Source organism: Nipponia nippon, unplaced genomic scaffold, assembly GCF_047370975.1.
Source record: "Nipponia nippon isolate SJK-2023a ecotype South Korea unplaced genomic scaffold, ASM4737097v1 scaffold_2, whole genome shotgun sequence".
In the NCBI taxonomy this organism is placed as follows: domain Eukaryota; kingdom Metazoa; phylum Chordata; class Aves; order Pelecaniformes; family Threskiornithidae; genus Nipponia; species Nipponia nippon.
The window spans coordinates 30882539-31004104 of NW_028262336.1; the positions used below are offsets into that span (position 1 = coordinate 30882539).

Consider the following 121566-nt stretch of genomic DNA (forward strand, 5'->3'; position numbering starts at 1 on the left):
TCCCCCTGTCATGGGCAGGGACATCTTTCACTAGATCAGGTTGCTCAAAGCCCCATCCAGCCTGACGCTGAACACTTCCAATGATGGGGCACGCACATCTTCTCTGAGCAACCTGTTCCAGTGTCTCACCACCTTCATTGTAAAAAATTTCTTCCATATGTCCAATCTAAATCTATGTTCTTTCAGTTTAAAACCATTGCCCCTTGTCCTGTCACTACAGGCCTTGGTAGTAAGGCTCTCTCCATCTTTCTTTCAATTCCCCTTTGTATATTGGAAGGCTGCAATAAGGTCTTCCTGGAGCCTTTTCTTCTCCAGGCTGAACAACCCCAACTCTCTCAGCCTTTCTTCATAAGAGACGTGTTCCAGCCTTCCCAAATGGGAGGCCCCCATTTTTGTGGCCCTCCTCTGGACCCACTCTAACACATCCATGTTTGCCTTGTACTGGGGACCCCAGAGCTGGACGTAGTACTCCAGGTGGGGTCTCACAGAGTGGAGCAGAGCGGGAGAATGACCTCCCTCCACCTGCTGGCCACACTTCTTGTTATGCAGCCCAGGATATGACTGGCTGGATACTTTGTGGGCTGCAAGCACATATTGCTGACTCATGTCCAATTTTTCAGCCACCAGTATCCCCAAGTCCTTCTCTACAGGACCGCTCTCAATCCCTTCATCTCCCAGTCTGTATTGATACTGGGGATTTCCCCGACCCAAGTGCAGGACCTTGCACTTGGTCTTGTTGAACCTCATGAGCTTCACATTGGCCCACTCCTCAAGCCTGCCAGGGTCCCTCTGGATGGCAACCCTTCCCTCTAGGGTATCAACTGCACCACTCAGCTTGCTGTCGTCTGCAGACTTGCTGAGGGTGCATTCAGTCCCATTATCTATGTCATTGATGACAATATTAAATATTATATGAAATAGTATATAAGCAAGGGTATCTGTGCACAAATTATATATTGGCTATTCATTATCTGTCATTCCTTATTAACTCATCTGGTGTGTACAGATGGGGGGATGAAGGCAGATTTGGTCTCTTTTCTGAGATGCTCAGTCCTGGAATCAGGAACAGGCTGGTTAGGTCCCTGAAAAGATTTTCAGCTGTTAGGCACCATGTGAACAAAGTTCCCCATGCTTGTGGAGTTGGGACAACACAACAAGTTGGTGTAAATCTGCTATGCTCTCTGTTCCTCAGTAAGAGCTCTCCCTTGAGCAAGAAGGATACTGGTCTAGCCAGTTTATTCTGACACACGAGACACACTGGTCTCTATGGAGTCCTAGCAAGAGAAGGTGTCTACCCTGCAGCTTATAGTGGGAGCTGAAGTCTGAGAACAGGCCAGGTGGATGATAATGAGCAGCAATGAAGAAAATCTGCCACCACAAGACTTCCCAGCCTTGATGGGCCTCAGGAAACCAAACCACCTAACCGTCTGTCTTTAGCTCTGGAGGTGCAGATTGCTGGAGACTGGAAGAGTGTAACAAGGAGGTACGATATATGCTTCTCTTGTTCTGGTAGTTCTCCCTAGATGTATGCTGTTCGACACTGCCCAGTGCAGAGCATTGGACTAGATGGACATGTTCTCTAAGCTGGTACAGGCCATTTGTCCATGTTCCAAGTTTTCTACTGTACTTTTAAGTACAGTACTGTACCAAATCTTTATTAATCATTAAAATATTCTGAGTAGAAAAGCCTGTGAAAGACAGTTATTGTTGTTAATCATCATCATCATCACAGTGGCAGAGGTCTGAGGCTTCAGTGGCAGTCAGTTCCTGGTTTATTAGTCTGTATGCAAGCATATAGGATGCACATGGCTTGCAAAAAAAAGGAGAAACTCAACTGCATATTGTTGCTCATGTGCAGTGGAAATTTCATGTCATGCCAGTGTGGTGGGACTGGAAGTGGCTTCGCCTAAAGAGAGATAGCTGCCCCTGAGGTCCAGCTGGGAGAGAAAGAGAAGATCGAGTGTCTTGCAAAGTTGCATAGCTTCTTTGAGGACCCCAAGATCACTGTCCTCTCTCTGATGCTTTCCTGGAGACTTTCCCTTACACCTCTTGTGGGCCCTAGTGTGATATTGGAGGGTGGCTCGCAGCAGAGCACGCCATGCAGGGCTGCTACAGGTGGCCACAGTGGGTGGTGAGCAGGCACTGGGGCACTTGCCTGGGCACCGGAGGGCTGCAGCAGTGCCAACGCAGAGCTCCGTGGGGGTTCATTTAGTAAGCAGAGGAGGCAGCCACCTGGGGTGCCAGATGGGTGGAGAAGCAGCAAAGCGGCTATTGCTCTGCTGTCTATGCCGGTGCCAGAGCCCTCGGGAGGTGAGGTAGGAGCTGGATTATGTCGAGTGGTGGTTCATGCTGCAGGGCAGAACAGGGAGGGAGAGGATCCCCCCCAGCACCTCCCCTGGCAATGTTGGATCTCATCCCCTTGGCAGCAGCAAGAGCTGGCTTGGAGATGCAGGACTCTCCTGTCCTTACCAGTCTGATTGATCAACCCTCGTGCCCACAGCCTGAGAGTTTCTCCACCCTCTCCCACAGGAAAGACATAGGTCCTTCTGGCTCTCTTGAACAGGAACAAGTTAGTCCCCGTTCCTGCTGATGCAACATTCACTTTCGCCTACCATGCTGGGAGGCCTTGAGTGTTTAATGCCTAGCTGGGTGTCTCTGTAGTGCAGACAGAGCCTGAGGACAACTTGTGAAATCTGCAGGCAGAAATTTCCAGGCTTAGGTTAGTGGGTCCCTATTGTGAACTTCAGCACCTACCCCAGGTCCCTAGGTGCTGACCAGCCTAGAAGCTTATGAGGCTTGATGGGACCCCAGCAAAAGAAATCTCACGGCTCCATAAAAGTCGGGAAGCTGGTGCTGGCACATGGAGACACAGGTTCCCCCCGATGAAATCCCTCTTCTGCTGCAGACTGGCATTTGCTAATTGGAGAGAAGCTGCAGTGGTACGAGTGGAGTCAAATACAGTTGGCAGCCTGTCATGAGTGGTGTTCCCCAGGGCTCAGTACTGGGGCCAGTCCTGTTCAATATCTTTATCACTGATCTGGATGAGGGGATTGAGTGCACCCTCAGTAAGTTTGCAGATGACACCAAGTTGGGTGGAAGTGTCAATCTGCTGGAGGGTAGGAAGGCCCTACAGAAGGACCTGGACAGGTTGGACCGATGGGCCGGGACCAACTGCATGAGATTCGACAAGGCTCAGTGCCGGGTCCTGCACTTCCGTCACAACAACCCCATGCAAAGCTACAGGCTGGGGGAGGAGTGGCTGGAGAGCTGCCTGGCGGAAAAGGACCTGGGGGTGTTGGTTGACAGCTGGCTGAACATGAGCCAGCAGTGTGCTCAGGTGGCCAAGAGGGCCAATGGCATCCCGGCCTGTATCAGAACTAGTGTGGCCAGCAGGACCAGGGAGGTGATAGTGCCCCTGTACTCGGCACTGGTGAGGCCGCACCTCAAATGCTGTGTTCAGTTTTGGGCCCCTCACTACAAGAAGGACATTGAGGTGCTGGAGCGTGTCCAGAGGAGGGCAATGAAGTTGGTGAAGGGTCTAGAGCACATGTCTTATGAGGAGCCGCTGAGTGAACTGGGGTTGTTTAGCCTGGAGAAGAGGAGGCTGAGGGGAGACTTTATTGCTCTCTACAACTACCTGAAAGGAGGTTGTAGCGAGGTGGGGGTCGGTCTCTTCTCCCTAGTAACAAGTGATAGGACGAGAGGAAATGGTCTCAGGTTGCGCCAGGGGAGGTTTAGGTTAGACATTAGGAAAAACTTCTTCACTGAGAGGGTGGTCAGGCACTGGAACAGGCTGCCCAGGGAAGTGGTTGAGTCTCCATCCCGGGAGGTATTTAAAGAACAGATCGATACGGTGCTTGAAGACATGGTATAGATGGACTTGGCAGTGATAGGTTGACGGCTGGACTCGATGATCTTAAGGGTCTTTTCCAACCTTGACGATTCTATGATTCTATGATAAGTGAGAAGAAGTGAGTCCTTCATGCCTTCTGGAGACTCTGTGCCCTGCCTCTGCCAGGCTCGCGGGCAAGCCTGTCAAGTTGAGTGTGTGCTCAAGGGCTTTGATGAACCTCTGTTTGGACTTATGCAGCAGCTTAAAAAAATGCCATATGCACAAGTGCTTTTCTGAAGCAGAGCCCTAGATGCCACAAACATATTGGTCAGGAAGTGTCATGTTTTTCTTGCTAGGGATTTGCTTTGTCCCTCTCAGCGAGAAGTTTTAAAGCTTCTTAATTTCTCTAATAGGCCTAATGCCATAGGCCAGACTCTGCTCTTGAAGCACGTACATGATTCCCCTGAAAGCTAATGGAAAGTATACACAAGTTCAGTAGTTGGCCTGTCCTCTAAAGTCAGCTTCTTCATATCAAGCTAGTCAAGTATTTTATTCTCTCTTGCTGATTGGTTTGCAAACTATGAGCCAGTTTGGCTTCACTCAAAAAAGACTGTCCCCAAATTATGATTTATAATAATCTAGATTTATTTCATTTCATCTTTAAATTCATGTCAAATCAGAGGAGGGTGGTAGTAAAAACCAAACATTTTTCTGAAACAATAACAAGGACATCGTTATGATAATTGCAACATAATTTACTCCATCAATCACATAGTTATGTGGGTTTTCTTCTTTTTTTCTAAAAAAAAGAGAGAAGGATAAATGGTTAGAAAGCCATGCAAAAACAAAACAAAACAAACAAACAAACAAACAAAAACCCTCATGAATTTTTAGCCAAATGTTTGTCTGTTGTTAATTATAAGAATCTGAATTTGCTGGCTGACTTATGGCTATCTTTCCACAGAGAATAGCAAACCGTATGCCCCTTAACTAGTACTAATCTGCCAAAGTTATGTTTTTTGCTGAAAGCAATCTGGAGTGGCTAGCGCACTCACTGCATCTGTTTTGCAGATTAAGAGAGAGGAACACAAAGAAAACTATTGTACTCCTGCATTTTATTGGCATGTCGTGTAATAGCCCGGAGGAATATCACAATAGTTAAAAACTGAGATGAAAGTGATGGGAACCTGGTAAGATTATTTTTGTTAAGTAAGTGTGCAAATTACAAGTCTGTTAAACGAGGTACAAATGTCCAGAAAATACGGGACTCTTACATTCCTTTCAGTCTTTTCGCCAGCCTGATTTTGTACCTTGATGAAATTCCTACAAAATGCTATATATACATGTACAATTGAACATGTTCCAACCCTTGATTTTGTGCTCCTTAACAAAGGGCAAAACCATATTTTTTGCAAATTTTGTTACTTTACTAGTTCAACTGCCTTGTATAAGGCTATGGGCTTGACTTTTCATCTGTAACACAATTCTTGCAAGAAATTATACTGTCTCACTAAGAAACATTTCTTAGTCTGTTAAATTTGTCCAAGGGGGAAATTGCAACACCACTTAAAAAAAAAAAATCTCTGTTAACTTCATTTTATAAAACTGCTGCTAAGCATCATCAGTTCATGACAACCCAAAGCGAATAGCCCTGGAAGCTAAGCCTGCAACGTTATTCATGTGAATGATTCTCCCTCAGATATCCATGGGATGGCAGAGCTCTGCTTATCTGAACAGTGAGATCTGCAGGACTGAGTGTGGGTCCCCACTCTTATGCCGGAGCAGTCTTATTTTACACAAGCAGCCTTTTGAAAGCCAACCATCTCTTCAGATAAAGGAGCTCTTCATAGAAATGAAGAGCTGTACCTTTCTTTGGTCCAGGGATGTACCCTATATTTAGGTCACAGCAGTTCTGCTAACACAAATTTCAGCCACTCTGTAACGTTTTGCTAAAAACGGAATTCCATTCTTGACTAGTAGTCAGTCTTGTTTTCTAGGCAACCAGCACTGTCCTGCTTTTAAGTTTTTTTGAATCTTTTACTCTTCTGTCCTCCCACGTAGGTTAGGGGAGCACTTACAGACTTGTGTACTTTAAGCACTCAGACATGCTTACAGTTCAACTCCTGGTAATGTGCACAGCTGGATAGATTTTTCGAGCTTGTATCAGTGAAAGGAGAGTGAAAGCTAAATTTTCCCTGATAGGATTCAAACAAAAGGCTAGCTCTTTGGCTATAGGTGTTTTCTTTATTTTAGCACCATCTTTCCAAGGGTTTTGTGGTCCTCCTTGTATTGATACTTAAGCACTGTGTGAATTTATGTGCTTGAGCACAAGGCAACAGAATAAAAAGAGTTTTTCCACCTCAGCCCCTTCTTTCTCTTCATTAAGACTATGACGGGATTGGAGATACACTTTTGAGAAGCTCCTTTAATTCCAGTGAAGAGCTTCTTTCCTGTTACTTGTCTCTGGATGGCAAATCTGAAGGTTATGCTGCCTACGGCAAGTATCCATGCATTTCTGCAGCAGCATCTCACAACCGTTAGCAAGCTGCAGAGGAACAACCTGCCTTTTTTACACTGTTTTCTCCTGGACTGAGCAGGGCAACGAGAAATTCTTCTGATGCCTCTACACAAAGTGGCCACTGTCCTGTGAGTCCTGACTCTTGACAGCCATCTGCCTGAAGCAAGGGAATACCTGTCCTCATCTGGTTTGCTGCATCAACCTCACAGCCTTTTCCTGTGGTCCCTCTCAACCTCTCTCCTCTGGTCTTTCGTGCTCTCTCTCTTATAATTCTCTCTTTCCTGTAAATACTGTGTTTTGTTTTCAAGAATGATATTGCAGGGCAAGGGATATTTTTGTTGTTGTTGTCACTATTATCTGGTGAGTCACTATTATCCAGTCTCCCAGTCAGGGACCAGCATCTCACTATATAAACATAGACACCTCACCAAACATAAAAAGAAGCCTCTTGTCCAAAAGAGTTAATAAGTAAAAGCAATACTAGAAACTCCAAGTGGCGACTGGAGCAACCGGTCAAAGGAGCTCAAGGTTGTGCTAAAGCAATATTAAGCAATATTAAGGGCTGATGACCTTGAATCTGTTGGTTGTTCTTTGGAGCCTGACTAAAGCAGACATGCAACCCTCTCTTGTGCTCCTAAGCTCACAAACTCTTATGTTAGTTTACCTGTTGTTAAGAGCTCATCACACTTACAAGCTCCCACTGGGGTAAACACCACTTGAGAAGATTCCCATTGTTATGATAAGCATGACTTCATCGTGCCAGGTGCCTAAACTCTGTCGTCATGCCTTAATCAAGGACTTTTTAGCTCAAAGGATGTTGGAATTAAGCCTGATTTTACTTTTTTTTTAAACTAGGATTTCATACACTAATCCATGCTGGACAATTACACTGCTCTGCCCAGGGGGCCTCAGCAAGCCCAAGGAAAGGAGCAGAGTGGGACTGTAAAGCAGTAGGGAGGTGGTCTAGTGAGGAGGGTAGCTTCTGCCATCCCACCGTTTACCCAACTCCCATGGTCTAATGGGAACAATTTTGCTTCCTTCTCACTCTAAGAGAAACAATGAGAAACTTCGATATGTTGGTGGTAGAGCACAGTAATGTATTTTTCAAAGACAGGCACGTACAAGGACGTTAGGGAATGTTTCTGCTCTGTAAAAAAAAAAAAAAAACAAAACACAAAAAAAGGGAATTGTGGAGAGACACAAACAAGTGGTTATTTGACCTACTAAACAGAGGAGGAATTGTTTTCTCTGAGCCATCTTTTTTTGTATGGTTTCTCTGGTGTCTAATAATACCTTGCAGTAATTTGCACTAATTTAAGTGTCTCCTTCACTAGCCTGCCCGTTTCCATGAAATACTGGCTGAATTTAATATCTTTGAAACTTCTGTCAAGTTTTGTGAATTGGCCAATGGCTTCAAAAGGCATCAGTGAGAATGGGTAGTTTGTGTGAATACGTAAGACTGGTTTCCTTAGAAAACCAGGATAAAAACCTCATTAAAAAAATGAATTCACTACCTGCAGCAGAGAAATTGCAGCCAAGGTGATTTACCAGTTTAGAATCAGGCCTGATGTAAACACGGTGTTTTATGGTTTATATATTAACCACACTTCTTTACAAGGTGTTTCTCCTATCCCTAGCTCCTAGCATAATTTTTCCTAGCTGTAAATTGATAGCTGTAATCATTTTAAGAAAATGTAACGGTACTTTATAGAACAAGGTGATACTTACAGGAGACTTTGTAAACTTAAGATACATCTTGAATTTCCTCCCCTAAGAAAGAAAAAGAGTAGTCCAAGAAATTTGCAAAATCCTGAACTTCAAGTTTGTCCTGCCTTTGCAAAATGTCTCAGTTGTTTTGAGTATGAGCCAGACAGCATCAGCCTCTGCTTGAAAATAATTTACAGTAATGTTTCACATACAAAAATCATTACTAAGAAGTATTTTTTGGTGTGGGGGAGGAGCAGGTTTAAAAATGTGATTTTTTTATTGAATTGACTGATTCAGTTTGTTCTAATTAATACTCATTGCAGGTAATAAATAATTGCTTTATTTTGTTTTGTAGACTGCAAATAACCCTTCTAAATCCTAGTTCAGCAGGATACATACAGGTATGTCTGGCTCTAAGCAAGTGACAATTTCCCATGAAGTCACTCATATGCTGAAAGCTCAGCTCTTTTTTTTTTTTTTTATATTTTTAAACTGGGTCTTCATAATTACAAAAACCCCACAGTTAAACCATATAAAACTGATAGAACTGTGATATTATTCATAGCAGTCATGTTATAGAAGGAGTTAGCTAATAAACAGGCAAATTAAGCAATATATAATTTGGGCCAACCTGATCTTCATCACCTTTATTTTCTAACTGTGCATGGGTTTATGAACTCCCTAGAATAGAAGAAGTAGGACCTGTCTTCTAAAATTTGACTTATGTCACCACATGGCTTTCATTGAAGACTCTGTATACAGTTCACATCTTCCATTCCATCTTGATTATTATTTTAAATGGGCATTGTTTCCATCCAGATTATCTTCAGAAAAAGAAGATTAGTTTCAGAAAATAATGTAGCAACTAATTCCCATATAAGAAGAGAAAGTTATTACAGTTTGGTTTTGCTTTTGGATTTGGGTTTTTTTTTGTGGTCAGGGGTTAAAATTTTGCCCATCAGGCTACGCATTTTGCAGCTTCTGTGACATGGAATGAAGCTGCGTCAGGGCAAGTTCAGACTGGACATTAGGAAAAAGTTCTTCACTGAGAGAGGGTCGGTCAGAGTTCAAGGAGCGTCTGGATGATGCTTTTAGTCATATGATTTAGTTTTAGGTAGTCCTGCAAGGAGAAGGGAATTGGACTCCGTAATCCTTATGGGTCCCTTCCAACTCAAGATATTCTATGATTCTATGATCTTTATTTAAGCAATTTGCACCTTGCACTGTGAATTGTCCAAATACCTACTGAATAACAGAACTGGGTGTGAACAAAAGTGGTATGGGTATAAGTCTGCATGCAGGATGAGTATCAGTCTTGCTCTGTATGAACTTGCTTGAGTCAGAATGATTTGCCTTGCTGCTGAGCCTGAAGTGCTTTGAATACTACATTTACACACTGGCTAGGTCACTGTTTGGGGACTGAAACCTAATTCAACTTTTATACCATGAGTGCTTTTCATAAGCATTATTTCTCCCAAGGCCGATGCTACTGCATCACAGACCGTATCACTGGTACATTTTGTTCTTCATCTGTCCGTGAGGGAGTAAACACGTTCCAGCAGCATCCTAAGCCTGTGCCGGCTGGTCACGTAGGGTTGTAGCTAGCACCACTCGCCCCGTGCGGTGGCTCCCCTTGCAGCTCCCCTCCCCTCCTCCCAGTTCCCTCTAGTCACAGTTCGATGCCAGGCTACGTGACACAAGGTGCACTGGCTAAATAAACTGGGGTAACTTCAGCTGCATTATCCTAGCTGAAAAATTGGCTTGCAAAACATAATCTCTTACAGAGGGTCAGAAAGTCCTTAGAAGAGGAGAAAGATTTTTATATGTGCCTAGGGGAATAACCAGGAGGAAACATAAAATCATCATTTGTTTTTACACAATATAATGAACTCAATTTAACCTGTCACTTAAAGTACAGTTGTAATCATGTATTGAACTATGTAATGTGCAGTGCAAACGAAAACTCATAATGCCTGGCCTGATAAAGCCCAGAAAGGCTGTAAGCAGAGGGCTTCCAGTTTCACTTCAAGAGACATGGATCCTGCAGACACCTCATTGCCTTGTATTACACAATTGTCCAGAGACAGATGCTCGAAGACAAACATTGTGCCGCAGGGGGATAAGGAATACGCTGTCACATGATATCTTCATCTTCCTTAGCCCTTGGGCCATAGCTATGAGGTCAGAGCTTGCTGGCATGTTCTGCACAGATTTTCAGGCTGTACTTTTTTTTTTTTTGTATTTTCACGAGTTTTATCGTATAAACACTTTTGACAAAGAAAAAAAAGAAAGCCAGAGGAACTGTAGCTAAGAGCTATTAAAAAGACCAATTACAGTCTGCTAAAGCGGTATTTCATCACCCCAAAGGTAGCTGAGTCCTCACAGAAGTAAGGGTCTAAAAAAATGGTTGAAAGCAAAGGTGGATCTGCTTAGAGCGGGTCTGAGGAGAGCTAATGATGGCTAAGCACCATACCATGCTTGTTTGTGTGTGTATGCATGTTTTTTTAAATATGGAGGGTAAGCAATCTCCCAGCCTGTGGAATACCATAGAAGAGAACAAAGATACCTTTCTGTAATGATACTGGGAAGGATATAATGGTGTGAGGAGTATTACTTTAGAAATAACATAGACACAAATGGACAGAATTAAAATTAAAAAAAAGAATAGGTTACTTTGTGTGTAATTATGTTTCCACAGCTGCAGCTTGGGAGTCACAGGAGATGTATCTTGTCCTGCTAAAGAGGACAGAGGGCTTCAGTAGTTTAAGCCTGAATACAGGGAGGAGCTAATTCCATTGCAGCATGAGTAGCCTACTGCACACATTTTATTATTTCTGTTAGTGCAAAAGTATAGCTGTATTGTATTTACCCTGCCTCTCCTGGGGACTAAAAGAGGCCACTCACCCAGCAGAGAGAAAATCTGTATGAACCATATCTGAAAGAACGGGGGAAGACCACTAAAGGATGTACTGGGGTGTGATTAACAACAGAAGAACCTCTGGGAGGCATGGGGTTTTTTTAGCGGTAGGCTCCTTGCTGTTTCTCAGCAAGACTTCCGACTAGTTCAGAAAAAAAAATCAGGTTCATGCAGTACAATTACAAACAAATACTAAGAAGACAAAAACATTGGTCTTGTGATTTTTGGCTTCTTTCCCTTCCCTTTTCTGCCTCTTTTCCCAATTCTCAGATATGTTTCTGGTCATTGTCCAGCAATTCATTCTTTGCATCTGTTCATTGTTCATTTGCTTGCTTGATGATTCTGCATTCAGTTATCTTTCATTTTTCTCTTACACTCCTTTCTCTTTTTTTTTTTTTCCCCTCCGTTTTCCCCTCAATTCCTGATTTTGCTATGGTTTGATTACCTTTCTGCCTCTGAATTTCTTTTTCCTTTTTTTCTAGGCTTAGTTCTGGTCTCTCCATGATTTCCTTGCATGTTAACTGAAGGCAGAGTTTCAGCTGGTATAAGTTGCCATAGCGGTCCTTCCTCTTACAGGATTCTTTCTTCCTGAGAAGTCAGCTTTTCAAATTCCTTAGAAACATCAAGGAATTCTCCTTTACTGAGATGTGTTCAGCCACCTCACAGGAAAATGTGATCTGCTGTCATTGTTGGATCCACTGGAAATCCAGCATCTCATGCTCACGAGGAATGCCTCATACTTCATAAGATTATGAATCACTGTTTTGCAAAGAATGATTTAGGAGGTTGCAATTATTTGACAAGTCCTTCTGATAAATCTGCTATCATAGTGTGATTTCAGCTGCTTTCAAAATCTGAGGAGCCAGGCTGTCTGCTGTCTTGCCTGTTTTCATGCTATCTTCCACCTGACCACCTGAACGCCAAAGGACCTGGCTCAGAAGAAAATCGTATTTCTGCAGGGTATGTGTGTGGACATGAAAAATGCCTCACTGTTCAGTTGAGGTTTCATTGTGATGTGAGAAGTGGTAACTTTATAACCAGCATGTACTCATTCTACCCTATGTTTCAGAGAAAGAAAATCAAGCAGCAAGCAGTTTGCACTTCTTTCTTATTCCGTGTAAGATTAGCAGCATGAACTCTGATAAATTTATGGCAATGTTTTACTTGCACATTTTGCTTTGCCAAATTCCATAGTAGTTTCAAAGTGAAAAAATTGCTCTGTACTTCAGGTAGTATTTATCTTACCTCTGCATCATCATTTAAATGCTAGCTATCCAGCCTAAGCTCATTGATTAGGAACTCTCTGGGCGTCCATATAGAGAGATAATTCTGTCCTTGGATGTGTCCAGCTGCCTTTTGGAATGGTCTCTCTTTCCATACAAATTGTACAGGCAACTTAAGTAACTCAGTCTATACCACAGAGGCTTTTTCCCCAGGTGAAGTAAGATGAATCTCACTCTTCTCGAGTTGTCTGCAAAGCTACGTCCCGCTCGCCCGACAGATTTATCTGTAAGTGGAATAATTTCTATGGCGCATGAAGTGATGCCTATTCACAGACCGAAACAATTATACAGATGTTGTCAACAGGGTTATGGTTATTATAGTAATATAAATGTAAGATTGTTCTTGAGACATAATTTATTTCATAACTCAGGAGCACCTGATCTATAGTACAACTGGGTGCTAAAGAAAATTAGATAAAAACAAACAAAACTCTGATACAAAATATTTCAGTGTTATGTTAACCTTTAATTTGGCTTTCAGTCCTTACAGTTATACAGTACTTTCCAGTGCTTTCCAGTCTCATAGTTATTTTTCAAAATATGTAATTAACAAAGTCACTGTTGATATCAGCTGAATTTTGGGCCCATTGTCCTTCAGTGTTATGGGTGCCTTTTTTTAGGCCATTTCCTTGAAGGAATTATTATGCGGCTAAGTAACAGCTCTTCTGGCAGGTCGGTTTTTGGATGGTACAAAAGCCATAGGAATACCCATTGCCTTTTTTACTGGTCTCACAAATAGCTCCCAGAGGCATTGAGTAGGTCTGAAAAAAACATCAACCCAGATAAAATTTTTCAATAAAACCAAAGCCAACTGAGCAAGGTGTTACATTAGAAAGCAATTGTTCTGTGCAGTATGGACAATCAATTTCTCCATACTTCTTTCACTGGAACTTAAAGTTAATGGCACATTGTACGATGATGAATTCACATAATGATATTACCAAGCCTTCTTGCAATTAATCACACACTTTTCCAAACGCATTTCAATATAACTCTAGGAGAAGTTTTGGAAACTTTCTGGATATTGTCCAGCCATTCTGCTGACACATACACTAACTGCAAACCAGCCTCCTGGCCGCTGTCCCACCTGGGGAGGCAGAGTGGTGCCGAACCAGAGGGTATCAGGACTGTGCTGCACGGATGGCTTTGGGCTGTGCCCCGGGATGATGAGGTTGTGCCGCTTTCACCAGATTCCTCTCCTCTGCAAGGATTTACCCCTTTCGGTTTTGCAAATGGGTGTTTGGCAAGCATATAGGGCTAAAGTGTACTCTGCTTTTACTACCTGGGAATCCTCTTTAAATGAGATGGGTTTAAGAGGTGTGAGTTACAGCAGCCTGTAATGCAATAGCCTCCATTCCCTCAGTGCGCCTCTCTGTACCTGTGCCCATGATCGACAGCAACAGCAAGGCGTCCCTATCTGCTCAAGGCTCAGCTGCCTTCGAAGCCTAAACCAGTTTTTCTGATCATTCCCTTATATAAATCAGAGGACCCCAGTCTCTGAGATGAAATAGCTGGCACTCAAGTAGGTGGAACTATACTGGTGTATATCCAAACTAACAAAGTCTTGATATAGGAACACTGCTTGCCTGAAAGAAAAATGCCCGTGTTTGGGGAAAAGACTGGGCTTCAGTCTGTCCTCAGAAGAATTATCCTGAGGATGAATGGTCTGGAAGAGGAATCTGAACACAGACTTAGATTTTGCCTTCCCATCATCTGGCATGGGAGAGGATGTGCAGCCCTCAGTGCTTCCCTAGGAGGACACTTTGCCTCCCTGGAGGGAAGGTTTGTTGCTGTGATCCAAAACATTTTAATCTGATTCCTCCCTCCATCTCCAGTGACTGCACATTATACAGACCAAAAAATGTTACCCCATGCAAACGAGCAAAAGATCACGTGCAGGGCTTCATGTGCATAAGTTAAGTCACATCTGCTGTCACCAGGAAAGCAAAGTGCCCTGAATACTGGTGCCATGCACATCCTCTTGCTTCAGTCACTTTGGCAGGGTCTGGTTTATCGAGACTAAGCTTTATCACTATTTGTTTTGTATGCAGAAAACAAGAGACATTATCCTGCAACTGCAAATTTCCTTTTGATTTCATTGTCTTGGAAGATGGACTTCCCATATATAACTAATGAATATCTGCTTGTTTCATTGCTGATAAAACTCCTTCTTTGGAAAGGAAGATTTTTTTTTTTTTTTTAAATTCTGATTGTGCCGATTAAGACTGTAAAGGTTTTCCATCCATTTCCCATTCAGAGCATCTGGACTCTGAGCAAGTGTATATGGGCTTGGTTACCGGGTATTTCTAAAGGCTTTTTGAAGCGTAGGTGAACCAGGGCTAGACTCTATTCTTTCCTGTGCCTCTATCCCTACTGTAGTGGGGTTACTCTTGTGTAACTCAGAGCAGAATTTGGCCTCGCAGATGGGCGTAACTGCATTATAAATTAGAACATGATACAATATGTAACCATGACAAATGCTCTGTTAGGAGACCAGACCAGACTTTGGTGCCAAACTTGTAATAATTTACCATCTGACTGGTCACCTCATGCTCCTTTGCAGAAAATTAAAAAAACGAAAAACTGAGATTGTACATTTGATGCTAACTGTTGGACTGCTGTATTTGCATAGAAGTGCTTGTGTGGGGCTAACTGCAAGCTGACTGGCAGTGAAGGCCTTGCTTTACAGACATCAAGGGAACATTTTTGTGGCGCCCCTATTCCATGATGAATAAAGGGAAAGAATAGCCTTCCAGCTCTAAAATTTATTTTAAAGTCCTTTCCTTACCTGCTGACCAGTCCTCCAAAGGGCGGATGCCATTAGTGAAGGACAGACTTCAGAAGAGCGAGGCTCGGTTCACGTAAGCACCCATTTCTGGTGTTCACACTTTCAGTGCTGACCTGGTTTGGTTTGGAGGATCTTCCTGGGAAGCCCAGAGCATCAGTGCAAAATAGAGCTTCTATCCATGGATAAACTTGGAATGGAGTTATCCTGTCTACTATACAGGTGATTTCTATAGTAGACAGAAATCTACCTTTTTCTGTCATTGCTTTGTTCTTCATGGTCTGTTCAACTGGTCATAACAGTCCCTTTGGTGTAAGAGAAAAAGACATATGTGAAAACTTTAAAGTGGACTTGCGTTCCCTGAAAAACGGAGAACTTCTGAGGGAGATGAAAGAAATACAAAGAATTATTTTGGTAAACAAGCCAACAAAACAACTGCAGCATTGCAGGTGGCCTGGCTGCAGCTCTGTGTGCACTCCCAGCAATCCCCTGTAAGTCCAAAGGAACCGCTGAGCTCCATCCCAGCACTACAGCAGGAGCCAGGGTACTTCCAAAGGTAAGAATCATTATTTTCTGTGAAAGCTTTACACGTTCTTCACATAGGAAATGAGGGTTCAGCAGTTTCAGCTGTGTGTTCCAGGTTCCCACTTCTAATTCTATCCAGAGTTAGGACAGTGTGTGCCTCCAGGAGAAAGGAAAAAGAAAAATGGAAAAAAGAAAGTTAGAACAGACGTTATAAAATGTCCAGTGTGAGACTTTTTGCTGACCTTAAACTGCTCTGTGATTAAAAGAAGCCTTCTCTGGTGACGGCTAATCTGCCTAACGAGACATTTCTCGCAGTGAAACACAAAGAACACCACACTCTGGGTGAAGGGTTTGGGTTTGGTGGCCTGCGAATGTGAGCAGCTGGGTGCTGCCGCGGGTCTGTGCAGGAACTCGCTGGGCTTGACATGGGCTGGAACAGGGCTTGAGGCTGGACGGGAGTATATCAGAAAACACGCTTCAGGCTGATTCACACGCAATCCGGGGATATACAGAATTATGTTGTCTGTCAGTCTAAATGGGCTGTTACCTCTAAACAACTGCTTTTATTTTTTTGAATTTAGGAGATCTTCCTGATGAGATCCAGCAGTATAGTGTCTGAATCAGACAGGTAACTCCCTCCAAGCATTCTCCTCAAAGCAGCAAGTAAGTTTGTCCACACTGGTGATATGGTGCCTGAGTTCTCAACAGCAATGAGGTACCACAATTTCCTTTACATCACCAGGGCATTTCTCTGCTTTATGATGCTGTACTGACCCTTGTTCTAGTTGTGTTGTTTTTGGTTTTTTTTTAATGTGTTTTCATTTAAAAAGCATTAAGAGAAACTTGGCAAAATGATTTGGCTCAACTAAGAGCTACAATAGCTTAATCCATATTTTATTATACTGAGACTTCATTATACAAAGTGAGTCAGTATGCAGTAAGGAGTGAACCTAGAGGAGCTTGAGGTTTTGCAAATCACAAACTAATTTGGGATTTGTGAATAGTGAATGTTTTACCACTGTGGTATTCACCCATTTATTTCTGCAAGGGAGTGGTGAATTAAAAACTCTGTGGCTAAAGTGAGCTTTACGTGAGAGGGAGAAAACTCTTCCCCAGAGCTATGCTGGCAGAAATGCATGCCCTACACATGGCAGGTATGCTGTGTTTTCAAATGAGAAGTTCTGTCTCTTTCCCCCGCACCTTTTCTTTCATGTTCTGTGTGTATTGATTTTTGTAATACCTACTTCTTGTTCCATTTTCATCATGCTTTTTTTTTTCCGCTGGCTGTTTATTTCTCCCTACTTTCTTCCAGCAAAACACAAACTGAATAACATCCAAGTTCATCACTTAATACCAGAGTGCTCACATGGGTTCCAAAAGAAGGAAAGTGAATTTACTCAGCCTGACATCAGAGGAAGGACATGACATAGGACCCTGTTCAGCAAAACAGGCACATGGCACATGGCTACAGGAATAATCCTGTGCTAGAAACTGGACAGGTGCTTAAATATGTTCCCAAACCGTATGAATCACGGCCATGTCTAACTAGGCATAAACCCGCAATACAAGCTGTTCCAACAGGTGCAGGATTTCATCCTTTCTTCTGCAACACAGGGGAAGCGATGCTGGTGAATTTGGGCAGGGACCCAGGCAGAGCGAGCACCAGCATGCTGCGGGCAGGCAGGAGCTGCCTTAGTGCTGGGGCTGAGACACCCAAGCTGCTGCTGGCCAAGCTCCGGCTTGGGCTGCTTTGGTACGCCTGCCTGGGGCTCCCGGAGTCCTGGGGCTCCCCAGGATCCGCTGCGTGTCTTGGTTCTTCCCGAACCACTCCTGACCATCCTGAACCACTTCCGAGCTACTGGATCCTTCTGTCTCTTTGGCAACAGGGATTAAAAGACTGGGTTATTTTCTATGGCCTATCAATCTTCCCTTCCTATGAGCTGGATAGCACGAGGTCCCAAAGCCTGCCATTGCAAGAGCTATTTGCCAACCACTGGATCATTCTCAGGCCCTTTTTTACTTCTGTTTAGCATTCCCACATCCTTCATGAAGTGTCATGTCAAATTCACCCAATTCCTTTAGCCAAAAACACAAACAAACCCCAAATAGGAGAAAAAAAAGAAAAAAAGGAACATTTCACTTTGACTGTCCTGAAGTGAAATGTTCCCATTTTTTAAATTCATAGCAACAAACAGTTCAGAATGTGCCTGAATTTTATGTAAAAGAAAACTGAGTTGTTTCCCTTTTGATCAAATCAAACATCTCACTTGGCCTACAATGTTTTCCATCCTCAGTATTTTGGTTTACTACGAATAAATAAAGGAAAAGGTTACTATTTCAGATTGATTTGAAGTGATACAAGGATTTTATTATGACCTGCTAGTTAACTGAAGTGTTGAGAATATGCTGCCATTCTTGCTTGGAGTCCCAGAGGATGAGGTGTTGCATAGTCATAAGGAACTAAGAAAAAATCCCCTTTATTTCAGTCAACTGCTAAAGCAGCCTAACATTGCTAGCCATCCAGACATTATCTCTTTAAGTTTACAGAGAATATATTTTAGAATCATAGGATCATAGAATCATAGAATCGTTAAGGTTGGAAAAGACCCTTAAGATCATCGAGTCCAACCGTTAACCTAGGACTGCCAAGTCCACCACTAAACCATGTCCTCGAGCACCTCATCTACCCATCTTTTAAATAGCTCCAGGGATGGAGACTCAACCACTTCCCTGGGCAGCCTGTTCCAGTGCCTCACTACCCTTTTGGTGAAGAAGTTTTTCCTAATATCAAACCTAAACTTCCCTTGGCGCAACTTGAGGCCATTTCCTCTCGTTCTATCGCTTGTTACTTGGGAGAAGAGGCCGACCCCCACCTCGCTACAACCTCCTTTCAGGCAGTCGTAGAGAGCAATAAAGTCTCCCCTCAGCCTCCTCTTCTCCAGACTAAACAACCCCAGTTCACTCAGCGGCTCCTCATAAGACTTGTTCTTTAGTCTCTTCGCCAACTACGTTGCCCTCCTCTGGACACGCTCCAGCACCTCAATGTCCTTCTTGTAGTGAGGGGCCCAAAACTGAACACAGCATTTGAGGTGCAGCCTCACCAGTGCCGAGTACAGGGACACTATCACCTCCCTGGTCCTGCTGGCCACACTAGTTCTGATACAGGCCGGGATGCTATTGGCCCTCTTGGCCACCTGAGCACACTGCTGGCTCATGTTCAGCCAGCTGTCAACCAACACCCCCAGGTCCTTTTCCGCCAGGCAGCTCTCCAGCCACTCCTCCCCCAGCCTGTAGCTTTGCATGGGGTTGTTGTGACGGAAGTGCAGGACCCGGCACTGAGCCTTGTCGAATCTCATGCAGTTGGTCCCGGCCCATCGGTCCAACCTGTCCAGGTCCTTCTGTAGGGCCTTCCTACCCTCCAGCAGATCAACACTTCCACCCAACTTGGTGTCATCTGCAAACTTACTGAGGGTGCACTCAATCCCCTCATCCAGATCATCAATGGAGATATTGAACAGGACTGGCTCCAACACTGAGCCCTGGGGAGCACCACTTGTGACCGGTTGCCAACTGGATTTGACTCCATTCACCACAACTGTCTGGGCTTGGCCATCCAGCCAGTTTTTAACCCAGTGCAGAGTGCACTTATTCAAGCCATAAGCAGCCATCTTTTCCAGGAGAATGCTGTGCTTTATTTTCTATGTTGCTATCAAATGACCTTCCATTTTTGTTTTTCACCAGATTATCCACTTTAGTTTGGTAAAAAGTGAGTAACTATCCCGGCTGAGAACTGCTTACGTTAGTGCCAATAGTCTTATGAATTTCACATAATACAGAATAATTAAATAAATGCTTTCAAGTTTCTACATGAGGAAGAAAGCCATAGGGCACGGTCAGTCATATGTTTTGGTACTTACTTTATTTTTAGAAACTCCCATAAGTCAAATTATTAATAAATAGAGGGAAAACAGACACAACTTTTTTTTTTTTTTTTTTTTTTTTTTAATGACAGTGGGATTCACATACCATATTTTCCCTTCAGGGAGAGAAGACTCTGGGGTTTGGTGCAGCCTTTTGTGGAAAGTTTTCTTCCTCAGGTCCATGTTGTGAGGGATAGCTCTGCCCTGCTCACACATTGTCCAGATCTTTGAGGATGCCCATTCCAGGTCTGTGTGAGGATGGGTTGTTCTTTACAGTGCAATTACTAGAGTTTTGTCTCACCTATTTTTAAATGCTCCAATTAGTAGGAACTTGTGCTAATTCCTCCTGGTGGTTACTTGCAAAGTCCACAGCAGAATTTGCTTGCTCTTGCAGGCGACAGATGTCTGAAGACCTTCTTTCACATCCTTGCGTAGAGGAAAGAGTTCTCAATAGCTAATGCAACCTGATGATATAAAAAGGCCTCCAAGAGTAACTGCAGTTACTTAAGTTCAGTGACTACTGGCTGTGCCAATAGTTGAACATATGCTCAAGTGTTTTGCTGTGCTGTGTGCTAGCTCTGGATGGATTTATTGCTGGTAATTTGAGGAAAGTAATATACGTGGGAGGTAAGATAATACCAACTTGAATTCCTCATTTGTGAATTTCTCCTTCCAGGTCATGATTAAAAAGTGTTAATTATTATGCAAAAATTCAGAAGCTATTTGAATTTATAGGGTGAGAGAATAAATAGCTCCCTCATTCCCTTCCTCCCTCATGAATCTCAGCTCCAGACAATGAAAAATATCAACACAGAGCAATATATTTCTGGGAAATCTCATATGGTATTACAAGGAGAGTGAAGGAAAGACCTAAATGGCACAGAATGATATACTCTATAAAAAAGCACATTGTCTAACACTGACCTCTTAGGTATCTCTAGCCCTGTATTTCAAATGATGCTAGCTAGTATTTTTCTTTCCTATCCTTTAGCAACTCTGATCTTCATAATATTTATTGCCAAAAAAAGTTAATTTGACTCTTTAAAAAAAAAAAAAAAGATTTTATTTGGCACTGGAACAAATATTTTACTGAGAGGCTAATGTAGCTGTAATGCATGTATTGCTTTGAGTATACTGCAGTCATTTTTTAAAATTGTGTCAAAAAAGGCAGCCATATCTTTTTTGACCAGCTTTATTGTGCTGCTTATTGCTCAATAGTCTGTTATTTTCCAGATGTTCAGTAATTTATTTTTCTTAATATTTGTTCCGTTACTACCAGATACAGTAGTCAGGCTTATGAGGGGGTAATTTCTGGGACCATTGAGTTCCTTGTTAATTGCTAGTCATTTTATTGTTATTATTATCAAAGCATCTAAAAGCCCCACCACAATCAGGGCCCATTGTGTAAAGCACAATGTGTACATTTAGGAGGAGACAAGATTAAACAGCCTAGTGTAATAATACAACCTCCCCTTTTATTGAAAATCGGTATTTTGCTTTCCTCTAGCGCTGCAGTTCCCCCAGTCCATCACAACGAAGGAAGAATTATTGGCACGGCAAATTCATTGAGTAACTCCTTTGATACACTAGCATGAGCACCACGCAGCTAAGAAAATGTATTCATATCTCGCATTCTTTCACAATAGTTTTTATTGTTTGGTGAGCATGTAAGTGGATTTTCTTAATGTTTCTAGTTCAATGTGAATGTTAGAAAGCACCTTTTTGGAGGTTTTATGAACACAGACCTACCCCCTCAGCTGTTGGTAGGTGTATTTTCTGCAGCACGTCTTTACCTCACGCAAGTTGTCAGTTTTTCTGTTTGCTCCTGACTTAGGTAGCTTCAACAGCGTAGTGAGGGGATCTTGTTTCTGACAGCTTGTTTCAAGGCTGTCTAAAAGCTTGAAATGGAGGGCACTGAAAGAGAAGATAGTTGTCCTAGTTGTGAGCCACAGGGTGATGGTAAATCTATGGTAAATCTGCCAAATAAGTGGCAGTGAAACACTGAAGTTAGCTCTGGCTGAGCTTTGTTTTGCCAGGCCCAAAACCTGGTTGTTCGGGGTTATTCAGGCACCACTACAGCTACTTGTGATCTGCAGGGCAGATACATCCTTTGTCTCCATCAACCTCTCTTTAATTTTGCCTTTGTTTTTGCCTGATGGTATGCCACTTCCATAAGCTGCTTGAGGAACATCTCACAGCTGAGACCTAAGCTGGACTGAGAAACTCTCTCTGACACATACAACTGGAGTTGTTTCACTGTGACCTTCAGTACCTTATTTTAGAGCTAGGACCTTGGGATCCTATGGTGGAGCCCTTTGGAGTAAAGACGCTGCTGTCTTTTTCTCTTAAACTCATGTTTTGAACTTATAACCCATTTTAAGATGCAGAGGAAGGAGTTCTGGACTGTGACTCCCCAGTCAACTGCAGGATGGGAGATGCCAGTTTGCCCAGGCTTGGCATGAGCACCAAGCGGACAACTTAGCTTTGCTGCCAGCCTGCAGAGCTCCACACTTGCTCCTTTTGATTGATGTTCTTTTAGCTCTATCAGTGGTGCCCAACCTTTTCAGCCTGGCAGGCCACAATAACCTTAAGCTACTCAATAAGCCGTAGCTTGCAATAACCGGAACAGTTCTTAATACTCATGGGCAGCTCATGCGTTACTCAGCCCATGCATCTGGGCAAGTCCGTGTGTCCTGAGCAGTGGCTAGGAAAGTAGATAGCTGTGAGCATGTGGCTGCCTGAAATATCTATCTGCTTTCAGTCTGCTTTTGCTGGAGCAGACTGCAAGAAGTATTCTCATGGCAGAGGTCTGTGTTGGCTTCCCTCTTTCTCCTGAGAGCTTCTTGGAGTCAGCACCCGGGTACGTTGTGAGCCAGATGAATTTCTCTGGCAGTGGTGGTAACTCAAGAGATTTCTTAGAGGCTCTGTGCCCCATGTGTCCTTAGGAGGATGTGATGGGAGAGGCTAGCAAATATCCCAGAAAGGAGCCATGTAAATCTCCCAGGAGCTGGCCGCAAATGTTCAGAATTGTTCTGGTGGGCCATAGATCTTCATATTCCTGTAGCGATACCCCTAGTTGCCATAGATTTCAAACCTGCGATGCCAACAATGTGGGCAAAAAAAATACTCCTCCTGGATAAATCTGGTGTGTGTTGACTATTGCTTGGCTACATAATCGCCAGTGGGACCATCACCAAAAGCTAATAGCTGTCTTGATATTTCATTTCTGAGGCAATTTCCTTGGAGGCAATGTAGCAAGCTCCTTCAGTAAAGTGTCTCCATCTCTGCTCACACAGTTTGACCCAACATTAAGCTCATTCTGGCATGGCAGCTGAAGAGTCTTTGAAAAATCTCTTGATTTGAAATCATATCTAGTAACAATATTAGCTGTGTTAAACAGGATGGCAAATGTATGGTTCTTCTCAGGTTTCTTTTTGTGAAAGGAACCCAGTGCTAAGAGTTTATTGTGGTCCAAGGAATGTATTTTCCACATCCGTAAATTTCACACAAGAAGTGGTGCAGTCATGTAGCAGCACAAGTTTTGTTCCCCACAACTTCTCAGCGGTGGTTTCGCATCCATAATTAAGATGTCTGTTCCTACCACATAACTTGTTATATTATCTGCTAATGACACAAATGTTTGATTTTTCTGACATAGAACCCAAAGTTACAAGCATTATTTCTTACAAAAAGTACAAAACCGCGTGTCAGGCCTCAGAAATATGTGGGATTTGTGTCTAAGTTAGGCCTGTATTCAAAAGCTAAGATGGGCCACTTCCCTGTGTTGTCAGGACCGTAAATCAGACTGGCTGAATTCCAGGGCTAAGACAGGCTGCCGTTCCTTATCAGACCCCGTGGGTGGTAGCTTGCATTTTTGGAGAGTCTGGCTGAGGTGCTCACTTTGGTGAAAGAGCTGTGAACAGATTCACAGTGCCCATGAGCAACAAGGTTGAATCTCAGCTAGCAGGGTCAAGAACAACAGCAGGGAATATTAAAACTATAAGTAAGTGAAAGGGTATTACTCTGTTTACTCCAGGACCTGAAAACATTGATCACAGGGGAATATCCACATGTAACTTCTGAAAGGGGATTTGCTTTCTGCTGTTTTGCCTCCCAACATGGTCTGTGAGCATTTAGGTATCATTCCTGCTGTACTGTTGAAAGTGGGGTCTGCTCCCAGGGTTCCCCCTTGCATTTTAAAAGAGTTGGTGTTGGCTAATAGCTTTCTCTCGGAAATGTGCCTTACAGCCTGGGATCCTTTCAGCTGACACTGTCTGGGCAGTGGGTATTTTTGCTTGCTAGGAGATCTGGAAATGCATTCAAGTGTACGTTCCTTGTTTTGTAGCACACTGGTCAGTGCCAAATGCTGCATGCTTTACTTGTCTCAAGCTGTTACATGTTGCTCTCTAAGGGTTTGGACTAATATTAGTTTTTAATTCCCCCTCCTTTTTGTTCTTTCTTTCTCCTTTTTTAAAAAAAATATTTTTAACCTGGAAGCACAACAAAATGGTTAGAAGTATTCTAGACCTTTTTAAATTTAGTTACCCAGTCTCTACACATACAGTTCTTATACAAAAGATTTTCAAATAATTGGTGATTTAGTCAAGAGCTGATTTATACATTTAGCCACCTTGGCTAGATGCTGGCGGCAGCAGCAGCTAATTGGGACATTGCAAGGATATGACAAATATTATAGGGAGGTCATCTGCCTACTAAAATCAACTCAAATTATTGTAAAATCAAATAATGAAATTGTAGCTTACTTTCTTGACATGAATCCCACTCTTGGTATTCATCTACTATTTGTCTGGCTTTGTACTTTCAATGGTTTATAACCTTTCTTCTCCTTCCTCCGATTACCTTCTATTTTTCCAGGACTCTAAAAGCCGCTGAAAACGGCAAGGATTTTTTCTATTCTGTTGGGGTTTTTTTGGTTTTGTTTTTTAAATGTTTTTAAACCTGTCTGCCCGTACCTGAAGAATACAGAGTCCAGAGTCAGTCTCTTTTCTCCAGGGTGCTATACCCCTTTGACAAAAGCTTTTATAGGTAACTCAGCCCAAGATACAGAAACACAGACAAATTAATTACTTAGCATGTGGAACAATTCCTCAAGTACTGCCACGTGCACTTCTTTCTTACCCGGTGATAAGCGGGGGTGGTTTCCCTGCCTCTCAGTGGAGATGGGGCCAGCTGACCTGTGCTGGCTGTGGGAAAGGCTCAGCGTGTGTGTGCAAGCCCTAATCGGAGAGCAACTGACTGGCTGGAAATGCACACCCTAGTTTACATCGTGGTAACTATTCCTGTGCACATCCCCATAGGTATTTTTGGGACCACACTTTTTCCTGGTTCCCGCTCCTTGTTCCCATGCGGTGCTCATATGGCTGGGATTCGTTTCTTGGCCAGCTGCAGAGATCTGCTGCCGGGTTGAGCCTTCCCTCCTCCCACCCCCTCTCCTCTTCACCAGCACCTCATCTGTGTTGACATCCTCAGCCTCTTCTGTTTCTCCTGCGTCCCAGGCAGCTGACTTCCCTTGGTTTCCTTCCCACTCAGACCACTGGCTGCCTTCCTTGCCTCCGCTGCAGCGCAGCGCTGTTGTGTTTGCTCTCCCCTGCTCCTTGCCCAGGAGAGGTGGTGGTCTTTGAGGGAGCACGGTGGATGTCCTAGCACAGCCTGGACCCTGTGCAGTGCCACTCCGTCTTAATGCCTTGCAGCCATGCTGCTGCGGACTCAGGAAAATCTGTACATCACACCGTCTTCCTCCTTTGTTCAACAGCCGTTTTCTGACAGAAAAACAACAGTTTTCTCCATGCTGTAAACCCACTGAACTAGCAATAACTTTTATAGTTCTGCTGCCCTTGCTGTTAACAGAGAAGTGTTAAGTGTCTGTGTATTCTTACTTGGCTACTGGCCACCCTTTCAATTTCTAGTGCAATTTTTCTCTTGACATTCAGAGCTGCTCATTGTAAAAACAGACCAGGTATGTTGCAAGCTTTGGGGTAGCCTTAAATCTTATTGTGACTTTTAGGGTATTCAGCCTTTGCTAATGGACTTATTTTTTCTTTCCATTGCAGCTGATTCTTTCTAGTCTGACGCTGCCAGTTGCCAGTCAGCCCTGTGCAACTCTCTAGCCCCGACAGAGATTTGTTAGGTGTTCTCTGCAAAGGACTGAGAGGGAAGCAGGAATGGGGGTGACAAGAGGGACATGCAGGGTGAAAGGGACTGGCAGAAGAACCTGAAGTAGGTGGGTGGCAGGGAAGTTGCCTGTGTTGGTAGTTGTCTCACGTGGGAGAGGAAATGTCTTGTTTGTTTGTTCATCTATGCTGCCTGCTGATATTTCAGACTTGTCAGTGGATATCTTCTCATGGTGGCAATGTAGTATGTGGGCCTACATGTGGCACACAGTGTGGGGAGGGAACTGACCTTTGAAATCAAGATGATCAGCTACCGGAGGAAAAACAAGACCACTGTACTAACTGTTAATGTGGGCATAGAACCATATTGGCAACCCAGCCTTAGAGATGTTTGAGACTAACTGGTGGTTCTGGGGCCGCCTTCTGCTGTCTTTGAGAGTATGGCTAGTATTACAGGATTGGAGGGGCCATAGGGAATGGCTAGAATAACCCTGTTTAGTGTAAGAAAAGCCTAGGCAGTTTATGAACCTTTCAGCAAAGAGAAGGCCTGTTCACAACCTTACAAGGACAGATGTTTTCAAAAGCCTGGAGGTAACTCTGGGCTGCGGTGATCCCATGGAGATCCATGATGCCATGATGCCCACCCCCATTTCCCAAGCTGTTGCCCAGGGACTCAAAGAGAGGAAGGGTTTAAATAGAAGATGGTCAGGTTGTCTCAGCAAAAGGGTAACTTCCTCTCCCACATCCTAGATAAGTTTGAAGCTCCAAGGACTTCATTTTAACGTCAAAAGTGGTATTGGTTAACTACCCTGCTGTAGAGCTTTCATAAGACTGTAAGTGGGATTGGGAGTCTCTGGTGAGCCACCTTGCAAAATCAAGAAAAGAAATGATCCATTAATGTACTGCTTACAGCACTGTCCACTTCCCTGTGTCCTACTCGTTGTACAAGGAGCTTGTGGCAAGCAAGGACCAAGTGGGCTCTGGCAGGTGCCTCATATCCAAGTGGGCTGAGTCAAACTGCCCTCAGCACTCCTGTGGAGGGGCTGTTGGGATGCTTCAGATGCTCCCACTAGAAGGGGTTGGGTGAAGCAGCACTAAGTTTTCATTAGCCAGCAAGCTTGTGAATCATTTATAGTCCCTTGATTCATTTGTGTATTAGCTGGCTGTTTAGCTGGTCTGGTAGATAAGCAGGAAACAACTGAGTAGCGACACTCCCTTACGCACAAAGTTTTTGTCCATCTTTCCCGCTCTAACATAGCACAGAGGAATACAAGCACTATAATACCTCACCTAATGCTGTTCAGTCTTAGATGGCAAAGGGATATTTCTGCTTATCCTGCTATGCAAAATCTGTCACAGGAGATAAATGTTTGCTCTTATCAGCAAGGCTTACTATGAAAAATGGATATTGCTTGCAAGAAGCTAAGCTTTTTATTCTTTCGCTTAAATTTCTTGCACTTATTTTAGGCCTTTGTTAATGAGACGCATATTGAGAATTTCAGTGATGTTAAATATGCTCAGTTGCCACTAACTATGCATGAAAGTGCTTTTAAAGTTCAGCCCTTAAAGGAGCATGTGTGTAAACAAATGCATGCAGTGATAAAGAGTGAAAAAGAATTACGTGAAAAGTGTCTTGACTTCTGTTCTCAAGATCTGTATGCAGTGGAAGTGTTGGCCTCTCTAAAATTATTGGTGCCTGGAAATCTCATGCAAGAGAACAGCTGGGTGACTTTCCTGATCTCTCCTATTCCAAGATTAGATGCACTGGACTGTTGCAGTACAGGTGGAGGTGATAAATTTGTGTATTACTGACTAATTCTTCAGCCAGAAGGACAAAGGGACTTAGGATGGAAGCATTTTTAAACATGAGTCACCCAGACACAGTGATGATTTTCTGTTCATGCTGTGCAGGACCTGCTTTCTGCTAGAAAAAAAACAAACATGGAAACCATGGATCTATCTCTATAAGAAGTCACTTTTTCCAGTTCTAATGGCTGTACATTTCCAATACCAGGTGTTCCGATATTACTGGAATTATTCCAGTGTTTACTGAATATTTGAAAAATGGTAAATTTCCAATATATTGAAATAGTTCTTATATTACTGAAATTCAATGAGTTGGGTGCCCAGTTTTAACAACAAAACCAAAAAACCCTTGGTTCCACCTGGGTAGTCCAAGTTAATCATCTAATGGAAGTCATGCAGTGAACATGTAAGACAAGAATACCCCCTAATACTCCCCATGTCAGTCAGGATGGGAGAGGAGAAAGCACTTAACTGACCCAGGCCTTCAACTGATGAAGCTTGCAGTGGGACAGCTCTTAAAGCACCAAGGCTGTAGAGTAAGGTATCATGAAATCAAAAGTCAGTTGCTTCCTGTTGCAGTGATTAGAACTGGACTGGAAGATTCCTCCCACAGTTGCTTTCAGGGTTGGTTGGCCCATGGACAAGACTTGTGTGATCCAAAGTCTGATGGTTTTGTTACTGGCTTGGCAGACAGGAAATTTGGTTTCAAGTTCCTGCCTTGCCCAACGCAGACTTGACGTTTTTCATTCCAAACCTTTACTGTGTTTCAATCTGGGTGACTTGAATTTAGGACTCCACATGCCAAACGCGGTACCACAGCCATCAGGGTATGGAGCATTTGTCTTGAAATGGAAACATTTCCATTAAAACCCTAGCACTGCTGACAAAGCAACCTACTTAGATGAAATGGTGTTCACTGATGAAGGTCATTTCTTAGATGAAATTATTTTCTTAAGAAGAGCCATTCTGGACCTGCTGCTAGCTGAAATACAAATGCATTTTGGTCATGCCCTTTGCCCTGCTGGAAGCTGGGAAGAGTCAGTGAAGACCCAGGTGGGAAGAGCTCTTGACCCCTGAGATCATCCATGGCCCAGGACAATTTTTAAGAGGAGAAGCACCAAGCAGCTGCAAGTCGAGTGATCATCTGTCCTTTGATCCAGTGCATTGACACAGTCCTTCCTTTGCACAAAGAAACAGGGCACCTCACCTTTTAGGGCTGTGCAGACTGGCCAAGCTGCTATAGGTGGCCTACTGAAGTGGCAGATAGATCACTCTGAAGCCAAGCTGTTTTGTGGTGAAATTCATTAGTATGAGTTGTCTGTCCTAAGAATAAATCATCTCTGGACAGATCCTGAAGTCCTCTCTCAGTCTGTTTTTGTTCAGTTTTTAGTGAGGCAAGACCACTGTTGAAGCCAAGATAATTTTCTTCTCTCAGTGGAAAACAGCAATGATGTCAGGAATTGGCCTGGTAAAATAATGATAATTCTCTGCATTTTACAAGCTCTGTTTATATGATGATCTCAATCTATTTAAAAGATGTTAATCAGGCTTCAGTACCTGTGTGTGAGCTGGATGGCAAGTGGATGTTTTTGCAAGCTAAGGCAGAAGGAAGCTAAGGGCTGCATCTGTGGTCATGTTGTATGCTGACAACCTTTCAGTCATTTTTGCCAATGGTTGGTCTGTTGGCTTCAATTGACTCTCCTCAATATTGACGAGCCAAGGAAGAAAATACGAGGAGGTGTGTATATATATTATATTTATATATTTATATATAAAATGGTGGCTCAGCACATCCATGTACAGGCGGGTTTTAGAGAAAAATGTAATGATTCAAAGGGCCAATTTTAACTTTGCTAAAAGCAGCTAAATGATGCCCCTGCCCTACATTAAACTATGCTGCGATCAAAGAGGGCAGATGCCAAGTACTTGTGGTTTTACAGCTTTCAAATAAATATTGCTCAACCTCATAAAAAAGAGCATGAGAACAGTGGGTGGATTTTTCCTTTTTTGTTTGTTTGTTTATTTATTTATTTCCAAAATGCTTTACAGGTAAAGGGGGTATTGCTGCTGCTCCTTCTCAGGGTGTCTACAGAGCATTCAGCTGTGAATGCCGCTTGACCTCAAATCCAGTTAATTTAGGTTGGCACGCTCGATCTCAAAACGTTTTATGGGCTGGCAGATAGAGCGCCCTGGCAGATCTGCTGTGGAGCTGCAAAGTTCCATACCCAGCTGAAACTTTTTTTAATTCAACACTGTCATTTTTAAATAACAGTGCAATTGCAAAACAAATTGGCAGGTACTTATGAACTGAATACTGCCTGGGGCTCTGTCTTTTCATTTTGCTGACCAGTGTGCCTGGTCTTCAATTTAGAAAAGCACCCAGTAGTTAAAAAGCACTGGTGAAACCTTGTAATGCAGAGCTAACCGCATTGTTCATGGAGCGGAGATGCTTGCTCTGACTTGTTGATCCTTACAAACTGGTTAGCTTCATGGTGGAAGGCAACATTTAAAAATAAAAGTGCTCCAAAGTGTCATCTATTACAGTAACCACCTGAGCATGAACCTTCTTTGCAAAGTTTAAGTGTTCTGCCCCAGGTCCTATGGAAGCTTCAAGGCATTTTGGAATATTAAACTGGAAGGGCCCTGTTGGGTCACTGACTCCCAGTGCTCTGCTATCTTGAGCAACCACCTCATATGATCTCTTTCCTGGACAGTAGATTGCATCAGATACGTGTGGGCCATTTCCTATAAATCAACATAGCTCTCCTGAAGCTGATCTGTGAAGCGCCAGCTTTAGCTGCGCGGCTTTGTAAAAGTCCTTGCTGCTTTACCTATACATTTGCATTGCTGCCTTCCTAAGCATAGTAACCAGAGGTTGAAGAGGATGTTTAGAACAAGTAGAGGTATTCAAGTTATCTCACAAAGTTCTGCATCACCACTGCATGAAGCTCTTAGGTTGTCAGTCTTCTATCAGTCAGTCTATGGATTAATCAGTTTATCTGCTCATAAGTCAAGGTGATATGTAATGATATGACCCAAAAGCCAAAAATAAAAAGTGCTGTGTTTGGAATATTGCCTCACATGGGCTTTGACGACTCAATGGACGATGCAGATTTCATAGGCTGGGCTCTTCAGCTGGTTGTCTTGTAGGATAGACAGAACCCAGGAAGCACCAATAATAGCATCTTTGAAGACATTTCAGTTGCCACGAACCAGGATGATTCAGGTGTGGATCTACTAGAAGGAGCACCTCAAAATGATGTAATTCTCTAGCCATTAGCCCTGAGTGACATTCACACATCTTATGGTCATGTGTCATATGGTGTGGGCCTGAGCTGTGCCCTGTTTAGTGGGCATCTGTTCACACAATTTACTCTGCAATGCGGGCACAGAACAGAGGGTGCCTTGCAAACTCCATGAACATCTCCAGTCATGGCACTTTGTGAGTTACACCACTGAGATGTGATGTTGAGCTGTGGGGCCAAGGGGAGTATATCTATATGTTATGGGTTTCCACTTACCTGTGAGCTCTCCGGGTCTTAGCACTTACTGTGGCCATGATAAATCCTGTTGTGGATGCTTTGAGGATGGTGTCTTTGACTGCTTAGGTAATACAGTCACTTCCTCCTTAAGGATCTGCCCAGGACCAACACCTGTACTTCCTAGTTAACACTGCAGTAACAGCTGTTGTAGTCTTTGGGCCACTGGCATTATAAGTGATCTATTTCTGAACATCGTCTGAAAACTCGAGTCTGCCACCCTGCTCAACAGAGATGCGAGCATAAGGATATTTTCCTCAAAAAGAGTTTCAAAGAAAGCACTAGGTACTCTGACCCAGGACAGAAGAGGCAAGGATAACACAAAGGACTATACTTGCTTCTTTTGTATCAGCTAGGGGCAGCAAAAAAAATTTGGAAAATGGTGTGAGAGGCCCCTCTTCCCAATTCAGTGCATATCTACAAGCAGTGAAGAATCCAGTCAGAATATAGGAATCTTCAGAGTGTTTGAAAGTTCCCCAGTACTTGCTGCTGGTACCTATATTTATTCCTAAAACCATATGGGATAAGATACCTTCCCTATTAAAAAAAAAATAAAATAATTGTGTGTTCATCTTGAGTGAATATGTCTTCAAGACTAATAATTTTTCAGAAGGGCTTTGCTCACTCTAAAAGTAAATTCCATTTAAAATATAAGCTGAGACAGGCAGAATCATTAGTTCCTCCTCCAGAAAATGGCCTCTGTAGCCGTGAGAAAAGGAACTCAACTTGAAAGGAGACAAATATACAGTTTCCTGACATAAAAATCTATGTGAATAGGAGATATATGAGACAAAAAGATGCTAGTTGTTGTCTTTCAGCAGGACAGAAGTGTTTGTGAGAATATTTGTGCAAGAATTTTATGGCTAAGGGTGTAGGATGTTGAGGTTTTGGTAACCTGGTGTGTACTTGTCATTTTGGCAGCATTGAAAGAAATGTCTGGATATACTTCTTCATTAATTCAGTTATGTTGGTCCTTGTAATCATGAAAGTTCATGCAGTGTGTTATGACTCTAAGAAAAGTCAAGGAACCCATTGCTTTTTAAGGCAAAATCTTTTGTTTCATGGCTTTCTCAGAAATGCGAATCATCTAGCATTGGGTGAGTCTTTTGGTCAGTTGTCTCTGCACATTGACCAGTTCAGCTGATTTATGGCCACATGAAATTTCTGGCTAAGCGCCATAAAAGTTCTAAAACAATCTTCGAGGTTTTGAGTCCCTCTTCTTCTCCTCTAGGGAAGGGAAGCTTGTATAAATGTGGTTATTCTGGGAAAGCCTATGGTTTTAATTTCTCTCCCAAGGGGGTAGAGATGTCTTCGAAACCTAGTATTGAGAAAAAGGGCCAAAGGACTACCTCAGGAAAGAAGTTACAACTTGGAAGGCTGATCTGTGTTTTCTCTCTCCAAAGCTTTTTGAAGGAAAAGATAGGAAGCTATGAATATCTGGAAATCTGTCACCTGGACACTTTCTTTCCTTTACAGGGATCTTTCTTGCAAGTGAAATATTAGAAGCTAGTAAAATCATTCCAGTGCACCCACACCGAGTGGGTGGAAGAGGTATGTGAAAATTAAAGGTATTATTTGGAAGCTTCTCTGGATGCTTCTTGCTTTCCTGGGGGGAGGAAGGACCTAGAACTGTTTGGTCCTACCTTTTTTTTTCACCTTAATTGACTTCAATAAGATTCATCAACTATTTCTGTCCAAGCAGTGTGCCAACACATATTCCTAGCCAGTTCTGTTCTGAGGGCAGGCTGGTACTTGCTGGCAGGTAGGATATAGAAATATTCCATAGCTCTCAGTTTCGGGCTCTTTTCACGCTACTCTGGTGCTCCCAACAAACCCCTCTTGCACATCTCACGTGTCAGGCATAACAGCACACACCAGAATTCTTGTTTTTACAAGTATATCTCCCTCAAAAGCCTGATACCATGTGCAGTCATTCTTTTCCCCATCTGACACAGCTTCACAAGCTCTTCAGAAAGCCCAGCTTTCTGGCCAGGTGGTTCCCTTGCCCTGGCTTATCAGGCAAGGAAACCATTGCTTCCCTCTGCTTTGAAAATAGGAGCCAAAATGTCCTTGTAGCTGCTCCCTTAACAGGCTCAAACTATGTCATACTACTTGTATGTAAGAGTGAGACTACTTGTGCTTTTGAGAGCATTTCTCCAAAGGTTAATTGTTTTACTGATCTGGGGCTTTAGTCATAATGCAGAGACATGGACTATCCTGTAAACAAGGGATCAGATTGCTCTAATGGAATCTCATTTATGTACTGGAGAGCTTGGCTGCAGATGAAGAAAGTGAGAAACATAAGAAAAGTAACAAATACCCAGGTCTTAGCAAATTGCTGTTGTTACTGAGGTTGAGACGCTTAGCTGTAAATTGGGTCAGTGGTTCCCCCCTGGCCCAATCATGCAGAAGCAACTAAGGCACTAGGTAGATGGAGGTATTAGCCTTGTATGCAGTCTTAAATGCTGAAAGAAAATTGTACGGCCCGTGTACAGCAGGGTAAATGATCCTGATCGTCTCTTCCATTCTTACAATCCAAGGCACTGACCTTCTCAAATACGTGACTCATCTATTGCCAGGAAGGTGAAAGTCCAACTATTAATGAGTTGCTTCACTGTATACAGCCTTCAAAGCCAGGCCTCTGCAATCAGCTCAGCTGAACGCTTTGGATGTCTTCCCATCACTTGATCCTAATCATAGGGCTGCACCTGGTCCAGCTTTCTGTTTGGGACAATATGTTAAAAATTCATTGTTGCACTTTTTTTTTCTTTTAACTGACTTTTTCTTCCCCTCTGAGTTAAATGAATGCTTTATAGGATGAGAACTGAACAACGGCAATGGAATGAATTGTGCGGGACAGCCACAGGCACGGCTCATATTCAGGAGAAAGCAGAAGTATCCAGCTGTATCCTGCTTGCCTGCTTTGATGTCTTTGGCTGAGAGAGTGATGCGTGATTCGGACCACCTACTCTCCAGGCCCTGGCTCCCTAGGTGGTCAAAGGGGAGAAGAAATCGTGTACCCGGCACAGCACACCTGTAGTGTGCCTCGTGCATCCTTCTTCACTGACTGCACAGGCAGCAGGCATTTGGCAGCCTTGGGCACTATGTGGTTTCATGTGTTTGTCCCTTAAACACTGTATTATGGGCCTGCATTCACCTGAGGCACCATAAGATGCAGTTTGAGTGCACCTTGCCCTGAGCACGCTGTGTTTGTGTTTGCCTTGCCATTTCTGAATAGGACTAGGTGATGACATGTGTCCTTTACCTACAAGCATTAGGCAGTGTCAGGACAAACTCCACCTGGCCTGGAGGGACCATCTCTGGAGATGAATGTGTCTGAGGTAAATCCAGGCAGCCCTTCAACTTTCTGCGTACTATATTAGGGTTTTTCACATTGTTTTGTTTTAAACTCTCCTTGGTTTTTTGTTCTTTTTTTCAAGTGGGAAAGGCATCGGGAGGCATGGGGAGGCTGAGAAAGCACTTTGGAGGTGATGCTTACACTTTATTCTTCAGCCTTTGGAAGTAATGGGGACTTAGATCTCCACTGTAAGCATCTCTGTTTACTTGCAAGTGAAGCGAGCGACAGAGAAAACTGCTGTAACAACTGCGGGCAGGAAGAAAACTCACATTCAAAGGCAGCTTATCTGCTAGGGCTTGCCCAGCTGCTGGTTACCATCCATGTTGCATCTGGCTTTTCACAGTACATCTGTTTAGCATAAATAACTTTTTTTTATTGGTATCCTATGGTACATCCAAACAATGAACAGAAGAAAAAAGAGAAATTGTAAATAAATTTTACAATGTCAGTAAGAGTCACATTAAGGGAAACTATTTTGAGTGAATGCCAGTTCTTAATAAATTGCTATTATTCTGGTGTTTTTACAAAGACCACAAGGAAAAAAAGAAGAAAAAACCAGAAATGATTGAAAAATGGAAACACTGAATGTCACTGCTCAATCACTTCTTTTAATAATAAATAGTTCTAGGCTGTTCTCCTAGCAAATGAGGTGCCAAGATATTTTTTTTTTTCTTTTGGTGTCTATCTGAAAGCCAGTGGCATAAAAAAAGACCATGAGTCAGCTGGCTGAGCTCCCTTTCCTGAATGCTCCCTGGGCAGCTGTCTGAGCAGGCTTTCTGGCACCTTGGGGCTCACCTGCCCAGCACAGCACTCTGCAGAGGCATCTGCACGGACTCCGAACCCACAAGCTCAGCCCGCAGAAGGAGGAGAGTCCTCCTACCATTGCCCAGCTGCTGTGTCACGCTAAGGACCAGAAACACTTCTTATGACAACAGGTTTTGCTAAGAAGGATGCTTATGGTCTTAATTCCCAGTTACTGACACCTTGTTTGTTGTAGTTTCTTGGAAATGGGACCTTACCAAGAACTCTTGGACTTTACCAAGAACTCTGCTCAACCGTCCAAATCTCCCCCCAAAGCTAAAACTCACCCTTTCTGAAACATTACCTCCTGGGTACTCCTGGTTTAACTCTCTAGGACCATGTGGACTTTGCAAGGAAATTTCTAAATCTCTATATCAATGAGGCTTGATGGCAAACCATAACTGTGGGCAGCACACTGCACAGCGAGAGTAGTCTTTTCCCACAGAGTTCCTGTCACTGAGCATCATGGGGATAGGGGTTCATATTTCAGGGGTCCCAGCAAATCTTCTTTTTTTCCTCTTTTTAATTTTTAAAAAATTTTTTTTTAGTGATCAGGCTATTTTATCTGTGTCTATTTTACAGCCCCCATGTGTTTCCCTCAGGTAATTCCTGTCTGCAGAGATTCTGGGAAGCTGCTGTCTTTGTCTGGCATCTCCACGCCTAGAGGAGCCCTTAGCTGATAAAAGCCCCAAGAGTGAGGTATGTAATGTGTGGCTGTCCTGGAACTCTTACATTAGAAATATGGATGCCCCATCTGGTGCTGGAAAATCAAGTGTTAGGCTGACCATGACACATGCTGATTGAAGGTCATGGCCCAACAGGCAGGCAGGAGCAGGGGCGTATTGGAAATAATGCCCTCAAGCTACAGTGGTGCCATCGTTTGCCCTTCGAAGGTTTGCAAACCTTGCAGATACATTAATCACAACAGGTACTGCTTTCTCGCCAGGGAGGATTTCCTGGGCAACATGGCCATGCTCCTGCATGGTGGTGCGGATGGTACTAAGGTCTGGGGACCAACAGACAAGGAGAAGTTGGGCTGTATCAGTGACACAGGCACTGGTAGCTTGGGACAGTGTAGGGAGGACCTCGCCATCCTCCCACTTTCTGACGTGGCATCAGGAGCTGCACCCAGAAAGTCTGGGGTTTGCCAGTGAGAAGGCTCATCCTCCAGGAGCATGAGGAAGGCAACTCTCTTGGTCATGGTCTGCTGTACCCACCACAGTCTGCCAGCCAAGGAAGTGGGCTCAGGGCCTGAACGAGCTCTTTTGCCTTTTTGCACACCCCAGAAGTGCTTTTATAATGAAATGAGGCCAGAGCCCAGTGAGCCAAAGGAAATTAGAGATGTATGTGCTCACATGCTTGCTTCATGGGGCAATTTTAATGAGTAATTGATTGCTAATTATATGTGCTGCTTTGTGGTGAAACATCATGATACTTTGATATCGACCAAGAACTGAAAGTTTCTGTTGTGCTTATTTTTTAAAAACCGTTGGCCTGCTGATCTGTATGGGGTATTTTGTGCCTGATTAATTTAATGTATTGTCTTGGGTGAGTGTTGATTTACTTGCTGAATTCAATATCAATTTTAATGAAGCTCTTAGTGCGTGCTGGTTTGGGGACACAGGGTGCCATGTTATTGGTTTGTCTAGATTGCTCACTGTTTTGTTAGACTTCAATATGAAAACTTCTGGCATAGTGACAGCTTCCCACTTCCCTAAAATTGAGTAGACAACAACAGAGCTTAAACAGACAACAAACTTTATTAAACTCACATGTACGTACGTAACAAGTAGAAATGTCAGAGCAAGCTAGTCTGACCTACGAGCCAATAGCAACAAAAAGTATATTCTTTTTTAACTCCCAAACCAGGTGCAATCAGGGAAATAGCAACTGCAGCTGAAGTGTCAGGCTGTAAATTAGAGGGGAAAATAAAATGCAGATATTCATATCTGCTCCATTCTTCACCACCACTGTTTTTCTCCACCCTTTCTCTTTTCCTGCATCTGGGGCAGGACAATGCAGTCATAAAAGTATTCCTGGGAGAAGGATCAGGCAGGGGTTCAGAGTGCTGGGAAAAGCTTCATGGAGCTCCATGTAACCAGGGCACAGAGCTGGGATGCTGCTGGACTACCAGTGTGCAGCCAGCCATGGCTCTTCAAGGTGCTGGGGCCTCCCCAGGTACTGCTGTGGACCTCCCCAGGTCTGCTGTGGGACCTCCCCAGGTCTGCTGTGGAAGTGCTCAGCCCCAGAGGGCTTGCAATGGCATTGCAACCACGACTACCTGCATTGATGTAGCTGAAACTGTGGCGTTTGCTTTTTAACTCTTCAGCAGGATATAGCTGTGCCCCCTGGATCGGCGGCTGCATGTTTGGAAGAACATCCTGCTTGGACAGAGCAGAAGTTAACTAGGACTTTTGGAGCTGGTAGTGGTTATGCTGGGAGCAAACCAAGAGGAATATTTGCTTTCCAATTCCAAACAGGAAACTATAAGCAGATCCAGCTTGCAGGGAGTGTGGTGTGGGAGGACGCGCAGAGACGCAGGAACAGGGAGACACAGGAATGGTGGTGGTGGAGGACTTTTCCACCCTTGAAAGGCATGGCCATGGTTAGCTCCCTTAGCAGCAAGGTAAATCATGGCTCCACGCCTGGGACCGGAGAGCACCTGTGAGCTGCTCTCACCTTGGGAAATGGCATGTGGCCCTTCCAGGGTAGACAAGTGGGTGGTGCTGGCAGGAATGTGAGCGTCAGTTCTTTCTCATTCTTTAGAGAAGACACACACTAACTTGTCATGCTCTTTTTAATTCGATTTTGTATGACAAACAAGCCCAACTATTTAATGTCCTGTGCACAAGAAGGAGAAAGCAATTATTATGTTATTTGAGGGGAAAAAGCCATTTGCTTTGCTTCTGTAAGCAAAACATGAATTGGCATTTACGGGGTCCAAAGGACCACAGAATTTTCTACAGTATCAGGTTCCAGAATGCTGATGTTTCTTTTCCAGAGAGATTTAATAGCAGGGTGAGACAAAAGGATATGCAGCAGGCCTGAAAGGTCCTTCCTCTCCTGAGTAGTCCCCATCAAGCCAATGGGTAAATGTCTGCAGAAGAGGACCACACTGAAGTTCTGTTGGTAGGTGAACAGCAATGCTTGCCAAACAAGGCACCCCATTCAGTCTGTTTTCAATGATTTAAAACTGAGCTAGAAAATGTGAATCCAGGCAGGAACTTGGCATTTAAATGATACACTTGAGATGACTGAGCCTTTTTTTTTTTTTAATACAATTTAAAATATTATAATCCTGAGGGATGTGAAAGGAGTTAGGGCATGGAGACAACACGAAAACAGGGTCCTTTCATATGCTGCTTGACATTTCAGTAATTCTTGAAGCAGCATTTTTGACTTCTTTTAACTGTAGAGTTTTCTTAGCCAAGTTTGCAGCGTGAGAAGACTGAAGTTTAATCTTTTCAACATACACAGTTTTGGTATAGAGATACGTCTTTCCTGTATGTTTGTGCTGCTACCAGTGTATACATATACCTGCCTGGCTTCAAGCCTAGGAGATACTAGCATTAGAAATGTTGCAGATGATGCAGTAACTAAGGCATGTGGCTATGTCATGGACTCAGGTGATCTTGAATGAAAGCGATATATATAGATATAAAATTAAAGTGTACTTTACATATTGGATATTTACAAACTATAGGATATATCCATAACATATATAAAATTAAAAATAAGTACATTTAAGAGTGTTTCTAGTAATAACCTGCCTCATGATTAACAAGATTAGCAAGAAATTGGTGCAAATTTTCTTCTTAATCAACAGTGCTAGGAAATAATGATTAATGTAATAAATATGTATTAATAGTGGAAAGCTGACAGGCATCAGGGGATTAACCTGGGCCTCAGAAGCTCTCTCTTCATTTCCCTGCACTGTTAGATTCTTCTTGACTGACTGCTGATAGTATCAATTCAGTATTTGGTATCTAACTGTTGTTAAAATCAGCGGCAGGTAATGTTTGAGGGTGCTGCCAGGGAGCATAGGAGTGAAGAATATTCAAATGGTTCTCCAAAACTGTGGACTGAGGTAACTACTGAGCATTTAGCCCAGAGAAGTTGATGTTCCTGATCTTCAAGCACCTAAATCTATACATTCAGCACTGGTGATGAGAAAGCCACCTTGCCACCACTCTCTCTCCCAGCTGTTCCTCCACCACCATCTGACTGTTGTAGGTGCACCAAGATGCTGTGCGTCTCTCCTATGCTGCGGTTGGGGGCAGCTCCGCTCCCCAGCCGAAGCCAAAGTTCCTCAATAGGAGTCTCGGTTTCACTACTCTAAAGGGCTGTCGTACATCTGTTATGTTTGTTACTATTTGTCATTTGATTTCCTCCTGGGTATGGCCCTTTTCTTTTCCCAGCTGGAAAAGGTGACTTGGCAGATTCTAAGTTTTCCTGAGAGCTTCCAGCTGCCTGGTTGTCAGCCTTGACAGCCAGAAGGTGCTACTTCATTTTGACTGTATGGTCATAGGATAGATCAGCACAAAAGCTCCTTGTGTAATGGGTTGAAATCATGGTTATGTTTTGTTTTTCCTTCTGCACCAACTCCATGGAAGCTGTGTAGTGTATCCCCATCACTTCAGGGTGCAATGGATGGATCTAGTGCTTATGTCTTGCATGTAAGTGCTAAGTTCTGCACTCCCTGCTGTCAGGCACAGAGTGGATGTTGAGGCATCTCCAGAGTAATGTTGATAGCTATAGTATTGGTCAGTGGCCCTGGGACCATGGTCAAAGCACAGAGCATGAAAAAGATCTAGAGTGGGAGTGCAGATGTCCTACTTATGTCCTGTTCAGCTGCTTGGGCCCAAGCACTTAGCTCTGTTCCTCTGAGTCTCAGTTCATTTGCTTTCCAGGTCAAGTCCCAGAGCCATCTAATTGTCCTGGGCTCTCTGCAAGAAGCCTGTGTGGCCAGGCACTGGGCTCACAGCAGGAGGGAGCCCACAAGCTGTCGGGGCCTCTCAGAGCTAGATGTGATCACAGGGAGTGGCAAAATGCCAGAGTTTTGCCACATGAGTAACACGCATACACTGCAGTGATTTCCCCATCCTTGGCTTTCTCCTGTCCTCCACACTGGAGTGCCCATTTATCATGGAGGCTACAGCTTTGAGTTGCCCTCCCGAAGGCCCCCACCAGTGAGCTGGGTGGTCAAAGCTGTTTATGAGAGTCACGTTCTCATGGTTCTGCTCATATGCTTTAAGTCCAAGGCTATTCTTCTTCCTCTTATCTGATCGCAGTCCCCCAGCTGTGCAGTATGTGCCACGCATAAATTCAGAGTACATAAATAATTTGCTTTGTTGAAAAGCAACCCATGATCTGCTCATTGCCTCTTCCTCTTTCAATCTGCACTTGCTCACAGTGCCCTCCTTGCCCCTCGGTGCTTTCTGCTCCCTCAGCATGAGCATGTATCTCATTTTTATCCCATTTTAGGACCCACTAATAACTCTCTCACCAGTGCACCATCAACACACTGGAGGAGAGCACAGGCGTGGTAATTCAGGGCTGTGATGCAGTGGTATGCTGGGAGGGGATGCTCAGATCGCTGTGGCATACCAGCGCGCTGCTGGCAGCTGTGCACCATCTACCAAAAGCAAGTAGCCCTGCTGGCATTCAGCTGTGCTGCTAGTGCTTTAACACAAGGGTATCATCACTAAATGGTGGCTTGCAGGCTTTAGTTGCAGGGAGATATCAGTTGTGCTGCAGTTGTTTACCACTTGAAGCAGGATGATGGTCTCAGGTATACTGGTGTCCCAACTTTTTGCTAATCTTGCTGTGCTGTCATTGGATGTGGCTGATGGGAGCTCTTGTGAGAAGTCACCCTTGTGCAGTATGATCTAGTAACTCAGAAAGTTACCATTGTCTGAAGAAAAGAGTCTGACCTGAAGCTTCAGGAGGACTCGATAGTGAGCAGAACATCTGGCAATTAACTGTGACCAAGTCATGGAATTTACTAACCCTTTGCATCAGGGAAGGATATCTTGTGTAGTTTTTCAGCATTTTCTTGGTGCTAGTAAAATTACTTCCCTCTGGTAATCTTTTTGGGTGATGAAAATAGTGGGAAGCTTCACTGGACTTTGGATCAGGCCCTTAGAAAAGGACAATGGTCATAGTGGTCATCTGCCCTTAGACTCAGCTTCCTGACCTACTCACCTCTCTGTTTTCTATATAAGACGTACATTCCCTCACACATGGAGGGCCGGACAGATGTGGCTCAGCTCTTCCCCTGTAGCATGACCCAGTCATATCCCAGCCATTGCTAATGGGAAAACTCAGCTCATTCAGCCCCTCTGGGCATCTGCCTTCAATGCTACCCATGTGAGCTTGAAACATCAGTGGGGTTTGTTTAATCAGGGAACACATAGAGGGACTGACAAAAGTAATTTTTACCCCGTTTGTGAATGCACATGCATTGGTGAGTGTGAAACTGGACTGGGGTGGAGTAGCCCCTCTTTGTCTTTTTGTCCTTGTCCACATCCCTTACCTTCCCCTGACTCCCACAGAAAGTCCTCTTTGTTGGCATGCCAACTGTTGTTTCCTAGCACACTTCTCCTAGAAATCCCTGCTAGGTGTATATTGTTATCTCCCTAAGAAGGTATGAGTGCGGCAGCACGCAGTTACAGGCGATGCGTATATGCACGGCAACTCATTAGCCAGGGATTTTTTCAAAGAATTTTTAACTTCATCTTTGGTTGCCTCAGCTGAAGGAAAGGTCAAAGGAAGGTGCAGAGAAAATGAGAAGCATGTAAAAGGTGGAGTGGCTTTGTGCTGCATTGAGGGATCTTCTATGCCTTGCTTCTTGTATAAAACCCATCAGAAGGAAGGGGGAATAAACAAAAGAATTTTCTTCTCAGCATGTGCTGGGACCCAGCACTGCAAATAAATGCATTGTTAGTTGAAATCAGTGTTTTGGTTTCTCCCTTCCTTTGTGAGATGCTGTAGAGGAAGCAGATTAAAGATTGCCAGCTTTCTGGCAAAATATACTGGTGGCATCATAATGACTTCATTATGGTCTCTAAATGAGCTAACAGACTAATAATGTGTTCAGGAAAAAATACACATTATGAACATGCACACAGGTGTAGGGTTAACCCCTTCTTTGGCGCCCCTTGCTTTGAATCCAGCTACTGCAGCTTAAGCCACAGTTCAGTGCTCTACTAGCTGGGCAGCAAAGGATTTAATTCAACAGCTGCGTGCCAACTAATTGCAGCTGTATTTTCTTCTGAGTTCATTTACAATGCAAACAACATGGCAGCTGTTTGTTTGTTTGTTTGCTTGGCTGGTGGTGGCTGGGAATGCTGCTGCTAGGTGGAAGTGCCAGCACAGTGGTGCAGAGGCTCTGCGAGGCTCTGCAGCTCAAACCTCCTTTTATTAAAAAGGCTTTCAAAAGTGGCTTATATGATATACCCCTCCTTTGGTTTTCCCTTATTGCTTTACATACTGCATAAAACACGTTCACTGTAGGCAACGGAGATTCAACAGTAGGCCAAATCCTTCCGCCCAAACTAATTTTCTGCCTGCCTTGCTGACGTCTCCTCCACCTCGCCTTCAGCATAACTGGACCCAGACTCTTACTGTCCTCATCACAACTCCTGTAGCCCTCCTGCACCCTAAACTCTGCCTTCATCACTTTCTGCCTCTACTCATCTGTTGCTTAAGTCTCTACATAATTTTTCACTTCTGGATTATGTAAAAATCTTCCAGAATGTCCTTGTTGGCCATATATAGCTCTTCCATGTTTTCTCTTGAGGTTTTCTGGATGTGATAATACGAGCATTATGGTTACAGAACGAGGGCATGGAAGCACAGGGTACACAAGATGTTCTGCACATGCTCGGCAAAGCCACCATTTCCAAAACACGTGGGATTTCTATTATGTGTGAAGACCAGCTACGAAACACTTGTTCAGGCATCTCTGATATGGCTTAGAAAACTGAGGTCTACCTGCCAGGTAAGTGTCTTGTACAATGATATGTACTAGTCAGGCACTGTATGGTAGAGTGTACTCATATAGTGGGAGTATCTGGGATGTACAAAAGTCTGTCAGCTCTGCTGCCCAGGTCTCCCTGCATCTGCCAGAGGTCCAGAAATCCAAACAAACATAGGAAGTCCTGAAAATGTCCTGAAATATCCTAAAAATAGGAAGAATTTCCAGGTGGAAGAAGAGCATGGGTTCAGGAAAATATGAGCACATGGGAACAAAGCCATCTTTAATGTAAGCCACCTTTAATGTACAGACATTGCTAACCTGTTCCATGAATATTTGAACTTATGTATCCTGTTTTCTGATGGATTTGTATCTGGAGGCTGACTTTGGTATGTAGGAAGATGCAGTATCCGATGGAAGCTCTTATGTCATTGGGATCATTTATATAGCCTCTTTCTTTCCCATATGATGTTTTATACAGAGTGAATTCATACTGCAGCCTGTGGATGGCGTGGTCAAGGGAAAGACTCTTCTAAGGTCTCTGTCTTCTGCCTGCCCTCTATTTTCATGAGCTGTGTAAGAACTTTGTATTTTGAGATGCCTGTTCACCCACCACATGTGGCTGAACTTAGTCAATGGATGCAAAGATTATGAAATAGGACAACAGATGGATGCTAGCACATGGATGGTATGACCATATTGGAATTCTTTCCTTAGGAAATGAGGCCAAAATCTGCTAGCCCAGTTCCTGCTCTTGCACCCTACAAGGTGCCGCAACACCCTTTTTCTGGCCTTACCCTACCCACCCAATAACTTTCTGTTGAGAACGTAGTCTAGGGAATATTGTGCTCACTGTGCCAATCCTCTCTCTTCAACCCCTACACTGGGTCTTATTCCCTATTACATGTAAGCTACTTGTCCACACTGTCCTGATGGAGAGATGCCTCCCTCATTCTTGTGGCATCATGTTTGGCATCAGCTTTAATCTGAGTTCTTCCTGCTCTCCTACATAGTGCCTCTTTGGTGAGGGAGCTTCCCAGGAAAACCTGCAAAGTTACTTCACTATTTGCTTTCAGATTCCCCTTCCCTGGGCTTCTGCGACAGCAACTTGGCTGTGACAGCAGTGGTACGCTATGACTACTGCTGACACTGTGCTCTGCGGTATTTTCTCCTTACTTCCTGGCGTCCCTAATCTACATCCATTTATTGTCTTCAGTCACTGTCCATAAAGTCTCTGGACCGGAGTTTAGTCAGAGGGTTTGCTGTTCCTAGCCCAATGAGATACTAACCTGAAGACTGCATTTCTTAAGCAACATGGTACGACAGTAAGTAACAACATCCCATGGGTAACAGTAGTAACAAATCCAGCCATTTCCCAGCAGAAGAATGGTGCATCGGGATCCTTTGTGAGTCAAGCACTGCACCTGAAAAAGAGAGGGACCCATGCTGCGAGTCAACCTGCTATAGCTATGCATTCAGTCCTCTTTCTGCACGTAGGGTAGTGGAAGTATCTAGGAAACTAGATGGTCAGCAAACTGGTTGGAAGAACCACTGCTTAAACTGGCCTGCTGATGGGAAAGTGCAAAAGACTGAGAAGGACATGTCTGAGATACCAATTATTCTGCAAGGCCAAGATAACCAGGAGATCCCAGGGCAGTGCCTGTCAACCTGGTCCACTGAAGGTCACCAACCCTTCCTTTAAGAAACAGCACCTTCTGGTCTATTATTGCTGATGGTTTACACTTGCAATCAATTTAAAATTAAATTAAAAGAGGACTACTCTTGCAGTTTTGATCCACTCTCCCTCCATTTTGTTGGTTCCTTTGGTTGCTTCTGTGGGTGGGGTACATTAAAGAAAAGACTAATTGCAAGCCTGTTGCACTCACTTTCTGAATCCTTATCACTGGTCTTTGGTAAGCAGGTTGAAAACACCTCCTTTGAAGAACTGGACTGCAGAGCCCAGGAGTCTAGTTGGTATGCTTCAAAATGTACCGAACTTCTTCAATAGCAGAAGCATTGCTTCATTACTTTTACTGGGCAAAGCCATGACAAATAGCCCTCTGCAATGACAGGATAGTCTGTGAGCCTGGTTCGATGCTGATTTACCACGCTCCATGCTGTCCTTGCCAAAACTGATGACTATATGCAGATGTGTGTGTAAGAAAAGACGTCTGGGACTCGTTTATAAAAAGTATATAACGAACAGTTCTTCTGTAAAACAAGCTATTGTTTATGTATGACTGCATCGCCAATGCGTTTTTTTAGGGTTTCTGTAAGAAGTGGGCAGTTGCCTTCAGCAAGTACATAAGCGGCTTGGCTGTTCCATGAAAAGTGGAAAACAGAGAGAGAAGCTTTTTGACTGAGGGTGAAATTTAAGGTATGAGTGGCTATTATCCATATCTTCCTCTCCTCTGAGTCTGCAGTAAAGCAGACCAAGGGGTAACAAAGCTGTTGAGCCGGCATGAATGATACCTTAGATGGTGTTCTGCTTAAGCATTCATTCCTTTCAAGCTATTTTCTTGCTTTAAAACTGCTTCTTAAGGTATATAACAAGCTATTTGTAACAAGCAGATAGCCCTGGCTCACAGGTACCATTCATGAACAACAAAGTCACGTTAGAAGAGTGTATGGATTTTCTTTGGTGACACAAGGAGTTTTTTTTGCAGGAACTCTGTTTATTAAAACAGATATAAACAGACCTGCTACACCACTTAGACACACACAGGTCTATGGGGCTGGATGGGGTCTACCCAAGTGTACTAAGGGAGCTGGTGGAAGTGCTCACCAAGCTACTTTCAATAATTTTTCAGGAGTCCTGGCTAACTGGGGAGGTCCCAGATGACTGGAGGTTAGCAAATGTGACGCTCATCTACAAGAACAGATAGAAGGAGGATCCAGGTAACTACAGGCCTGTCAGTCTGATCTCGGTGCTGGGGAAGGTTATGGAGCAGATCATCTTGAGTGCCATCACACAGCACGTACGGGACAATCAGGTGATCAGGCCCAGCCAGCATGGCCTTATGAAAGGCAGGTCCTACTTGACTAACCTGATCTCCTTCTATGATAAGGTGACCCGCTTAGTGGACGAGGGAAATGCTGTGGATGTTGTCTACCTGGACCTTAGTAAAGGCTTTGACACCATTTCCCACAGCATTCTCCTGGAGAAACTGGCTGCTCACGGCTTGGATGGGCATATGCTTTGCTGGGTAAAAAACTGCCTGGGTGGCTGGGCCCAAAGAGTTGTGGTGAATGGAGTTAAATCCAGTTGGCAGCTGGTCACGAGTGGTGTTCCCCAGGGCTCAGTGTTGGAGCCAGTCCTGTTCAATATCTTTATCACTGATCTGGACGAGATCGAGTGCACCCTCAATAAGTTTGCAGATGACACCAAGCTGGGCGGGAGTGTTGATCTGCTGGAGGTAGGAAGGCCCTACAGAGGGATCTGGACAGGCTGGATCGATGGGCCGAGACCAACTGCATGAGATTCAACAAGGATCAGTGCCGGGTCCTGCACTTCCGTCACAACAACCCCATGCAACGCTACAGGCTGGGGGAGGAGTGGCTGGAGAGGCGCCTGGCGGAATAGGACCTGGGGGTGTTGGTTGACAGCCGGCTGAACATGAGCAAGCGGTGTGCTTAGGTGGCCAAGAGGGCCAATGGCATCCTGGCTTGTATCAGAACTAGTGTGGCCAGCAGGACCAGGGAGGTGATAGTGCCCCTGTACTCGGCACTGGTGAGGCCGCACCTCAAATGCTGTGTTCAGTTTTGGGCTCCTCACTACAAGAAGGACATCGAGGTGCTGGAGCGTGTCCAAAGAAGGGCAATGAAGTTGGTGAAGGGTCTAGAGAACAAGTCTCACAAGGAGCGGTTGAGGGAGCTGGGGTTGTTTAGTCTGGAGAAGAGGAGGCTGAGGGGGGACCTTATCGCTCTCTACAACTACCTCAAAGGAGGTTGTAGCGAGGTGGGGGTCGGTCTCTTCCCCCAAGTAACAAGCAATAGGACGAGAGGAAATGGCCTCAAGTTGCGCCAAGGGAAGTTTCAGTGGGATATTAGGAAAAACTTCTTCACCAAGAGGGTGGTCAAGCATTGGAACAGGCTGCCCAGGGAAGTGGCTGTCTCTCCATCCCTGGAGATATTTAGAAGATGTGATCTATGCTGTCTCTACTGGAGCAGACCAAATTTATACTGGATGGAGATGTGGCTATGAAGACTGAGGCCATAGCCATTGATTTTTTTATTTTTCCTATTTACTGCCAGGTCTTCAGGAAGCTGGAGACCAGCTCCTGTTCTCAGTTCATGACTACAACCTGGTTGCACTACAGACTTAATGGCTCCTATCTTCCTTCTTTTCTGATACTTTTCTCTGGAAAACAGAGGAAAAAATATCGCACACAATGCATCAGCTTCCTGTTCCAATCCTATGAATGTTTTATGGAGATGAGCCAGCTTTGTTCCCTGTAACATGTTTGCATAGGGTTTGGATGCAGAGTGTTCCTATAGGGACAATGAATATGTCACCTGGAAGAGCAGCTGGTTTGCATACGATCTCAGCTACTGAGCCATTCATTCAGTGCCAGAAGTGAACAGTGTGGCACCCATAAAATCTTTCATTCTTGCTAGCAAAAAGCTAAGCAGCAGTTGAGGTTGCATGGTCCAACTACCTTTCTGTTTGCCTGTTCTAAAGGTAAAACCTGCCACCAGCATGGAGAACATTAATGAGTGAAAGTTTATTGAGAGTAAAACAATTGAAGGAACTGAGCACTTTCCAGAAACAATAAGTGGGCTTTAAGGAAGGTATATGTGAGGGCTAAAATTCTTGTTGCTGTGCAACACCCTTTGTGAGGATGCAACACTCTTTGTGAGGATACAACACCCAGCAGAAATATGCAGAAGTAAGTGGGACAAGACTGTTTGTGTAGGAGAAAACAAAATCATCCTGTAACAAGCTATAATGCAATCCTAAGTCTTTTGGAGGTGATGCAAAAACTGCCACTAATTCTGAACAAAATTTGGATGGGGCCTGTAGCAAGTACACACTGAACATTACAGGGGATCCAGGTCCTGACAAAGGGATCATCTATTTTCTTTCAATAAAGTGACTGGGAAACAGTGTTCACTTTGGGGAAGGCTTTTTATTGGAAAGATTTCATCCTTGTTGGACTACTGTAGGAATGAGAATCATCATTCATACTGACGAGGATAGTACAGATTCTTAAACACAACTACATGCTTCCACTGAGAGGAAAAACTGAAGTGATCTGAATTAAAACTGTGACGGTATGAAAGAAAGTGAGAAAGGTGAAAGGAGACCTAGATGGGCGAAAGGGGATATATCTGTAAGTGGCCACAGTTAGATGAGGAAATGAAGGCCTCAGGGAAAAATACCAGAGGACTGATGAGATAGCTGGCGAGGGGGACTCTCAGAAAATATTCTGAAGGGAAAGAGAAACTGAAACATTGTTTGGAGAATGTCGGGCATCTGTGACAGCTTCCTGCCGATTATACACTGTCAAAATGGCAAGTCACTGGCTGCTTTCTGCGCTTGGTATTTAGAGAAGACTCTGCATTTCGTCTCTCAGCATTCTTTTCTGCCTCCCTTGGACTGGCATCCCTGTGTAATACACTCACAAGACATCATTTTAAGGAAAACAAAGATTGAGGGCTTTTTGTTGGTTTTTTTTGTTGAGCTATTTTTTTTTTTCCAGAAAGAGCCTAGCATTTACCTAAAGCTGTTCCCAATGAAGTCAGTGGTAAAGTTCCCACTGACATTTCATTAGAGAACAGTTGTAGTGTCACGGAGCCTTGTTCAAAACACTGCCCTCTGCATGCCAAACAAATCAAGAGCAAACAATACAAACCAGATCCTGCAGTTGAATTCATTTCTGTCCCCATTTCTGGGCCAGTAGCAATAGGAAGTGTATGCAACCAAGTGAAGACCAAGTGGTGGGGCGTGGAGGTGTGTGGTGGGTGTATTTTAGGATCTCAGAGGGAAATCCTTCCAGCAGAGGCACAAAATAGTCACATGCTGACTTTAAAGGGGCTGTTGTGCCATGAGGGTAAGATCCATCCATCCTTCAGGTTTATTTGTCCCTATCTTCTAATTTGGGTTAGAGTTGTTCAGATCACCCTAAGGTAATCTTTTTTCACTTCCTGCTTTTTTAATATTTGAGGTGTTAGATATCCATAACTCATAAGTCTACCAGGAAACTATTTTTTCCATAGTAATTTTGTTTGTGTTATGAGGAACGAGGCCTGTGAGGGGATCTTGTATCCTTCAACAGGTCAGCTGATATTTTGATAAATGTCATTACAAGCTCATTTAGAGCAGTGTTTTCCAATGTCTCCCAATTAGTGGACCCCTACAAAATTTTTAACAGAGGTGAAGCATAGCATAAGCATAGTGGCAACTCTTCTCAGTCACTTTTCCCAGATCCCTTGTAAGTAGTTCACACGCTGCCATGGGCCTGTAGGCCATCACTGATTCAGAGGCTCTTTTAAGGCTTTTGCCCTTAGGCAGTGTAAAGAGACAGTGAAAGAGGCAACCACTGCCCCAGACAAGTGGGAAGTTAAACAGACAAGATCTGAGTTATGCAGCACAAAGAGGGAAGGGACTTTGAACTCCTTTACTTTCTAATTATTGCCCCCAAATTGGCATTTTTTTTTAACTAGTTTGCAAAGAACAATGCCACTAGTTTCTGTTAATCCCTCAGTCCACCTCTATCATTACTTGCCTCTAGGAAGGCTGATCTGTGGATATTAAAAATAGCCCACATTTTGTCAAAAGCTTTTATTGTATGCAAAAGCTTTTTTTCTGTATGCAAGGCATCTGTGTGTTCTGTTTCAAGTTCTTTGATAGATAAACCCAGCTTCCTCCTTCCAGAATGGTTGGGGTAAATACTTGAAAATATTTGAAGGAACCCTTCTGATTGAGTGCAGGAAAGATGGTCATGGGGGAGCTTGGCCGTCTGGCCATCCACAACACTACATCTGTAGTTCAGTGACTTGCAAATTGTGTCACATCTGAAAACTGTCCTCAGGCAAGAATGTGGTCTAACATGCCCAAACGTAACTAGGTCACTCTATAAATATATTCTGAACGGGGTCTTGGTTTCCCTATTTGTGTACGTACTTGCCTGTCTCACATGAGTATTGGTGAGAAGTCATTAATTTATGCTGAGAGAACACTTTAAAGGTCTGAAACATTGTACGTGTCACATATTACTACTATAATTGGACGGATTGTTCAGATTTGGTACACTAGCTGGCTTTGAATAGACATGGAAATGCCATGTACCCTGTTCTTAAGGCTACTGTAGGCATTGGTAATTCAGGTTTGTTTCTAAATACTCAGAGGGTGCACACATTGGAAGCACTGACCTCTTTTTATTGTGTTTAGACCCAACATGAACCCAAGTGCTCTGACACTGTCACCTCGTGCAGCCACAAGAAACTGGAACTCCAGATCCTAGAGTCACTCCAGTGCTCCACGTTTTGTTATACATGATGAGTCAAATGACAGGTATGCACATTTCAGATCACTGACTAGGCAAGAGAATACGGAAAAAAGTCAGAGGTAATGTGTTTCTAGTGACTTGCTTCTTTAAGGTCTAGTTTAAGAGCTTTTATGGGTTAAGATGTAACGCATTTGTCCTAAAACAGCTGCAGCATGGATCTCATTTCAAACATGCTGCTCTTTCCTACTACACCTGCTTCCCACCCCCCCATTTCTGACTATTACTGTGCAGTTTTCTCGTGGATCAGTCCAGTTTTCAAGCCTGTTCATCTCCCGAGTGACAAATTTTCTAGTCCAAATACTTCTGACTGCGGTGACCATGATGCCAATGTCTTCTTTTGTTTTACTTCACATCTTCTTACATAGTACTGTTGGTTTCTTTTCCTGCTGTTGTCTGGACCCTGTGTCTTCTACTTACTCCCCAGGCTCAGCAGCCTGGGCTGTGGTGTTCTTTCCCAAATTACACTTTGGTTAAGGTCAGCAGCTGCCTCCTCCTAGAAAGTCAAGGTGCCTCCTATTAGTTGAGTGACTGTAACTTCTTCCCAGGTGAGGTCAGAAGGTGTTGCTCTGGTTGAGCTCTGGGCTTGCTGGAACCCAGGAGATTGAGTGCTGTCTTTTAACCTGAGAACCAGTGACTTCCCATTTACAGCATCCTACTGAATCCAGAATTTGCTTTGTGCCAGCTGTGGCAGCCCTCCCGTGGGTTTCCCTCTGGCGTTGGACACTCCTTTCTCAGGTATGAGGATTCCCAACTGTTTTGCAAGAAGCCAGTCATTTGAGATCACCCCGCAAATTTATACCTTGTTTAAGGTCTACCAGGCCCCTATAGTGGGATTCCTTTGGCTGAATTCTGTGGGATATGGATCAGGCCCTTAGAGAGGAAAAATGATGTCCATCCCTTTTGGGGAGGGGGGTGTCTGCTTTGAGGGGAGGGGAGCTGCTGGCTTTACATTTCCCCTTGAAGCCTTCAGGTTTGTGCTTGCGCAGGGTGAGAGGCTTGAGATGAAATCTCATCCATGGTTGTTCATTTTACAGTTCTATTAAAAAAAATAACATGGGGGAATTTTCTAGATTCCATCCAATCCATAATAACTTTTGAAAAGTTAATTTGCTGCAGCTGCTTTATAACTTCTCCTAAGGCCACAACTCAACATGATTACACAACCGCAGTAACTTTTATGGCTGAGTGGAAACACTATCCTGGTTTTGTTGTTCTACAAAAGCCAATATTTGGTTTAAAGATTCCCTTGGATTTTTAATCCACTTTGCTAGGAAATCTCACTCGCCACCGGTATTTTTAGAGACTTCACCTGCTTTTGTACCTGCTTCTTGCCACATATCTGACAGGTCTACTGCATATTGGAAAAAAACCCCTGTCCTCCATCCCCTGGGGTATGAAATACGTCATTGGTGTCTTCTGTTAGGTTCTACTATGCAGGTCTTAATGGGGACTAAGATTAGATACCCTATTCCTCCCTCCCGATAACCCCCTCCTGCGTGAGAGCAGCGTGTTGGACACAGCATCCTGCCGGCTGCTGGGTATGCTAATAAAAGTTCAGCTTCTCCAATCAGCCAGCTTTGCCTGAGGAGTCTGTCAGCAAAAATAAAAAGGATATTTCTATTTAAATACCATACAGTGTCTGCGCATTGAAAATATTTTTACCGTGGTAGCATACATGCCACTACCAATAAGGGTGTATTGTTGTTATAAGTTGGCTGTTAAAATTCAGCCAAGACTAAAAATTGCTGTAGAAAGTCTCAGCCTAGAAGGTATTTGTTTATTTTGACAGGTTATTTAAAACAAGGAATGAAAAATAATTAGTGGTTTTGGACTTCTACCTTGCATTTTTCTTTTTAAAAAGGTCTTAGATTATATTTTCTGGTGATTGGATCCGGACAGAAGGCTTTTATCTTGGGGATGAGTGGGAACAAAAAACTAGCAGGCAAATTCTGGGGTTCCTTTTTTAAAAAAAAAAAACTAGTTCATTTTCAGGATGAGAACAACTGCTAAACCTTTCTGCCCAGCAAGTGTTGAGTTTTTCCCCACTGAGAATACAAAAGGGATATTCAATGACTGTCCAAATCAAGTGTAATTACAGAGGTATAATAAACATCAGTAGAAATGATCATTTTTGCATTTCTCTGTTTGGATAAGGGATTAGAGCATTTCCACCTATAACACCTATAAGTGTGCTCCTGGGTCCTCTTCATTCGTAGGTGGAAGTTATTGGCTCGGAGAGATGAATCCCCACGTGATCAGCCTTGTAAACTAGAGACACCTAAATTCGTACATAGATAATTGGCCTGACATCCAGGGAACACAGTGCTCTCCCCGAATTTGATGGGAGGTTTGGCTAGCTGTGTAACATGGCCATATAGGTGTTGAATCTGAGACATATAGGCCAAAGATTTAAAATAAAAAAATCGGTGCCAAAAATAAGGGTCCTAAATCTATACTTAGACAAATAAACAAACACCTGATTTTCAAGCTGCTGAGCACCCAGTGGCTTGGCCCCAGGTTTGAATACTTTGGCTTACGTGACTTGTCCAAAGCCACACAGGAAATCTGCTGCAATTCCAGGAATAGAGCAAAGATCCTGTGCTTTAACCGCAAGCTGGCTATGTTTTATTTGTCAGCAGTCATTCCCACAAGGAAGCTAAACCAAGGATCTCACTGCATCTAAAGTCAGCAGGGTTACCTACTGGTAACGAAGCTAAAAGATGTTCCTTGTTCTCTGAGCAATTAAGTTATGTGCTAGACCCTGGAGCTGCAGCTGGGTGCTTTAAAGAGCCTGTCTCCTTAGGACGCACAGGATTAGACATCAGAGCTAAAGGACAGTACGCCCACTTCTGCATCTTCTGCGTTTCAGGCTGCTGCACGGGTTGAAACTGTGGAGATTGGAAGAGCTGTTGTAGGCATAGAGGGGAGAGGTGGGGCATGCCCTTTACTTTCTTTAATCAACTGCTTCAGGGGTACCCAGCAGGACAGAAGCTCCTCTGCCCACAGCTGATCTTTTTTCCATTGCCAGCTGTTAACATACTGCTTCTCAGCCATGTGAGGTGGGCAGTCTAAGACTACTTGTGCTAGTCCTGACCTTGGAGACATCACTCCTGGCCCCTATCTGCCATTGCCCATAAGGCTGCAGAGCCAGCATCAGCTTCAGTGTCACACTCTGGCTCTGAACCTGCTTTGAAGTTGAGGCTTGCCCCCTGCCCAGTTCAGCGGCCAGAGCTGGAGCCCAGTTCAGCGGCCAGAGCTGGAGCCCAGTTCAGTGGCCAGAGCTGGAGCCCAGGTTCTTCTGTCAGTGGGCTGCGTGCAGGAAGGATGGAGGAAGGCAGGTGTCCAATGGGCAGCCCAAGCGGGGTTCCTCCAAGGAGGGCACGGATGCGTAGACCATGTAGTGTGGATGAGAAGTGTGCTTGAAGTCAGCACACTGTAGGGATGATCTTAGGCTGCTTTTAGGAGATCTCCACAGAGACATAACTGCCCTCATGCTAGCAGGCTGTGTGTGCTGGATGATATCAAACATATTCAGGCCAGTTGAATCCAAAGATGAGGCCTAAACTGATATAATTAACTGTTCATTGATGCTATATTGCTTTATGCTATCAGGGAATTGAATTATGAAAGAACTGGTTGCATTTAACTACACTTCCCATAAATACCAGAATGGATTTAAAAATCTGTTATTTCACATTGGAGTTTATGCCCGCGAGCTTGAAATGGTTTATGTGGAACTGTTGTGCAGGTGAGAAGGTGCTGCAGGAAAAAAGCATTGAGCCACAGTTTTTGGAAAGAAAATGTTGAGACTTTCTTCAGGGTATATGCATTTGACATTGTATAATGCCAGACAGTGGTTTCCAAATGACATCTTATGTAACTCCTGAGTCAAATAAGATAACAAAAAGGTCTGTGTTGCAGTCAAATAACCATAACTAAAAACTCTCTGAACATTATACTTATATACTTATTGCTAAACCAGTAAGGACAATTACAAATTACAAAGTAGAAGATGTTTGAACATTCATTACCATATTTCTTCTATCAAGGCAAACCACACATTCCTCTTAGACACATGCCAAATGTGAGGCTTTAAAGAAAATGTTTCTTGAGTTATCCGAGTATAAGGAGCATCTGAGTGTTTCTCTTAATTGTTCAGATTGTTTGTGCTAATCTGAACAGACTTTCCTCTCTCTTAAAAGGAAATACATTGAACTCTGGACTAAGACCAAACACAGAAAATTTCAGGCTATGCAGTAATATGAAGGCCGGGGGGGGGGGGGGAATTGTAAGTGACAAGTGGGTTATATTGGAAGTCCCATCTTGGTTTCAACAATAGGACTGGTATCTTGATACTTGCATGTGGATTTCCACATACTAACCATCTTTCATGAGTTACTGCAGATCTGACAAATTTGAATTATTGTGCTCCTCCTGGGAGATTTTTAAAGCCAATTGTAACAACAGATTATATGAAACAGCTGGTCAAACAGAATGAGGAACCAGTTCATTGGCATTTGATGAATTAATAAAAACAGGCACAATACAAATTTCAGCAATAGCTAGCAATTCTCCAGGAGAATAGGAACCAAAAAGAAAAGAGCAGGAATCAAATTACAGCAGCTGTTTGGCCAACAGGTAGGGGGTAACTATTTGTTCATGGGTAAGGCTTGGAAAACTCTGAAAAGATTCCCTGGAAAAAAATGCGCTCCTGGCAACTTGTGCAGATGATAACAGAAGTACAGTGCTTTAATAAACTTCTGACTGTTCTTTTGAGGAAAAGCCAGTGAAAGAGAGAAAGGTTGCACATCGGATTGTCTGCTAATGCAGGGACAGAGAAGAACATGCTCGGGAGTCTTGTGGGGAATGAGTGGCTGTAGGGACAGCAATCCTTTCGCTGTTGCCTTTACAGTTCCAGCAGCAAGATGAGGCCTTTGAGAACCAATGTATATGACTGTGAAAAGACAAGGAGAGGTGTTTTGCAACAGCTATAGCACTGAACTTTATCATGCTAGCATTTTTATAGCGGATCATACAGAAGTTCTCATGTAGGGGAATATCTTTACCATCATAGAATCATAGAATCATTAAGGTTGGAAAAGACCCTTAAGATCATCGAGTCCAACCATTAACCTAGGACTGCCAAGTCCACCACTAAACCATGTCCTTAAGCACCACCTCTACCTGTCTTTTAAATACCTCCAGGGATGGAGACTCAACCACTTCCCTGGGCAGCCTGTTCCAGTACCTGACTGCCCTTTCGGTGAAGAAGTTTTTCCTAATATCCAACCTAAACTTCCCTTGGCGCAACTTGAGGCCATTTCCTCTCGTCCTATCCCTTGTTACTTGGGAGAAGAGGCCGACCCCCACCTCGCTACAACCTCCTTTCAGGCAGTCGTAGAGAGCAATAAGGTCTCTCTTCAGCCTCCTCTTCTCCAGACTAAACAACCCCAGCTCCCTCAACCGCTCCTTGTGAGACTTGTTCTCTAGACCCTTCACCAACTTCATTGCCCTTCTTTGGACACGCTCCAGCACCTCGATGTCCTTCTTGTAGTGAGGGGCCCAAAACTGAACACAGCATTTGAGGTGCGGCCTCACCAGTGCCGAGTACAGGGGCACTATCACCTCCCTGGTCCTGCTGGCCACACTAGTTCTGATACAAGCCAGGATGCCATTGGCCTTCTTGGCCACCTAAGCACACTGCTGGCTTATATTCAGCCGGCTGTCGACCAATACCCCCAGGTCCTATTCCGCCAGGCGGCTCTCCAGCCACTCCTCCCCCAGCCTGTAGCGTTGCATGGGGTTGTTGTGACCCAAGTGTAGGACCCAGCACTGAGCGTTGTTGAATCTCATGCAGTTGGTCTCGGCCCATTGATCCAGCCTGTCCAGGTCCCTCTGTAGGGCCTTCCTACCCTCCAGCAGATTGACACTTCCACCCAACTTGGTGTCATCTGCAAACTTACTGAGGGTGCACTCAATCCCCTCATCCAGATCATCAATGGAGATATTGAACAGGACTGGCTCCAACACTGAGCCCTGGGGAACACCACTCATGACTGGCCGCCAACTGGATTTGACTCCATTCACCACCTCTCTGGGCTTGGCCGTCCAGCCAGTTTTTAACCCAGCGCAGAGTGCACTCATCCAAGTCGTGTGCAGCCAGTTTCTCCAGGAGAATGCTGTGGGAGACAGTGTCAAAGGCCTTACTAAAGTCCAAGTAGACAACATCCACAGCCTTCCCCTCATCCACTAAGCGGGTCACCTTGTCATAGAAGGAGACCAGGTTAGTGAAGCAGGACCTCCCTTTCATAAACTCATGCTGGCTGGGCCTGATCCCCCGGTTGTCCCACACGTGCTGTGTGATGGCACTCAAGATAATCTGCTCCATGACCTTCCCCAGCACCAAGGTCAGGCTGACAGGCCTGTAGTTCCCCGGATTCTCCTTCCAACCCTTCTTGTAGAGGGGCATCACATTTGCTAACTTCCAGTCATCTGGGACCTCCCCAGTTGACCAGGACTGCTGATAAATGATGGAGAGTGGCTTGGCCAGCTCCTCTGCCAGCTCCCTCAGTAAAGGCACAACCTGAGGAACTGTATGAAGGTGAAATGTCAGGAGAAGGAGCTGAACAACCTGCTGACAAAACAATTAGTAATGAATTATCAGGACTAGGTGGCTTAGACCCTAGAGTACCAAGGGAAACCAAGTGGATACAGTTGAACTTATGCTTACAATGTGCTCTCTGTCACCTACATTAGCCACTACAACTGGCAGAATAAAGAACCACATGGATCACAGCGATTTCTGAAAAGCTTTTGACAAGGCCGCTCAGCACAGTCTGTTAAATAAACAAATGAGTCTTTGGATAAAATGGAAAGAGGGAAAAATGGAGGGAGCTCATCAATGGGATCCCATCGGGATGTCACCTGGAACTGGTGCTGCTCATCACGCTTAGCAGTGACCACTAGTGGAATTCCACAGCCGTTCCTACATAAACAGTACAAAAAAACATGTATGGCTTTACACAGTCTAAAGTAAAACGCAAAGAGTTTCAGAAGGCACTGAGAACACTGCATGACCAAGTAACAAAATGGCATATTAAGTACAATATTCACACATGCAAGATAATACATATGGGGGGAAAACAACACCCTCACCCTAGCTATGAACAGAGTGGGGATCTAACTGAGCTGCTGCTATTCAGAAAATTGGTCTGGGAGTCACTGGATAATTTGCTGAAAAGCCAGCTCAGTGTTCAGTGATGGTCAAAAAGAGAGAAAGACAGATAGCAATGATTAGAAAGGAACTAAAACAAAAACCAAAACAGATTATGCCTCTGTTCAAATCCATTATGTGCCATTCTGGTTACCACAGCTAGAAAAAGATAGAAGGGAGGGAAATAAAGCTGATGAGAAAGATAGAATGGTTTCTGTAGGAGAAGAGACTAATAGATTGGAAAAGAGATGAATGGTGATATAGGTCCATAAAATCATGAAGAATGAGGAACAGGGAAGGATTACTCATGGTTTCTGGTAATAAAAGAAGGAGAAGCTAATAAAAGTATCAGGCAGAGGTTTTAAAACAGACCAAAGGAAGGACTTTTTAATTCAATGTGTAATTAAGTCGTGAAACTCTTAAACACAAAATATTGTGGAGTCCAAAGGTTTAAATCAGTTAGAAGACAGATTAGACAAATTCATGTAGGATAGGTTTGTTTGTAGCTAATAAACACTGGCTACAGCCTCCAGCCCAAATAGTGAATCAGGGATTGCCAGAAATGCAGAAGGTGTGTCAGGGGAAGGACTGTGTTATATGCCCTGTTTCTTACACTCTTTCCACAGATGAACCTCTGGCACCACTGGAGGTAGCAAGCCGCTCAGATCCAGCAAAACATATCTATTCCATTTAAATTCAGCTTGGTGTAAAGAAGACAAGTGGGCAGTGTAAGAGAGTTTTAGGAGGTGGTATTTTCCTTCTCCAGCTCTTGCAGACATCTATTTGACCTTCTGTATAAATTAGTTTGAAAATATGTGCAACTGAAGCAGGAGATTAATGACTGTTGCAGTAGCTGCAGGTAGTCCGAATCTCTACCCTCCTGGCGTAGCGCCTGCTCCATGCCATGCAGACACCTTCTGGGAGGGGAACTCTGAATAACGTGTGTGTCACAAAAAGTAGCTGCAAGTCACAAGCAAATGTTTCCAGCTTCTTGGGAAGGGATACCCTCCCAAGGCTATCCTCAGGCTGCTGATATCTAGTGGGGAGATGGATCTTAAGCCCTACCCTTGGCAAAATGTGACATGGCAGCTTCATAAAAGGGAGCAGGCTCTGCATTTGAAACGTAGGTATTTGAAAGAAAGGTTCAGGTCAATCCCTGAGGCAATCCTGCCATTCTTGAGGATTCCGCCATTGTTTGAGCAGTTGTGTATGTGTCTGCAGGTTTCTTGGATTCCCTTTTGATCAACTTCGAATGGGTAAACCTATATCCATAACTTGTGTCCTGGGCTGCATAGCAGGGAAGCTCACTGCTCTGCCACCTGTGGCTTGCATGAAATCAGCATGGAGTGAACTGGAGCAATAATCACAATCCTTTACCAGTTTTGGTATTGGATGAGTTTATCTACTAAAGGTTTATCTACTTTACAGGAAATACGTCTGGAGGTCTTGCAAATGGAGAAGGGACTGTAACTGAATCCCTCTGTTAGGACAAACAGCCTGTCATTGCTACTATGGAGGTAGCCCTCATGACAATGAGACTGGCATTAAGACCTCATCAGAGATTTAACTGCAGTGTGTATCTTTATTACTTGCAAGATTTTCTGACAATACCTGCTCATATTGTCACTTTCCTTTGCATCAAAGAAATGGCTGTGTCCACAAGGAGCTCTGTCTCAGCTTGGGGTAACGCAGATTATTAGCTGCTAGATGCTAAAGAATCCTTAAGGAATCACAGTAATGAGGCTGAATGATGACTGGAGGTTTTGTGTTTGTTTCTGTGTGTTTCTGTCTTCTACAGCACTGCGAGATCTTACCCTAACTCTGGACGTATCCTCGTTCTCTGACAGTGGCTTGTTGCCATTACACTGAATGCTATTACTATAGTCTCCAGGGCTTAAATGCATAAAGACTACCGAGAAACACCTTGGAATTTCTGGTAATTTGTTAAAGTGCATTTAAAGGTAAGAAGATGTCTTTGACTGACAATATTGGAAACTTTTTTCAATCATCAGGCATGTTTTTGCAATGGCAACGCAAGCTTCTCCACAGCCCTTCAGTGTGTTCAGCTCTGACCCAAAGCAACCCAGAGTACTGCATTGCCCATGACCTTCTGAGGCATGAGGCTCTACCAGAAGAAATCATGAAGGACTCAACTCCATCTCCTGCAATAGGATACATTATCATTATTACCTAGATGGTAACAGTATGTGAAGGAGTACAGAGAGCCGTATAGGACCTGAGGCAATTAAACTTCAATCTATTGGCTCTTTTGAACTCCATCCTTCAGCTCTTTTAGTCAGGAGTCATTTTCAGGAGTGACCTGGAATAGTTTTTATTTGGTGTCTCAGTGGAATAGCACTCCATCTCCCACCAGCAAACACTCTGAATAATTTAGATGTTCTGCACCCACACAACAAAGATTTTCAAGCCAAGTTTTCAATGGATCTTGCACATATTACTTTTTTTGGGAAAATGTGTTTCATATTTTTCACTAGATGTAATAGAGTTACATTTTTTTAACTCAAGACTTCCTCAGACAAATCTTTCCTCAACAAATGTAAATGACCTATTGTGATCTATTTGATGGGACTCGGTTGTGTTATTGTCCATAGTGTGGATTTATCTAGGATAGAAAACATTAGTTGTCCCTGGAGTCTGAACTCGGTTAACAATAAACACTCCATAGAAATATCCACAAGATTTTTTTTTCAACAGGAAAAAGCCCAATACATTCTCGGCTGTTCAAAATGTGTAAGAATGTGTAAGAAAATGCTGCATAAAGGTATTGGTTGAAAACCTAAGTATTCAGTTATCATGCAGAATGTCAATCAAGGATTTTCCACGGGGGACTCTGCTAAGCTGTTTGACCGGTTTACTGAATAGTCAAATATTTCAGGCCTTGAGCCTTTTCTCAAGTTATTTTAACAGATTAAATTGGAATAAGGGAAGCTATTAATTTTTCAATCATATGATCTTATATTTACTCTTGTAATCAAATCACTTTCCCACCCCCTCAGTTTTACTAAAGAAATGTGAATCTCCTTCTCTGCCTACAGTTAAAAAAAAATTAAATTACAGTGAGTTTACTTTATATGGAATTGCTTAATCAGAATGCAGAGTTCCACTAATCATATTTAAATATAGTCACTGTAAGCCAAACATTGACCTTAGGTTAAAAGATTTTTATGGCTTACTTAATGGAGACCCATTTATAGAGCATCATAAAGAATTCTAAATCGTGTAGATGCAGGGCAAAATGAGACGATTAGAAAGGCAGCAGTGAACTGCCACAACCATTGTCATGACTTGGAAATGGTATTATTTTAAATTGTGCCAGCTGTAGAGCCACAGTAAGTGTAATAAAAACGGTGGGAAAGAAGCAGGAAAATAATGATTTTTGGCTCCAGGACAGTAGAGATTTCCAGAAGGTAAACATAAAGTGCATTCCATATGCACCTCAGACTATTTTATTTCCAACACGCTCTTCTGGCCATCAACACAAGGTAGATGTGTGAAGGTAAAGATGCGTGTGTGAAGATGTCTGCCTGCCTTTGTCTTCCTAATTTTTCTTCTTGTGGTAGTAGCAGTGTCAGTGACAATTCTCAAAGGCACAAACAGGTGTTTAGCTGCATAGCTATCAAAAAAATGAGAGGGAATTAAATGTTTACCTGACAGGCGTGGCACTGAAAATCTCCCCAGAAGGTGCTAGCGTATCATGGCTGCCATGATTTTATCTACCTTTGCTCATGGTGGGTGTAGCATCAGTATAATTTTAACTCTACGGTAGGTAGAACAGTAGTGATTGTTGGTAGTCACAATGTAAAGCTATAGTAAAGAAGGATTCAGGTGAGACTCTGATCACCACGTACAGCGTCACTGGATGTGACTGCAAGTGAGCAAACTTGAGCTAGACGGACCCGGTACTGTCGCATGGTGGGTTTCTTATGATGGCCCTATTTCCATTGCTGTTCCTTATGATTACCTGTGCAAGTATTTCTCTGGACTTCACTGCCATGCAATTGGCATCAGCGTCACTGTGTCAGAAGCAGGGCCTACATTTTTTTCCCTTACCTACTAGAAGGATACCCATTATAATCTTAAAGCTCATACATTATCACATGTAGTTTTTACAATAAATGTAGACACTTACAAAAATCAAGCTTTCCTTGCCTTGTAGTCTGTTTGCAACAACAAGCTTTTTTCCCCGCCCTGTTCTGTTTTCGTTTTGCTCTGTTTAATGCTCTCTGAGTCTTGTTTAGCTAACATTTCTGAGAACTGGAGGCAGAGGTGGGTTGGCATTTTCCTGGGCTCAGAAATGGCTAAGCTAACCAGCGAGTGAATGTGGGCCAGATAGCCTCAGAAGAACTTTAGTGTTGACGGGCCAAAGTTGATGTGCTGCATCCCAGCAGTCCCCTGCAGCTGGGCTCACAGGAAACTAGCATTTAAATTCTCATCTGGGTTCAGTCAAATCATTATAAGCCATCTTCGTTGTTTTATCTTTCAGTGCAGTAGCCAACAACTCTTCTAGGTTCAGACGGGCTCCTTGGGGAAGCTCATGTTGCAGCACTGAAACTAAGCTGAAACCCTCTATCTGTCTGTCTGTCTTTCCAGTCCTAAACCAAGATATTTATATCCTGCGCCTCACTGCAGCAGAGCGCTGTGCCGAATTTCATGGATCCCACAAACTTGCATGGATGTGAGTAGGCAGAATTTGGCCTTGACCAACAAACTGTGAAGCTGAATCAGCCCTTTTTCCTTCCAGTCCTTCACAACTTTGTCCATGGGATGGCTTCTGTTGTTCTGCTCCTCATCCAGCCAGCATGGCTTTCCTGAGGCCTTGGGATGTTATCCGCTTGTGGAAACAAGGGACCAAGTTCCTTGAGGGGCTTAGGGAATGCAAATGTGCAGTTGGCAGCTAGTCAGGACACCGGAGCTTGGGTCCAAGAGAGGGAAAAGGTGCTAGACAAGCTATATATAGTATCTGACCCTGGTTTCTCTTCTGTACAGCCAGTCCACTGACCTGAAGGACAGTGACCTGTTACAGCCACACTCAACTGTGTGGCAAGATCTCCTTGGCCTTTGCAAGGGAAAAAAACACGCATCTTAAACCCAGGTGAAGACTAGAGGAGAAAATGTCAGCTGCTCCTGGCCATTATTACCCCCCTGCTGTGCTCTGGGAACCAGGAGGAAAGGTCTCTCCACCACTGAAATGGCAGGCACCCTGTACAAAAGGAGCAGCAGCAACCCTGAAAGAAAATACGGTGACTGTGGATGGGAAAAGATCATCCTGAACTAGACGCTGGTAAGTGAGAGCAATCCATGCAGAGGAGTATGATTAGCCCAGAAACTGTCACGGTGTGTACCTATGGGGTAAATATGTCAAAAGGGGAGCAGCCTGCAGACAGGGTTGCATGTTCCCAGGGAACTGAAGGAGGAAGGAGTGGAAATGGGCAACTGTAAATGCAGATGCCCAAGTGGCCCTTTTCTTGTGCCCCATGTCCCATCCTTCTGCTCCAATGGGACCCAGGCCAGCAGTGACTTGTGCCGTCGTGGCCCAGTGGAGTCCTTCCTGTGCAGGCCACTCAAGAAAATCAGATGTGCCGGGAAGAGAGGGCAGGGGAATTAGTGAGAGAACAGAGAGAGAAAGAGATCTCCCAAACTTCCCACAGACTTCCAAACCTCTCCTGGTTTCCCCAAACCTCGTTGTCCCATCCTTGGGGTGGTGACACACAGTCTGACCAGCTGCACTGATGTACACCCACCTCAAGGGGCTGCAGCATGGGCTGAAGGCTTGAGAGTGTCTGAACAGGCGAGACCTCTGTGTTAGCAGATCTCTCATCACGGAGAGATGTGGAAACCAAAGGCACAACAGAAGAGCAGCTGAAGAAGGGAACAAGACACATAAGGGTCTGCAATGACCTAGAAATAAACAGCTGTGAAATTAACGTGAGAGAAAGAAGCATTTTCATCCTTTACTGTCCAGGATCTGCAGACTGTGGGGAGACACTTCCTCTCTCACCAATTCTTTAGCAATGGGAGGGCTCCTTAATTCTTGGGGACAGAGAGAAACAAGACTTGGTGGATGTACAGTACCTGTAAGCCTGATGCCCACACCTGTGAGGGTGCAAGGAAACTGCCTGCCAGGGTGAGAAAAGAAGCATGGCCTCCCCTTGTCAGGGAGGGTTTGGAGAGTTAAGCATCGTATAAGACAGAGGGACCTGCTGTAGGGATGGTTTCAAATCTGGTGGCCTTTTGGACCCATGAAGTGCAGAGGAAAATTGCAAAACCAGATAAAACAGGAAGAAAGAGCTGTAAAGGACAGGATGAAAAGGAGAGAAGATCACCTGGATCTCAGAAAATATTGACATCCCATGTGTCTGATGAAGACAGTGAGGACCAGTAGCAAAAGGGGAACCCTCTGATCTCTGATGACCCTGCTACATTTTAGGAGCACACTGCCATTTTCCTCATACAGTCTGTGAGGTTACTCCTTCTGGAAATACCAGATGTCTGGGACTAGGGAAGGCTTAGGCAGAGACAGTCCTTTCATGTTTCTCTGTGGTTTTCTGTCTCATTCCTGCCTCTCTTGATTTATTTGCTCCCATATATATCTTCTTTCCTCCTCCTGTCTCTCTTTTTTATGCTCTTGTACCGTACATGTTCTCTTTTTCCTTCCTGGGCTCAGATTTTCCTGTCTCACTCAGAGCCCAGGTTCCTACAGCAATGAGTGTGGTCATTCTAACAGGTGATGTTGATACTTGCCTTGCTGAAGAAATCATCAAGAAATGATGATTTTGTAATGTCCCACAGCTTCATTTAGAAACCAGCAGATATTACCCAGCTGTCACAGCCTTCCTTTGCTTCGAAGTTTTTCCAGCATTCGAACGAGGAACAGAAGTCAGTAACGCTAACACACTGGTTGGTAACACTGACAGTCAGGACACTGTCTGTTAGACGTGGTCAGTGTCCTGACTTCCACCAGAAAGCAGCGCTAGGATCCATCTGGTCATGTGCAGATATTGACAATGTAGGCATTTCCAGCAGGACTAGTCACCCCGCGTACCCTTCATAGTCAATAAAGACAAATAAGCACTTGCAGAGCACATTTTATCTTATCCTAAATCAATCAGCTACTATAGGCCAGATGAGTCGCACTCTAAAAACGCTTATTTCATTCTGGCCTAGTGTGAGCAGTTCTATGCAGGTGTCCATGCTGTATTTACTAAAGCTAACAAGATCCATCTCCCCATGTCGCTGTCTCAAGTACAAGCCCAGAATGGTTGCCTCCAAGTAACTCTTCGGCTACTGATCATAAGGCAGTTCATGCTGCGAAGTAAAAAATATTGCAAAATTGGAAAGGACAACTAACAGCAGAGTCAGGAGTGCTCAGCCCAAGGGAAGAAAAAGTTACTCAGCTCAACTGTACACCTGAGGGATTTGCGATTTGAAATAGCATTTTGGCCATTGCTTATGGATTTCTGCAGTCCTTCTCCATCTTTTCTCTCCCCTTCAGTGAAGGAGTGTATAGGGAAGGGCAAACTAACAAACTGCAGAGAGCATGGTTTAAAAAAAAAGCCATCAAGCAGACAGCTAACAAGAAGAAAGAGAGTCTGTCAGAAACATGGAACGGGGAGCACTTGCTCCTCCTCAGCCAACACCTTTCTCTGTAAGTCACATCTCCATGAGTCTCATCAAGGACCTTGGCTCAGAGGCACAGGAGCCTTTTTTTTAAACTTTTCAGCTCTGCTTCAGATAGTAGGGTAATTTTATCTTAACATTGGCACTCTACAGAGTTCCCTATGGAATATCTTGAAGCTAAACAAACACAAATCCTAGAGAAACAACATTTAGTTTTCGAAGACAATTGAAATATTTTTAAGACCAACCACTGTTTTGGCCCAGGGTATGCACTTTCTGCATGGCAATCTCCAATTTGTACCAGATGCAAAGGCAAAGATATTTACTACGCATACCCCAAACTGCACAAATTCCTTTGTCTTTGTGTTCACTTAACCTCAACTTCCATTCCACATAACTTACTTCACCTCAACTATGTTTCTTGGAATAACATTGAATTTTGGTCAGTTCATTATTGGCTTTGTTTGTCTTCGGTGCACTATGCGTTACAGTGTTGGCTTGAAACACGAAACACTGTGGAGAAGGAATCCAATATGGTAATACAATCATTTGCCTCCTATTGCAGGAATAGTTTCCATTATGGCCCCTATTTTTCACACTCTCCTAACTTTCCAAAACACTCACCTTTGGAGATGGAGTTTTCCATGGTTGGTATTTGCCTGGAGGTTAAATATGCCTGTGTGAATGGAAGTTTTAGCAAAGACGTCTAGTCACTTTTACATTATGGGAGAGTGGAAAAAACCCTACATTTTTTCCGGCTTGGGAAGAAAAATGTCTAACCACATTTCTAAGAAGGGCGACAGCAAATCTGCTGAGGGTTGAAATTTGACAGGCATGATCAGTGGAGAGCCCAGTCATATGTTATGGACCCTGCTTTTTGAACTCATCTCCGTGTCTCCTGGTGTCTATAGAGGACTATTTGTGTTCAACAGCCTGCAGGATGAGAGCACAACCAACCAGTCACCCCAACTGCCAGCAACTAATTCCTGTCCTTTTTTTCCCATGTAAGCACAAAATTAGGAGCTGTATTAACAGCTCTGTCCCCAAGGGTCTGGAAACGCTTAAATTAAATTTCTAATCATGCTAACTCAGTCTCTCGGAATGTGTATAATAAGTTTGTGTGTAAAGGAGTTGCTTGTCCAGTTAAACAAGGAGAACTGAGTGGTATTAAAAGAGTTGGTATCTTTCTTCTGCCATTACTTTTCTTTTTCCTGGTTAAAACATCTACCTCCTCTGTGTGAAGGGCCTGGAGCTGGCCTGTAGTAGCTTATGAATCCTACATGAAGTCTGGCTATAGAGATAATAATTATGTGACTACATCTGGTTATTGGATTATTACCAGCATGAAGAAGTTGTTGTCTTAGTTTTCTTAATGCCAACCCATTAAGAAAAAAAAGAAGGAAAGAAATACAATAGTTCCACAAGAGCAACTTCTTAGCTGACATATCAGGAACTCTCAAGAAATAATGCCTGAGCTACAAGCTGTAAAGAGGCCACGTCCACACAATTTTTGATGTGCAAGTCAAAAAAGCCAGGAAGATCATCGTTGTTGTTGAAAGTGCAGGCTGCAGGCACAGAGATCTCACTGGCAGACACCACGCGGGAAGCTGAGGAAGCTCGGCTTGCTCAGGACCAGGAGCGATTACAAGTTGTAGGGGAGATAAAGGTGCAGTTTTTTTCATGATTTTGGGTAGGCAGACATGTAGGGAGAATGTTTGAAGGTTTAAAATTAAATATCATGCTTCTACGGCTGAGAAGACACTTTTAGGTCACCTGCACCCTATCTGTCTCCCTGTATGACAATCCGCAGTGTGTGGCATTTCTCCCACGAATCCCTGCAGCATTTCAGTCAAGCCCCCCTTACTTATCCTCAGTCCCGACTTATCTGCCCCATGCACACCCTTTTAGCTGACCATGCTTGAGTGCAAGGCTAGACAAGATGACCTCCTGAGGTCACCTCCAACCCGAATTATCCTGTGATCCCATGACCACATTGCAGAGCAGGCCTGCTGTCTGATTTTGCCATGCAGCTCAGTACGGAAAGTGACGCTGCCGCATCCGTGTGGCCCAGCAGGTCACTGCAGTGTGGCCAGTGTCACTGTGGAGGTCAGCAGGGCCATACACTGGATGGATTACTCTTCTGTTCCCGCTGACCACGACATGGCAAAACATCTCCCCCTTTTTGAGCTCATAGGCAGGATGCATGGTCCCCTACGGTGTCCCCCAAATATGGCAGTCACAGAAGGTTTGGTTGTACTTGGGCCTCTCTGATCACCGCAGGTGGCCCTTGCACACCCCGATCAGAAGCGCCGACTGTGCACATTGTGCCTGTGCTTCCTGGAAGTCTTCTGCCTGCCACCCCTGCCAAGTGTTTACTCTCTCAACTGTTGACATGAGATAGCAGTCTCCACAATGTGATTATCTCCACTTTCATCTTCATCAGCGCTGTGTGACCCTCTGTAGCCTCCACCCAAATGACCATGGGGAGTTCAGTCACATTATGAGCTCCTGCCAAATGTGTCTTCAGGTGCCTGAGAGCTGCCTGGGAGATCAGCTGAGCACAAGACCTGGGGCATCTTCCTCACCAGTCTGCCCTAGGGGTGAGCAGCTGGTCCTGCTCAACCAGAGACAGGGATGGGACGTGGTGGGGATGCTTTGTCCATGGGGGGAGACATCAAGGGACAGAGGTAAGGACACTCCTACAGGTCAACGAGTCCAGAGGAAGGCACGTGTTATAAAAATACTTTCTGGTTGACAAGTGTAAAGCCTTTTCCTGTGGTTAAGGGGCAGCAATCTGCATCAGCCTCACACAGAGAAGCTTCTGGCTAGAAGTCATTCCTGAAAGCCAGCACACATTGTATCGCATGTCTGGGACCACTGGCTCCGTGGAGGGAGCACAACCCCAGGGAAGATGTGCAGGCTGGTCAGCCTTCTCCACCCTACACCCCCCATTACACTGGGGACCAGCTCATAGTGGTGAGAAACTCCAGCTGCAAGTATTGTAGCCCAGGCTAGGTATGGGGAGGGAGAAGGTGTGGAGAGGACCAACAGCAGCGACAGGCTTGCCATAGAGGTTCCCCCGCCCCGCACACACCATGTAGGCCTTGCTTAACCAGAAGGGAAGGGACCAAGGCAGCTCACACGAGGCACCACACAGAGAAAAAAGCTCCTCATTGATCACTGGGGCAATGTGCAATCCTGGAGGTCATTCATATTCACTGTACCCAGGAGAAATGGGTCACGATACTGGGAGCATTATCACAAGCCACATGCTGGCCTGGCCTTTTTTCTTAAACAAGCTATACGTCAGACCTCAGATCCCTCTGTCAGCTATTCATGGCAGCGACTCTGGGCTAAGAGCTATTTGCTCTTCCACTTGCTAAAAAGTCTGTTGTATCACAGCCTGTAAAAGAAGGTGCACGAGGAAACCCTCCCTAAAGATGATAAAAATCAAGAGGAGCGAGAAAAAACAGAGCTGAAACAGAGCCCCAGGACCCTCAGTTACCCTGCTGGCCCCATTTCAAGGAGCTCCCTGTCCCTGATGGCCTGATTACCTCTGGTTTAAGGTCTCAGCCTTGATGTTGAGGACATAGGGTTGAGCCTCCTACCGCTTAGACTGGCTGACTTCCTGGAGCCATGGGCATGGGCCCTCAAGGAGCACGCTGTTGGACTGACCTGATCAAAGCAGAAATGGGCTGATGTGCAGGGGAGTCGAGTGACCTGAAAGAAAAAATCCCATTGGATTTGGTAGCTAGAGCCCACTCCTTGCCTTCTACCAGGAGGACTCTCAGTGCTGCTATCCAACTTCTGGCAGGCATTTTCTGTGATATCTGTCCTCCAGCTCTGTATGGTCATTGTTGCTGCATGAGGTACCACTTGACCTCATAGAATCATAGAATCATTTAAGTTGGAAAAGACCTTTAAGATCATCAAGTCCAACCATTAACCTAGCACTGCCAAGTCCACCACTAAACCATGTCCTCAAGCACCACGTCTACCCATCTTTTAAATACCTCCAGGGATGGAGACTCAACCACTTCCCTGGGCAGCCTGTTCCAGTGCCTGACTACCCTTTCAGTGAAGTTTTCCCTAATATCAATCTAAACCTGCCCTGGCGCAACTTGAGGCCATTTCCTCTCGTCTTATCGCTTGTTACTTGGGAGAAGAGACCGACCCCCACCTCGCTACAACCTTCTTTCAGGTAGTTGTAGAGAGTGATAAGGTCTCCCCTCAGCCTCCTCTTCTCCAGGCTAAACAACCCCAGCTCCCTCAGCTGCTCCTCATAAGACTTATGCTCTAGACCCTTCACCAGCTCCGTTGCCTTTCTTTGGATATCCCTTCACCCAGGTCATTGATAAAAATATTAAATAGAACTGGCCCCAATACTGAGCCCTGAGGAACACCACTTGTGACCGGCCACTAACTGGATTTAACTCTGTTTACCACCACTCTTTGGGCCTGGCCATCCAGCCAGTTTTTTACCCAGCGAAGAGTACACTTGTCCAAGCCAGGACTGCTTGCTCCGCCTAATTTACTCCATGGCCTCCTTAACACAGCTGTGGACCATCTGGCAGTCAAGCTTTTGCCTGCTGGTCTTCTGGGGAGGGTAGAATGAAAGGTTTCTCCACAATTCAGGCCTGGATGCACGTGTACTGCCCACAGCAAGCAGACTGCACCATCAGTGGTAAAACTGTGTGAGGCAACTTGCCTGCACCAGGTGAGGGAGGCTAGGGCAGCTATGATTTTCCTCAGACAATCTTTTCCACTAGGATGGCATGTGCAGGGCAGGATTCCATGTATTGCTATGTCTTTAAGCCTATGTGGTAAAGGAGGGAGTGAACATTTGTGTTTGGATCTGATCCCAGGATCTTATCCTCTGGCTTTCCACTTGTGCAGCTAGGGCTGCAGGGCCGTGTCCCATGGCTCTCTCTTGGTCTCCTCCACCATGATCCATCAACTTAAAATTATGTTGCTCAAAACCAGACTCACCGGTTCCTTTCTTTTGCTGCTTAGGGCATATTTTTGGGGATCATCATAGGGGAGTTCCCAGCAAGTTATTCTGCAGCAACAAAAATCGTAGTGTCATTTGGTGACTCCTTAGCAGAAGAGTCCTTGATGCTAAATGGACTGACTGATGGAACGGCTGGTGGTGTGACCTTGGTAGGTGGAGGCATGGCACGGCTGCCTAGCTGAGCTAGGGCTGGTGGTCTGGCCCTAGGGGCAGACAGCTTGCTGCCAGGAAGCGATGATCCTAGCCAGAGAGTGCTACACGCCTCTGCATGGCCTTGGCATTTGGCTCGCTTGTCCATCTGTGAAATGGGGCTAGCAGTGCTCACCTTTGTTTTCGGGATGTTTTAGGTCTCAGCATGAAATCTATTATGCAAACAAGGAAGGTTTCTGGTGCTATTTCTTAGTAATGAGCAGCAGACCTTGAATTTTGACCTTTACATGTTGTTGGGGGTTTTTTTGCTGGTTGTTTTGTTTTGTTTTTTACGACTGTCCGTCCTTGCCTCACCAGGCCTGAACTGAGTGGACTGGTCGCAACTGAAGGTCAGAATCATTTTCCTGCCAGCTCTAACCATGTAAGTAGGGGTTAGAGCAGCGCTGGAGGGGGGTATATTTATGGGCATGCAGATGAGCTACCATTTGGACGTGGTTCTGCTGGTAGGTGGAGGGATGGAAGCACAGCTCTGTGGGGACACGGTGTGGTCGCTCCCGAAAACGGCACCCGGTGCGGATGAGCGGAGCCTCTGGCTTGCTTTCTCCTTAGCTGGGTGTAGGCAGAGAGCAAGAGCGCAAGACCAATCTGTGTGTCACCGTGGGCGAGTAAACATAAGTGCCAACTCGCAGGGTTATCTGGCCCTCAGCGCCAGCCTTTTGGGTGGCCGAACTCCAACGCTGACCAGCTTGCAAAGAGGAAAAATATTGCAGTTTTCTGCACTTTGAATCCTGGTAACTCTGCCCGCGATCTCCTCAGCCGGATTCAGAGGAAAGGCTACATGCATCTCAGCCAGTGTAAATCACGCCTCCTTCTGCCTGGCTCCATGTGTAAACGATACCAGCTCAGCCTTTGCCTCCAGAGTAACCCCACGTGTGTAAACACCTCTCTGTGAGCGTTAACCTAACTGGCAGAGTTATTCCCATGCAAGCTGCTCCCCTCCATACGCTGCAGTGCTCCCAGCAGGCTGGTACAGCTGCAGCTGCCCTTCCAGCAGAACTTCTTCAGTCCATTGGACTCTCCTAGATTCAGGCCCCATCTTCAATAGATAACTCGTACATAGATAATACATACCTCAAACCTGAAGTTCGACAACTGATTCCTTGTTCCCTATGGTTTATCATCTAGCTGGAGGGATGCTCATGTGTTACTGTGTCAGCAAATAATTATTCGTTAACTGAACTGGGCCAAGCCCAGATGTGTGCTCATCTGCTGCAGGTGCTGCTATCCTGATTTCTGAATTAGAACAGGCCCTGAGGAGGGGCATAGTTTTGATGTCCATGGGCTAACCTCTGGATTAGTCTGCCTCTGAACTTTTTCATATGCGCACCCAGGAGCTCCTGTCAAACCTCTCGCAGCAGCCAGCGGCAAGGGCAGAGGGAGAGTACCGCGCCGGAGCGTGCAGTGCTCTCCAGAATACAACAGCAGTATTTCATTAGCACCCTCTCTGTGGGCTGAATCCATCACCATGACAGCTGGCTGAAGAAACAGCAACAAAACAAGGAGTTCACCGACTTGTCAAAAGTTTTAGATTTGGATGAGGTTTTGACAGACCCATCTCTCAACTCCTCAGTAGCCCAGGCACCGTGCAGACTGCCCCTGGGCCTCCTCCTCCACCTGCCCACCCACCTGCTTGAGACTCTATTCTCTTTCCAAGAGGAAGATAAGATGTTTGAGTTTTAGTCTGGTGTGGAAGGCAACTAGATGTCATAAGGGGATTATTGTTTTCTGCCTAGTTCTCATTGTGATGCCGCGCAGGCTGTGAATCTTGATCATGATCCTGCACATGCTTTTTGTGCGCTTCCCTGATTAAAGTTGAAGATGCCATAAAATTTACCAGTAACATTGTTCTGGGGTTCTGCTTAACCTAGGAAGAGCTCAGTTACACAGTGATATGAATCAGGATCAGGTTCTATTGCAAAGATGGCTCTGAGCTCCTGAATTCCTCCTGTTAAATGGGATAGTTGGTTTCAATCCATTATTAATGATTCCTGATACAGCATTTGATCTCCAGTTCCACAAAGTCCAGGACTGTTCAGATGAGCCTTTGGTCCTTACTCATCTCATTACGTGAGCTTCAGCCACTTGTGATATTAATGACCAATCAAAAATACCGCTCATCTATCAATTAATAATAGGGATCCTTGTTTAAAAGAGCAAGTGCAGTTCTAGGACACTGTCAGATTTGCGGGGACCCTCAAGCAGACTTTCAGCATGGATGTTAGGTGTAAGGTAGGGCTTTGTATAAGAATGAGAATTTTGATGCATATTCTGTGGAGGATGGGGTTCATAAACCAGCGTCTACATCAAAGGTGTCAGGAGTCAGTGGGTCAGCAGAGACAGCCACAGCTGAGAAGACCTAGATTCAGCCTCTTGTCCCATCACAGAGTCATTCATTGACCGAGCAAACCACTCAGCTTCCCAAAGCTATTTTGGTTCCTGGCTCCCACTGATTTTAATAGGTATTACACACCTCAGTATCCTTGAAGGTCTACACTTTCAGTTGCTTAACTGAAAGAGAGTCAGCAAATCAATGTTTTCATTTGAACTGCTCTAGTCCATGGTGGTCCTGTTACCAGAAAAAGGCCCACAGATACTAGGACAGAGCACCACATGCAGATCTGCAAACGCAGACCTCCTGGGATGGCGTACCTAGAGGCAGCTCTGTGCCAGCAGCCAGGCTCTATCTCTGGGTAGTATGTGTCTGTGTCCTTCAGAAACAATGTTCTTACCCTTCCTTAGACTCGTATCAGCTGCGGGATGCTGCAGGGTACAGCTCATGCTGTTCCCGCCTGGTGAGATAAGGCTCCCTTCAAAGTTCCAACTTGTTAAAGAAAATGTCACACCACATGCAGCGCGTCTGGAAGCTTCCAGATTGTTTAGAGTTACATGAGCAAAACTGTAGCTGTATTTTCAGCAAATATCTTCTAAAAACATGTCAGCTTTAAAATACATTGAGGTTGTCAAGAGATGCCAGCAAAAAAAGTGGTCACTGTAAGACCGAGCTGGTGTTGTGGTTAAAGCACCTTTGAGACTTCCAGACAGAAGTGTATCTATCAGTACGAGACAAATAAGCAAAATGCCTGTAACTTACCGGGTTAGAGCATCACTTCTTCCTATTCGGCCATTTCTTCATGGCCTGCCTGTTTGTTTCATAGTTTTCAGCTGCATACATAAAAAAAATGGGAGGAACTCATTTTGGGTCACCATAGGGTGCTGACCCAGACTTTTGTTACTGGACTGATAGCTGAAGGGAAAGATAAACATTTCACTTCTTTAATAAGACCTCAGTTGGCCCTTCAAATAGGAAATGGTATTTAGAACAACGATGCCAGCTGGAGCTGGTGGGACCTGCATCCTCTCTGGTGTCCCATGTGCTCCAAGAGAAAAAGCAAGGGACGTCCCATTGTCCTGATTTATGGAAAAATATGTCTCTGGAAGAGATTAAATCCGCTTTTGCTTCACTGGCAAAAGTCACCCAGATATTTTTATATCTAATCGGGTTCCTTTTCATTTATCATGATGTTCAGCCAGAGTTGTAGGTCAAACAAGCAGCTTTGTGCTGTGTGCCAAATGCAGACTGATATGGAGCCTTTGAAGTAAGAAATGTGAGCAATCTTCTCCCCACAGGTTTGGTCCTCCTGATAAGTGGGTACACAACCGACACATCACTCTTCAACCCACTCTTGAGCACTTCACTGGTGTATTAGCTTTATGATAATTCTCAGTAATGAGGGGAATACTTACCAAAAGTAAAATCTGAATAGAGAAAGCAGAAAAAAATTAAGTTTTACAGATCAGTTTTAAGAGAAAGTCTGTCTTCGATGAGAAGTTTGAGACTTCCCTTCTGAGAAGATGAAATTACCCTAGTGAGCCCTGACCTATTGAAAATGTGGTTTTATTTGAATTATTTATTTGAATTATGATACTTCTGAGTGTGGGCTGGCAAAATCAAACCCTAGAGATTGGGACCCCTCCAATTCAAGCCTCCTTTTCTTCAGCCAAACCATCCACATTATTACATATGGATTTTGAATGTTTGGGGTCCTTCTGGAGGAGGATCAATTTGCTATAAGGAACCTCTCTGTTTTTCACTGCAGGCTAGGATCAGAGGTGAGCTCATGACGCAGCACTGAGATCTCAGGTCAAACATGAATGTGTTAACATGGAGGAATAGGCACAGTTGAAGTTCAGCTTCTTATACAGATATATAGATGTATGAATGGTGTGCAGCATTTCAATCCAGGTCTGGATTCATATTTTGAACCCTGCCTGAGTTGAGGGAATTGAGGTCATAAAGGTCAGCTCTGTATCCTCGTCGAGCAAGGCTCCTGAAGGCTTCACTGGAGTAAATTTTTAGTGCAGGAACATAGAAAACTTACTCAACATAGTGCCTTTGTAGGCTCATTAACTACTTCCTGGGTAACATATAGCACAGTATTCTTCACCTTCCCTTCAGATTGAAACGCAAGAAAATTTTTGATCATTCAGCATATCCACTGGGTGAAATGTAGTCACCCTTTCAGTCCTGTATCTTAACCTTCTCTTGAAAGCTTGCAGGATACGTTGCCCTTAATCCATGTTTCTGGGCAGAGAGAAATCTCCATTTGCTGAGAACCAAGACCTCCATAGACAAAGGGAGGTCTTTGTAACCCACTGCTAAGAAGCATCTCCCGCTGTCACTAAAGAAACACGTGTGCTACTCAGAAGGCAGTGAAAGTTCTCATATCGACTTTAGCGAGAGGAGGCTGAAAGCCTGATCCTTTTCTAAACATAAGAAACTTTTTGCTTCTGTCAAAGCAAATATCTGCTTGTGAAACTTCTTAGCTAGGGGACGGAGTGACACAGTGCCATGAGGTATTTGGTGTGAAAAATGGGTAAATATCACATTTAGGATTTGGATTAAGGTCTCAAAGACGCCTCCTAAGCACCGCTAACAGTCTCTGAGGTGGTTGCTAAAGCTAGTTTCACTGTAGACTTTCTAAGTGAAGTAATAGAATTGGTGTCCACCAGCAGATGGTGCTTCTGCCTGAGAATTGTTTTCTTTCATGACCACTGAAAGATACAGCTTCTCGCATCATTACTGTAAAAGATACTTTACAAGGCAAGCCATTGTCCATTACATTGTACGGATTCCATATTTTAGACAGGTCCTATGTATGCCTTTCTGTCTGCTCTTCCTTTACCTCCAATGCTGCTTTTCTTTAAAGGGCCTTTGAGTAAAGGGACAATTTCCCTTTTAAAAAATATCCCATAGAAGCTCCTTGTTTAGCAGATGTAATATCAGGCTGAAGATCTTCAGTGATAGGGAAAAAAGAGATGAGTGAGGTTTTTTACTTGAGATATCTTACAGGCTAACTTCAGTGGAGACACATATGCGCAAAACCAGGCAAGCAGTCCATCCCTTGTAGTCTACTGATTCCAGGCTCCCCAAGGACAAGAAGCTGAAGTTCATCAGCTCTGAAAGCATCTGGAGCAGATGAAGACGACTATTCTCTTTAATGTTTGTGGGACCAAACTACTAACTTTTAGCTGAAATCTGGTTGTGTCTATTATAACTAATTTGCATTAGGAACCTTGTACTGTTATTTCTGCCATTACAACAGCAGTAAGTACTTTAAAATGAAGATCCAGGATCACTGTCACTGAGTTAGATAATGCATAGTCATGCTGCGCCCAAGTGTCTTACGATTCTTTCCTCCATCGTATAGATACCTTGATGGTTGATACATCTAGTCCTTTAGTTCACATGCCGCTACGTGGGCCTGGCACGCTGCTGAATGTACCAGAGTCCAAGCTCAGGGACAGTGCTGCTTTTGGGCTGGAGGGTTGCACTTAACACTGGGCTTGTAGCTAGCTCTGGTGATGGAGAAGGAGTGATGGTAACGGTAAATCTCTGCATTGCAAGTGCATGAGGTATGGCAATCCCTGCAGAAGAGCACAAAACAGGAGTTTGATTCAACGCATTAGGCTGGAATATGAGGCTACCCCTTGTCCTAAAGAGCTCATAGTATTGAGCCCAGACCTGCCCTCAGCAGCCTGCACACTGGCTGCTGTACTCTGGTGCCTTCCATGCTGCTCTGGGCAGCTTCAGCCCCATCCAGGAGATACCAGCATGGGGACTGTGGTTACCCCACTGAGACGATGAGACCTCTGAATGACCTGCGTCAATGCAACAGCAGGGAAAGGTACCAACACGAGACAGAAATTTTGTGAACACATTCTTACATGAACCACAATAATCACATACTTATACACACAATAAGGTGTGTGTACTCCAATCGTGCAGGTCTGCAGACATTCTTGGGCACTATGAAAAATCTGATTTATTTTAAAAGTGACTGAATTTTTAAGAAAATGGTAATTTCTCCTCTTTCTTCCGTCTCAGAAATGGCCAATGAAAGGCAGCAGCAGAAATGCTAAACTCATCCTCCTCACTTAAGGCACTTTGAGGAACCACACACATAGTCCTGGAACTAAAAGAAATCAGGACCAAAACATACTTCCATGACTTTGGTGGGATAAATGTACATGCCATGCCACAATGCTTGCAGCATATGTTCCTGGCCACCACATCCACAGTATTTTTGAAATCTAAGGTGAATCAACAGTCCATGGCTCTTTACGGTGGCTTTTACTGGAGCCTTCGATGGAGGTGACAGAATATGGTTTCTAGAGTGCTGGACGTTAGCTGATCCAGGAGGGTAATTAATGGACGGAATCCAATTAAAAGATTACTCTCCTGTTCTCCAGATAGGGTGCTATATTGATGCACAAAATTATCTGTTGAAATCCCTCAGGCAGCTTACCCAGAATAACATTCTTCTGGATCCACTCCAGCTCCCAGCAGAGGCTCTAGTTCAGGAGATCATCTTTATTCAGAACAGCACTTAAGCATTTGCTTAAAGTTAGGCATGTATGTAAGAGCCACTTCCAACATGGCTGTACTTAATTGCACCCTAGCTGCCTTCCTAAATTGAGATTAATGTCAACAGGAAGGTTCCAGCTGATTTCGGAAAGCTGGGAGGAGGCCACTGCCATCTCCACGGAGTCACTGCACTTCTTGACCATGGGAATATTCACAGAGTTATGTAGTGTATGGTATATCTAAAATCACACATTCTTGCAGGCCTGGGAGCCGTTCCAGCAGGGTGTGAAGACGTGTGGCCCAGTGGATCAGCATAAGGAGCTGGCCTCGGCTCCCAGCACCTTTCTGGGGGAGCTGGTGCTGGATGGGGGATGGCAGGGAGCCAGCCCCGCTCGGAGCAGGGTCACCACTGGATCCAGAGCAGGCTGGTGCCAGGGGTGCCAGTTCTCCCTGCACACCATCAGCTCTGCACCCCGAGCCAGCGGCTGCATCGTGGTGCTGAGGCCAGGTATCAGGGAAGGTGCTGGAAAGACAGGGAAGGTGTGCATGCGTGGGTGGCCTCTGTCTGCCGCTCTGGAGGCAAGGGTTTTCTGCTTGAAGCGGGAGCTAAACGCAGGCGGATTGCAAGGCCAGTTTACGCAACTGGATTGCGGCCATATAAGCAAATGGGCCCAAGGTCAAGGAAGGCTGAGGAAACAAGAAAGGCGCCTGGGCTCACGCAACATATACCAGGTTAAACGAGCAATTATTTCTTAACTCGTGTGCTGACACACTTGTTTTCCTTCCTTGTCAGTGGGCTTGAAATGATCAGTTGTCTTTACTTTTTAGAGCTCGTGGGGTGATGTGGGGCCTCGAGATATGTTTTGGCCTCAATGACCTCTATGGATTGTTTTGTGTAAAACATAGATTTTTTCTGCCAAAATAAATATCAGTGTAATGTAACTTCCTCTGACAGTGGAGTTGATGCCATTGCATGAGGTTGTGTAGGGTGCTTGCTCTGGTTTTCTGTTTCAATAACATGTCCTGACCTGGCCTTTGCTTCCCCTTTCACTATCACCATGTGAGCAGTAACAACTGGTTCCATGATCACAGGACTCCATTAAAGTCCCAAGTATGAGCAATGAGCATCTCTACTAGGCTGTATCCAGGTCTACAGGTTGGGAAAAATAAACAGCACTTTTTTTAATATGCAATGATGGAGTGCATTAAACCCAAAATATATAGCAGCTCTAGACCTAACTTGAGATTTCTGCAAAATGCTGAGCTCGTCGGCAGGTTGCACCCAGCCACAGCAACCATGTGCTCATACCAGCTAATACTGGCACGACCTATGCTGGGTGCTCTCCTCCTCTTCCCGCTTGTGCCGCGTAACATGGCACAGGCACTCTGCACGGGTGGCTGGTGCCTGGACCCCACCCGTGACAAAGCTGCTCAAGTGCCACAAGACAAGAAGAACATTTCTCAGATCTCTTCTTTACCAACATGGGAGGCAGAGCCACACGGGCTTGTGTGGCTGAGGGGTGGCTGCTATGCTCAAGCAATGTACTTGCTCACTAGCACCAAGGTTTTGAACATAGGCCCCTACCAGGTAGCACACCGCTGGCTAGCAGCCTTCCGCTGGTGTGAGACCCAGGGCCAGCGGCAGCTCCAGCATTTGCCCACCAGGTAGCTGGGTGGGAAGAGTCCTTGGTGCACTCCTGGAAGAAGTGCAGTGAAAGCTGAGCTTGCACTGCGGGCTGCATCTGCACAGGCGTGGATGAAGCGCTGAGTTCAGCTCTGTTCTGCTCCTGCATTAAATATCACAGATTTACATCCTGACTTGCTTTCTTATCAGACTTTCCAGCTTAAGCTCAGCCTCTGCAAGCCTCAGAGTGTATCTTGGTGTCCCCAGTCCATTTCTCCTCCTGACTCCTTAGTAAAGCACATATAGCCTTTACAAAGAGAAGGGATTAAAATATATAAAAGTGTTTGTTTGTATGTAGCATGCATTTGCATGCAGGCATACAGACAAAGGTGGAGTTTTAAACATAAAGTTGTTTAATGTGAGACAGTGCTAGTTGCAGGCACTTCCATTCGGCTCCTCTGCAAAAGGGGCTGGTTTGCAGTAGGCTCTGGGTAGGAGGAGACAGGCATGCTATTTGGCAAGCACTTTAATTCCCAGCTTCTGCCAGTCACCGACTCCCGAGGGTACCTGCTGGGAAGGCATGCTGCTCTGACAGTGCTTCCTCTCATGGCCTCCGAGAAATGGGGCAGTGGGAGCTAGCCACCTGCCAGACTTTCAAAGGGAGCTTATCCTGAAGCAGAAGCATCTCATGGCCATGCAGGAGGCAGGTCTTGATCACTGGCTAAATGTGTCTGGTAGGGGAGAGATCAAGTGTGAGGTAAGGCAGAGTCTTTTACACGCGGCTGCAAGCTGGCTTAAAGCATGGCTTGTTGTTCTGGAGCAGGTGAAGTTTTCTGTGTAGATACATCCACTGGACAAGTAACAGGTCTGCCTCCACGATCTGCAGTGCTCAGTAATACGAGGAAATGCTTCCAACAGAATTTGAAAGGCCCAGAATTGTCTTGTAATTTTTCAGAGACCAGAGGGCTAGAATTTAATCCCTGACTTCAGTCTTCTGTCTGCTAAACAGCATTGCTTTAAAACGTGTCTTGAAATGCATCCTTGCTAAGGAGTCACAGCAGCCCTCCTGAAGAAATGGTTGAAGTCTCCTGCCCGTGTGAATCAGACCACTTGTTTTGCTGAGGAGTTATGAAAACAGATGATTCACTCATATGTGCCACTTTTCAGCAACAAGTCCCTAAGTCTGCAGACATGTGAGTTAACATCAAACCCTGTGAAAGTGGGTATTGGCAGTAACTCCAGCTCCAGTTCAGGCTCTCCTTGCTCCGTTCCATCCAAATTCCCCACTGGCTTCTGTGGACTTCACTGGAGCCAGGAGTGCAGAACTAACTCACTTCCAGTCTGGGCTGTGCTGGAGGGGCAGCCCATGGGAGGGCTGGTACCAAAGCTGGCCTAAGTATGCCTGCACCTCTGTCCTGACCCACCTCTCAGCTGTGACTCTACATTGCCACCATCAAACTTGGGGCTGAAGCCCACCCTGGAGCATCAGTAGGCTACAACAATGTAAGGACGTCTATCCTGGGTCAGCCACAAGTCCGTCTAGCCTTCTGTGGCAAGAGGGACACCCTGGCACACAAGCGCCCTGAGGGTGGCAGGTTGTGATCTCTCTTCTGACCTCTGCAGAGCCTCCTGGCAAGGCTCTGGCTGCTCCCCTGCCCTCCCCTTTTTATTTACCTTGTCCCATCTGAAGCTCCATCAAGTCATGGCACTCTTGCCGCCAGAAGGGGAGGTTTGGTGGGAGCATCCTGGTGACCTTTACCTCCTTCCCTTTGTTTTCTCTATTGTCCACTGGACAGGTTGATTCCCACATTCTTTTCTTCTTTTCCCACTGTCCTCTTTCCTGCCTCTCCCTCCCCTTTACCAGACAGGGTAGGGACGTTTTGTTAAGTGAAGAAATCAGTCAAGGGAATGGACAAACCTGGAAGCCTAAGAAAGAACATAAAAGCGGGGCAAGCCTGTAGTCACGCTTCCCCAGAATAATCCTCAGCAGTCTGCTGTGACGGGGCGTGATGTCTTTTTACTCAAACACTCTTGATGGATAGTTTTTTCTTCTCTGAATCAATCTAATTGCTTTTGAATGCTTGCCAGCTACTAGCATCTACAGTGTCCTGTGGTGAGAAGGTCCACAGCTTAGAGGTGCACTGTGTGAAGAAAGAAGGGGACAGGTTCCTTTTGTAAAGACTCAGAGACTCAGGATTTGAATCCAGCTTACAGGCCACTCTCTGCGGTTAAGACAGGAAAGGAGAAGGAACAAGACTTGAAGCCAGGCAGTGTTACTGTGGGCATTCAGCCCCATCAGAAGCTGTGAGCTGCCCCTGCCCAGAGGAGCTTTTGCAATCAGTGACCTCTGTCAGTGCGACGACCTCCTGCCAAACCCATGGCCTGTTGCTGTAACTACCACTCTCCCTTCCCTCTGCTTCATGAGGACAGGACTTTGCACTAAAATGTGGTTTCAGCAAGGGTGCCTCTCCCAGTTTCCATCCCCCAGAAACTCCTCGATAATAGCAGCTCACTCTTAAGGAGACCCCAAGGTCCAGTGAGTTTGGCTGCAAGAGATGGCTTTTTGCTAGAGAGCAGGTGTGGCATGATGCCTGCTACCACTGTACACCCTTGCTGCAGTTTCTGTGAACTGCTACCCACTGCAATCCCAAACAAAAAACTCAGGTCAGCCTGGGACCAAAGCACCTGCCTTTGGCCCTCTCGCACCACCTAGGGTCCACCTTGCCTGTCTCTGGATGCCCTGTGGGGAAGTGGAGAGAACATGTAAAGAGCTGTTTCACTTCCCCAGCCCAGGCACCTGAAGAGCCAATGCACGCAGAAGGAAGAAACGTTCACCTGTCATCATGTTCAGCTGTGGACATCACTGGAAGTCAAATTGAGGTGCAGGTATAGATGATATCTAAGTCTTAGGCTGGGCTGGCTCTCTGCACAGGACAAGCATTTCTATGTGAGAACAGCAGTCACTACCCTCAATGTCTCAGAAGGCCTTTGTCTGTTAATTGAAGTGCACAGCACACACTTTTTAGTCAGACTTTGGCTACACAGATAGTGTTTATAAGAGCAAATGCCAGGACAAAAAAAAAAAACCATTTGAGCCTGATAGATCATGATGCAATTTTATTTCCAGGACCAAGAGTGTATCTGCCAAGTGTATAGGCATCAGAGCTGCATAGGGGCTCCCAGGACAGAGGGCCCAGATCCCAGGCTAGGTGAGGGGCATGAGGGACAGTGGTACCTCCATACTGCCGTTGGTGGTAGTTCAAACCACTGATGGCAAAGGACCTGTGGTTTTCAGAGATACCCTACGGAAGCAGAGGGCAGGTGGGCACAGCCAGTACCTCGCTGTGTGCACTGCCCTGGGTGACATCTATACTCCCTGTACTACCATCTTTCCAACTCTTTAACTGCTCTGGCTGAGCTACTGATTGAATTTCTCCATAAGGGCCCACAGAGTGTGGGTGAGGAGCGGAGGGCAGCTGCGTTGGGTGGTACTGAGCGTGCTTGCGTATGCGGGAGGGATGTGTGTGTCTGTAGAGCTCTGTGGTTCCTACCTACAACTCAGCAAGCAACTGACCAGCAGCTTCCCATCCAAAGGACAGATTCAGCTTACTCTGTTAGGAGGAAAATTGCTGCTGTCAGTTATTACCATTAACTTTGCCTTTCATGACACTGGCCTTGAGCAGGACCTTGCCTTCAGATAACGGCAGGTGATGCACTGCAGTTTAGCTGCAGGCAACAACATTTTAATTACAGCTGAAAGTATGGTGAAAATCCACCCGATATTTAGAAGGAAACCTGTGTGGGAACTTCAGGTTTCTTTTCTCCTCTGAGGGGCACACGTACATGCATTCGAGTTGCCACATCTTATCTTCCCAGACAGAAGGACACTGTCCTCAGGTTGCGGTGGTGTGAAGAAGTCAGGCTGGGCGCTGACAGCCCGATCTGTCTTTCAGGACCCCTTTGGCTGCCTGGGCTGCAGCGAGGATGGGGTGAGAGATGAGCAGCCTGCGCACAGGCACACACACACACTGAGGTGGTAATCGGCATGTGGCCATAGCAGGTAGCCCTTGTTAGCCCTCCCCTGGTGTCAGCAGCCAGGAGGGGCACAGTGCCGCCAGCTGCTGCGCAGTTTATCAGTGGTGCATGCAGGTACCATACCCGTTGCCCGTGCTGGGAGTGGAGGTCACTCAGCAGCTCATGTTCTCCAGGGCTGATGTGGGGATGCCCTTTCCCTGCAGCGTGTTGGACAACGCTTCCCTCAGAGCTATCTGTCCCAGCAAAAGCCGTCCCTGTGGGCATTGTTTGGAAAGGTGTTTATTTTCCCTCTTGCTTTCAGAAGGGTGATCTCAAAGAGGCTGAGGAGGGAATTTCCTTAAGTCACTAGAAGCTAAGCATTGGACATGGTGAAATATTAGTGTTTGCTTTTTCATTTAAATGCTATGTGCAGGCAACACCCTTGTTTATCCTCTAAAGCTTTTGCAACAGCAACACATAAAACCATAGCAACAAAGCTGAATGACTGCAGTCTCTGCCTGGCCATGATTTCTCCATCCCTGCAGCTTGGGCTGGGGGGGCAGCGCATTTCGTGGCAGGGTGGCAGGTGCCGGTATCTCAGTTGCAGTGCAGTCCTGGCACCAGACACAGCCAGAGTTTGGGACCCGACTTGTTCTGCCTGGTTGGTTTTTTCAAGCATTGAGGGTTGAGAAACTGCTTAGGCTGGAGTCTCTCACTGTCGAATGCATCCTGATGAGATACACTCTTTTCTCAGAGACACAAAGGGTTTTCCTCACAGCCTTGCTTATGCTTGTACTACTTAACAAAATACGGTTAAAATTCACTTTCCTTCTGAACACTTTTCCTCTCATTTCAGTGATGACTGGAAAATGTTGCTTTGTCAAACATAATTAAATGTTGCTTTGTCAAACATAATTTTGTTTAGTCACAAAGCACCATTCCAGGTGTCCCTCTGCACTGTCTGCACTCTTTTCATTGTTTCTATACAAGGTATTAAGGACAGTGCATCCTGATGTGGGTCTCTGATGTGACAAGGGAGCAATCTTCAGACGTGGAGTTTTTCTAATATTTAGAGATAGGTTTTTACCAGCTATGAACATTTTGGGGACAGCCTGTCAAGATCGCTCTGAATGGCAGCCAACCTTCCAGCCGATCAGCTGTTCCTCTCGGCTGGCACCCATGCCAGATCGTACGTGAAGGGATGGGGGTTAATACTTTCACAAATGCACTCAAAGTGTTATAATAGGTGATCAGACTCTATAACATGCAATTAAGTCTCAGGGTCTCTCAGAAAAACAGAATACGCCAACCGTTGAACCAGCAAATGTATTTACCGTTGAGCAGACAAAGGACCAAGAAAAGAGGCTAAGGATGAAACCTCTAAACACCGCTCCCTGACAGATGGAAGAACAGTTACATAAGAAATAATCAATTGCCACAGGATTTCCTCACTTAAAAAGAAAACCCAACCTGTATGGGGCACGGCATCAAAGCTCCCAGTTGTAATGAAAACCATACCCTTGAGAGGAAATGATGTACAAATCCTAACTCCCTTACCCTGGGAAAGAAAATAACATCCATCGAGCATGGGATGAATGAAGAAAGAAAATGAAACCATAATGATTTGCTTAGAAGAATGGCAAACAGTGGCAGAAGAGTTAAATGATCAAGAGGTGGAAGTCAAAGCTCCTGGAGAGGTGGTAGCTTACACGTTGACCCGCTGCAGAGGTTCGGCGCAAGAATGCAAGAAACAGGTAAGAGCCCTAGAAGCACAGCTGCAAAACGAAAAATAAAGAGACAGCATCTTTAATTACCAACACTGTTATGAGAAACCAGAAGGAGCTGGAAAATGTCCCGAGATACAGTAAAAACTGGATTATAAAGAAAACTCAACAAAAAGAAACAGTTCAAACTTAATTAATAGATGTAATCTTGAGTAATCTTAAGAGGAAGGTTTCAGCAGTCACAGTTACAGCCAAAATATAAAAAACCTAGTGGCCTTGGTAGGTCTTTTTGTTTTACAGGGTGATCGACTGACAGACAACAACTTGAAAAGCAGCAGCCAGACCCAGGGACAGAACTGTTGATTTCACTCATGTTCTTTTAAGCAAATGTGTAAATACCAGAAGGAATCTAGAAGGGCTATCAAGAAGGTAAGAAGTTTAAAGCAGTGGGGAAACTAATTAAATGCTATCAGCACTCTAAGTATCAGTAGTTAGCAGTATAGCATATCAGTAGTTAAAGGCTGAGAAGATTGTGGGTTAAGTCTGTGTATACAAAGGTTTGAGGTCTGAAAGGCACAGTGAATAGTACAACGCTATGATTTAACCAGAACAGAACAAATACCAAAGGAAAATTACAGAGGTACATATGAGAGGATACTCATACCTCTCCAATAACCACACTTAACAGCTATATTCTTTTGTTTGTAAGAATTAACCCTATAAAATTCATGATCCTAAGTAATGAACCCTATAATTCATGAATGATATACGGTTAATTTCCTTACTTTAAAGAAAAGGAAGGAAAAAGAAGATGGCAAAAGCTGCATATAAATATATCAGCTGCTGATTTAAAATAAAGTGTAAAGTTTGTCTGTTTATTGTAGACAGTACAGGGAAACAACTGATAGAGGACCGGAAAAAAGTGACTGAGTATACTGGAAGCTCCTATGAAGGGAAATGTCTGGGGAACAAAGATCACTATTAAAAACACTCTTCTGTTAATCTTGTCTTCTGCAGGAAACACAGAAAACTGAGCACCCCATTCCAATCCCATAGATATTGATCTATGTATGTTATGCGTACGCATCTTTGTGTTTATTTACGAGTATCCCTTTATGCATTTACAATAGATATTGCAAAATGTTGGGAGAGATGAATTGCTAATAAACTCACATAAATTCTCCTGTGAGATCTGTCTAATCACAAGATCTTCAGTATGTCTGCTACCTTCTTCACCATCTCACCACTAAGACTAACAAGGGATTTGTAAAATAGTCAACAATGTTAAACAGTCACAGAAGGGTTATCAATCATGAAGGTTATGAACAATTGAATATCATTCAGTTCTGAGCCTATTTACATCTAAAAAGAAAATGTTTTCCTCGAATGGTGCCTTCAAGACCACAGGGCTGCTACATGTGGAAATACATCTAATTGTAATGTTGTTTATACTAATTGTTAAACACTGTGCATGTTTACATGTGGTGTACCTGCTGCTGCTGGCAACACGCTGTCACAGGATGGACCCACCTGCTCCACAACACCTGGGAGCCAAGAGCAGATACTGCCACAGCACTGCCACATCAGTGAATGGTCAGTCGCTGCAACGGAGCTGGCAGATGGGTGTAAAAGCACTAATCTCCTTGGTTCTTACATAAAGCCCAGCAGCCAGATCTACTGTGGGTTGTCATTTACTCTATCGTGCCCATGACAGTGGTCCAGCTAGTTCTGGACTCCACACATCTGGTCCATAGCTCTCCAATCTGGCTACAAGGATATTTTGAGAGACCATGCTGAAACCTTTCTAAAGTGAAGGTAAACCACCACTACCACTCTGCCTTCATCCACTGAAGCAGTCCTCCTGTCATCTCACAACAGAAAGCAATCAGCTTGATCAGGCACAATTTGCCCTTGGTAAATCTATGCTGGCTGTTTCCAATCACCTTTTGTTCTTCACATGCCTGATAATGGCTTCCAGAAGGATTTGTCCCTTAATCGTCACATGGCTGAGATGTGGCTGATCATCCTTCAGCTCCCTGGGTCATTATTGCCCTTCTCAAGGATGAGCCCTTTTCCAGTCACCAGGGCCTCTTCCCGATTGCCATGACCTAGCCATTCTTGGGGTAGCAACAGGAGGCTCAAACAGCCGTTCCTACCTCTCTCCGTTGAGCGTTTTGCTTAATATTAGTCTCCATTTGGAGAGACTAATATTAAGGCAGTCACTTTTCCTGCCCAAGGCATTTGGCTGCCCCTCCTTCTTTTTAACCAGCTCCACGCTGTCTGTCCTTTATCACCTCATTGCTTTAGAGACTAAGCAAACCCTGAGCAAATGTGACCTTCAGGGGGACATACAGCAGAACGGCATTATTCAAGGACTCTTCTGGTGTGGTTGAGAACAGGAGCTGGCAGTTAAATTTCACGTCTGCTTGACAACATATATATCTTTTATACAGGTAGGTATGCCTCTGCGCGTGCTTGAGTGTATGCCTGCAAGTATTGGCCAAACAGGACCGGTTGGGAACAGATGGTAGAAGAGGTTGCTTGAAGGAGTGATAAGTTCTTTCACCCGGTTATTGGCATCCCAGGGCAGCAGTTCCCAAGCTGCTCTGCTTGGGAACCTCCAGGGCTATGGTTCCTCTCTCGTTTCCATAGCCAGGCTTACAGCCCTGCATTTGGGTGCTCCTCTAACAGCACGCTGGTGGCTCCGAGTGACTTCATTCAGCCAGGACCAACCAGGGCGCGTCTCCAGCTGCGCAATGCAGGAGGCTGGACTTGCGGCAGTCCCTCCGGCTTGCGTGCTTCATCAAAGAGAAGCAGCTTGCCAGCTACCTCAACTTCGGGGGGCCAAGCTGAGGGCACATGGGAAACTGCCAGAGAGAAGCGGGGGATCAGAGAGGAAATGCTGCCAGCAGCTCGCCCCCGTGCTGGGAGGTGTTCATGCACAGAAAATCATCCAGAAGAAATGATAGCAGTAACCATGACAATGTCAGCAGCACGGCACTAGCAGGGCTTCCTCGGGGATTAACGCTTTTCCATACCAACAGCATATCTCCCTTTTTCTGATGTGCGCTGTTGCTTCAGTGGTAGTCCATGTTTGCTTTATCTTCCTCAAAGCAGAGGTACCTGAGAAATTGCTTTCTCTGCAAATTGCTTAGGCAGGACTATCTGTAAAATGAAAATATTTTTTACAGAAAGTCTGTCCCAGCCCATGTGCTTGTGGAGCACTTTGCACCACAATCTCACCTGAATCCCCCTCCCTTGGATCCCCTGTCCCCATCGTGGCCAGGAACCGCTGCTGACGAAAACCAAAGTTGTCTCATTTCACTAAGCACGCTGCTATTTTCTAAGGTGTGACTCAGAGCCTTTCAGTTAGGTGTCAGCATGTGCTATTTGCTAGAAATAAAATCAACATTAATTAATTCTGCTTATTTTTTTTATAATTTTTTGTCTTTTTCCTGCTCCAAATCACGAGTGAGGTGCACACAGAGCGGAGCTCAGAGAGGCCGGTCTTGGCCGTGTCTGGGGATCTGCTCCCCACAGCAAGGGCTTCACGGAGGGGCTGGCCACTAACAAGCATGATCCTGGTGGAAGAAGAAGAACAGACTTTATAGGGAACACAGGGGCAAGAGAGAGAAAGGCTGAGCTTATGGCAAAGGGCAGGGGAAACACGAAACACAGGAAGGGGAAAGAACAGAGAAAGAGACAGAAGACACGTATCACCCACCTCCCAGGGGAAGCGAAGGAGCAGAAAATTCTTCCCTTTGGGTGCTAAGCAGCCTGGCAGGCTGGCAGGCCTTTCACACTGCCTGCTCAGTCCTCAGCCTCTCGTGCCCATATCAGCCAAGGGAATTATTATTATTATTATTAGTAGTAGTAGTAGTTATTATTATCATTATTATTTTGTAGAGGTCATCGTTACTCTTTTTCTGTTTGGGTCAACGAAGATCAAGCTGCATCAATATTTACTCCTAGAAAGCACAACAGTGCTCTTTTACAATATATGAAAGTGCAGTAATAAGCATAAAGAGCAGTACTCAGCATCTGACAGGATGACTGATGTAAGCTGTCAGCCAATATTTGACTTTCCAGGTGAGATTAGATTTAGCGTTAGATTTAATATAAACATAAAGCGTGCAGTACAAGGCACTTATTTAACAATTGCTTATAGCCTTGTGCACGCTGGAGGCTACTTAAAGTTTAAGATCTCTCTGCTCCTTTCAAGAGTACCATCACATTATTCAGTGGAGTTTTAAAATCCTGATTTTTACCGTGCATCTTATTAGAGAAGGACACAGGAAAGGTAAGTTTCTGTTGGTAATTCTTTATTTCCTATTGAAAAAGCATAGTAATTTTTGTTCTGAATCAAAAAGCAGAGATATTTTACACACACATAAAAAAAAGCAAGGCAGTTTGTATTTGGATTTTCTCACAGCTTGCTTACTTTCATTAGATTACCTTTATCCCCTGTGTTTCAGTGTGTGTGAGTGTATAATTGCAGGGACCTACGTGCACGTGTACGTGCGTCCTTCCCTGTATGTGTGCCTGTTCTGTGCATGCTGGTATCACAAGGCTACTCCAACAAGCAGAGGAAGGCAGATTGCTGAACTCAAGTTGGGAAGACACCACAATTTCTTATTAGCGATGAAAATTCAGCAGCCCTTACCACAGGCTGCAGTAAGCTCGAGTGACTTTTTGTGGAAGCTTTGCCACATGTTGTAGGGCTTGGTTGGTCTGAAGCGTTGAAGGACAGGTGTTACACGGTAGCATCAGACTGAAATCCTGTGCCAGACCCTTTGCTTTTTGCAGGCTAGCTGGCTGCAATGCACTCACGCCCTCCTCTTTATATAAGAAAGGCAGAGAGGGACAGCGGCTTTTCTCAGAGCTTCTTGAGAGCTACTGCCTCCGTAGGGGGCAGTGTGCCTCGACCCCTGTAACGTAGGTCACGAGGGCCCACGCTCACTGGATTTCACCAAAGCATATTTGGCTTCCCACAGACCAAAAGTAACCTGAGTGAGGAGAGGAGTAGGGCCTCCCTGGGTCCCTGAACACATTGAACCACTCAGAGATGGGGATTCTCAGCTGATCTAAAATTGGTACTACATTTTCACCAGCAAGTGGCAGGTGTTATTATTTAATTGTCATAATGTGGACAAAAGAAACCAATGTAACTGTTTTAGTATAGATATTTGATTAAAATAAGTACCATGTTGTCTTTAGTAACCTTAACTTGCAAGGATGGCGGAAATGCGAAACTTCACCTGGGTGGTGGAAGATATTTTCAAGGAAACGTTTCTCACTTACATGAATGGCTGGAGGAAAAACATGACGGAAGCGGCAGACAAATTGCAAGCCAAGGTTGATGCTGAAAACTTTGACTATGTTATCCTTTATTTGATGGTGATGATTGGGATGTTCTCCTTCATTATTGTGGCGATCTTGGTGAGTACTGTGAAATCAAAGAGGCGAGAGCACTCCAATGACCCCTATCATCAGTACATCGTTGAGGACTGGGGCGAGAAGTATAAAAGCCAGGTTCTGAATCCAGAAGACCTCAAGTGTGTGATCCATGCAAACTTGGGTGCAAGGGAGAAAACAGGCCCTGAATCACCTTGAATTTTTGGAAACGCCAGCAATGAGGAAATCGTAAAACCACATGTAGTAATTCCAAATAGCTGTGAAACTGTTCATTAAATGAACAGACAGGTCAATGTGGAACGGAGTGCTGAGGAAACCAACATTACTGTTTCCCATAGCTTTGGCACAGCTGCTCTGGGAACACTCAAGAAAAATGCATGATTGTGCTTTGCTTTGATATTCTGCTCTTCAGGAAAATAAAACCGAAAGAATGAATAACTTGATTTTTTTTAGCATTTTTTAAATCCAGAAGCAGATCTGGATGTTCCCATTCAGAATAACTGTGAATTAGTGGTCAAAAGTTCTGATTTAGATCCAAACTGCATGACTTAAGCCCATCTTAAAAATAACTTGAAAATGTACAGTAAAATATCAAAATCTCCATCTATTGACTGAACAATGTGTTATGGTATGAATCATAGGATGTAACCTATACCTACACACATTCATTTCGAAATATTTTTTTAATGATCTGGCTCCCATTTTGATTTCATTGTTCATTGGCAGCAAAGATTGACTCATGGCCTTCTGGCAAGGCCTGTTTTATAGCAGAAGAGCTGCTAAACTAGCCATCTCATCTAGGAACATGTCCTGGTTGCCCAGGGCAGCTTCCAGAGGTTCATCATCTGTCCTCAAGTCCATAGCTGGCCAAGCTGTCTCTTCTGCTGCTCCTTGGTTCTCCAGAGCAATCTGTGTACCTGGGTGATGGAGGCCCTGGTTACACCCCATCAGCCAGGGCTCAGTGTAAACCGCTGAGATCCTGCCCTGTGGCTTTCAGAGGAGGGATTTCTATACCCAGCTCTCAAGGCTGTCCCATCGCCGTGCTTCCTAAGGGTTTCCCATGTTGGGTACTGGTTTCCACTGGCTGGGAAATGGGTTTTCAACATGGTTTATCTTCTCCTGTGCTGCTGAAGTATCACAACGCTGGCTCTCAGGGAATAATCAGAAGCAGAACTGGTGACACTTCTAGTATTAAAACGTGCTTCCTTTTGTAAGAGTCTGGGTTTAGCTCCTATTCATGTTGCCAGGCTTAAATCGCTTAAGCTAAAAGTTCCCATGCTGGCTGTCTGTCGTGTGGGCTCGTTGTTTGTTTTTAGAAAGTTTTGCCTGAAACACTTCAGCCATGTCTGGCGCTGCATTTCCAACAATTTTGTTTTGCTTGTGTTAAAAAGAAATGAAAAAGAAAAGGGCTTCTTTTATTGGGAAGCTTTGGCTTGTTTTGGAGACCGGATTGTGCCTGAGATTTGGCAGAGCAGCCGCTGTCACGCTCCAGATGTGCCTTTTGCTGGCGCAGTAATAAGTCTTTGAATCATCTCAGTCCGTGAGCGCCGGGGAAGGCTGTCAGGTCCCAGCACAGCCATCTGGCGAGTCTCTCCCCACCCGGCATGCCCCCTTTCCCCCCACCGCCCCCGGCTGGCCTGTGGGTGCCTGCCCGCTCCCCCGCTCCTGTCACGGGTGCGCTCCCCAGCAGCCTGCGGGCCGCCCCTCGCCCTCGGGGCCCGCAGGTAACCCGCCGCACCGAGCCGGGGCGCGGGGGCGAGGCCACCTGGGCCCGGCGCTGTGGCCGTGCTACAGCCGGGGAGAGCCCCTTTCGGCAAGGGGCAGTCGGAGGAGCCGCCCCGCAGAACTCCTCCGGGTGCACCAGCATCCCCAGCGGCTCGCCCACCCGCTCAGGCCCCGGTCCCCGCCAAAACCAGGCGGCGGCTCCCGCCTCTGGCCCGGCCCCGCTCCCGGTGGCTGGCAGACGGCGGTAAGGCTGCACAGTGAAGCCGAGGCGGGGAACCTGGGCTGCTTTGCCCTCGGACCTACACCTCTGGGACATGTGGGGACTGCTTTACCTCAAAATTATTATTTTTGTGGCAGAAACAGGGGGCTACGTTCTGCCCCGGCCTCAGGCGGCGGCCGGGGCACGGCGCCTTTGCGGGAGAGGCGGGAGGACGCGGCCGCTCTGCCGGGCCCTGCCCCGCCGGGCCCTGCCGCTGCCGCTGCCGGGAGATGTAGTTTGTCGCGCCCTCCCGCCCAGAGCCATGGCCGCCCCGTGAGGTAGGAGACGCGTTTCCCGGGCCTTCCCCCTCACTCCTCGCTGGCGCGGCCGCCCGCGGTGCCCGGGGAACGAGGCGGGGGCGGCGGGGCGAGATCGGGCAGGAGCGGGGCGGCCCCCCCGACCCGACCCGGCCTGCTCTGCCTCCATCGCTGCCTGCCCTCCGGCCTGCTCCCCTGCCGGCCAGCCCCAGAACCCTCCGCTCCCCTCAGCCTTCTCCTGCCCTCCTGCCTGCCCTGCCCTTCTGCCTGTCTACCTGCCTCCCCTGCCTGTCCTCCAGCCCCCCTGCCTGCCCACCCCCCCGGCCAGCCCACTCCTGGCCAGCCTGCCTTCCTTTGCCTATACCCTGCCTGTTCTCCTGCCTGCCCGCCCCGCTTGCCTGTCGTCCTGCCCTGCCCTCCCCTGGCTGCCTGCCTGCCACCCTGCCTGCCTGACCCCCGCACAGGCCTCGCTCCCACCCTGGCCCCTGGCCCCAGCAGCCGGGCGGGGCGGCCGCAGGAGTCCCCTGGCCATAACCTGCGGCCTCCCGGCCGCCTCTCGGACGAGGGAGCGCGAGGTTTAAAAGCTGCTGGAGACACGCTCGCTGGCCATAAACCGCAGGCAGGCCTGTTTCGGTGTAGTCCTGGCATATTGCCACAGGGTACAGTGCACGGCTGCCTGGAAGTGCACTTTACTGCGTATGAATCTGCCGAGTTTTGTTGTTTTCTTCAGAAAAAATGAAGGAAATAAGTAAGAAAGAGGGATCTGAAGTTATCATTTGTTGAAAAAGTTTGATTTCCTCAAGTGCGTGTGTGGGTTGCTGGCTGTGCTGGGCCCTGGTGCTGCAGGGACCAGGGAAGGCGACCAGGGACCAGGGCAGAGCTGGGGTCAGAATGGAGGCAGTGGAGGCTGCCCGCCCAGCAGGCCCTCCTAGGGCAAGGTGGTGGCAGCAAGCGAGGGCCTGCAGCTTGCAAGGACCCTGGGACATGGCTGAAATGATGCCCTGGGACGCACAGTGGAACAGTCTGATGTGCCACTGACATTTTTGGTTTTGATTTGCTTTGATTTTAATCCAGCCACCATGACGGATACATCCCATCTGCTCTGTTCTTATTTTCCAGAGTTTGGAGCACGTGAGGAGCTGCGAGAGGAATCACTAATATTTTCCTTTCTGCTTCTTCAGGTATGAAGACTGTATACAGCTTTATGTTTTTGATGTTCCTTGAGTTGGTGTTAGTTTAGGAATTTCTTTATCAGACACACTAATATAAACTGAGTGATTACACAGGTCTTTTTATGGAATGATGTCTTGACCTACCTACACATGTAAGCTGTAAATGTACACAGGTCTGAGTGCTTCTGACTTAATGTAACCGCTGCATCTTGTGGCAGTGGTTTGTGATGGATTCTTAGGGCAGCAGCTCTGGCTCACTGTTGCTTCCACTGTGTTTCTCTGCAGCCATTGGGCTTTGCCATATTACTGTTTTCCCATGACCCAGTAGTCTTTTTTTTTGGAGGAGGAGGCTTGTCTTGCAGATGCTAAGCCTGATGCATGACGCAGCAGGTCATGTGTAGAGGTGAGTGCTCCAGTTACTGTCCAGGTGGAAAGCATGCGTTTTGCTTCCTAAAATATGTGCATTAAAGAAAGCAGCAACAAGAGACAGGTGGAATGAAACCTCTTTTCTAGCTCAGGACGTACTCAGCCATCACTCCATTTTAAATGCAGTCGTATAACCCTAGTAGCTCACTGCTTTCAAAGGCTGGTGACTTTTATAGCTTTTCACAAAGTGGATAAAATGGAGATGCTCAGAAATCCCCAGTAGACAAAAGAACATCTCGAGTCCCATTTTGTTGAGTAGATGGAGTTATTGGCACGCTGAGTGAGACTTTCAGCCAAGACAACTCAAGTGGGTTTGTGAGTACCCAGATGCCTGTGCAGACATTTTCTGCTGTGTGCAGGCCAGTTAATACTCTGCTGCTGCATAAGCAAACAATGGTGTGAGTGGCTGGGCTGTGATGTGGTTGCTGTGGTGGACTGGAGCTGTAATTCAGTGGCTGAGAGACTTGGATTCAATTCTGTGCTCCACCACAGACTTCCCATCTGACTGGGGCCCAACTCCTTTGTCTGGGGTGGTCTGTGTTGCACAACACAGCGTTGTGCAGAGATCCTGGGGCTGGTATCAGCTGAAGTCTAGCTCTGGGACTTGGTGCAGCCCTCCCTGAGAACTCTTTAGCCCTGCTGAGGACATGAGCCTCTAGGGCTGCGTTGGTGACTCTCAATGCTTGCTCTGGACCCAGAAGACCTCACAGCGTTTGGAGCTAATGAAGGATTGCTAGTACAGCGCTGAGGTCTGCGATTACAGGCAAACCCTCTCTTCATTTCCCATCTGCAGTAGTTTGATCTGCTTCACAGGAAAGGTCTGACTGTAAATAGGCTAGCGATGGCGAGGTGCAATCATGGTACAGAAGGCCACCGATACGTGTGAGAGTGATATCATTTTATCCCTACCTTGCAGAGGAGTCTACAAGTATGTGATGTCACGGAGTCTCCGGCAGGGCTTCAGGCAGAGCCTAGCGCTCCTGTTTCTTTCTCATGTGGCTCAACATGAGACCTCCTTGTGAGTGAAGGTAATAGTGACCTTCCACGGGGCTCAGTAGTGCTGTTTGTTAAGGGAGCTTGCATTTTCCTGGGGAACGAACAATGCCTGTCTGTAGATGTGTTCTGAACTCCTATCTGTGCCTTATCTGCCTCTGAAAAGGCAAACATGAAACTTCAGCTGTTTAGTTGCCTGCATATTTTTAAGATATCACAACCTTGAAAGTACAGCGTCTGAGCTTTTTGCTTTTGAATTGATGACCTCAGTGCTAACAAATTGTTTTTTTCAAATGTGAAGTGAATCCTGCCTTTTTCTCTCCTTTTTCCACTTTCTTCTCTCTGCCTTGTGCCCCAGCTCCCCCCATTTTTTTCTGTCCTGAGGTTTCACCTGTATTTAATAAGGTCTGGATCAAAATGGAGACTGGAAGAGTCAAGAGGTGAAATGGGGAGAAGTGCTTGACCACCGGAGGCTGGTGGCACAGGATGTGGGAATGCAACATGGAGAGAGCGATGGCTTCCCTGCTCAGTTCCAACCACAGAAGACACTGTGAGGACAGGCCATCAAAAGCATCAGCTCTCACAGGAAACATTTTGGGTCAAAACACCACTGCTCAGAACAAAGGGAGAATTTCTTTCCTTATTGTCCTTTGTGACTTCAGTGCAGCTACTCCTGGTGGATACGCAGTTCAGGCAGATTCAGGCTCGTGTCTCAGCAGAGCGGAAATATTACAGAAGTGTTGTGCTGAATGCTTAAATAATCGTGTCGCAACGAAGAGCATTCACAGGAGTGCACACTGTGATACATGCTATACGCTGCTTCTTGCTGGTGGGACAGTACCCTGCAATCAGACCCCGCAGATGGGCTCGCATAACGTTTGCTGAGTCTAAAAATTTTTCTGAACGTAAAAAATCACTAAACCCCCATTTTCAGCATCATATGCCAGATGCTAGCCTGTCTTTGAATGGCTGAATTCTTGCCTTTTTACAATGTGTTGCAAAATTGATTCTGACTGAAGCACAGAATTTACAGCAATTTAGGAGAAGAGTGAAGACTGTGTCTGATGAAGCCCCCACCCAAGTCAGCATTTTGAGATGAGGCCACCCAAGTTGGGCAGTGCAGTCCCTTCAGATCAGGCCAGGCTTGTGTAACTTGGGTTTCATTGAGAAGCATGCAGCTATCTGAACCGTGCACTGAGAACCAGATTCTGCTCTGATATGGGATTTTTGCTGTGACCCTCTGGCAGGGGACTTCGGATCTTAACGGTCACTGAAATTCTGGAGGAAACATCAGAAGTTCAAGCGCCTTTTTTTTGGAGGTGAAATACTACTGACTCATTAGTTCACAGTTGCCTGACATTCTGTCAACAGGACAAGGGAGCTGCGCAACTCAGGATCAACACAGTAAATACTGAATGATAAATGAGTTGGCCATGCCACTGCTTCCGTATAGTTCAGTCTTGGTAACAGAGGTCTCCAGTGGTGTCTCTCCGTGGGGATGCTTCCCGGGTGGTCTCTACAGGCTGAGGATTTTGCAGCTGGAGAAGAGAAGAGGATGCCCTAGCTGGAGAAATAAGGGCATCTGTGAAGAAGCTGGCTGAGCAGTGCAGGATCTGCAAGAACATTTACTTGACTTCCTGTTTCTGAAGAAGGGTCAACAGCAGCTATTGTGGCATGGTGGTGATTTATTCAGCCCAGCTGCTGGTGAAGGTTTGGACTAAGCTGTAGGGCTTCCTCCTGCTTTTCGACAGTGACTCTGTTGTTACACATACAGGAAAACACCTCGAGGGGGTCAGGCAGAGAAACATGCTTAATTTGAAATCCAGCAGCTGAAACAGTGTCAGCATTCGTGGAGCAACAAGCAGAGACCGGAGGGCAGTGTCGTGGCTGTGTGCTGCAGCCCTCAGCGTCCCCTTGGGCATTTCTCAGCCCTGAAGTTCAGCTCTGAAACATACGTTGACCACTCAAGGGATCCAGTGAGTGGTTAGTTCGCTTCTATGTTGTTATGGGCTGCGTGGAGAATTTAATTTATTAGTAAATCAGAGAGAACTGGTAAATGATATTAGATACTAGGATTCATTAGGCGTTCAGGCTCTGAACAGGGCAGGTGGGCTTAAAAACCACAAGACAGCTCTTCTGGGTGCGCTTCTGTCCGCTACATCTCAAATATCAGTGAGGCAGTGTGATGTGCACACGTGTCAAGCTTTTGAAAGCAGCTGGCATTGTTTTTGGTTGGGCAGCTGCTGGGATGTGCCGTGCACGGTGGAGGCACAGCCTCCGCTCTGCACAAGTGTGGCACCTGCCTGGGGCCTGTCAAACCCCTGTCCTTCAGCAGCACGGACGTTGCTCCTGTCACTCAGCTCCAAAAAAGCCCATGTAGGTCATTCCTGAGCCATGTGGCACTGGTACGCTGCCAGGTGCTGTGCAGCAGATAAGCTTGTCAGAGAGGTGCAGGGTGGATATGCTGAGTAGAAACAGATTGGCTAATTTTTTTTTTTTAATTTCTGTTTCTTCAAGATGCTCCTGACCCTGTCTGTGCCTTTAGAAGTGTGACGCTCATCGGTGCTGGGTGCAGCCTGCTGTGGGACGGACAGTATCATCACGCAGCCAAGATGGTGGCATTTAACTGGAAGGTGAGGATGTTTCACATTCATAAAGCAGTGAATTTCTGCTCTTTCAAGCAGGTGCATGTAAGATGTGGTTGGGTGGGTCCTGTGTTTAAAGATGGTTTCCTTGCCTGGGTGAAGGTTGTTTAACCACCACATTCTCTGCAGCTTAGGGACAGGGGACTCGTCGTTGTAGTCCTTTCTTGCCATACATGCTTGCACCTTGTGGGCTGGCCCCAGTACTTGCTGTTGGGCCCTCACACTTTAGACTTGAGGGCAGCGCCGGTAGTCAAGCTCTGCTTTGCTTGCCTCTGCTGCTCCTGGCTGTCCTCTTTCAAGGCTTTTCTCCGGCTGCTCTTTCCTCAGATCCTTTCATTACTGGAGGGTATTTTCTCCGCTATGTCTTTTAGTGTACTGGGGCCATAAACACTCTGCAGGGTACACATGTAAGGCACAGAAATGTTTGAGCAAGTACCTCATGTGTTAACAATTTTAACATGTTAAATCAAACCATTTATCAAGAAAGTAATGCTAACCCCAAGCCTTGGCTTTACCTTTCTGGTGTTGCAGAGCTGTGGTTTAAAGAGATTGCCACTTTTAATATGTGGGGAGATTGACAGAGGATGATGGTTTTTAGCAAAACTAGAGGGGAGTGGCCTGATGTCAAAGGTAATGTGCGGCTGGTAGAGATCAGCATTATAAAAGACCCCACTTGAGCCTCTGGTTTGTGGACTTTAAAGGGACACACTAATGGCGTATGGATACAAGGCTTTTTCTAAATTCAGTGGTTTGACAATGGCTAAACAGCTTTATGAGGTGCTGGAAGGCCTGCTAAGGCTACAGGGGGGCACTGGGAGGCTCGCTAAGGGGGAGCTGGCACCATGAACCTACCGTGCACCACTGGACCAATCCTGCTGGCCAGGTGGCTCTTAGAAACAGCGTGCTGGGAAGTTAATGTACCTTCAGTATCCTTCTGGAATTGACATCTTTCACTGAATGCCTGTGCTGCTCTTGTTATATTTGTATTCTGAGTTCACAGTGTTACCCATTTGCACTTTTATTTTCCACTCCATGTACGCTTACAGTAGTATGCTTTTATAGCATTGAAATATGTTGTGCAATTTCGGTGGTTCCAGGCATTAAAACCTCCTGAAACTGAATCATTGGAAGCTGTGGGTTTTTTTACTTTTCTTCCAGTTTAAAGGCCTTTGTCTATACCTTCTAGATCTGGGCACATTAATTGCAAAACACATTAATTGCATGGATTAAAATTTCTAGGAGCACAAAGGCGTCTTTGGGGATCACATCTGATAGCTGATATGCACGGATTCATTGCTTATGTGAGAATTGTTCAGAAGCATTTCCACTTTTACAATTATCCTAAGATGTTCAGTTCTTCCCCTTTTTCAGCTCTAGATCGTGGCAATACTCCATTTGCTGTAAAGCAAGCAAAAGCAACAAAGACCTGTTCAAAGGAGCTTCATATACAAACTTGAGTGAACTTGTTTTTGTCCTTTCCCCAAGACGTTTATCTGCCTAGTTTAAAGTTTCCTACAGAAAAAAAAGCATGAACAGAGGAGCATTACCATTGCTTTGAATAATGCTGTTGCTGTAGGAAGCTGTATAGCATCCCTGTAGATTCATTTTTAATTGTCCAAGTGTTCCAGTAACTGCTTAAATATATTGTTTTGCATTTCAGGCTTTGGAGAATTTCCCGTTGCTGATGTACATTTTGGCAGCTAAAACATTGATTCTTTGCTTAGCGTTTGCTGGAGTAAAAATGTACCAGAGCAAAAAAATTGAAGAAAAACTGAAGAGGGAACGTGAAGAGAAATTGAAAACAGAAGTGGAGAAGAAGGATGATTGAAGAGTCTCTCAGGTATAGAATTTGTTCGACATCCTGGTGTTCGATAATGGCATTGACATATTAATCCCATTATGTTTTGGCTTGGATACATTTGGATTGTGCAATTGGAACTATCACCATTATCTGAGTTCTTGTAATCCTTGTCTCCTGCGGTGCTTCAGTGTATTTGCACACCCGTGTCGTGCCCATTCTTTGTAAGAAAGAACTGTGGTTGCCACCAGAAAACTTGGCAGCCATGTTTTGTGATTTAGGAGATCTTAGCACAGTATTCCTTCTCTGCTCTTAATTTCCCTGAATTTTTACGCCCACCCAATTGCACAGGAGATCCTGATACGTAAATTGGCAAAAAATGCATGAGAAGCACGACAGACAGGACGATGCAGTCAGACCTCGTGGCCTTAAATCACATAACTAAGATAGAAAAGCATCAGCCACTCCATATTAGTTAAATACTTGACAAGTTGTAGATGATAGTTTAGCTGGAAGCTCCAAATCTCATGCCATGGAGCTTCCCAAGGTAACAGAAATGCTACAGGTTATGCTATGTAACATCTGCCATATATACTACACTAAGAAAAATTGGCAGCTTTCTGCATAAAAGAGCAAAATGAACGTTGCAAAAATTCTTAAATTTTGTGTTTTCTTTCCCTGTGTGCTGAATTCCTTCCCACTGTTTTCAAAGTTTAAACAATCATTGCCTTATTGGATCAAGTCCATTAGCAAAATGAGTGCTGACTAGTGCGAAGGTTATATTCCCTGACTTGCTTGGTGTGTGATTTTTGTATCAGTTTGTTTCACATCTCTCTGTTCTGCAGCAAAATGGGAATTCTATTCCTGCCTGCCCTTTGTAAGCTCAGTGGGAGTTTGATGTAATGTTACTCTTTATTAAACTAAAAAACTTACTTCCCCCTTTTGAGGGCGTCACCTCACATATGAAGAGAGTTTCAGTTTTTAGAAATGTTTACTAGTTTTGCTTTCAAACCTATCACTTTTATTTTGTGCCACAGGGTTTGGAAATTATGACTAGAAATGGGGCCCTGGAAATAACCATGGGAATGAAGTGGTTCATTTGCATAGGAGAAACAACAGAAACAAAGGTGTCTCCTGTTTACATCAGATTGAGGACTTGTCTCTGGGCAGTCTTGTGCCATTTTAAACTCTTGTTTTAAATCAGTTTAGCTAGCCACTGGAAAATGCTGTGAGAACCCTTCTTTCCATTTTTGCAGAGTAAGGCAGGCAGAGTTAAGTTATACGGAGTTTTATTGCTAAACAAATGAAGGATGGGCTGCCCTGCAAGTGAGCAAGCCTGCTACTTGTATTGAGCAGACCATACCGTGCTGTGTGTGCAGCGCTGGGTCCCAGGGAGTTCTGCCTGGCAGAGCCCATAGCCCAAGGGATTGCTGCGCCAGGGTAACGAGCTCATCCCGCAAGGTCTCTGTGTCCGGCACGGGATGTTGGCCTTCTTGAATGACTGGCATTAAAGCATCTCTGATTTCACAGAAAATACCCTAGTTGGCCAGTCACCCAGTGTTGCCCACCAGAGGCCCAGTCCTTCCTAAATTCTTCCATCTCTCAGATTGTCAGCCGTGTCTTTCTATAATGGGACTGCGAGAAGGGGTGAATTCTACCCTAAAAATGTTCTTCGGTGTCGGCACCGCAGAGCTGTGATTAGCTCCGATTGCGGCGTGCCACATGGGCAGGCAGATTTAGCCCATGTGCTGCCAGCATATCATGCCTGCTGTTCTCACTGCTGTTTCCCCACCCTGCAGATTTTCTGGCACTTGGCAGCTTGCACTGGATTCCTTTCCTGGGAGAACGAAGCCTTCCTGTAGATGAGGGATGTGTCAAAGGAATAAAACCCTCAAGAGTAACATTTGCTTAAACTGTATCTCAACTTTTTATATGTACAGCAAAATATCGAAGCCTCTATTTATGCAATAAAAAACCCTTTGTTAAAAAAAAAAAGTAATGGCCTTGGTTGCTCCTTACTCAAATGCTACAGTTAGAGCTGCAGAGGAGGCAGTTTTTAAAGATTAGCTGCAAGGAGGTGGCTGGTTTTAAAGAGAAAAACACTCTGAATCCATCATGGGTGTGTACAAGGTTCATGGACAGACAGAAGGAAATGGAGGGGGCTCTATGCAACTTCTTCAGAGCAGCTGCTTCCTGCAAGGGTGTAAATCTGACACTTGTGGGCCCTTTATTGAATCCAGATGCACAAACGCAGGAGAGGAGCTTTTCTGGGCAGGTCTTTCTCAAACCACTTTCCATACCTACGACTTCCTTAGTGTAATGCAAATGACAGTGTCAGTATGAAAACCTTTGAGGAAGTTTCATGCTAGAAGGTTTCTTACATTGTTTTGCTATGCACGGTATCTGAGAACTGGCTCTCTGTTTACTACTGTGAAGCAGAGGGTGTTTTCATTACCATTACTAGCTGCTCCTGCATGTGCAATAACACCAAATTCCAGAGGCTAAGCTAACTCGGTCACGGTAGGTTAATCAGCAGAGCAAATCTTTTTCACAGAAATAAAGACTTAAGCATGTGCAGCAGTGCCAACGAGTACGTTTGCCTTCACGTTTCCATTATAAAGCACTTCCTAGATCCTCAGAAGTTAAGGTGAAGCTGAAATGTGACAGTGGAAAGGGGAGAGGAGGGAGGAAGAGAAGTGAAGGGCCCTTGGAGAAGCCTTGGGAGCCCAGCGGGATGTGGGAGGCCTCTGGGATGGCTCACTCCTGCCCTCTCCCTGCGGCTGTGGGCTGAGGTGCCGGCTGTGGCCATGCCAGCCCGCGCTGCTGCAGTGTCCCTCTTTCAAGCGTTACCTGACAAAGTTTGCGTGCAGCTGATACGGCTGGTGCTCAGAGAGCTCTAGAGCGCTGTGGTGGACCTACTCCCCAGGAACTGCAGTGATTTTTAAAATCTCGCTGTTCATGCGGTCACCTTGGTGACTGGGGAACGTAAGTAGTGCAGAAACCCATTCCTGGGATAGAGCAGTAGCCTCGCTATGGCAGCCTGAGGACTGCCGGGCTAGGGAATGTGTAGTGCCGTTGTAAAACAGCAGTTTCCCTCTACGGCCTCAGCAGTCATCTGTCTATGCAAAGGTGGAATTGAATGGTAATTTAATTAAATGGCTCTGCGGTGTTCAGTGAGAACAGACTCTGCTAACCACCTCCATTAAACAGCTGTTGAGGGACAGGCACCAAGGTACTTAGCCAAGCCACACGCCCAAACCTGAACACGAAATTGTCAGGCCTGTGTAGTGGCCACCAGCATCAAAAGTAAGCGATGTCTTGGCTCCATGCAGTCACCGGTTGCCTTTGAATATTGCCCCCAATCTAGATTTTTTAGACTCTCAACCAAGAGCAGATTTTTGTAGACCAATAGTAATAATAAGCTGCTTCTGTTTTTTAAACTGAAAGCAGAGGTATTCTCCAATGCAATTGCTCTGTAAGCAGAATGAAAGGTACACGATCTCCCTTTAAAGCAAGTCATTTAGGATCAAAGCAATTGGGCACCATTTGGCACACAAAGCAATCAAGACTGGCGTTAAAATCTGGGGGCCCTACCTTGCCAGACATGTGCAAGAAGAGAATTAACACAAAGAGCCTTTTTTTTTGTCCCTGGCTTGAATGGGGGAGAAAGCAGCTGTGAGGAGTCTCCTCAGAAGTCCTCCACATCAGCACTTTTTTGCCTCTACAGCCAAATCAGAAAACCTCTTTGTACGTGTAAGACTTCAAATCTGGTCCAAGCTGGCTGGTTTTTTCCTTCACTTCGGAGCAGTGCTACAGCACAGATAACCACTGGAGCTTGTGATGGGTGTCACAGCAGGCTGATATGCTAGAGTTTCCAAAAGAAGAAGAGATTTTATCCATTCCCAGACCTGAACCACTATCTGTTCTCTGACATACCAGGGTAGAGTTTTGATCTATGCTATCACTGGATAGGTTACAGCAACTTTTTTTCCCCTTGGGCATCCTATGTGCTGTGGTTGCAGCCTTAAACAAGAAAATATGCTGACACTGGGGGGAGACAGCAGCTCAGATTTGTTTAAATTTCTTGTTCAGAAACCAGCTGGGGACCTCAAAGTCTGGTTTCTTACTGAAAGAAGGGTTATATGATTAGTTCTGGCAAGTTTAAAAGAGGAACAGAGAATTCAATTCGATTGAGTTTCTTCAAGTGAGAGGAGGCAGCAAGGATAGAGAGCCTTGAAGTGCTCAGGAGGGGATCTGCTGAGGATCCTCTTGTAGATGTTCCCATCCCAGAAAGCGAGCCAGGTCACACTCTTCTGGTGCCTACAGGACGACAGAGTCTCTCCTCCCCTGTTCCCTAAAAATACTCTTTTCAGACAGAGCATTGATGTTGTATAGATGGGCAGCTTAACCTTACGCAGTACCTCACTCACACAGGTCTTTCACTATCGGATGTTGTCCTTGTCACCACTGCCAAGTGTTGAAGACTGAAAAATAAAAGGATTACTGGCTTTTAAACTTCTAGTGTTTGCACCTTTAGGCTTTCTTTTACTGGCAGGAAGGCCGTGTGTTTTTAAACAAAAGCGAAATCCTTGTGTAGTAATAAAGAAAGCAGCTGTTGGGATTTTAAGGGGAAAAAATAAACTCTCACAGGTTCTGAGATGACTTAAGTGGCTGCTGGCATAGGGCTCTTCCAGCCTGAAGGAGCTCAGTGGCTGTGGGGTATCTGGGGTCCTTAAAGTGAAAAATAAATGAAGAAGCATTCAACGGGACTGTTTTCTCATTAGCCATTTTAGACTTTGGCTGAAATGAACTCAGCTTGATTTTAGTGCCACTGAAGGCCCTGAGACTTTTACCAGAAGCAGAACAGCACTGGGGCTGGAGGAAGGCAGAGCTCCCTGAGCAGCACCCCCGGGCAGGGGAGATTGCTCTCCAGACGTTGTGCTGGAAGTCAGCAAGCTAAGTATTTTTCAGCTCTTCCAAGAGCCTCACACGCAAACAGCTATGTCCAACATTTCCTTCCTCAGTTTTCCTCTTGGGGCTCAGCAATTCCAGCTGGTTTTTCTTGCTCTTCTCAGTAAAGGCACTGCAAATGTTCTGTCTGGGGTCGAGTCCTTCACGGTCCTCCTTCATCCCAGCTCTAACCTGTGACACTCGGTCAGCATCTCTGCCTACCTGCTGACTGTCAGTCCCCTGGCCTCCAATCTGGCCAAAGAGGAGAACTGCAGCAAACTCTCATAGCCCCCTTTCCAGCTCTGTCATGGGAGAAACCAGTAGACTAAGCTGAAACAAACCTCTCTTGTTTCAGCCTTCACAGTCTTTCCAAAATTGCTTCCAAAGATGCATCAACGTGCTGCATCCTCTCCCTACTTATTAACTGTGTACTAACCTCAGCCTTCAAGTCAAGTTTAGTGAGGAGCTGAGAGACCTCACAAGAAGGAGCTGGCTGCCCTGTGACAGTCTTGTGTCTGACGTGTTCCTGATCACATGGAAGACGAGCAAATGTAGAACCCACATGAGTGTGTGGAGGCAGATCAGGTAAAATTTCTACAACCTGAGTTTACATTTCCCCCCTGGACATGTGCCAAAAGCCATTTTCAGATAGGCTGGCTGTAAGTGGTTACCTGGTTTGGGGGCTCAGAGGTGGCTGGATGTTTACACACAGCACACATCGCTCCACGGTTTGGCTTTGGCTTTTGAAGCTGGTTTGTCTTGGATACGGGAGAAAGCGCAGCATGTCATCTAGGGTCAGCTGGACCTTGACTGGCATATGTGTGTACCAATCTCAGGGACAATCAGAGCACGAGCTGGCCCTTCTCCAGCTGATAACAGAAATACCTGGTAGTTGCCAGAACAGTTATCCCCATGGCAATGGACTCCTCATATGTTCCTGTAGAGAAAAAGTTTGTTTGGGCACAAATAAGTGATTAGGAATGTATTCATGCGTATCTCCATATGGAATCAATATCTCCCTCTTTGAATCTGATGAGAGAGCTATTGAAAATGTCCGTGTGTACCAGCATCAAAGGCTGTGCCTCACTGTGAGACTGTTTCCAGTCTATCCAGAGGCTCTTGAGGTGGCTGTCACAGAGCAGAGAATGTGTATAGCTGCTTCCTATTGATTGCTAGAAACACAGCATGGGTGACTATCCTTTTTTATTAGTCTGCCTGCCGATGGGAAGTAGTGAATGAATTCCTTGTTTTGCTTTGCTTGCGTGCGCGGCTTTTGCTTTACTTATTAAACTGCCTTTATCTCTACCCACGAGCTTTCTCACTTTTACTCTTGTGATTCTCTCCCCGATCCCCCCAGGGGGGAGTGAATGAGTGGCTGTGTGGTGCTTAGTTGCCAGCTGGGGTTAAACCACGACAGTTTTCTAAAACAGTTTTCTTATTTTGCATCTCTCTTACATAGAATATTGTTCCCGTATACCTCCTTTTTTCCTCTGTTCATTTCTCTCCATGCCTCCTCCACATGGTCATTACAGAAGAAAATTATCAAGGAGCAAGTTCACAGAGGCAGAGTGGGCTTCGAGCGATGTTGGTTGCCTTTCTACTACCTGGCCTGCCTTCTCTCAGTTCTCAGGCATGGGACAAAATGGGCCCCACTCTGCCTGCTCAGTCACAGAAGCTCACACCTTGTGTCCCATCATTATATCCCTGGCTTGGGCTTCTGTAAGCTCTTGCCCCACGTGCGTTTGTCCCATCTGTACCCTGGGTTGCAGCATTCTATTAGGACAGAGGACTTGAGGATAGGGAAAAAAAACCTGTATTGAGCCTATCATTACAGGTCTGCTTCATGAGCTGGAGGAAAATAAATGTTTTTTTCCATGAAACTGAGACTTGGAAAAGCATTTAGAAGTAATTAGTCAATGAGACATCATGAAAATTCAGGTGATTTGCATTCCAGCTAGCTTGGAGCAGAGGGACATCTGTTACAGCTTCTTCATCAACATAGGCATTTGCATCTGCCTCTCGTCTTTGTGCAAAGATACTTTAATCATTTTATTCTAGTGGTGCATTTCAGTCACACAGAGAGAGAGTTGTGAGTGGGAACAAAGAGGTTTGCTTTGACATCCTGCAATGGTCAAGTGCACTGAGCCTCACTACAAAAGCTATTGCTCACAAACCTAATAAAATAATAGGTATTTAAAATCCTACCAAGAAGATATTAGACCCATCCATGCTATTTCAAGTGCTCTTGAATAAGGTGCATGCTATTTGGTAACATCCTCCTATTAGCTTGTTTAGTCATATGTTAAAGAAATTGCTTGTCATCCTAAATTACCAGTTGAGTCAGAACTGTGTGAGCCACAATATTTTTCTTCAGTACAAAGGGTTACAACGTTTTGTAGAAAACATAGGTTGTAATTACCCTTCTGCAGCAGCAAAGAGGGAGGGAGGAAGAAAGAAGAGGACTCATCTCAGAGGAGTTTATATAAAATACTGAAGTTCATTTGATTTCAGACTCGGTTCTTTTTCCTGCCCACAGGTTTCCATACCCGTTAAATAGGACTGGGTAAAAAAGTTTTGCCAGCCCTCAGCCTCCCAGTGGGAGGCTGGGAAGAGCAAAGAAGGTGTTTAGCGAGGGTTTCCCAGCCCTTTGGAGGGAAAGGATGGTTTTCCCTCGCTCTCTGGGAGATGCGGCACTGAACACTTCCCCTTCCTCATGCTTGTTTCCATGAAACCCTCCGTGGAGGCTTCACCCTCGTTTTACCAGAGAATACGAAACAGGAAAGACTGATAAATTCCTGTGACACAAATTACTTCCTTTTGATACTTCCTTGTTGCTGAAATGGGTGGAAAGCAGATGATTCTGCCTGGTCCCATGGACTCCGCTGCGAATTAGGGGTGGCAGAAGACACACCCTAACAGCGAAGAAGTGTTGCAATGCGGCCCTAAATCCGCTGCTGGGTGAGCCATGGCAGCAGGGACCGGTAAGGCCGAGCTGCGGTGAGGCTGTCACTTCTCCCCGGTAGCATAGTGTGGCGGCGGCAGGTGAAGGTAAACAGTCATTGGGAAAATGGGGTGGGCATCATTTGTTTCTTAAGAAAACCAAGCTACTGTGCAATTATTGCCTATCCTTGTGGTCAAGAGACACCAGACCGATTTTGTTCCTCATGCTGATTTCACACCACTTCATATCCATCGATATTTAGTGGAGCAATTGCTGCTTCAAGACAACGTGAAGTTATGTTCAGGGCCGTGATACCAGGACAATAAAAGCATTCCTGCCCCTCTCCAGTCTCTCCCCTTTTTCCCCCCACTCTTTGCCCCTTGCATTTGAAGCACCTTAGTTTCCATTCTCTGCTACATCCATGTTTGTTTCTAAAATTGAGGAGATGTTTTTGCTGATGAATACGAAGCTGGGAGAAGAAGGTTATTTTTCTCCGTGTATTCACATCTCAGCTCTAGAGAATTCCATGCGTGGATTCTTCTGAAGGTAGATGAGACTCCCTTTTTTAGATATCTCTCTGCCACACCAAATTACAATGCTCATTTAGATGGTTTCCACACACAGGAGAAAAACTGCACAGATTTGCCTCAGTGGATTGAAATGTTTCAGTGAATCTGTGAATCATCTCATTACTTTTTTTTTTTTAAATGTTTTTATGGTCTTAGTTTCTTAGAAGTACACAATAAACACATACCAGTAATGAGCAACACAGAGAATGTACCTTGGAAGCCACTTTCAAAAAAACAAAAAAGTGTTCAATGAACTTGAAAAAACTGCTGTTAAGAAATACTACTTTGCATCACTCATAAATCATCTTTTGAACTCAATTCCATGAGAAATCATTATGTCTCAGTAATCCATGCTACGGATACAGAAAACCTCCAGTGATGAGTGCCATATTTTATCCTGAGGGACTGAACTCTTCACGCTTTAAAGCCTGAACAGACTACTAATGGTTCGGCTTCAGAAAGGAACTTCCCTTTTAGAAAGACTTCTTTTACCTGTCACTGAAATGTTTATTGCAGACCACTGTTGGAAGCAAGGTACTTGGTGTAATGAACTACTGAGCTGATGCCAGATGCTAATGTGCATATTATGGGAAAGTCACATTAAATTCTTCAGACTTCTTTAAGCTGTGGACTCTGTCATCAGTCATGGTCCAGCATATTCCCTGCTCAGGAGCAGATTTCTCATTTGTGTCAAAGACAGGCCTGACCTGCAGAATTCATTTTTGCAGCCCAGTCTTTCTAGAAATTGAGGGCATTTACATCTGTGGCACGGTCTCATGACTCCCATGACAGAGAAATTTATGCAGAAGGATGGCTAAACTGTATCTGAGTCATGCTTTGGCCCGTTTTTGTGATAAGGCAAATTAACTGTCCCTTTCACGACGCAAGCATAGCACATATCAACCTAGTCCTGGAATACACCTAAAATGAAACATTTGGATTTCGAACAATTTCTTTTATTAGTGCTATTGGCATGTGTTTCTTTAGGTTTCCACCCTTTGAAGGGCTCAGCAGAGCTGGAGCAGGGTAACTCATTCAGAACCAATCAAAACACACTTGAGGCCTGACTGCAGGAAGAACCATTTAAGAAAGTGTGTCAAGGTAGTAGTTCTCCCATCTCTTCACTCTGTCAATCACTATCTTCCATTTGTTTGGGGTCATCTTCTCTATTCCTTTAACAATCAAGTCACTGAAGAGGATACACCTATAGGAGTGAGTCCTCTCAATAGACCTCAGGGCAAAGTCCTTCCTGTTGTTTATAATAAACCATTTCAAAGATGACCAGGCGACATCCATAGGATAGAGATAGTTGTAAGATGAAGGCACAACAAGAAGCTCATGGCCATTTGCTCTAGCAACTTCAGGGCAACACTCAATGCCAGACACACAGATCGCTGGTGGGATTGGTGGCAGAGTTCTTGTCTCCGGCTCCTTGCCATCTTTTGTCCCCACACACATCGGCTGCGTATTATCCCTTGTCACAATTACGCACTTCCCATAGGAGGTGGCCAGAGAATCACACAACTCCTGAAAGATGCCATTCTGCTGATGGAGGGGCAGATCACCTCTTAATAGTACCTTGTACCTCCAGGGCACCCACCCTTGGCTGCTGCCAGCGTGAACAAGTGTCCATACTGGCCAGCGCAGGCTGGCCTCCTTGGCTATTTTTTCTCCTGTTATAAGACTTTCCGGAATATCTGTTGCCCCTAAAAAAACAGTTTTGAAATGATTAAACTGCATTGTCCTCAGAGTTCTTAAATACTGCAGGCACTGCCTTTCGGAAGCAGCATCAAAGCAGCCCCGGCGAATTACGTGCCTGAGGAGTGGATTTGCGAAGCGCTGCATGCTGGCGTCTCAAGACTCGTGAAGGATGCTCACAGAGCTCACAATGCGCCCGTTGCCCCGGCGTTACCCCACAGCGTCACACCCAACCAGTGGCAGCACCATGAGGGGCTTCCAGGTGGCTCATCAAAAGGCATCTTGGAAAACAAAGGTCCCTTCAGGCTGGGCAGGCAGGCTGCAACTGTGCAGCTAGCGGCTTCTGGCATCAGGACGTTGCTCATCTTGAACATCATGGTTCCTTCTCTCACAGCACTGAGTGGATGCTTGAGCCCTGTGTATGTGTGTGGGCCAGCCAGGCACTGCCGAAAGGGATGGGGATGTGGAGGAAGGAGCTGCCCAGAGTCAGCATGGGGAGTGAGCCAATGCCTGAGCTTTGAGACCAGTGGTAGAAACCATTCCCTCCCTCCCTGACAAGCAGGGTGCCTCATGGAAGATGTGGCCTTGAATTCCCCTGGGTGGAGAAAGGGGCTGAACACCAGGTGTCTGGTTATGGGGGGAAGGAGGACCTCTGGACCCCCACACGAGCCTCTCTGATGGGCAGGCCCAATCCTGGCAGCGTGCTGCCTGGTGCCCAGCGCCTGGCGCCCAACAGTGCATCAGCCTGCCCAGCTCCAGGCCTTGGAGGGGGGAAGGAGTAAGTAACACCTCAAACGTCATTTCAGGGTGAGGTATTTTTAGGAGTAATTTGATTTCTAGAGTTCCCCTAGCTTCCCACTTTGTGCACCTGCTTCTCCATTTTGTGCTGGCCCTACTGATGAACCTTGAGGAACCTGCATTGAGCCTGACGCCAACACCATTGCCCCCTCCAAGGGTGAGCAACACCTTCAGAGAAATGGAAGGGATTATGAGGGGGAAAAGAAAATTGCTCGTGTAGTGTTATGCGAACACACAGGCTGAAATGAAGGTCAGAGCAGAAGGCGGGACAGGTACCACCCTGCTGCCATGGCAAATCAAACAGGGGCACAGGAGCACATGGCAAATTGAGGGCACCGAGGGCACCGAGGGCAGCAAGTGTGGAGCAGCAGAAAGTGATGGCTATTTTGACCCATCTGGTTTCTTACCTGTCCCTCCTCTTACCTACAGATAAACATGCAGAATTTTACCACAAGAACAAGCTTGCCAGTACAAGACTGTTAAATTGCTCACACTTAGCTGTACCTACAAGGCTGGGAGTTAATGCTGGCAGCTTCACCAGGCTGCCAGGTGGGGCTGAACAGGACAGACGTGTCAGCCTCTGATGGCAGCATGCATTTCCTTGCCCACCTTCGAAACTGAGATACCCCACGGTCCATGTCGTCCCCTCTGGAACAGTTTTCCTTCCCTCTAACAAAGTGGGAAACTGAAGTCAAAAGATGTTTGATGAAGAATATGGCCAGCAGTGTCTAACTCAGCTGTCTGGATGCTCTCCTTGCTGAGGCAGATGAGTGATGGGACACATCATGTGAGCAGCATCTCACGGAGAGCAGAAGCCTGGAAACTGGATATAAGAAGAAGGGTATACCCCCAGAAAGAAGTCTTTATGGTTTAACTGTTAGCCAGCTGAAAAATGATGGCAGATTCAGACTGTACACATATGAAGAAAAACCCTGGAATATGCAGTACATATCCAAAGAGAATACAGCATCTTTATTAATATTTCACACTGTGCTATACCTTTTTCTTTCAGTGTTAGCTTTTGTCCTTAATAAATACACACCAGAAGCATAAGCTGACATGAGTAGTCCTACTGGAGTTATTGGGTACTTATTAGTTTTGAAAAGTGCACATGTTTAGAAGCCTGATTAGGGCCTGAGGTCCCCAAAAATGCTGATTTAGGGACCTCACTGTTCAGCAACTGGATGTAAAGTGTTGAAAGAACTACCTGTAAAGAAATCTTATTCCCTGATTTTTCTTGCTGCCTGTGATCAGCATCCCACCTGGAACCGCAGATCATATTCCCTGTTACCTAAACTGAAGGTGTCGTTCCCTTGTCTCCTCTGCAGAGAGGATTTACTTAATTGTGTGTGAGCTGGAGCATGCCATCCTTGAGACAGACACAAAAAGGGCACATCTCTCTTGTTACTCTTGCTTTCTAGCTACCTTCTGATTGTGAACAGACACCAGTAGGAAACAGGGCAGGGGAGAAACTGTGGTAGCATCCAGGCAGGGTCCCTGGATACGAGAGTGAGGTAAGGGCTTCCCCTCTCCTTCCCCGTCCTCTGCTCCCTCCCTGGGCTTGTCCCTGAGGCCTCCCGGCTGTGCCAGGCTAAGGACAGCTCTAACACTGTCTGCCTCGTCCCTCTCAGACCTGCCCCTGCAGCAGTGACTGGTGGCAAGTGGCATCTCTGTGCTGCTGTCCCCTACAGGCTTCCCACGGGCTGGAAGCTCTGCGTGCTCTGAGACTGCTTCATAGGGCAAACTAAAGCACAGTGGCAGCCGTCAGGAGATGCGCTTCAAAAGCACAGCCCTCATCTGAACTGGACCGCACATGTAGGTACAGCGGGGGCTGCCCAGGAAAATTAGGCTTGATGTTCCTCAGTTTGGACCCCCTATAGCGAACAGCCCTGAAACCATTGCGCTCTCTCTCTTGGCTTTTGTAGTTTTTCAGCATCAAGCGAAATGCTGAGTGATAAAGACAGCCTGCTGCTGTGGGCTGGGCACTTGTCTGTGCTTTCATGTGGTGATGAAGGGACTCAGCAAGGTGGATGGAGGAGGTGCAAACCAGCCTTTCTGCTTGCGAGGCCTTAGGCATGGGCAAGGTCTGTGTCATCGTCTTGTGGTGCTGTCCCAGAAGGACACTGTGACGCTTTTAGCCTGTCAGGTGGCATCACCGTGCCTGCGTCTCCAGCTGGCCCTGGCTCCTTGGACCCCCATGAGTGGTCTGAGCCTAACTGGTTATGAAAATACCAATGATAATGCAGCTCATATGTAGTGAGATGGGAGGGATGGACTGCTTTCACGTCCTTTTCAGACTAACTATTTGAGAAGTGGATTCTCCTCTGTCCCATTCATATATATATATATACATATATGACATAAACCTACTGGTTAACCTCCTTTAAAAAAAATTATTCATGGTCCTAGCAACTCAATATAATTTAAAAAACTTGGGCAGCAGACATAAGGCACTGGGCTGAGATGAAAAATATGTATTTTATTTCCCTTGCTACCTTTAGGCTGCTGTGTTACGTTTTGCCTCTTTTCCCTCCCACCCCATGTCTACATAGCCAGTGAGCACTTCAGGCAGTGCCCTGAAGGTTGTGGTTTGGGCTTCAGCGCTGGGACCACCCATCTTCCTCCACTGCCGCCAGCGCACGCAGCCATTGCACCCAGCACCCACGCACGGGGCACCGGCCGGGGCGGGTACCTGCCCCCCAGGTGTCTGTGGGTGTGGAGGGGTGGGCTCAGTGGTCTGTGGAGCATTTCACAAGGATGCCCAGGCTTAGCGGCCTCCTGCTCCCCGTGGTAAGGAGGTGGGAGGCCTGGCCCCTGCCTGCTGCCAGCTCCTCCATCGCTGCCTGGGTACGCAAGCAGGGGCTAAGCAGTGACACCCCCCACCCCCATGCACTTTTTTGGTGCTTCACCAAATTCCATTGTACCACTTAGCCAAATAACAAATTTATCAACTATCCATGAACAAAGTCCCTATTAATGAAGCAATTAGGGTACCATTTATCAGTTACATACCAATTACCCATTTCAGTAGTAATTATGTTATTACGCTACCAGTCACCACATTCTATATGCAAGCTAAAAATAATCACAAACCCTTTATTTTAAAATCCCAGATAAAAACATAGTGAAATATGGAACATAATGAAATACACATAAACAGTAGGCATGATGTTAAGCAAACAGTGGATGCTTTTACTGCTGTACTATATTATATGTAACAGCTAAAATGAAGCTGCTAATTTTGAAATTTAACATTTTATTTTTATCTAAATAAAATGTTTTGTAAGTTTGAAGTTTTTTTTTCTGAAACCAACACTTGAGAACATTATTTTATATGGAATTTAGTTCTCTCTCTCTCTCTCTCCAGTCCGACATGGAGTGAGAAAAATTAGGATTCTTTTTCTAACAAATACCATACCCAATTCAAATAATCTATTTTCCCTCCCAGCTGTCTGATGAAGTCCTGAACACTAGCTAAGTCCCATGCCAAAGCAGTACTTCTGGCGTCAAACAAGACTTTCCAAAAGTGTGTAATTTTAGCTCTTGATCCATGATGGAACCAATAAGAGAAGCACTTGTCAAAATCAAAGACCGCCTCAGGGTGGAAACACAGAAAAAGGTGGAAACTTCAGAAAATAAATTAAGCCAACATCTAAAATAAGAGCCCTAAACTTCTCAGAACAGAGCTAGTTCAACTGCTGGTGGTTTCCCAGAAAGACTGGAGAGGCACCTTGTGAAAACTGATGAAATTTGGGTTTGAGCATTAGGGATTCTCTGCCAAGGTTGAGCTTAGCTGCCTTCCCCTTGGTGGCATCACAGTCATTGCTTCTGCCCAAGTACAGCCACTATTTCAGGTAGAAATACTTGGCCATCTAGTGTCTGGACCCTGTAGGAATGGGGTATCTTTAGGAGTTGAAGCTTGTTATTAGATGTGGTTGAAACTGTATGTACACACATATGCATCTCCCTGAGGTGGGGAAGAAAAAAAGAGAAGGGAAAGTTTCAAGGCCAAGGGATTGGAGTAGAGATGATGGGTGTGCCTGGGTCTGGGAAGGGGACAGAGCCATTAGGTCCGTTACCTGAGTGGTCAAGGTCTGATTTTAGCTCTCAATACATGGTGTAGAGCCCCTGCTGCACAGTGAGCACAGGGAGAGGAAAGGCTCACCTCAGCCCCACCCCAGACTGCCCGCAAGAGCTGATTATCCGTAAGGGTGTGAGCAGGAACGGGTTCGTCCCCAAGTGGACACTAAAGGGGGTATCAGTAGACTTCTGTCATATATCAGCAGTGCATTAGTTTTCAGAAGCTTGGTTTGCAGGGAGGCAAAGAGCACTGCCCATCACTGTGGAGGTCACCCTCCAGCCTGGCGCTTCCATTGCATCAGCTCATCCAGAAAAGCAGCAGCCACTGCTGCAGGAGGTGAAATTTCACTGCACAGAACCTGACGTGGATGATGGATGTCTGAAACCTGTATCTAACACTCACAATGGCAAGAGAGATTTGACTCTGCTTCCTGATACTGTTGCATGACTGGAAAAGTTGACAAACTGGGTCTGCAACGCAGGAGGAATTGTCACTACTGCTAGAAGTCAGGCTAAAGTCTCCTCTCAATGCTGGCACTGGGCAGAAATTGATCCTTCTCCAAAATGGACGGTGATACTCGCCACCTTCTGGAAAACACCCACATTGCGTAGAAGGAACAAACCTGGAACTGCAAATGTTTTTTCTGCCTTCAAAATACCTCTCATTTTTCAGATCTGAATAGCTGAGCTGCAGCAATGGGAGCGTGGCTACTGAGTGCAGTCAGGAGCAGTGAGCATAAATGGTGGATCCTGGCTCAAACCGAGCAGTTATTAAATCAGACACAGTAATGAAGCCAAAGGCAATGGGGTCCAGAACTAACTCAAGTGCCTAATTGGCCTCTGCGAGACAGTGTCTGGGGAATATGTACCTGTCCAAAAAAGGAGATGTCTGTGTTGGAAAGCTGAATCTCTGGAATTCAAGGAAGAAGTGTGGAAAGCCAAGAGAGCGGTGTGGATTTCATCTTGGCTATCAGCTGGAAGTATCATCCTTGGAACGTGTCTTACGAGATCAGGCTGTGGAAATTCCCTTTAAGGATATGGCCCACATGAAGTAAATAATTTCCAGGCAGTTGGCTTGGACCAAACAGTGGCAAAACCCCATAATAATAACACTATATCATGGCAGCAAAGAATACATTAAAAAAAAAAAAAAAAAGAGAACAAAATCACAGTAGCAAAACATGAAGCTACAGATGGGAGTAAAAACCTGTTTAAGAAAAGTTAGGAATTAATGTTTCCTAGGGTACAAAACGGTTGAGAACTTTTTTCCTATCTGTAACAAAAAGCGAACACACACAGCAACACAAAGGAGGCTGAGTGGAACCAGCAACACCCACCCCACAGGCATACAATTTTATAGGATTTCATAGGATTTTTGCTCCTATATCAAAATGCCTTAAAGTTCTTGGAGTGTCTGCCCCACTAGTTCCCAATCATTTTGATTTGCAGACTCCAGAGCTTTTTCCAAGGAATATGTGGACCACGTATAGCAAGCTGAAGCTCACTGCCAACATTTGCCTCACCCATCCTGGACCCCTGTATGCCAGGACGTGGATTGAACATCCCTGAGCCATGTGGTGGGCAACCCCCTCCTTCTTGTGTCAGCTGAGGCTTGGTGGGCTACAGAAGACACCCTAAATCTACCACGGCACCCCTCTGCTTACCATCTACCACCCGAGGAAGCAGCAGGGGCTGAGGGCTTGGTGGGATTTCGTGACGAGGAGGTTAGTGCTAAACACTGAAGGAATTTGTTGGCTATTATTGACACAACAGTGGTACAACCCTGAGGGCTACAGCTGTGGCTTGTCAGCCCCAATGCTGTCCAGCAGGTGGGCCCTGGGAGGGACCCTGGAGAGACGTCAGGATGTCTTGGCCCTCCTCATTATCCTGGGCTTTGGTAAAGGGCTGACATGCAGGAATAGAGCTGTTGAGAAATGCACGACCACTATCAAAAACCTGCTGCAGACCAAGTCTGCCAAGCAAGCAAACAAGTTCAAGTCTCACATGTGCCTCCAGACCCTTGAAATAACCTTCCTTCCAGAAGGGCCGGACATGGGTCGGCTTGCCTTCACCTCTGGGTGCCCGGTGTGGCGGTGAGGATGGATGCAGAGGCTGTTGTGGCTCTTTCTGCTTGCAGAGTGCGCACCCAATGGGCTCACTGGCAGCTCCAACCCCACAAATAAATAAATACATAATTAATAACAGCAAACAGGCACACCGATCATGCCCCAGCTGGAAACATACTGGCCCTGCTTGAAGCAACAGCAGGCAAAGGAAGGCCTTCCATTCTCCCGAGAGGCAAGCTATAAAAACACATGATAGAAACAACCATGAAAGAGCTAGGCCAGTAAGGACTTGATTTCCAGCCTCTTCTCCAAAGGTCTGCGGCTGAAAGAACGTAAGTTGCCCTCGGGTACCTGCACAGCTGCATGTGGGAAGCTTGCACAAGACCAGTCTGCATCTGTCCTGGCACAGCTCCTCATTTCTTGCTTTCATGAATGAAAAATATCCCCATTTAGGGTCCTTAGGCACAACAGAATGATAATAAAAACCCCCCATTTTCATACATTCCTCAGAGTTGCATCTGTGCTCAGCGCGTCAGACCCAGGGTTATTTTTGCCGTCCTGCCTTTGCAGCTCCAGTAAGGCAGTGCTGTTGATAATAACAAAAGTGTCTTTGCTCTCCTTTCCTGGAAACTCCACCTTGCTGCTCTGAGGATTAAGCTTCCCAGAATAGAGGTAGTCAATGTAGTTTTCAGGCTTGCTGGAAACAATATTGCTGAGCATCATGACAAAGAGAAGAAAGCCGAAAAACCCAACGATGATGAGGATGTAAAATGAGGCCATTATCTCCTCTTGCATCTCCAAGGCTGGGTTGCTGAAATTATGGAACCGAAGGGTCTTCTTTTGTTCCACAAACATGTGGAGCAAATTTGGCATGTCCAAACTGCCGTTTGTGTGGTTGCTGAAAGCCATCTTACGCTTCCACTCTGACTGCAAAAGCTAAGCAAAACAAAGCAAAACAAAAGAACCAACTTAGCTGGTTAATGCACACCTGTCCTTTTGTGTCTTCTAGCTCAGGTCCTTCCCACAGTTTCTTCTCCTCTGCTGTGTAGCTAACTGCACTCGGCTATCCTCTAGCTGCACGTCTTGCATGCAGAGAGCCACGGTGAAAGTCAGTGGCAAGTTAACGCAAGAATTCAGAGAATCAAAAGCTGTTGCTCTCTGCATGAAAGATGTGCGTGTACATGCACAGGCACATACTGCTCCCTCAGGCTGACTTTGTTTTGCCGGTGACGTAGCGTCAAAATCAGGACATGGGAATAACGCTGCCAATTCCAGCGGCTGTCTCAATGGAAACAGGATGACATTCTTAGGTACCAGCATAATTCAGCCAATAACACCGCTAAGGTGAGAGGAGAAAAATACTGGTATTATTGCCCTGGCTCCGGAGCTGAAGGGCAGTTCATGCTGAATCATCCACAGTAAAACCTGCTGAATTGAAAAAGAGCTGTGGGAAGGAACTAAACGAATCCAAACTGGTGTAAGTTTGTTATCTTGCTGAGAAGGAAACTTGAGAGAGAAATTATTTTCTGCCAAATTATGGTTCTTGAGGTTGTGTTCTTTCTGTTTATGAGTTTTTTTCAAAGTAATTTTTAGCACAAGAGAAACTTAAATCATTGCCTCTAAGCAAACCATGAAATCCTTCCATTCTGAAAAAATCTCAAAAAATTTTGACTCCATCTCCCAATCCCACATCCAAAAAATAAGTTTTTTCTTTTGGCAGCAACAATTTTCCAATTTTGATACAAATCTATGTGTAATTTTTGGTTCTCTGCAATCCCCTTCTTTGGGAAGCATGTGATAATCTTAGAAAAGCTTTGTGCAAATCTGCCTGTGAAGTCTTGCCCAACTGTAAACAGAAGCCAAGAGTTTCATCCCAAATGTGCAACTTTTGCTAATTTAAAGTCATTCACATTCCTTGTTACAGTTTTCCTTGCTTTTCAGACAGTGCTAATTAACCCGTGTAGCTCTTCTGTTACAAAGGGTCTGTACAAACTGAGGCTGCAACCCCATGTATTGCAGCAAGAGCTCTGGTGTTTTACAATACCTGAGGATTTGACTGCTCCCTTAAATCTCATATAAGAAAGCATTTAAAGAGCTAGGTATGAATAACAGAATAAAAAGCTCTGAAAATTTTCTGATGGAGACTAGAGAAAGCTCCCTCAGAGTAGCTCTGCCTGCCAGTCACCCCAGAGACATTTGACAGTATTAAAATGAAGGTTACCCTTGGAAAAGTTACCAGCCTGAACCTGAGGTCAGGGCAGCCAGCATCCCCAGCTGGCAGTCTCCTTCCCTTTCTCATCCTGCTTGCAGGCACTGGTGGCAGGAGATGCGTTATCTTCCCTCCTCGTGCCTCACACTGGGATGTTCACCACTCCTGACTCAGGGAAGTCAGGCATTTCCTCTCCGGTCCAGCTAGGATGAGCCCATCACCGGACCACTGAAGTGCCGATTGGGTGTCTGAAATTGCCTGAACATCCTGGATGATTAAGGTTAGCTATTCCTGGTTAGGTTTCCTCCTTCTTGCAAGCATTACCTTTTAATGAATGTGTTTACCCTGCTGGCTGGGTTGTGACTGGTCTGCCTGGAATCTATTAATAGCCAGATAACCACGATGGGCGGCTGCGTGAGTCGAGTGCAGAGCTTCTGCAGGGCCCATTCACAGAGGTGTGCAGAGATTTACAACGGCAGCATGGAACTGGAGATGTACTGGGGGAATATAATGAATTGCAGCAAGAGTGGGCGTGTGGGACCACAGTATAGCTTTTAGCTAACCAGGATTTTTTGGTCTATACAGAAAAAGAGAAAGGCAAGATTCCTTCCAGATTCCAAGCCAGATGCAAGTAAACTGCCTGTAGATTACAAAACTCCTCTTGTCTCTGCCTCAGCCCAATCTCGCAACATCTGCTTGGCTGCAGTAGAAATCAGTGATCACAGTACTCCGCAGAAGTGAAATCTGTCTTGGTGTTCCCCTTTCAGAGGGCACAGTGTGAAAAAAGTGATCTATACCTTGGCTGAACACAAGGTGAAAGTTTTATTCTGAAAAAAATTTACTGAAAGTACATTGACTTTCTAATGACAAGATTTTCTCTGTTGCTCCCCAAACCCACATTTCCCTTCTCTGCCTCTCCAGCCTGTTCTGCTATACTGACTGCCCTGGGTTTGGTGGCTAATGCCATGATGAGCTACAACACATTGTGGAGGACCAAAGTTCAGAGATATACCAGTGGTCCTTACTCTTCTTGATAGGTGGACTTCCTATCTTTCTGCAATCCCACTGCAAAAAAACCCCAAAACCCCACCCTTGGCCCACCCCCAGACTATCCTGTACCCAGTTGCCACAACTATACTCATTTGCTATCATATAAAATTGAGGCTAAGCTTTGAATGCTCTTATCCATGTTTATTACCTCCAGTGCCTACCGCTGCCTGTGTTTTGTTGAGGGGCTTCTTCTGCACTCATTGTATTGCTTTATGGGTCATCTCAAACTCTTCTCCAGACCTCTGGAGACAGGACAGCAGCTAGACAGACCATCCGTCTCACATTTGGGAATATGAGGTTGGGAACCACAGCTCTAACGCTGTCCTTTGGAGTCTCTTGGCATGGGCTCCCCGACTCCTGCCACCACTGGAGTGGGGCTAGTCCTTTACTGATGTGTACAAATCATTGGCCTTTTAAAATGTAATACAAAATCACAGTGTTTTGACACGCAGTTCCTCAGACTTTCTAAGGAATACAGTGCTTTCTGCTCTAGAACAGTGAAACTAGTTAAATGTTGGACACCCACTTGAAATATCTGCAAGTATGGGTATCGCTGACCCACATGCCACTTCACCACGGTAAAACCCCATCTGTACAGAAAACATTGGGGGGTGTGGGGGGGGGAGGAATATGCATTTATGCATTTCTAACAGTTTTCCCTCCCATACAAAATACAACAGAAAACCAACACGACAGGTACCAATCCGCAGAAAACAAAAATGAGAGGCTTGAGGCAAATGACATAACAAGCCGAAAGGGCAGAGTATCACCCGTTAAGTTCAACGGCTGCCTAATTCTCCTTAGGCCAAGCATACAGCACAGTGGGGATTTTTAACCGGCAGGCTGTGGGGGCCAAGCACAAGTGCGATGCCACTGAAAGGCAGAACCGGAGTGTTCACCCCAAAATGAGAAAGAAGAAATCTAGGGTAGGACCTGCCTTTAGTGGCAACTAGGGGAAGAATTAGCTGCTGTCGTGTCTCTAGGAGAGAGAAAACAGGCTTCAGATGGTTTTGTACAAATAAGGCTGTGTGTCATTTGTCTGTGTATACGTGCACACTCACCCCCCCACCCACACCCACCCACACACAGACAATGCTGGAAAGACACTGGGACACGACATCAGCACTCCTCCAGGCTTCAAACATCTGTATTGCTACTTTTTCCCCATCATCATGCTAGATACACAGGTTAGAAATCAACATTTTTCCGTGGTGGGACTCATCCCCTTTCTACCCACTCCCCTCTCCACTGCTTTTCCACAACCTAAGGATTGGGTTTTTTCATTTTGACCATTTTCTGTGTGTGTGCAAAGGTGTCTCCCACACACATCAACTAGAAATACGCATCACTATCACCTGCCTCATAAGTAGGTGTAAGTCCATGCACACAAATGCACACACACAGATCTATGTGTGTATACTTCTCCTCTCCCTACACACACAAACACATGCTAAAATATAAAAACACCGAGACCTACATGTATAATGCCATACCTAGCTAATTAAAAAAAAAAAAAAAGACTAGTAGCTTGAGTGTTAAACAGAGCTGATTTTCAGAGAACAGCACTTTAGGAGAAAAAAGATCCAGTAAATGTATCCAAGATAA

The 121566-nt window shown here is 45.3% G+C and overlaps 3 protein-coding genes and 1 long non-coding RNA gene across 9 annotated transcripts; 3 read left to right on the top strand and 1 right to left on the bottom strand.

Moving 5' to 3' along the window:
- Positions 1-35714: 35714 nt before the first annotated feature.
- On the top strand, positions 35715-86017 carry LOC148055722 (uncharacterized). 2 transcript variants are annotated; one of them, XR_015705132.1, is made up of 6 exons: positions 35715-35821; positions 42924-43124; positions 59623-59785; positions 62436-62520; positions 62832-63126; positions 85211-86017. It is a non-coding gene; the product is annotated as an uncharacterized LOC148055722 (long non-coding RNA). The 2 variants fall into 2 exon arrangements; XR_015705133.1 differs by lacking the exons at positions 62436-62520; positions 85211-86017 and having other exon boundaries at positions 62832-66411.
- An 812-nt stretch (positions 86018-86829) lies between these two features.
- KCNE2 (potassium voltage-gated channel subfamily E regulatory subunit 2) lies at positions 86830-91465 on the top strand. 2 transcript variants are annotated; one of them, XM_087757957.1, is made up of 2 exons: positions 86830-87363; positions 90128-91465. In XM_087757957.1, the coding sequence occupies exon 2, from the start codon at positions 90146-90148 to the stop codon at positions 90521-90523; it is 378 nt and encodes a 125-aa protein (XP_087614083.1). In that variant the 5' UTR covers positions 86830-87363; positions 90128-90145; the 3' UTR covers positions 90524-91465. The 2 variants fall into 2 exon arrangements, with proteins under 2 accessions (XP_087614083.1, XP_087614084.1); XM_087757958.1 differs by lacking the exon at positions 86830-87363 and adding an exon at positions 88849-89210.
- A 974-nt stretch (positions 91466-92439) lies between these two features.
- On the top strand, positions 92440-101501 carry SMIM11 (small integral membrane protein 11). Of its 4 annotated transcripts, XM_087758876.1 has the most exons (7): positions 92442-92587; positions 93686-93747; positions 95081-95192; positions 95516-97140; positions 97675-97790; positions 99463-99642; positions 101400-101501. In XM_087758876.1, the coding sequence occupies exons 5-6, from the start codon at positions 97770-97772 to the stop codon at positions 99628-99630; spliced, it is 189 nt and encodes a 62-aa protein (XP_087615002.1). In that variant the 5' UTR covers positions 92442-92587; positions 93686-93747; positions 95081-95192; positions 95516-97140; positions 97675-97769; the 3' UTR covers positions 99631-99642; positions 101400-101501. The 4 variants fall into 4 exon arrangements, with proteins under 4 accessions (XP_087615003.1, XP_087615002.1, XP_087615000.1 ...); XM_087758877.1 differs by lacking the exon at positions 95516-97140 and having other exon boundaries at positions 92440-92587; XM_087758874.1 differs by lacking the exons at positions 95081-95192; positions 95516-97140 and having other exon boundaries at positions 92452-92587.
- Positions 101502-109143: 7642 nt separating this feature from the next.
- On the bottom strand, positions 109144-109905 carry CUNH21orf140 (chromosome unknown C21orf140 homolog). Its single transcript, XM_009473560.1, has one exon. It carries the CDS (start codon positions 109903-109905, stop codon positions 109144-109146), a length of 762 nt encoding a protein of 253 aa, XP_009471835.1.
- Between the last annotated feature and the right edge of the window lie 11661 nt (positions 109906-121566).

Excerpts from the sequence above, each read along its gene's own strand:
- CUNH21orf140 (XM_009473560.1), bottom strand. The coding sequence starts at position 109,905 with ATGCAGCGCTTCGCAAATCCACTCCTCAGGCACGTAATTCGCCGGGGC.
- KCNE2 (XM_087757957.1), top strand. The coding sequence starts at position 90,146 with ATGGCGGAAATGCGAAACTTCACCTGGGTGGTGGAAGATATTTTCAAG.
- SMIM11 (XM_087758877.1), top strand. The coding sequence starts at position 97,770 with ATGGTGGCATTTAACTGGAAG. Across the intron at positions 97,791-99,462 it reads TGGTGGCATTTAACTGGAAG|GCTTTGGAGAATTTCCCGTT; the intron begins GTGAGGATGTTT and ends TTTGCATTTCAG.